The 144,179-nt window shown below is 34.9% G+C and overlaps 8 protein-coding genes and 1 non-coding gene across 9 annotated transcripts; 5 read left to right on the top strand and 4 right to left on the bottom strand.

The window, feature by feature from the left end:
* Positions 1 to 14,143: 14,143 nt before the first annotated feature.
* On the top strand, positions 14,144 to 18,147 carry LOC128996665 (ice-structuring glycoprotein-like). Its single transcript, XM_054422095.1, has 3 exons — positions 14,144 to 14,158; positions 15,952 to 16,001; positions 16,686 to 18,147. The coding sequence occupies exons 1-3, from the start codon at positions 14,144 to 14,146 to the stop codon at positions 18,145 to 18,147; spliced, it is 1,527 nt and encodes a 508-aa protein (XP_054278070.1).
* A 13,478-nt stretch (positions 18,148 to 31,625) lies between these two features.
* Positions 31,626 to 35,180, bottom strand: LOC128996664 (ice-structuring glycoprotein-like). The gene is made up of 3 exons (XM_054422094.1): positions 35,166 to 35,180; positions 33,655 to 33,704; positions 31,626 to 33,471 (listed from the first exon to the last, which is right to left on the bottom strand). The coding sequence occupies exons 1-3, from the start codon at positions 35,178 to 35,180 to the stop codon at positions 31,626 to 31,628; spliced, it is 1,911 nt and encodes a 636-aa protein (XP_054278069.1).
* An 11,935-nt stretch (positions 35,181 to 47,115) lies between these two features.
* Positions 47,116 to 61,662, top strand: LOC128996174 (ejaculatory bulb-specific protein 3-like). Its single transcript, XM_054421311.1, has 2 exons — positions 47,116 to 47,304; positions 61,326 to 61,662. The coding sequence occupies exons 1-2, from the start codon at positions 47,133 to 47,135 to the stop codon at positions 61,520 to 61,522; spliced, it is 369 nt and encodes a 122-aa protein (XP_054277286.1). The 5' UTR covers positions 47,116 to 47,132; the 3' UTR covers positions 61,523 to 61,662.
* A 1,553-nt stretch (positions 61,663 to 63,215) lies between these two features.
* LOC128996171 (tubulin beta chain-like) lies at positions 63,216 to 69,227 on the bottom strand. The gene is made up of 5 exons (XM_054421308.1): positions 69,093 to 69,227; positions 67,964 to 68,072; positions 67,136 to 67,362; positions 64,280 to 64,408; positions 63,216 to 64,154 (listed from the first exon to the last, which is right to left on the bottom strand). Exons 1-5 carry the CDS (start codon positions 69,147 to 69,149, stop codon positions 63,336 to 63,338), a joined length of 1,341 nt encoding a protein of 446 aa, XP_054277283.1. The 5' UTR covers positions 69,150 to 69,227; the 3' UTR covers positions 63,216 to 63,335.
* Positions 69,228 to 69,762: 535 nt separating this feature from the next.
* Positions 69,763 to 69,835, bottom strand: Trnak-uuu (transfer RNA lysine (anticodon UUU)). The gene has a single exon. It is a non-coding gene; the product is annotated as a tRNA-Lys (tRNA).
* A 1,753-nt stretch (positions 69,836 to 71,588) lies between these two features.
* LOC128996173 (ejaculatory bulb-specific protein 3-like) lies at positions 71,589 to 80,599 on the top strand. Its single transcript, XM_054421310.1, has 2 exons — positions 71,589 to 71,803; positions 80,376 to 80,599. The coding sequence occupies exons 1-2, from the start codon at positions 71,602 to 71,604 to the stop codon at positions 80,549 to 80,551; spliced, it is 378 nt and encodes a 125-aa protein (XP_054277285.1). The 5' UTR covers positions 71,589 to 71,601; the 3' UTR covers positions 80,552 to 80,599.
* Positions 80,600 to 83,529: 2,930 nt separating this feature from the next.
* LOC128996172 (ejaculatory bulb-specific protein 3-like) lies at positions 83,530 to 89,597 on the top strand. The gene is made up of 2 exons (XM_054421309.1): positions 83,530 to 83,730; positions 88,760 to 89,597. Exons 1-2 carry the CDS (start codon positions 83,532 to 83,534, stop codon positions 88,951 to 88,953), a joined length of 393 nt encoding a protein of 130 aa, XP_054277284.1. The 5' UTR covers positions 83,530 to 83,531; the 3' UTR covers positions 88,954 to 89,597.
* Positions 89,598 to 91,180: 1,583 nt separating this feature from the next.
* On the bottom strand, positions 91,181 to 98,668 carry LOC128996406 (tubulin beta chain-like). Its single transcript, XM_054421726.1, has 5 exons — positions 98,514 to 98,668; positions 97,614 to 97,722; positions 96,329 to 96,555; positions 94,117 to 94,245; positions 91,181 to 92,126 (listed from the first exon to the last, which is right to left on the bottom strand). Exons 1-5 carry the CDS (start codon positions 98,568 to 98,570, stop codon positions 91,311 to 91,313), a joined length of 1,338 nt encoding a protein of 445 aa, XP_054277701.1. The 5' UTR covers positions 98,571 to 98,668; the 3' UTR covers positions 91,181 to 91,310.
* Positions 98,669 to 101,825: 3,157 nt separating this feature from the next.
* Positions 101,826 to 118,782, top strand: LOC128997260 (minor histocompatibility antigen H13). The gene is made up of 8 exons (XM_054422875.1): positions 101,826 to 102,076; positions 103,781 to 103,879; positions 108,405 to 108,487; positions 110,022 to 110,196; positions 111,968 to 112,151; positions 115,607 to 115,727; positions 116,658 to 116,846; positions 117,835 to 118,782. The coding sequence occupies exons 1-8, from the start codon at positions 101,885 to 101,887 to the stop codon at positions 117,935 to 117,937; spliced, it is 1,146 nt and encodes a 381-aa protein (XP_054278850.1). The 5' UTR covers positions 101,826 to 101,884; the 3' UTR covers positions 117,938 to 118,782.
* Positions 118,783 to 144,179: the final 25,397 nt, after the last annotated feature.

Below are 144,179 nucleotides of genomic sequence, written 5' to 3'. Positions count from 1 at the left end.
GATTTTTTGTTATCACAGGAATAACTTCATTTTCCATATTTATTTGTAATAATGTTTTAAGATGGTGATTTTAAATGTGTATTACTTTTGGAAAAATGGAAACCAGATAATACTAACTTATGCAAATGGCATTTGTTTTTCCGTTTTTATAACTGTTAAAACCTGTCATATCTGGGTAGACGGGTGGTTATGGTGCTCGCATTTAAATATGAAGGTCGCTGGTTCGATTCCATGCGAGATTGTTTCTAGACACAGATGTCATTTGTCATTGGGCTATGAATTAATGATGATATCTAACAAAAAGGTCGACGTTAGGTAGTAACAAGACCACGGATTTGACCGTTCCCTTTCAAAACGTAAAAAATGACACTGGCTTAGAAACACACATAATAAAAATATAAAAATATAAAATGGAACACATATTTGCCTATATATATAAACTAGCAGAGTACCCGTCCTTCGTACGGGGTTGGAATATAATATTGCAGTTATACTCAAGCTTTGCGTTTGCAATAAGAGAGGATACAGGTTTGATAAAATTTGCTTTTTTAAATTTACAGTATTCTATAGTATTACACATCTACCGAAGCCATAATGTTCTACCACTTCACCTAAAAAATAGAGAAAAATAAATTATCAACAATTCGCAAAATATCACAAATTATTCATGAAATGAAAAACATAAACATAACTGTAAACAATTCTACTTTGACACTTCTCATTGCGAATCACAGTTTTTTGTTGCTGCTTAGTTCAAATTAGCTGTTTTCATAGATGCAAAAAAAATATAGTGCTGCACCCTGTTGTTAAAATTTGTTAAAGTTTGTAAAATTTGTTGTTGGTAAATCTTATAACTTTTTTAAGCTTTTCCATATCAAAGAACCATTTTTTAGTTGAAACAGCTGACTAAATTCTTTAATTCCCTTTAAATATGAATACTCATAAGGTTAACATGGGGAATTACACAGCCACTGGGGCGGAGCCCGAAAGGATTTTTGAGTTAAGAATATGCCTATATGTTAATCGGGAATGTAAGCTATCATCATGCCAAATTTCAGCCCAATCCGTCCAGTGGTGTATGCGTGATTGAACTTCAAACACACAAACTTTCACATTTATAATATTAGTAAGATGAAAGGATTATATGGTTGTTTGATGTGAATTTTAAATGTTGTTTTTAAAAGTTTGTCTGATATGTATTGTTACATGTAAAATCATGTGTAATTGTAATAGTGCTTGTACCATATGGTGAGTTAATTCTGGTTAGAACTTCCTGATTAATTTTTATATTTATATAGACAGGTCTGTATAAAAGACATTTTTACACTTTACTTCATAATAAGTAACAGGCATAAGTATGCCATGTGCTATAGCTAAATTGTTAATTTTTCAGTACCAATTTGAATGACAAAGACTTTTTTACAAAGATTTACTTTTTAACTTCAGGAAATTTGGATGGTTGGAGGACAAACCCTTCCAAGAAAACAAAACCATCCGTAAGATATATAATTCACACACCGTTCACAATATGTCACAAATGACCCAAATGATTTTTGTTTCAGCAAAAATGTTTGACTCGTCAAAATTGAAAAAAAGTAAATTACTTGTCTTTGATTGAGACTGTCAAGAGTTTGGACAAGATATAGTTACTTTTCAAAATGAATTTCTCTTTTAATTGCACTCTGACAACATTTGATTGACTAGTTTATTTCTAGATGTGCCTCATACAAAGTAGGACGAACAATTTTCTCTGTGACAATTTCGTAGCAATCAACTTCTTTTCATACTCTAGTCAGACTTGATTGTTGTGATATGTATTTGACCTACTTACTTATTTTAGTATTATGTGTGTCAATTGTCCAATCATTTTGTTCAATCAAAGTCATTTGTATCATTTGGAAGTGTTAGTAACTAAATATCTTTTTGAAATTTTTACATACTAAAAGTTTATTAAGTTTCTGCTAAAAGCATGAAACTGTCATAAAATACTAGAATGTATTATGTTTGTCAATTGTTAAGTTATTTTGTTCAATCTAATTATTTTTATTGGATTGAAACTGTTTGTAACTTAATATTTTTTTGCAATTTTTACTACTGAATATTTATCATAAGTTACTGCTAAAAGCATAAAACTGTCATAGAATACTAATATGTATTATGTTTATCAATTGTTAAGTTATTTTGTTCAATCAAAATTATTTGTATTGGATTGAAACTGTTAGTAACTTAATATTTTTTTGCAATTTTTACTAGGTACTAAAAATGTATCATAAGTTTCTGCTAAAAGCATAAAACTGTTTAAACATAGTTTAAAACAAAATTTACCAAAATATAACAAAATGTACAGATAGATTTTTTTCGTTTTTTACAAGATTACGTTTAGTATACAGTAATCTATCTTCGTTTAAGATTTACGCTTCATTTCCTAATAAAATATGAGGAGAGTGATTAATCTTTTGCCCTACTACTGTAACCGGGCTTTAAACATGATAACAGATTGTACACTTCCTTTACATAGCTTAAAGTATTCGTAAGATTATGTTGAATAATCAGTTATCGTCGATCCCTTTTGGTGTTGAAACAAGCTACTTTTTAAACCATGGTGTTATTTTAAGGCATAATAGGATGTTATCGTATAAGCAAGCATGAATTAAAATAATTATGGAATTTATTATTACATTTTAGGTTGCGCACTACTTTAATATGATGTTTTATAAAATGTGTTCTTATTTATTTTGCAGTATTTTGGTAAAAAGGACAACGTGATAATTTTTTTATGCTGTTATGTGATCAAATAAAGACGTAAATACAAGCAGTCTGAAAAAGAACAATCAGAATTTTACTACAAATAGTCAACCCAAACGTAACAGCTCTCTCTCTGTGATTAGTAGCGTTTCATTAAAAGTTTTACCTCGACAATTTGTGATTGGTTGGTAACAAATGGGCCTGGTTATTCGTTTGATTAATCATCAAGCAATCTTACTCAACATAGCTTTGGTCGTGTTGGAAAATTTGGCACCATTAGGACCGAACTATAAAAATACAATCTATAGAAAACTTAATTTGTTTAAATCGTATTTCTATAAAAAGTACAAAGTTTACTACACTTGTAAAGATATGAATAGCTACAATGGGTGGTTCCAATACAGCCATTTCAACACGATTGCATTTGCAAAGGTAAGTAATTAATCGGACAGCCTAAATTGGTGTAATTGAATCGGCTTTACAATTACCTGATTTGATTGTTTGTTAAATTGTCCAGCAAATCGCACGAGTATTGCGGTATTGCTTTGTACATTTTGTAGTTTTTAATTTTATTATTTCTATTATCGAATACATTTACTATTCATTTGGCTCCTTTGAACTTGGGTGTGGCTTATGTAAATTTAATTCATACTAAAGATTCAAAAAGAAAGTAAGTTATTTGTAATTACTATTAAAATAATGTATATTTAATTAATTTATGGTCAACTGCAGTATACAAATTATATTCTAACAATTAGTTTACTTTCTTTGACCATTTTACCAGCGATTTCGGAATATGTTTACGGACATTTTAAGATGTATTTTTATATATTAATTAAGCTAAGGTTATGTAAGTTTTGTATTTTGAAACTGCACCTGTTCCTTCAATAAACTTTCTAAATATGTGAAGATAAAAACATTGTTTGAGCTTTCATCCTTACTTAAGTCATACAAATAAAAAATCTTATTGTTAGTAATAAAGTATCTGGTTGTTTGTGGTTGTTGCTGTATAATAATTTTAATATGGGCCTAAAAATTCTTTATACCAGGTTTCTATTTTCTTGATTTAAAATACACTATCTTTATTGGCTTTTAGTAGCAGTTATTAGTTTCATTGTAAACATAAAACATGTTCCAAGAAATAAGTCGATCCACATACAACCAATTGAACGTTGAAAAAATATAAAAACAGGTACGTTGTAATTTTACCATTACTGTCATCAAACAAATATTTTAATTTTATGTATGTTAATTTTGTAAATATCAACATTCCTCTTATGGCGGGCAAATCCAAGATGGCCGTTGGATTCCATGGGCTGCCTTGGAAATCAATTTAAAACAACAAAGAAAATGTTTAATCTCATAATTTACTAGATATTTAAACTATAACTATTTTGGTGTTTGATACTCTTAAGCAGCTGTTTAAAATTATCCAAGACGGCCGCTAGCCTACAAGAATTTAAAACACAGTCCCCATATACAACTATACAAATTACGTTTTAATGAACAATTATATAAAATCCCATGTTCCATGTTTGTTAGAAAGGGACTCGGCCGATTGTACGCGCGAAGATAACAGTTGCAGCTGGATTAATTAAAAAGATAATACAACATTTACGGTTCTGAAATGTATTCGTCCATCAAGTGTGGTAGTGACTGTAATATCTAAATTTTAAACATCACTAAATGATTTGCTGTTAAATGACTGCGTAAGGGAGAAAGTGTGTCATTGACAAAATAATAGCATTTCTACTTTCCGTAAAGCTATATTTACATATTTAAAAATGAAAGGGCATAAAAATGCCCAATTATTTTTTAACTGTTTCCTGGAAGAAGGCTGGAATAAAATTTCTCAAACCAATATTATTAATGAAGATATGATCTGTGGACGTTACCCAATAATGAAATGGTAAATTTTTTGCTTAATCTAAGGCATCACAAACACATGTAAAAATTCATTATACATATTTTACACCATACAAAGATATTTATATATTATTACAATTTCCTTTGAATATTTATTGAACGATTTGTCTGAATATGGATTAAACATCCATTAAACCTATGTTTTTTAGTCACAAACATAGTACGCACTCCTGTCAATTTCTTATATTTATTTATCACACAAATCCACTTATTACAAGCCAAGTAGAATTGACATTTATTACTATTTAAATTATGAAGTTTTACCGAATGAGAAAAAATTTTTCTTTACTAAAATATATTTTAGTTAAATTAATAAAATACTTTTTTGTATTCTGATTAGCATATATAGAATGTTTGACTTTTTAGAAATATGTTATTAAATACTAACATACATCAATAACAAACCGTGTTTTCAACACTAAAAGCGATGATAACCATACAATTAAGATTTACTGCGGCTCGGACTAAATATAATCTCAAATCAGGGTAAACTCGAAACCTAATCAGTGATTTCATTGGTTGCCCGCAAACCAAATCAAATGATTGTTGTTCAAATCCTGTCATAAATCGTAAATAAGCTATTGTGGTATCAGTCGTGGTTAAATCGGGTCACAGAACCAAAGCTTTGGAACTAATACTAAGCTCATATTTTCTTTAAGGTCATATAGTTGAATATTGGATGCTGATTTCAAAGGGTTATATTTAGGTTAAGTTTTAAACATCCTAATATGTAATGATTTACGGGTTCAAGCCTTAAAAAGACCCACATAAATTAAGAACTAATTAATTGAAACGTATTTTCAATCGTATTAACTGTATAATTTTACATATATTGAATTCAATTATAGTTTTGCCACTAAGACAATTTATTTTTCTACATGTGAACAAGTTGTATTCAAGAAACAGTCATATTTCCTTTCAGATTATTGATATTTAACATTCTATATAAATCATTGTACCTGTATGACGAATTCTTAAATGATCGTGATAACGTTTTCGTTAACTAGAGTAGTTAACTATTTTAATTATTAACTTAAAATTAGGCAATGAGTTATACTTAGTTAAACGGAAAGTTGGCAATCCAACTGTAAAGTAATTGTTGGTGAAAAATCTAGTTTCACTACAATGAGATGTAATTTTACACCTGTTTCTTTCAGTAATTAGTTTAAGTTAATAACAGACTCAAACATATTTCTAAGCAAACAAAAAACTATTAGTACCAGCTCAAATTAACTTCAAAGCTCGGTTAGTGTTCTATCCATTGGAATTTTTACTTTTATTATTATCATTGATTGTTTTCTTTAAAATATACTATTCCTAATCGTACGTTATAGTTAAATATTTTAGGACGATTATTTGTATCATTAATTGAACGCTAGTTGTTGTATACGGAAGTTATCAAGTTGTTAACATTTATTCCGTCTTCAAAGGTTACTGAACTCTTGTGAGTTTGAGACGGAGACAATAAATTTTACTGGAAACTTGTGATAGAGATAGTAGTTTTAACTAAAGTTTTCGGTTGAAAAGATAGTTGGCTAAGTTTGTTGAGACAAATTCATAAATATAGGTCACAAAGTCGTTGAATTATTGCTAGTTCTCTTTGTCTTATTTGTTACTATGTTACTTCATTATCGATTGTTAACTAATTCAATTGTGATATGTTCATATCCTGGAATGAAATAAAGTACTTAATTGCTTAAGCTTCAGCGAATCGTGTATTTGTATATCTTGTTTTGATCAATACTAAGATTAAGATACAATCAGTACTTGAGAACAATTATATCTTATTCTTTAAAGTTCTGCAAAACTAATAACAATGTCTTGCAATAGAAAGTTCTAAACAGTCATTGGAAACAACGAAGAATAATCAGGTTAAACTACCTGCGACCTGTCTCGAGAATTACAAAACTAAATTGCTTTTGTAAAATGAACAAAGGTGTGTTTTGCATTTGAACTTCCAGAGACAACTTTGTAATTAGGTCGTGGAACGGGAAGTGTATTGAATGTACAATAATGTCCGATTCGGTATTATGGGGGTTTATAAAAGTCTTGTTTTCATATCATGCTTAGGAAACATATTTTATAATGTTACAATGTTTAAACTTATCAAGATAATAAAAAATATTTTAAAAAAACTATATAGGCTATTCAAGTTTTTAAATATTAGTGGTGGATGGGAGAGCGAGCTGGTCTAGTGGTTAGAGCGCGGGACTTCGGTTCCAGAGGTCCCGGGTTCAATGGATTCAATGGATTTTATCTATGTGATAATGCCGCAACCCCTAGATCTAGCATGAAGTAATGCGAAAAACAATTCCGGGCTCGTGCCTAGTGTCCTTGCATGAAAAAATATAAGTGATGGATATGTATACAAAGATACTGAGTAGCATTCTTAAAAGTAAAAATACTATCACATAGTATCACATGCAAGCCGTGATGAGAGCTGAGGATTTTACCCACTACTCTCGCAGGGTTGTGCTGCTCGTAACGCTCGATGTGCGAAATGCATTTAATTCGGCGAGGTGGTGCGATATGCTGGATGCTCTGGAGGTATGATGCGCATGAGGTATGCCGGCACGTGGAAGGTGTTCCACGTGCCGGCATACCTCATGCGCATCATAGAGGATTATCTCCGGTTTCGCCTCCTAACGTATGACACTGCGGAGGGCCCGCGGACGATGAGTGTCACTTCTGGTGCTGCCCAAGGTTCCATACTCGGCCCAGACCTCTGGAACGTCGCTTATGACAGCCTTCTGAGGTCTGAAATGCCTGAGGAAACGGTCTTGGTTGGGTACGCAGACGATGTTGCAGCTTTGATAGCTGCACGTAGCGTTGAGCTGGCTCAGCTAAAGCTAAACCGAGTTATGCGTACCATAAACGCATGGATGGCAGACCACGGTCTCTCGCTTGCTCTGAGCAAAACCGAGATCGTGATTTTGACAAAAAAACGGATTGACACCATCGTGCCGTTGAGGGTGGGAGCCGTCGAGGTTCAAACTGTTCGTTCTGCCAAGTATCTTGGGGTCATGGTAGACAGCAAGCTTAGCTGGCGGGATCAGATCTTCCGTACAGCGGACAAGGCCGCTAGGGTGGTTTCTTCTCTTAGCCGGTTGACGGCCAATGTCGGAGGGCCTCGGTCCAGTCGTAGAAGGCTGTTAATGTCTTCGGTCCAGTCCGTACTCTTGTACGGTGCTGAGGTGTGGGCAGACGCACTAAATAAGGAGGCATACAGGATGCGGCTCGCCCGAGTGCAGCGTCAGGCAGCACTGAGGGTAGCATCTGCCTACCGAACAGTGTCCGAGCCCGCCGTCCTGGTGATTGCTGGAGTCATCCCCGTCAAACTTTTGGCGGCGGAGAGAAAGGCAATTTACCGGCGCCGTGGGGAGGACGAGGCACGAACAGAGGAACGCACCCGCACCTACCAGCTGTGGCAGGAGGGCTGGGATCAGGAGACACGGGGACTCTGGACCAGGCGACTGATACAGCAGGTCCAACCTTGGGTTGATCGGCGGTACGGAGAGGTGGACTTCTACCTCACCCAATTTCTGACGGGACACGGCTTTTTCTGGTCGTACCTGTTCAGGATGGGCAAAGCCGTGTCACCCGACTGCATATACTGCCCAGGCATTCTCGATGACGTGGAACATACATTTTTCCACTGCCAGCGCTGGGAAAGGCCCCGCCTGGAGGCTCAACAATTAATAGGACTGCTGTCGGTGGACACGGTCATACCGATTATGACGGAGGGTGAGGACAATTGGACCTGTGTGTCACATTATATCCAGGGTATTCTCCGCGCCAAGAAGATCGACCTTGACCGGGATGCGGTGTAGGTCATTAAGAATCGAAATGCCAGAAACGGTGCGAGCCCTGAGGGCTTAGGTCACATGTTGGCCAGACTTGAAGTAATGTGACAAACAATTCCAGGTCTGTGTCCAACAGAGTAGAGGGGTTTTTTTAGTGAGTAGTCTGATAATTTTCAGGAGTCTCACACTACAGGCTGGCTACCTGTGTGCGTAAAAGCATTTTCCCTCCTCTCCCTAAAAAAAAAAAAAAAAAACATAGTATCACATACTATGGGGTTAAAATCATTTCAGTTTTCATCAGTTTTCGAATAACACGACAATTTTACTAGTGTCTAAAAATGAGTCAATACTATCACAGGAGTTTTACAAGTATTTATCTCTGTTGTCTAGGTTGTTAGAGTAATTTTCGAGTCAATCGTAGTAAACAAACAGCTATCAGACAGTTCAGTGACCAAGGTGTTCTAAATCTGGTCTACCACTTTCTCTCGATTTTCCAGTGAAACCAATTCCTAAACATTAACCCTATTATGTATATATTTGTTATCAAGAGAAAGGAAAGACTATGGTATGAGTAGATTCAGGACCTTGTATTTTTTAATTTAATAAATTAATTTATCTAAAAATATAAATACCCCCGCTGCAGCGAACCTGCAGACTAAGCGAATTTCCATTTACCTGACTGGATTTCCACTTAAATATTACATGAAGATTATCAGATTTATTTCCTATTTAAGAAATATTAATTTCAATGAGTGCCTAGGTTTTCTGATACAGGAAAGTATCAGAAAAGAAGGTATTGAGGTGTGTTTTTTTATTTAAATGTTGATAGCTTAGTATGAAAAAAACAAAATTGCCAAATTTAATTCAAATATATCCATAAACGAGCAAACTACAACATTTTATTTATTCCCCTTAAAAATAATATGGGAATTTTAAGTTTAAAGTTTTTTTATTATCTCCGTAACAGTTAGGCATACAACAACGCTTCAATATACAAAATTATTTCTGATTTTAAGCTAAACAAAATGGTTTGGGAAGAAATTGTGAAATGTTGTGTTTTTAGAGTAAAAAATTAATAAGCTATTTTTACCCCATAAAACCTCACACAACCCTTTTTCCTATAGTCCAATCATGCTGGTTCGCGAACTCGTTCGAATAAGCATAGGTTTACACGTTTGTACCAAGTTTCATCAAAATCCGAAACATATAAAATATAATATAATATAATCTTCTAATAAAAATATAATATTCAGGGTGCTAAGTTGTACTTTTTTACTACCTACTATAATTTTATATGTATATGAATTTGAACGGAGGGTGTTTTTGGTCTCTGGGGACCTCAAATTGAAGAAGTAAATCGGTCCCGGGTCTAGGTCTTACCATGACACCTACGGAATAGCTTATTCTTTTATTTATGATATTGACATATGAGAAATTCGCTAAAAATTATATTTTATATGAATTTAAATGGATTGTGTTTTTTGGCCTCTAGGGACAAGAAAACGGAAAATAAATAAGTCCTGGGTCTAGGTATTATCAATATCTTATCAACAGACGGTAATAGTTTATTCCCTAGGCAATTCACTAAAGGCTATTGAATATACGTGCATAACCTGTATTTAATTTCATTTGTGATTTAAAGCAATTCTGTGTGTATGTTATGTTTTCTAGATTTTTATTGGTTGAAAGGGGAATATAGCTTGATACAGAGTCTAATATTGATTATGAATTAATTGGCCAACCTTCCATCGAAGGAAAAGGATGGTAAGAACATTTAAAATATATAATTTACAAGGAAATGTATTTATCTTCCAAATATTGTACATTGTTTCAAAACTTCTGCTCGCTTCATGTGCATTTAACAGTAGTTGTAAATGCCAAATGTGCAAAGTACAATAAACTAGTTTGTTGTAGGAAACGCTATGAACTAATAGACATGTCATTTAATCACCGGGTATTTTGATAAACAATGAACAAGGGGTCGCTACTCCCGTTTTAATTCAAAACATGATTAAATCTTAACTCTACCCTTGTGTATTGTACCATTCCAGGACAGTGTTTTATTGTTGACCACAGTGTTACTAAGCCTGTAATATTTTCGTGAATGTTATTTACAGTATAAACGCTGTGGCTATTTTACAAAAACCCATTTACTCGAGCTCGGGTTATTGTTAAAATAATACAAGGAATATACCTATTTGAATCATATGTTTTTATGTTTTGTATTTATTAGCTCATAAAAGCTCTTTAAAACATTATATCTGATTCACTAAATCACTGGAAATAAAACCGTAAATGCTAATAATTTGCTGTTTTAGACAAAAAATGAGGTAATCAATATTTGTATTACCATCGAAAAAAATCACGCATTATGTTCATTAACTTAGAGCATATAAATAAAACCCATGTGTCGATAATCAACTTTAAGACTGTGCGGAAAGGAATCATTACGCTCTTGCTTAATATCGAAAGCCTAAGCAATTAACGTTGGAAAAAACTAGATTTTAACCATCTCTCAAAATCTACTTGAATGTATATACTTGATACAATAAGGGTTTATCTGTTACACCCCTTTTACCGCCATCGTACTTAGCCAATGTTTACAATTCAAGTGGTACCTTATAATCTAGCACACCTGCAAATACTAAAAAAACAAGTGACTAAACATTTAAAAAAATGTATTTTAAAAATGCTACTTTTTACAACTGTAAAAAAGGTATATAATTCAATTGACTAAGTAAATCTCTTCTTAAAGTGCAGATCATTATCAACAAATGTATTGTCAATTAGTACTGTAGTTCTTTTCACCTAATTAGTGTTCTAAAAAAACTGCTTGAAATGTTTATTTTACTACATTAATTTTGCATCGAAATCAAATGTATGAATCTATTAAACTGCGCTAAAATTATTCAAAATGTCCGTTAGCACGATCACTCGAGCTAAAAGTTTCTGATTTGATTGAATTTAGGTTACAAACGTGTAAACCTACATTCATTCGAACCAGGACTATGGAAACGGGGGCTAATGGTTTTTTTGTTTGGGTAAAATTTGGTTTTTCCCATTTTTGACCCTGAAAATAGAAGATATAAATTTATCTCTTAACCATTTTGAAGAGCTACAAGCAAAAAAACAAACAATTTAGTATATTGAAGCGTTGTTGTGCGTTTAAAGGTTAAGGAGAAAATAAAAAAAAACTGTAAATTTAAAATCCCCATGTTATTTTTATGGAGAATTAGTAAACTTGTAGTTTGCTTGTTTATGAACACATTTCGATCGAATTTGGAAAATGTATTTATATCATACAAAACTAATAACATTTCACTAGAAAAACACTTTATTAACTTCCCTGTTACAGCAAACCTAATTACTCGTTAAACTAGTGCTATAGAGAATAGATATGACATTTTTAAGGTGATATTTTTATGAAAAACTAATCAGCAAATGAAAATTTGATTAGTAGGTTTGCTACGGTGGGGGTAATTTTTGTATGGACGCAATCTTAGAGGATGCTTTCTCTGTTTCCATAAGCGTACTTCCTCTGTACCTTGGTTTTAGTATCATGTAAGGGATGAACATGAATCGTTAAGAAGCAGGGGCAATAACACTCGTCACACCTTCTGAGAAACTCATAACTACAGTATTCTGAGAAAGCCTAATCTTCACCGTTTAGCACAGATAAGTGGTGACAATATCAGCCATAAATAATTTTTGTCCAAGCTATACTTCTTGTACTTAATCTACACATACTTTTGGTTATGGTTGAATGTGAAATTAAGAAAAACTTAGGCCTAATGATAAATGAATGCGCATTACAAACCTTACCGTAAGCTTGTCTTAATAGTACAGAAGAAATTGTTTTGACTTGAATTATAGCTGGATCTTATTGTGTCGAGAGAAAAACACAAGTTTCTTAATCCAATTTTTAGATGAGATTCATAAGGCAAAATCTCAATAAGAAAATGTATAGTGAATTGCAACCAGCTTTGGAAACCTTACAACTATAACAAAAGTTCCACACTCATCAACACTTCATTTCAGTATGATAATTTGGTTACAATTTATTCTACCAATCATTATTCCTAACTATGGCTAATGACATCAATGAAAATTCTAAACGTACATTTATCGTACTATTGCAACACGATTCTTCTAACCTAAAATTCCAAATAGTTTCCACTAAATAAGTTGAAAATCTTACACTAATATTTTTAATTTTTAACGATAATAATCAACTAATAAATATCCGTTACAAGATAGACATTTAAGCTTAAGTTAGATGTTACCGCAAAACTCCAAGAACATTATCAGATGTTTGCCGCCCAGAAATAACGTGTCTGGAAGTCTTAACTGATTCCCTCCAATTCTAGAGCAGACAAAATGGCCGCTAATTGAATAAATGCTCTCACGCTAACCTTTGAATGAATAATTTCATTATCTGGTCCAACGAATCGACGCATAAACGCTGCGTTCGTGACTTTTCTTGTTGATCCGCCTTTTAAAGACGTGAATTCGAGCAATAAATAAACTTTATCTGAAAGAGGCGAAATTCTTTCTTCGCTTAAGCTGGTGCTTTTAATGGTTTTCATTTGATATAAGCTGATAAACTGTATTTTCAAAAACATTTTAAAATGAGGTTGATGGATATTAAAAGATATAAAAGTTTAAAATACATACCACAAATCTATGTTTTGTTTGTATAAGGAAACACAAGAATATCTTTAGTTAGTCAATAAATTACAAAATTAAATTAGTTTAGTTCAATTTAAATCGTACTAAAAGTAAACATAACATATTAGTTTACTTAATTAACGAAAAGATTCTGACCAAGTTTAAGGTGTTTAAATGTTATTTCGTCATGCCTAAACTTTAGGGCCAATGGTAAATATGTGATAAAAGAAATCATACAGTGTGTCCCAAAAGTTCCACCCCCTCAGTTTTTATTAAAATTTAGATTATCCATCTTGTGAGTCAACTGTATAAGTGTAAACATATTATTACTAGTGTTATTAGACGTATATCTCTTTGTTTTTTTTAGATAAAATTCTAATAATCAGGAAAAGTTTAAATTATCAAAACGGGAAGTTTTTGGTGTATGTAAGTTTTCACCCCCACCACCTTCCCCCTTTTAAAAAGGGGTAGTTTTCTTTGAAAATGTCGTTTTAACCTCAAAATACCCCTTTGGAGGGGGAGGGGGTGACAATTAACATACACCAAAAACTTTTTTTATCAAATAAAACATTGTTTTAATATTATAATTTTTCTCTTTTAATAAAAGAAACAGGGGCGGGAGTTTTGGGACACAAGGTGTTTTTATTGTTGTATTTTTACCTTGAGGTAAGGACACTTTACTAAATCAGCTTACCGGTATATAATTTAATTGTAAAAATAAATGCATCCAACAACAAGCAAGTTAAAAGTCTGCCAAGTCATTGGTCAATATCTATTACATACTGATGACACAATCTATTATCAATTGCTCAACTCAAGATTCTCGTTTAAACTTTTAATCCGGTCAAAACCCTAGGTCTACAAGCCAGTTTGCATATCAACAGACATCAGTGAAATATTTCCGTAGTTTGAAGTATGGACCATTAGGAGATAGATAAGGTGTGATATATACCACTGGTCAACTCGGGGAAGTCACTTTCCAGCACTGACCTCAACACAACATGAAGGGAGCTTTGGTAAGTGCAGAATACGAGTGGTATTTTATTTAAAATTTATGAATTTTTTTATTTAGTGATTAAAAGCAACAAATTTTTTTTTTTAATGGTGGACCTAATGCATTTTATTATTTGCTACTTTTAAGAAAACCGATGTAAAACTTCCCCAAAAAATATCATTATTTCAATAAACCCTCTCCTAAGGGCACAAATTTCAATTAAATCGCTTCAAGTAAACTATTAATTTAATAAAATTTAAAATATTGAACATGTATCAGCTGTTAGATTTGTTTATATCTAGGTTTGTTTGTTGACTTTTCCCTTAAGTAGTTACTCAATACGGTTCCGTATGATACTCAATACGGTTGTTTACATTACAATAAAGTTAATAGTTTTGATTCTGCTTTTAAGAGATTTTTATTAAAATAACTTAGTAAGATTGAGATTTTCCTGTCAAGTTTACGGGTAAACTGTTTTTTACAGTAGATTTAGAGACCCGCATTATTCTATTAAGTAGTCTAGTTGTCTTATAATGTCTCAATGAGTAAAAAGTAAATTTGTATCTCTCTTTTTAAAACAGTTTAAAAGAATAAATTTGTCTTTAAATATTCATGCTAGCAGTTCAAATCACTCAAAGTGAAATGTAATATAGGTGAAAGAGATATTCATACATCAACAATTTAGTAGAATCACAATTTCGTTTTAAACATTAGTTTTTAATTTGTCTAGCACGTTGTAAAATAGAAAAATAAAAATACAGTATTAATTTTTACATTCTCACCAGTGACAAAAATTAATTTAATTTCTTCCTTGAATAGTTCATTTTTTAAACACATAAAGTAATAACATTTAAATACGAAGTACGAGGTTTTTCATTAATTTTACACAAGTTTACTCATACGAACCATCATATAACATATTAATTGTTTATTTCTTAAGCAAGTTTTACATAAAGGACTTTGACCTGGTTTGTTGAATGCAATGTTCACTTTGAAAACTGGTTATATTTGTATACACTCTGTAGCTTTGTGTAGTCTTTGTCAATGTGACATTCACACAAAAACACACTTGAGCAAAGCAACTTCAAACGGTTTATTTAAATTATAAAAATTTTTTCGTGTTTACTAGCAATATTTCTGTTATTTAATCAATTATTATGGTAAAACTAGAATTAACAAGATTTTAAATAAATACAATTCTTAGATTTGTTACAAAATATCCACCTTCAGTTGGTAACAACCAATAAAAATGCTAAGAAGTTAATTTTACTACAGAACTTTGCAACAATAAATCCCAAATAACAGCTCTCGGAAATTTTGAAACAAATTAGAAACAAAACATATTTTAAATGACAAAATCAATAGTCCGAACGATGTGTTTGATACTATTATCACATTAGATAGAGAAAGAAAATCAGAAACCACTGATCAGCTGATTATTCGGATGACGTCACCTTGACCTTTGATGGAACTTCAGTTGCGGCCGGCTCGACCTTTAGTGTGCATGCATCGCGATGGTTTCTGTCCCAGTTCCGGGAAATAATTGCAAATATTTTGTAAATGTTATGTGTCTTGTGTCCACTATAAACTTAAAGTGTATTTAACAAATCGTTCTACGAGGATCGAGGACCTGATGATGTGACCGTCGTCACGAAACCGGTCGTCATCTGACACAATCAAAGGATATTGAACAGTTACCAGTTTATTTAATAAAATAAAATGGTAAACCACCCTTCGTGGTCCATTGAAATTGTATACTGAATGAACAAATTAAAATACATATTTTGGGGGATTGATTTAATACTCATCTTTCAGGTTCTAGTAGCAGCAATCACCATTGTGAGAGCCGCGTCCATTCCTCCTCTGTAAGTACTTATTTTTCGTATACTTAAACCATACAAAAAATAGAATAAATAATAAAAATTGAATTCTTTTTATCTATGCAAAACCTAGGCAAAACCAACATTATAATGCAAATATTTGCAGGTTTAGTAAAAAACTGTTTCATAATTATATTTGATGAAATATAGTTAATAGATAGTATGGATTTCGATGTTGTCCAATTATGCCAAATTTTCAGGATCACAACCGTAGGATAGATTTGAAAACAAAAAATCCTTCAACATATAAACAAAAATTAAAGTTTAATTTTATTTTTAAGTGTAATTTTCACCACAAATTTTATCATGCAGTTTCGATCTGTTAAAGTAACGAACAATATAATTATTATTTTATTATTGATATTTTATTATTATTATTATAAATATACCTGTTACATCTTTGTTGAGATAAAAAAAGTATCTCATATTTTACCGTCGTAAAAGATAATGTTTGAGTCATTATTTAAGGAAATTATTTAAAAACTTAGTAAAAATTTACTAAATATGGTGTCTTAAAATAAAAATAAAATTGTTATAATTTTACTCGTGCTCCCAGATCATAAAGCTATTGACAATAGGTGTAAGTTGGAAGAAAAGTGTACACATCTTATCTTAAGTTTCTATTGTTATTAATATGTTTGTACAAATGACCGCTCTTGATGTCTCTAGGACTTCCGGTGGTTCACAACTTTTCTACGCTATCCCTCCTTCAGCTGCATCTCCTTGGGCTCGTTCCACTGCACCAGCCGCTATTGACACCTCTAGCGCTCCTGCCGGCTCTCAACTGACCTACGCTGCTGCTCCCTCAGTTGCCTCTCCCTGGGCTCGTGCTTCCATTGCTGCTGTTGATGCCTCCAGTGCCCCTGCCAGCTCACAGCTGATCTACGCTGCTGCTCCCTCTGCTGCTTCTCCTTGGGCTCGTGCCTCTCCTGCAGGAGCACCTGCTCCTCTTGATGCCTCTAGCGCTCCCGCTGCCGCTCAGCTGATCTACGCTGCTGCTCCCTCTGCTGCTTCTCCCTGGACTCGTGCCTCCCCTGCAGAAGCACCTGCCATTTTTGATGCCTCCAGTGCCCCTGCCAGCTCACAGCTGATCTACGCTGTCCCTGCTTCAGCTGCTTCTCCCTGGGCTCGTGCCTCTCCTGCAGGAGCACCAGCTGCTGTTGATGTCTCTAGCGCTCCCGCTACCACTCAGCTGATCTACGCTGCTGCTCCCTCAGCTTCTTCCCCATGGGCTCGTGTCTCCACTGCAGGAGCACCAGCTGCTGTTGATGCCTCTAGAGCTCCCGCTATCGCTCAGCTGATCTACGCTGCTGCTCCCTCAGCTGCTTCCCCATGGGCTCGTGTCTCCACTGCTGGAGCACCTGCTTCTGTTGATGCCTCTAGCGCTCCCGCCACCACTCAGCTGATCTACGCTGCTGCTCCCTCTGCCGCTTCTCCTTGGGCTCGTGCCTCCCCTGCAGGAGCACCAGCTGCTCTTGATGCCTCTAGCACTCCCGCTACCGCTCAGCTGATCTACGTTGCTGCTCCCTCTGCTGCTTCTCCCTGGGCACGTTCATCTCCTGCTCAAGCACCAGTAGCCTACACTCCATTTAGTGTTCCCGCTGCTTTTCAGCCAATCTACGTTTCATCCTCTGCGGCAGTTTCAGGTGCTGCTCCCTTAGTGCGTTTAACTTCCCCCTTCGTTGAAGTTCCTTCATCTGTCACTCCTCAATCACAAAGTGCCTTTCCTGAAGGTTTTGTAGTTTTGCGATCCCCCTTTGGTACTCCAGTGTCCTTTACTGTGGGTTCAGCCGCTTTCCCCAGTCTACTAAGTAATTCTGCACCTTCCGCTGACAACATCGTGGCTCCCTCCCCTTCTAATGCTGCTCCAGCTAAAGCTATACCTTCCCCCACTGCAAACATTGCTACTCCAGCTAGTGCCGAATCTGTTGAGTCAAGTGAAGTCAAAACTGCCCCCTTCGTTCCTGCTATGGTCCATTCATCTGCTTCAGCCCCTTCGTCTGCCTCAGCCCCTCTATCTGCTTCCTTCGCCTCTGCACCGGCCCCTTCATCTGCTTCAGCCCCCGCACAAAAGTCCTCCGCACCTGTTAACGTTTCTGCACCACCTCCACCGCCCAAAGATTCTAATTAGACGAACAAACTTGTTCAACTATAAATGTGAATAATTAAATAAATACTGAAAATAAATTAAGCAATAATTGGAATTAATATCCCTTTTTCAAATATTATCTTGTTCTGTCACTGTTCAGACGAAAAGGTTAGTATTTATATAATTGAAGAATAAGTCAAATATTCCTTCCTATTAAGCCTATTAAAGCTTTTTTGAACAACATGACAATACATATTCTTAAATGTGTGTGTTTAATTTTTTCATGCATAACGATCACTTTAGACCGAGCAAAAATAATATAAGTATAAATTCTGCAAAACTCCTACCAATATTTGACGCGATGAGCTATAGTACCAGATGAGCTACTAGATAACACAAACTTATAGTGGTTTTGTTTAAATTTAAAATAAAATAAAAGCATTTAAAAGAAAAATTATTTTCTAAAAGCCAGTTTTTATGGGTATATTTGAGTACCATCTACATATTTTCAACTTACCAAGAACCTTCATGAAACAGTAGAGAGCACGAGGCTTCAGTCCTCATGGTTCCGGGTTTGAATCCTACCAATCACCAATTCGTTTTATCAGTGATAATGCCACAACATTCTAGACCTAGCTTAAAATAATGACTAAAATAGCTCCAGACTAGAGTCTACGTCCTAGAATGTGAAAGTAGGACAACAAAAACACAAAAAGGTACAAAACAAGCTAATTACTTTGTTACTAAAAAAGTTAGATTGACTTTAAAACTTCAAGACTACAATTGAGATTAAACTAGTGTTTTTCAATTCTAATTTCATTCTAGCAAAGTGAACTTTGTACTAGGTAAGACATTCAGAACTTACATACAATCCTAGTCTCGGATCGCCAGAGAATGCTTTTAAGAGCCTTCCTTTGAGTGGTCTCAACCCAAGGGGAGAATCAAACGTGGATTTTATCATCAAACGAGTCACTATATAAAACACGGTGAATAGTATATTTTAACACAAGGGCGTAAAGTGGATCTTATCTAACCAAGCTCAAATAACACTATACTTTCTCCACATACTATTAGCGAGTGATTGGAACTTGGAAAACACGTTATGCCCGTGTGATGAACTATGTTTTTCGTCATATTGCAACATAAAAAAACTAACCTAGAAAAAGAAAATACATTTTGTGAAAAGACATCCTCTCAAAATGACTTTCAACAGGTTTTCAATTTTGCTAATGCAAACAAGCAGCTGTTTAGTAAGTAATTTAATCATTATTTCGTCTATGTATTACGATTGTGTAAGTGTATATTATACCGTCCATATTCAAAACTATTGAAAAGAATGCAACAATAATTAAAATCATACTAATAAATAAATCGATACATGCGAAATTCTTACAACCGAAGTTTTCAACTGAGCTTACAACAGCTGACTCTTACTCCCCAGGGATTTACTTCTTAGGGAGTAAAAGGACTACATTTGACCTACTTTTGACTTAAAAACTGCTGTTTGCTGCAGTATCTTCAACATTTTAATTGACTTTGAAACTTTAAGATAACCTGGAGGTAAATCTAGTGTTTCGCAGATATAATTCAATTCCAGGAAAGCGAACTAGATAAAGTTTAAGTCAGATAAAGTTCTATTACATTCAGAACTTATATTAAATAAACGTCTTTGATCTTCAGAGAATGCTTATAAGAGCTTTTCTGCGAGTATTTTCAACCCGAAATCAAATGTGGATTTTATCATCAATACAGGGTGATTGGTACTCGGTGTGACAAAAAAAATTTAGTGTAAGTACAAAGTAAATTAAGTGTGATGATGCACCCATCAAATGTTCCAAGTCTCAAAATTAGCTTCCCAAAATTAATTATTTTGTGTTTTTCAAAAATAACCATGCTTTTAAACCTAATAATTGCCTGTATTATGGATTTGAGAAGATAATGTCATTTTCGTGTTCTACATTAAATTTTGAACAAGAATAATGGAAAATAATGGAGGATCAGTTATAAAAACTCCGTTGTAAATAGATTCAAAGATAAAAAATAAGATGTTTGGTAAACATTTTAAAAACAATGGTCTATTGCATTTTTCACACCCTGTATACAAGAAAGTGTCGGAATATGTTAAAAACTGCGCCATTTTATAAGCTTTCCAACCATATGCTACACTATTGAGGTTTAGATATTTTTTTGTTTGTTTTAGTGGTTTGAATACCAGAAAACAGGGAACTTTTGTAATGTTTTTACTGTTCAAGCTGAAACGAAAATACAACTTTTGTCTTAATACATGCCAACTTTCTATGTTTTAAATGTTAAAGATACCATGCTTTGTAGTCTTCAAACCATTAAAGCGTATTTAAGCAGACATAAACCTCAATAGTGTAGCATATGGTTAGAAAGCTTATAAAATGGTGCAGTTTTTAACACATTTCGACACTTTCTTGTATACAGGGTGTGAAAAATGCAATAGACCATGGACAAAAGGCCGAGTTTAAATAGGTTTTTAGGCTGTAAAGCAAATGCCTTCAGCGCCAACATGTGTTGGGTCCGTAAAAATACTACAACTTTAAGCCGATGATTTCGTTAAAGAATTTTTTCTACAATCACCTTAACAACGTGGCTTTCCTTTCACTGATAGTTCACTGATAGTTTCCTTACACAGAAAGTTGCTAATTGCGGCATCTACTTACTTTTGCCGCACACTTTCACTTTTTCCGCACAGGTTTTTTTGCCGCACACCAGTATTCCAACCAAACAACACAAAACAGCGTGCTTTTATTAGGCACGTAATACGTATACGCTTGAAATAAGTTGGCAGCACTTAAAGATATATCGACTACAATCAGCTGGTGCATTATTCCCATTTCGTTCAGTGTTTTGATTTAACCTAACCTAAAAACGTATTTTCAAGTGTTTGAAAGGTTAGTTGTTTACACTAGAGGACCGTCCAGTGGTCAAAAACTCGACCAACAATATGTATTATACAGACTTCTCTATTTTCACACTGTAAATAAAACATGTGATTGCAGTTTCTTCCATTTGTTTTGATTTTCTGTTCATATTTCGTTGTTATTTCGTCACCAGCATGGCAACCCATAAGATCCATGTAACTTTTTTTTCAAAATGTTAAGTTCATTTTTTGTGCCTATTTCTGAGCCAATTTTAATTTATAAAGGAATTCTGCATATCTGCAGGAAAATATCTTTCCAACAGTATACGTAGATTTTAAGCTGAGAAAAAAGGTTTTAAAGAAACATGCTTGCCTCTTAATATAGATTATTTATAGTGATGTAGGAAAAGTATAATGTGTAACGCGAGTGCAGACTGCCTTTGCTGCACTCGAGAAACTTTCCACACTCGCCTACGGCACGAGCGAAAACATTTCCATCGCGTGCAGCAAAGTGCCATCTCGTCCACTAGTTACACAAATAACTATTGCCTAGCTCAATCCAAGATAGTTAAAAAATATTTACCGAAAAATGTTTTTAAAGTGCTATTTCTACATGCATTCAATCAATTTAATTTGTTATGATACTACTAAACGATTACTACTGGTAAGAAATAAATCTGTGTTCTCTCTTTTAAATTTAGAATACCCTTATCACTTTCAACCTTTGTATTTCTGTACTGCGTACATTACTTCTTCATACGATTGACTTCCTTTGTTGGCCATGAGGACAAAAATCATCATATGATTATATCAGTTCATATCGGGGACAACGAATAGATTTCATAAAATTAATGTGTCCAAACTATATTTCTTAGTATCCTTAATATTAATTTTAGCTGTTTCCTTCACTATAACAAGGCCCACAGGTGTATTTGGTGGTTGGGTTGGAAAATTAAATTTCACTATTAAAATATTATAATCAATATTACCATGTGCATTCATATGACCCATCTCTGGTCTGTGTTTGGTAAATTTCTCCTTCGGCACTAAAGCCTATACATAAGTTTCCTTTTCTATAAAGAACACAGGTACATGGTAGGCTATATAAGAATTAAGGTCGAGATGTGCAAGAGTCATGAGCTGGCTTTTAAATCTCGGCAAGGAGCAGTCAGAAGGATTACTCAAATCGTTGTACTCATAATTTTGTGCAGTTGCATTCATCACCAAATTATTTTTTTTTCCTTCATTGCTATATACCACTTACAAACACTAAATTTGAGTTTTGGATGTTTTGATGCAGTTAGGTGTTTTCTTTTCATCTTGTTAATATTTTCTTTTTTATTTACTATCATAATTAATTGTCTAAGTACTCCTGAATGTTTATGGACCTGTGTATAGCTGTATTAGCAACTCATTCCCAAACACAGACGGATAGTCTACTTGGTAATTATTTTTCCTGTACATACACAATTTGTTACAAACATGTAAAATTTATTCAGGAATAAAAAGATCTTGATTTAATTTTTTTGAGTGAATCTAAAACGCTCTCAACATCATCACCAATCATTAAACGGTTTGTAGTGCCTGTATTTAACACTTTTTTCGGTGAATGGTAACCTACCAGCTGGTTTGAAAAGGGGGGGTCGTCCAATCCCACAATGCTAAATCGAATTTCTGTTTGTAAAAATATATACAAGGAGGAGTTTTAGCTACAACACATGATGCCAATGGCGGTGTTGAAGGCAGTCAGTATAAAATTCCCCGCCTCTCTGTAAAATTGAGCTCTTTCTTATCGTCTACTTCATCCGATTGAATTTCCTGAGTCGTAACACCAAAGGACCTTAAGTATAAGAAGTCAGTCTACGATTATATCTGTGTAAAGAATGTGGAAGAAAACTCTAAATATAAATAACCCCGCCTGAAGACTAAGCAAATTTCAATTATTTGTCTAATTGGATTTGTACTATGTTTTATTACAATTTTTCTATATAAATATTTTCATAAAGAAGTCATATTCATTCAAACATTTTATGAAGATCAGACTTATCAAGTTAGGTTTACTGCTACGGGAAAAAATGTTTTTATAAAATTAAAAAATTATAGGATGGAGTATATAAACTGGACGAGTTTGATCATAATAAATCCATAATCAAACATATTACGTAAGATTCCTTTTTCATCGGAAGAATAAATAATTTATTTTTGTAAAAAAATACAACCGACTTTAAACGCTCTAAAAAGAATGAAATAATTTCAATAAAGTAAAAACTTTTGTATTAGGCAAGCTCACGTATTTTAAGTCAGCGCGGCTCTATGATGATTTTTGATGCAAAATTGAAATAGGTTGTCCATATTGCAGGTGACTATCTATAACTAAAGGTGTTAATCTGCATGTCTTTTTCATAGTTATGCGTTAAGTGTTATTTTATTACCGTAATCAGAGATCGGTATTATAGTGGTATTAACGAGTATCTTTAAAAAGATTATAACGCATTTAAATGTTTCTAACTTGGAAAAGTAACGTTTTAATACTAAACTAGCTTCTTTTCCCTATCATAATATCAAACTAAATTATTTTCCTAATCATATAGAACATTTGTGTGTGTTATTTTCATAATGCATTTATTCTGAAGTAAACATAAAATACAAGAAAATATTTCCTTTAATATAGGTATAAACAATAAAACAGTTCAGTATGTTTTTTTTTATATATTTATGTTATCTAGCTACAATTTATTAATTTTCAAAATACACACATCAATCATATTTGCAGTTTGAGCCGCGCCGACTTGAAATACGTGAGCATGCCTAATACAAAAGTTTTTACTTTATTGAAATTATTTCATTCTTTTTAGAGCGTTTGAAGTCGGTTGTATTTTTTTACAAAAATAAATTATTTCATGATTTTTAGTGACTGTATATTTTTTTATAGATTAATTACTTGAGGATTTTCGATAAGCAAAACTGTTTGAAACAATCAAAAGTTCCACAGAACAATCATTATTTTAAAACTGCTTGAGTCACCTGTTCAGGTTACATAATCAATGGGTATGGAAATAAACATCTTTAGATATTCCTTAAGAAAGAAAGAGTTGTCCATTACATTAGGCCTAATGAAAAACTAATTGTCTTTTCTAGATACATTGAAATGTCAGACATCATCGTTTCCTGCAAGCGGTGTACTTCTACATTATAAAAAGAAATACAGTAACGTCTCAAGCCTTTTGGAACAATATGAAAGTTATTCCTCAGCTACAAGCACTAAAAAATCTCTCAAAAGTGGAAAATTGGTCGTTAACACTATAGTACCTTTGGAAAATATTATATGAAAGATTGGTTCAACTAAAAGGGGTGTAAGTCATGTAGGGGGTTTTGTTTGCTCAAGATATAGCCTAGTCGAAATTGCAAATCATCTTCCTCTAGGACTTTCCGAAGCAGGCATAATAGTATTGATATGTTATAGTAACTGGGTAGAGAATATTAATAAACATTCCACATCTGCAAATGAAATATGTATATGAAAGATTGGTTCAGCTAAAAGTGGTGCAAGCCATGTAGGTGGTTTTCTTTGATCAAGATATAGCCTAGTCGAAATTGCAAATCATCTTCCTCTAGGACTTCCCGAAGCAGGCATAATAGTATTGATATGATATACAGGGTGACAATTAAGTCTTAGGACGACTTTATAACTTTTAAACGACAAACGATATCACAACCACATTTGGTATACCGTTACTGGAAATTGTAAGCTACTTTTCTGTGTACATGGTGGTCGGATATCACCTTTGGGGGACGGCCCGTCGGGGGTCAGAAGAAAATCTTTAATGACAGCCTATGTTGAGTTGTACATCATTTTAAAGGTCTACTTCAACTGAAAACAATGCCGCAAACCGCACTTCAAAAAGTTGATCCTGCGCAAAATTACAGATGTTCAAAGATTTTCAAAATTAGCCAATCTATATACAGGGTGTTCATTTGAAAACTTTCCATATCTGTTGTGTGCAAAGGTAAGGCTTTTAACACTTGTTTGTTCTCAATTCCCCCTAATTTGGACATGCCAAATCCAATAAAATTATTTTCAATTTTGAAAAATGCCCCAAAAGGGCCCAATTTGGGGGGTAGGGGTGCTTTTTGAGAAATTTTCAAATGTAAACATGGGTTGTGTGATACATCAATTTAAAGGTCTAATCACCCCGATCATTTTGGTGCAAAAAAAGATTAATTATCTTTAACTGTATTTACAGGGTGGGTCAAAACGTTTTAAAAAAGGACTTTGAAGTTAAGTACCGTATTACCCTAAATACTGAACGGAACAGCGCCAAATTTCTTTCCAAGCTTATTCTTGAGCTACTCTTTAAGATAACTTGTAGTAAGGGCATTTTCCATGTTATTTTCTAATCAAAAAAAAAATCTCAAATTTTAAGAATAAAAGAAAGCTGAAAACTCAAAATTCTTAAATAGCAAGGTATGACAAATTTCATACCACGTTAAAGGTCCTTTTTTAACAAACATTTTACGTATTTAAGTTTTCTTTCTATCTCTTGCCGTTTAAAAATTGCAGTAGAGAAACATAATTTTCTATGGTAAAATTGTAACTAGTTTTCTAATAAAACAGCCAAAATTCGTCTCTAGACACATTAAATGGTGCAATAACTGAAGGAAACAATTCATAATTATTTTTAGGCAGATAGGCAAACAAGTCATTACGTTTTACTTTGTGAAAAACAAGTTTTATAGCTGATGAGAAAAACCCAAGCGTGGGCCGCTTTCTGTTGTACCATTGACTAGTCAATGGTAGTACTAATTTCAAAAGTACCATTTTCTGTAGTACCTAATCAAATATGGTGTAAACTTAAAAAAAATAGACTTTATTTTTACTTATTGGTCATAACAAAAGTGTTCCAGGATAACTGCAAAGTGTTTAACAATAGATATATGGCTGTAAATGATTTAGTTAGGAAGTTTTCTGAAACTGGCTCAGTTACCAATGAGAAAAGAACAGGATGAAGAGTCCAAGATGAATTCTGACACACGTTAAAGTAGTCGATCAATTTGTTATGAATCCTACTACATCGTTGTACAAAGTGCAATGTGTTTTATTAGAAAACTAGTTATAATTTTACCATAGAAAATTATGTTTTTCCACTGCAATTTTTAAACGGTAAGAGATAGAAAGAAAACTTAAATACGTAAAATGTTTGTTAAAAAAGGACCTTTCACGTGGTATGAAATTTGTCATACCTTGCTATTTAAGAATTTTGAGTTTTCAGCTTTCTTTTATTCTTAAAATTTGAGATTTTTTTTGATTAGAAAATAACATGGAAAATGCCCTTACTACAAGTTATCTTAAAGAGTAGCTCAAGAATAAGCTTGGAAAGAAATTTGGCGCTGTTCCGTTCAGTATTTAGGGTAATACGGTACTTAACTTCAAAGTCCTTTTTTAAAACGTTTTGACCCACCCTGTAAATACGGTTAAAGATAATTAAACTTTTTTTGCACCAAAATGATCGGGGTGATTAGACCTTTAAATTGATGTATCACACAACCCATGTTTACATTTGAAAATTTCTCAAAAAGCACCCCTACCCCCCAAATTGGGCCCTTTTGGGGCATTTTTCAAAATTGAAAATAATTTTATTGGATTTGGCATGTCCAAATTAGGGGGAAATGAGAACGAACAAGTGTTAAAAGCCTTACCTTTGCACACAACAGATATGGAAAGTTTTCAAATGAACACCCTGTATTAATTTGAAACTGTTTTTCTTTGTGACAGCTATTTTGAGAGAACCGCTGGGCGTAGAAACCCGGTAGAGGTGTCTAAAGAAAGGTCCTGGTCTGTAGATGAGCCATCAAAAGAGAAACATGGAGAATTCCCTCGGGGCTCTGCCCCAGTGGCCTTTAAATTCCCATCCCATGTTATTCTTATGGAGGAAAACGAGGTTTTTGTCACAGCTAATTTGAGAACACGGCTGGGCGTAGAAACTTGGTATGGGTGTCTAAAGAAAGGTATTAGTCTGTAGGTGAGCCCTCAAAAGAGAAACGATGTAAATTTCCTTGGGGCTCTGCCCCAGAGGCCTTTAAAGTTCACTCTGCAATTTTGTTTACATTTCAACCATATGGATAATTTTACACTACTTTTAATGAACCAGCTGTTAATATTAAAATTCTATTCAAAGGTCTACTGAAACTGTCAAAATTAAATTTTTACATTACTATTAGCGAATTTCCCTATAGGGAAGTAGCTATTACCGTAGGTCTCATGGTAAGACCTAAGCCCGGGACCGATTTACTTTTTCATTTTGATGTCCCCAGAGGCCAAAAACACCATTCGTTCAAATTTTTATATATCTATATATAGATATATATATATATATATATATATATATGTGTCCATCCGCACGATAACTTGAGTAATTTTTGTCCGATTTTGATAAAATTTGGTTTGAAGGTGTAAGGCGGGATAAACTTGAATGAGTTCGCGAACCAGCATGATCGGACTATGGGAACGGGGGATTATGGGGGGTTTTATGGGGTAAAAATAGGTTTTTCCCATTTTTGACCCTAAAAACACAAAATTTCACAATTTATTTTAAAACCATTTTGTAGAGCTTAAAAAAACAAATAATTTAGTATATTGAAGCGTTATGATGCGCCTAATTGTTACGGAGAAAATTCAAAGAAATTGTAATTTTAAAATTCCCATGTTATTCTTATGGAGAATAAGTCAACTGTTGTAGTTTGCTTGTTTATGAACATATTTTGATCAAATTTGGAAAATACATTAATTTCTTACTAAACCACAGTACCTTTTAATATTTTACATTAAAAAAACCTTTTTACCCTCCCTGTTGCAGCAAACCTAAGTACTCATTAAACTAATTCTGTTAAAATAGGGAATAAATGTGATATTTTAAGGAGACATTTTAGTTTAAATCCAATCAGGCAGATGGAAATTCGCTAAGTCTGCAGGTTTGCTGCGGCGGGGGTATTTATGATTTTAAATGGATTCTCCACTGCATGGCACGTTTTTTATAGCTTCAACAAAATGATGAATTTATGATACGTTTGAAATGTTTTGTTCAAAAATCAATGCTTTATTGCTCTTAGAAAATTTTAAATTATGAAATAAGTGTGACTTATAAATTTCAAGGAACATATAACTATTCCTTATCGGGTTAGCTTATACATATTGTAAGGTTGGCACTTGCCTTTTTTTCCTACTTTCAATCACCATTTATTTTTAAATTCAAGAAAGAACGCCTGAGATTAATTTATTGGTATAACAGTTTTTGATAATCGGGTTGAAAATTGTATCATAGATGAGTACGATGAGGATGAGAGCTGTGATCAAGTTTTGGAATAGACTAACTACGGAGTCTATGGTTTTGATAAAGTAGATGAACTATGTCAATTTAGGTATTAAAAAAAAATGTAGCTAGGTTGAACAACGCATCTAAACCTCACTACATTCAAAACATTCGGAAACACAACAGTGTCATCACATCTCATCGCATTTGCATAATGTGTTACCAATGCTGGACTAGGTTATGGATTTGGTTCCGCAAATGTTCAAGATTTGTGATAAAATTTCTTACAATTATGGTTCATTCGTATCCACGAAATACATGCACAGCTTTATGTGATCTATATGGCCAAGGCAAAACTACCCCATAAGCTAATGAACTATCAAGTAAGAACAGGATAATTAAATACATAGGTCGATGTGGCAAGAGAAGGATTTAAAATTGCTGAGATCGAAGTAAGAATGTTACTGCTTTCTGGAAAATCAGATATTTTTATAAAAAAAAGTGATGAAGATTTACTTATAAATCCGGATACAATCTGAATGATTTTCCTAAAGCAGATTGAATTAATGGTCAGTAATAAATATTGACTCTTTCCGTAACATGATAGACTAATTATATGAACTCATTCTCCCATATAGTGAAAGTGGCTTTGGTATGAAACAAACTCATGAAGAAACAATTATAAGACTCCTAAAAAACCTTTTAAGCAATCTAAAGCCGATAAAAAGAAATGTAGGAAATATTGTGTTAAACGAATTCATCAATCACGTTTTTTAGGGAACACAATCGTCATACTTATTATTGCTTATCGTCCCTTTAAGATTTTAATGACTTCACTCTATCCAACGCAGTTAGCTGAATTTAAATAAAACCTCAAGATTAACCGTCGATTTCGACGGGGTTCCACTAGTTTCTTTAAATTAAAACACTTTTTTAAATCTTTAAACAACTGTCATTTTTTAACGGATGGTCCTTTTGAAGTACGGTTTGCGGCATTTTTCTTTACTTAAAATTCCCTTTAAAATCCTCATAACTTCACATTCAGTGATCCAAATAACTCTTCAGGGCGACGGCCCACAAGGAGTCGGAAGTAAATCTTGAATGGAAGCATAGGTCGATATGCACATCAAATTAAAGGTATTTGTTAGTAGAATACAATGCCCCAAACCGTACTTCAAAAGGACCATCCGTTAAAAAATGACAGTTGTTTAAAGATTTAAAAAAGTGTTTTAATTTAAAGAAATTGGCTAATTTTGAAAAATCTTTGAACATTTGCCATTTTGCGCAGGATCAACTTTTTGAAGTGCGGTTTGCGACATTGTTTTCAGTTGAAGTAGACCTTTAAAATGATGTACAACTCAACATAGGCTGTCATTAAAGATTTTCTTCTGACCCCCGACGGGCCGTCCCCCAAAGGTGATATCCGACCACCATGTACTCAGAAAAGTAGCTTACAATTTCCAGTAACGGTATACCAAATGTGGTTGTGATATCGTTTGTCGTTTAAAAGTTATAAAGTCGTCCTAAGACTTAATTGTCACCCTGTAGTAACTGGGTAGAGAATATCAATAAACATTCCACATCTGCAAATGCATGTTTAGTAATTAAAATATTTAACACTTTTAAGACAATTGACGATTATGCACTGTCACACTTCTTAGGTCGTGTAAGGAATAATTGCATTTGATTTATATTTAGACCTGTTTTACGAATGCTTTGGTTTTCACAATACACCTTTATTTGTCAACAATATCATACAGCTATTCACTGAAACATATATGTTTTTGTAAGTCAGAATATTCAATACTAAAAACAGAATTACTGTATACACAAATCAGGTAAAACGTTAAAATACATTTTTTATAGTAACCAAAACAAAATGCATTTTTATCAATGTAATTCATTTAGTTAGGCTCCATGGCAAGAAATAGTTTATTGATCAATATGAAGCAACTGTTTCATGAAAAATTTTCTGTAGCTTCATTTAAATGGTTTCAACTAACAGCTGTAGGAATGTTATTATGATTTATTGCCTTCTCTGCACAAATGTAAACAATCTGCACAAATGTAAACAAAATAAATGTTGAATATTTAAGGTTTTCAGAATTTTTCACCGAAACAAATATTATACTTAAACATAATATATAAGGTACCAAATAGAAACTCTCCTGGTTATTTTGGTGGTGGAACCACACTGATCGGTAAAAGAATCACAGAGAAATTGGTGAACATACATAGAAAAAAAAAAACATCGCCACAAACAAATTGAGAACCTCCTCCTTTTGTTGGTAGTGGGGAAGTCGGTTAAAAAGTCATTTGGAATATTAAGAATTTTCTCCAAAATCTTTGTCTTTATACAACAATGCTTTGACGTAAAAAATGTTTATTTTAAACTTTAGAAGATGGATGTGATAAAAGTTAGGCTTTCCTAGGTTCAACGGGTTAAAGTTTGATAAAAATAATGTTTGAGAATGTTCAAAACCTTATAAAACTACGTTCTATAACCCTTGCTGGTAAGCGAACTGATTCAAGGTCCACAGCTCTTCTTATTCATGCAAACTTTCATCAAGATCAGATCGAAGTAAATCAAGTTGTCGTGTTCATAACGTACATAACATACATATAAAACATTTGAACGAATGGTGTTTTAGGCCTTTGTTTTTTTTTTTTTTTTTTTTTTTTTTTTGAGTAAGTAAGCCTTGGACCTAGGCCTTATCGTGCCACCTACGATAAAAAAAAAACTTCTTCCTTATAGGTAAATTTGCTAATCCACTATAAAGCAAAACCAATAAGTTGATACGTAGTTAAAATAAGACAGACAACACCAGTTTACGGTATTAGAATATGTAAAGGCATTTTACATTGAAAATAGATTTTTTTTACCTCGCACCTTGACATCACTAGACGCTAGGCTCTAGACTGAAACAGTTCTACACACTACTTCAGGCTATGCCTAAAGAGTATAGCTCACATAGCTCAAACATTTTGGTGATTTCAAGAACCTCACTCCCTCAGACAAAGTATAGTGACAAGGTTTCTATGAATATTAGAAATCTTAAACAGGAAACTGTCACTTTTTTTGTACAATAACAAAGTTTCTAAATCACGTTAAATGAAAAATGCCAGACTGGGGAGGTACTTGTTTTAATATTGGTTTTAAAATAGAACCAGTTAAAATGATTGTATAATAATTTAAATATAAATAATAATTCACAAAAAACAAAGAAAACTGGGTAGTACAGATATGTTTTAATGGTTTAAATGATTGAAGCATTTCATGGTCATTTTGGTCATTTATTGAATTGATCTACCTTGATGTATTTTCCTTATGCTAGGTAATAAGGTACGGCAGGGTAGATTTGTTGAAGTGAGGTGAAAGCACTGGGAGCATCACTAGTATCAGGAGAGGCACGAGCCCAGGGAGAAGCGGCAGAAGGAGCAGCAGCGTAGATCAGCTGGGAGGCGGCGGGAGCGCTAGAGGCATCAAGAGGAGCAGGTGCTCCTGCAGGAGAGGCACGAGCCCAGGGAGAAGCGGCGGAAGGAGCAGCAGCGTAGATCAGCTGGGAGGCGGCGGGAGCGCTAGAGGCATCAAGAGGAGCAGGTGCTCCTGCAGGAGAGGCACGAGCCCAGGGAGAAGCAGCAGAAGGAGCAGCAGCGTAGATCAGCTGTGAAGCGGCGGGAGCGCTAAAGGCATCAAGAGGAGCAGGTGCTCCTGCAGGAGAGGCACGAGCCCAGGGAGAAGCGGCAGAAGGAGCAGCAGCGTAGATCAGCTGTGAAGCGGCGGGAGCGCTAGAGGCATCAAGAGGAGCAGGTGCTCCTGCAGGAGAGGCACGAGCCCAGGGAGAAGCGGCGGAAGGAGCAGCAGCGTAGATCAGCTGGGAGGCGGCGGGAGCGCTAGAGGCATCAAAAGGAGCAGGTGCTCCTGCAGGATAGGCACGAGCCCAGGGAGAAGCGGCAGAAGGAGCAGCAGCGTAGATGAGCTGGGTGGTGGCGGGAGCACTGGAGGCATCAAGAGAAGCAGGTGCTCCTGCAGGAGAGGCACGAGCCCAGGGAGAAGCAGCAGAAGGAGCAGCAACGTAGATCAGGTGAGAAGTGGCGGATGCGCTAGGGGCAACGTTGGCAGATTGAAGTCCAGCAGGGAAGACACGGGCCCATGGAGAGACTCCAGAGGGAGCAGCAGCGTAGTTGAGCTGAGAGGTTGTGGGAGCACTTGGGGCATCATAAGCAACTGTAAGTATAGAAGGGGAACCTCGAGCCCAGGGAGAGGCAGCAGAGGGAGTAGCAGCGTAGATCAGCTGGGAGGCGGCGGGAGCGCTAGAGGCATCAAGAGGAACAGGTGCTCCAGCAGGAGAGGCACGAGCCCAGGGAGAAGTGGCGGAAGGAGCAGCATCGTAGATCAGTTGTGAAGCGGTGGGAGCACTAGAGGCATCAAGAGGAGCAGGTGCTCCTGCAGGAGAGGCACGAGCCCTGGGAGAAGCGGCGGAAGGAGCAGCAGCGTAGATCAGCTGTGAAGCGGTGGGAGCACTAGAGGCATCAAGAGGAGCAGGTGCTCCTGCAGGAGAGGCACGAGCCCAGGGAGAAGCAGCAGAAGGAGCAGCAGCGTAGATCAGTTGTGAAGCGGTGGGAGCACTAGAGGCATCAAGAGGAGCAGGTGCTCCTGCAGGAGAGGCACGAGCCCAGGGAGAAGCGGCGGAAGGAGCAGCAGCGTAGATCAGCTGTGAAGCGGTGGGAGCACTAGAGGCATCAAGAGGAGCAGGTGCTCCTGCAGGAGAGGCACGAGCCCAGGGAGAAGCGGCGGAAGGAGCAGCAGCGTAGATCAGCTGTGAAGCGGTGGGAGCACTAGAGGCATCAAGAGGAGCAGGTGCTCCTGCAGGAGAGGCACGAGCCCAGGGAGAAGCAGCAGCGTAGATCAGCTGGGAGGCGGCGGGAGCGCTAGAGGCATCAAGAGGAGCAGGTGCTCCTGCAGGAGAGGCACGAGCCCAGGGAGAAGCGGCGGAAGGAGCAGCAGCGTAGATGAGCTGGGAGGTGGCGGGAGCACTAGAGGCATCAAGAGGAGCAGGTGCACCTGCAGGAGAGGCACGAGCCCAGGGAGAAGTGGCGGAAGGAGCAGCAGCGTAGATCAGCTGTGAGATGGCGGGAGCGCTAGAGGCATCTCGCACCAATAACTCTGATCTGTAAAAGTAAAAGTGCTTAGTAAAATTGTACCAAATAATGGAAAAACATTTTCACAATATAATAAATTTTTTTATTTTTTTTATAAACACATCATTAAAACCAAGTACCAACTATGAATGTGGGATTTAATTTCAAAGTTAAAGTTTTAAAGGTTACTTTAAGTTAAAAGTGCATACTTACAAGAGCGGTGCCGCAGAGCATCTCGCTGTAGTGATTGCAGCCAAAAGTACCTGCAATGTTTTAATGACTTTAATTTGCATTTTCTAGTTTAATTAAGAAGTAGGTTGAGATTGCTAGGAGTTAACTATGTCTGTTTGGATCCATACCATATGCTTTAAAAAAATTAAATTACCTAAAAACTCAAAATTAAAAGAAATATTATCATATATTAATTAAATTATTATTGTTACCTTACAATATCCTGTTTAGTGTTGGTAGATAAACAACTACATGTTTCGTGGCGACTGCCACATCCTCAGGTTATCCTCTTCTCAGATTCGTCATCAATTTAAAACATAAAACACAAAACACACGTAAAAACACATTACATTTATTTTGGTACCGTCACGGTTTATGTTTTAAATTGATGACGAATCTGAGAAGAGGATAACCTGAGGATGTGGCAGTCGCCACGAAACATGTAGTTGTTTATCTACCAACACCAAACGGATATTGTAAGGTAACAATAATAATTTAATTAATATAAAGCAATATCCAGAAGTGGACAATGAATTCTGATTATCATATACTCTTTTTAATGCAAATTTTCAACATTATGTGGATAAAATCTCTAAAATTGTCTTGACACCGTAAGTTTTGATTGATCAACTACGCTTTTCAATACAAATTTGTAGTGAAATATTTGTATCAAAATCCACGACTTAATTTGATTTACATACTAAATACTAACTAAATCCCTATGAAAAAATGTCAAGCATACTTGTATTTAGCATAACATTCCCTATCAAACGACACCAAGTTTAAAATGATCGAATGAATAATAACTGTAAAATCGCGATTTTTACTTGTAGTGCTTAGCTAGTCAGGTTCGAAGTTACTACTTATTTCTAGCTGTTTTAAAGATTGGTGATAGCTTTTTACTATAATCATATACCACCTTGTAACCCTTTTAAAACCATTAGTTACTATAAACCTTAATAAACAATAATTATATTCCGATACAAATAATCTCTACACAGTTAATAATACATTTTATCAACTAAACTGTCAGTCCTTCAAGTAACTTATTAGAACCTACATTCTTAGTATTTAAAACGCAAACCTGAAGTACAAAAGTACCTATGTCAAATAACACATTTAGTAAATATATTTACACTTATACTGTTTACTCACAAAACGTTAAAAACATATCCGAAGATGTGATGATCGATTTCGATTGGACACCCCAATCGTCATCAGACCCAATAGGCGAATGAAAATAAATGTCATTCACCTATTGGGTCTCATGGTGATTGGAGTGTCCAATCCAAATCAATCACCACATGCCATCTTTTGTATGTATTTACAGTCATGTGAGTAAACAGTATAAGTGTAAATATATTATTACAAGTGTTATTTGACGTATTTTTGTAATTTCATGTAATTGAATAACACGTACAATGCTGATCAAGAAGTTATTTAATCGTAAAAATAAACATTATTAATTTCCACGTCTTTCTCTATGCACTTACCAGAGCCGCCTTCATGATGATGAGTGTGGTCAGCCTGAGATGACCACTGGTATATAATATCCCCTGTTATCTGTGGTCTAATGGACCTTCCTTCATCCTAAGGACGGAAGATGCCCGGAGATACAGGTGTTTGACCGGGTCCTAGAAGATAGACTCTTTAATGATATTCATAGTAGAGTATTTATCTATAAAATTGATGTCTGCCTTTCCATAGTGTAAAAATCTGCTGACGAAATTTGCAAATACTAAACAAAAATGTCTAGGATTCTAGGACTATGTCATGTGATCATGTTTATGATCCATGCCGTTTTTTGCCATTATATCGGTGACTATTTATTCTTTGCTCTGTGGTGACTACTAATTCTCCAAGTAAAGAATCTTAAATTTAATTGGTAAAAATATTGGCGTTTGATTATGTACATACATACATACATACAGGTTCCTCCTTCTTGAAGACCAGGGAATTGTCAAAGCATTTTAAACATTATCAATTACGTTTGCATTTTCGTCTACAAAAACCGTTTTATTATTAAACCGTGCAAAACCTGCATTTTAAGTTAGAGACAGAGATTGATTGGAACCTTAAATCAATCTCAACTAAGCTAGAAACAGTGTTAAATTACAAACCAGTGGTGGCAGTTTAACCCGTTTGGTTTCATACTAAACTTAACTATTCTTGTCAAGTCATGTATGCTGTCTACCATAAAAATGTAATTTACTAAAACCTCAGCTTGGTAAACTTCAGCTTTTAGAGATATTTTTGTAGTTTTTATCAGCTTAGTAATAGGATATTTCGTACCTAGGGCCGAAAATGATGTTTTGGCGGCTCGAAAACGTTTTTTAAGTTCGAGTCGAAGTCAAGAACTTGAAACGATCAAGAGCTGCAAAGCCATTTCGGCCCGTAGTACGAACTCTATTTTTTACCACACTATGTTCTATTACCCCTATTCACCACAATAATAAAACACACTAACAGTCAACACAACTCCATCTTTAAGGCTATGTGAAATATTTTGAGGAATTAGCAAAAATGACCATAAATAGTTGCCTAGTCAGTGGTGACAATAAAACAAGTCTATTGCATATGGACACTGCTTGTGTATTTTAATTTACATAATTGTAGAAGTAAATAAGCAAACAGCTGGTTTTGAACCCTTGGGATGTAAAATCCTTCCCGGTCCCCAATTGACGATGACAGCTGGCAAGGACAGCAATCCGTAGCTTTCGATCTCCAATAAATGTTTGTCAAACGGCATGTTTGTTATATTTTATATATTGTTATATTTTTTGTAAAATCAATATCCATTTTTTTTGCTATGTATTAATAAGTGTTAATGATTGTTTTCAGCACCTATGTAATTGACAGCTAAATTTTCAAATGTTTTCCTATCTGTAGCTTACTTAATGTAAAATGGTGTTTGCCGTTGTTGTTCAATAAATAAATAAATAAACGGCTAAAAACATCGTAGTGTGGTGAAAAGTAATTACTGTAGTTATATTTATTAACCGAGTCGTCAGCTCGGTCAGTAGTATCACGAACTTCGGCCCCAAGTAGCGATGCCATAGGTTCGATCTCTGGTACCTGCCACTACTTTTTTATTAGTACAGTTCACCCTTGTACTGTACCAGCTCACCCCTTAGTTTCCAATCGTTTATATTTGTTATTCAAGCTCGTATTGTGTCACAGGTTAAATCTATGAGATTTGAAAAAATATGACAATAAGTTATATCTATCGTTAATAATCACCCATTAAAATCCACTACAAATTTAGATTTTCTATATATTTAATACGCGACATGAAACTTTGTGAACAATAAGGCTTTTTTGTTTTAAAATTTAACCCCACATATTATATACCAAAATGTTCGTCTATGTGTGTAGATGTGCAAACTGGCTTTAGATTTTCGAAATATGTCTTTTTAAGGGCGTTGAGGTCAAAGTTCCTTCCATAAGGATAACATTGTGATTGATTTGAATGTTATTATATTCTGAAACAGATGTCAATACATTAGTTTAAACAAAAATTAAATTCCAGCTGTTTTAGTACACGACGGGAGAAAAGTTTTATATTATATTTTCGTTGAAACAAGTCAAGGGCCCGATGACAAAGAAATATTGTCGGTCGGAGTCGGACACGGTGAGTCAACATAGGGCAAGCAATGCAATACGTAAGGAGCTGGAACAGTTAGTGGCAACGTGTACTTACAAAATTACACTGACAAATTCAAGAATTCAGCAGCATTCACTTGGCGAGATGGCATTAAAATGTCAGAAATGTGGTGCGCTACATTTTAAAGAAGAACAAAGAGGACAAGGTGAAGGATTTTATTCTGCTGCCATAAAGGAAAAGTGAATCTACCACTAACCAAGAAATCTATTATATCCAGAGCCTACTTAATTGAGCAAATCATTTGAGCAGAAACTACAAAGAGAACAATAGAATACACATAGTTAGATCGTACAACTCTGCGCTCGCAATGGTCAGCACTCGAGCTAAAATTGAAGAACATAACAGTGGAGGGCCTTTCATGTATAAGGTGCACAATTTATCACTCAATTGGCACCTTTCAACTGTCAGAAGGGGAGCATCCAACATATGCCCAAATTTATATCTACGGACGTCAAAACCGCTGTTCAAGGAAGAATGCTAAACAAAGCTAATGGTCCTTGCAACACTAAACTCATACACATTTTGTTTGACTCAACATTTGGTTGATTGTAATCCATACGCGCAAGTTTTCAGCATGATTAGTTCCGTCCTGCAAACTACTCTTAATGAACAGCAAAAGAACTTAAAATGTATATAGCCAACGATCGAGCTCAAGACCAACGTCGATACAACGACGTAACTTCTATCGACGTTGCTATAATATCCTAATTTGTTATTCGTGCGAATTCGCACGGGTTCACCTAGTTATAAAATAATACTAAAGTTAATATTATACAATTATTACTACTTTATCCGTATGGATAATCCCCTACCATTCTTTAGTAAGTAATTTTTTACTAAAGGTAATAATTGGATATGGTGTGGGAATCGTTAAAACTCCGCTTTCAAACGAACTTAATCCGACAAGGAAAATCTCTTTGTATAATTTAAAACATCCCGATTCAGAAGTTTTACTCGCTGCCCCAATTACCATTAAACGTAGATGTCTCATTATTGATTAGGCAGTAATTATTTGTACCTTATTGTGTGGAAATGAAACAACTTTAATTATATAGTTCATCTTAAAATGAATCATTTTTCGTCAACATCTTTCTTTCTGTGAAGTAGGAATCAATATACATATAAACTGTAGTTTATATCTAAAAACTAAATTTGATTTCCCATCTTATCACAAAAAGGTAATTTATTGTAATGATTGTTAACATGAACAAGATTGTATTTATTAAAAGATAGATCTGTGGATACGTCATAAGTCATTTATTCAACCAGATTTACATAATTTACATGCATTGGTTATGTCAATTACAGTAATACATATAATATTATTAAGGATTATAACGGAAATAACTCGAGCATCCAATAATTTCTAAGAGGCCGTAATATGTATCTACAGTATATTCATCCTAGTACATGATTATTGAGGGATTATCAGTTTTGATTGTCATAATTCCCTCTTGACATGTGCTGAGCTTAATACAAATCCTACCTACTCATAAATCGTTTATACATACGTAATACCCAATTACCTAATTGGACCAGATACACTATCAATTAGGCATTTCGTCCCCATTCCATTCTAGAAACGCTTATAACATCAATTAAATGAATCTCATAAACATAAAACAAAATGAGTATGACTGTGCGTATTTCAACTTCAATATGACTGTAGGATGAGAATGGGGAGAAATAAAACATATGGGATTGTTTTCTGTTCTTAGTAATAATTTATTTCTCCTACAGTCCCCTAACAAAGTAGACATCCTTGCACTGATTATAGCACAGAGTTGCTAATTCCTATATTTACTTAGTTTTGCCGCACTCCTTTTACTTTTGCCGCACTCTTTTTTTCTACGCTCTTTTTTGCCGCACTCTATTTTCGCCGCACTCCAGTATTCTAACCAATTAACACAAAACAGTTTACTTTTATTATGCACGTAATACGAGTACTCTTGAAAATAAGTTGGCAACACAAAGATACTACGACTACAACCAGCTGATGCAGTGTTTTCCATTTTGTTCATCGCTTGGATTTAACATAACTTAAAAATGTGTTGTATAGTGTTTGAAAGACTTAGTATTTTTATGCTTTATAGTAGCCTAACTGTAGGAAAAATATTATTTGTAACGCGAGCGCAAATTGCCTACTAATCCCACAAATAATCATTATCGAAGTATAATTGTAAAAGACAGTTGGTCAACCTTCTGTGCTGGAATTCTCGGTGTGAAAAGTGCAAACCCACTACTAGGAAAGCTACATTGTTTTTACACATTCTTTAGTCAGCAAAATGAACGCTACAAAATTGACCTTAGATGTAATGCTATTCTTGAATCCGAAGCCTTGTCTGATGTGTGTTTTAAGATCTATTACCTTTGGGTACGCTGATGTCGACTATTTTCTACTAAGGTTATTTTACGAAGGATTTTTTTTTAGTTAACATACCGAGCCAAAACATACAATAACACGAGTTCTAGGGTTTTTGTCAGTTGTAAAATATTATAATAGGTGACGAAAATAAGTAAAAACTTCAACAGCGGCAAATTCTACTTATTAGGTACTTATTAGGTGAAATAAATTGGCTCTGGTCAATTATTAATACCTCGATTTTAGTATCCGAAGGACGTTAATTTAGTACGGTATACAGTCCTAATACCACTATTTCCAGATACGAATTATGTTAAAAAAGTAATATGTATTTTAAATCGTTTCTTCTAAAAGAAAATGTTATCTTGACATTCAAAAGTAGATTCTACAACTATAGGTTTGGAGATAACAAAACTTTCCGTTCTTCTCATTAATATATCAGCAAAAGATACGTTATATTGCTGATGTAATGTAAGTTTCCTATAACTAAATTTAGGGTAATGTTTTTGTTGTGACTTTAAAAGTGTAAACATTTGAAACGATGAATTAGTCCTGTTAAAATATCAGGTAAAGAAAAAGGTTTACTAGATTACTGTCGTAGTACTTTGGGAAAGTCGCATAACTAGAAGAACTCCTATGCTAGTGAAACCAGCTTTAAAACAACGAAGATTGATAATAAATTGTCAATTATCAAGTCAAAAAAGAATAGTAGTCAATTTCAGTACAACATTTCAATCACTGTTTATTTACTCCTCATTTAACAATATTAAAACATGTTATAGGCTAATTAATCTTCACAAATAAACCATACAACAGAAATATAAAGATTAATCAATGGTCATACATGTACAGGGTGTTGAAAATGTCTGGAACCAACATTATAACTGGTGAGTGGTTAAAGAAAAACAACTGATATTTTGTGTACGGATATACTATGGTTTTACCTATCTTTTGGTGCCGTATGAAATTTTTTACCACTTAAAGGGAACGTCCTGTGGAGGATGCAGTAAAAAGTTTTAATGGAAGCCTATAGTAAATGATACATCATTTTAAAGGCCATTTTTTTCTGAGTAAGGAGCCGCAAGTTTTAACGTCCTGTGGAGGATGCAGTAAAAGGTTTTAATGGAAGCCTATGGTAAATGATACATCATTTTAAAGGTAATTTTTTTCTGAGTAAGGAGCCACAAGTTTCATCTCAAAAGGACCACCCTAGCGAAAATGGCGACTGTTTGAAGTTTTTGAAAATAATTGAAAGCTTAATTGGTATTTATGTTAAAAATAAGTTTAGTAAAACAACACAAACAATTTAGTTAAATGTTTTTTTTTTGTCACTTTTCAGTTCACCACGTTATAAACTACTGTACTTCGTAACTGGCTTGTAATAGCATTTATAGGAAACAAATACGGACCATTTAAATAGCAATGTTTTTAAATTTCAAACAGTCGCCATTTTTGCTAGGGTGGTCCTTTTTAGATGAAACTTGTGGCTCCTTACTCAGAAAAAAATGGCCTTTCAAATGATGTATCATTTACCATAGGCTTCCATTAAAACCTTTTACTGCATCCTCCACAGGACGTTAAAACTTGCGGCTCCTTACTCAGAAAAAAATGGCCTTTAAAATGATGTATCATTTACTATAGGCTTCCATTAAAACTTTTTACTGCATCCTCCACAGGACGTTCCCTATAAGTGGTAAAAAATTTCATACGGCACCAAAAGATAGGTAAAACCATATAGGTATATCCGTACACAAAATATCAGTTGTTTTTCTTTAACCACTCACCAGATACAATGTTCGTTCCAGACATTTTCAACACCCTGTATATGAAATTAGTCATTAACATCTAACAATTGACAAATCAAATAAATAAGAAAATATAATAAGTAGTAGGTTTTAAATATCAGTAAAAATACTGATAAACCCGACCCTAGAGATTGGAATAAAATAAAACAGCAAAAAAGAAATAGAACCAGTACTGAATACAATAAGAAAGAAAATGATGTAATACTTTGGACATACCCAATTTTATATTGTACTTGATTAATAAGGGAGTTAAATCACATTAAGTTTCTGGTTGTAAAGTTATTGACAATATAAACGTCAATAGAGCTCATGGGAGTTAAGATTATACGTTAAGTTAAGATTATAACATTGCGAAGTCCTCTTTGAATTATTAAGCAAGATATACCTTGTGGGATTATTAGTTCAGTTAGTAATGTAACAGTTTCTCTGATAACATCTTTGTTCATATTGAACATTATGCTGTTATATAAGTTAGTGTAATATCGTTTGATCGTAATGTAGGTCAAATACTTCACTAAATTACTGTTTGGCACATAGACCAATGACTTAACTAACCAGTGCAACAGAGCATAACTAGTTACCGGTTCCAGACAACCCTTACTGTAGTAATTGTGTAATTATATACAGGGTGTCCCGTAAGAGCAATAAATTTAGGATTAATTTTCATAAAAATTTTTAACGCTTTGTTAGCGAGATGAGTGCAATTTAAAAATTAAAATTTTAGACTATTTGGGTATCTGTATGAAAATTTGTACACGATTTACAAATTTCAAAACTTTTTTGCAAAATAAATGGTCAAAGTAAATAATATAACGCAATCATACAAAAATTATTTTTGCTACACTACTGTGAAATGGCCTGTTTTACATGTATATCAGCTGCGAAAATTCATCATTACATTGTTTACTACGGCAAAAGAATGTTTACCATCTTGTTTTTGCCGACGTACAATCTAAGATTTGTTATTGTTTTGTCAACTGTTTCAATTTTCAACAGCCAAAACTGTACAACCAAAGTAAATATTATTGTTAAACTGAAGACATAACCTAAAATGTCAATTTTAATTAAGATAATTAATTTTAGTGTAGCGTAAAGTATCGCTCAAAACACGAGTTTAAGTAGTTATTAGGCCCTACATATTCTCGGCTTTGTCAAAGTGCTCGATAAATTTCGCACTTCAAACGCATGGTCTCGAATATGTAATGACTGTTTTTTCTATTCTTGTTATGAAGTATATTAATTCAAATACTCGTTTCTACAATAGTTAAAAAAAAAATAAAATTACCTTACAATTGATTTTTTTTCATCTATCTAAAAAAAATATTTAAATTTATTAGTGAAGCCACACAAGACCCGTGTTGGATAACCTTGTGTATTTACATACAGTTTGACAATTTTATCACCAAAATATAAAAAAATTATTGTAAAATTATTTTAAATATTGTTACGAAAAACATTGGCAATATTTAAAAGTTGTGAAAAGTCTACACAATTCACTATTTCGTCACGTTTATGACTCCAAACATGTAAAACTATTGAAGACCCTTCACAAAAGACGAGTAAAAAGACGTTACAAAGACAAACTAGGTCAATATTTTTCAGAGGATAGGTCAAAGAGGTATGTTTAGCCATTATGGAAGATAAAAGCAGAGATGTCGGAGAAATAGGACAGGAGTCAACGTACAGAGCTTGTCTTTGCAAAGCTTTTATGTAGAAAATGTAATATAAACCTCTGGGGAAACGAAATGTCGTTATGCTGTTTATGTTATTGAACTGGCTTTGAAGCAATTTAGAGCTATGCAGTTTCATAAGAATTGCGTGAAATTCGTTTTGAATTAGGTTGTATATGTTTGTTTATTTTTATTAATAGTATTTTATCACGAGTACCGAAAGTGGCAATTTCCGTTGCACAATCAAGTTCCAGAGGCAAAGCCGAGGTAAGAGTTATTTTCACGAAGCGAGGCCGAGGACGGGAATAATAGGAGTACAAGCTGCTATACCCGTGCTTTGCAACGGGAAGAAAATGTGACCTAGAGAGCTATTAAAGTGGTGCTGATGTGTGTTTTAAAATACAGCAACTCTATGATTTAGTATGAATATATAAACTGATTTAAAAGCGTAAACCTACTTACTTTCAAACCCCTACTTTTGATGTCAATAGATCAGTGCTTGTAGTATGTAAACAACAAGAATGTAAACAAAATAGAATATACTAAGATTCTCATATGTATGGGAGTGAGTTTATTTTTTGCTCGTTGTATTGGAGCTGTAATCAGTACAGCTATTAACTATAAACATTGATTATCTATATAAACAGCAAACTCATGAAGTTTGACAGCGCCTGTTATATGGACTCTGCAAACGCTACACATTACTATCTAGCATAAGTATTCACAAAACTGCAGGCCATTTAATTGGTTGTATATTTATAACGGTTCAGAAAATATACTATTTTTATATTTAACCTGAAAAATGTATTGAAGTCCCATAACTGCGGTTAAATTCTTTTGGAAGTGAAAAATATAACATAATTGCGGACAAAACATTTTTTTAATATTTTTACAATCACGTATTTTTTACTAATAAACATATATTTTTGTATAAAATCCGTAGGATATTTTATTAATAAAAGTTGATAAATTAAGGGTATCTACTCCTTCTGTGGTTTTATGATTACATAGATTAAAATCAATTATTTAAAATTGCTGTCCTGCATTACCGACCGCCCCCTGAACTGCCCTGCTCTCCGGCGGCGTTTCCTTGAACTAACAAGAGCCTAGTGAGCACACAGCACATTGTTGTACAGCGAATGAGAAACCTAAGTTTTTTATTAGGTACAAATACTATGTCCAAATACTTCATTTCAATATCTCATTCATGTACGTTCCATATACGTTCTTAAGCGATCTTCTTAAGGAATATGATAAAATAGTCTGATTATTAACCGCATACTTGACTGAAAGGTTTTGATAAGAAGAAGAAATGCCTGCTTATTATATTAATTTTATAAAAACCCCACCCTAAGGGCATGAATCTTTATTATAGGGTTGTAATAATTAAAATATACAATTTTAATTTGCGTAAGCTGCTAATTTTAATTTTGATTTATTTTTCACTATTTCACGTGGGTAATTTTGCTAGTATCATAAGTTTATCGTTTTTTTTGTTATGTTTCCAGTTAGATGTAGTTTATAGTTTTGATTCTGCCACACAGTCAGAAGAAATTTTTAGAGCGTATGGTGTCCTTTAAGTAAAGCCTCTTATTCTAAGATATCTAGCATTAATATAATGATGCCTGATGAATCTTCAAGTTATTGTGAGCTCCAAACTACTGGGTCACATCCTTATCACATGGTTAAAATCTATTGAGTATTGGACGGATTTGAACAAGAAGCCCTAGAGTATAAGGGCTGTGGTTCTAATAACTCAACCGTGCACTGCTCTAAATCATGATATAAAACGTGTTAACAATGCTTTTATTGGAACTAAAGGCAAATGTTATAAAATATTCAGAATGTCTAAATCTTTTAAACATTTGATTGATCGTTTAGCAAGAATTACTACAGAAAAGGCAAATTAACGCAATGCTAAATCACAACTACCAATGCAAACAAAATATTTACATTGATGGGTTATTGGACTTATCTTGGTCAGTTGATTTCAACAGTGTAAGCTTGAACCACAGACAATATAATACTTTAATGTTTATTCCATTGTCTGTGCTTGAACATAACAATCGTTTTTATATTGTGAATGTTACATAAAAAAAACTATAAATATATTATTCCGATTGGTTTGTAATAGAAACAAATATTTGTAAAACCATAACTGGAAATTTTCATCTCTTTTTGAATTTTAAACAATTGCGTTACGAATCCAATTAGCGAGCTGTGTCCTTGATTAGAGACATCAATCACTTCTTAAGATATAATCGATATAAGCTATAGTAACAGTGTTGTAAATTAGAGAAAGTTGAATCATACGTCTGTAGTATTTTTAAATCATGGGTAACTTGAAATATTATGTAGTATTATTCAAACACATGGTAATTGCTTTACCGACAGCCACTGTTTTCATTTTAAACAAATTTAAACGTTTAATGCTGCAAACTGTTTTCAATCACTCTGTATTCGAAAAAAGCCCATTTCCATACAGCTGAGATCTTCGATAATCGTCAATAGTCATACACCAAAAACAAATAGTGATCAGCTGACTTTTCCTGACATAAACATTACTTTCGCTACACAAACAATACTTTGCCTGACATCAACAAGGTTATAACTGAAGTTTCCAGTTGGCTCAAAAGGAGCTACGGGTACTGATTATATTTATTCTTTTGGATTATCAAGCAACTCTTCAACATTGAGTTCTTCCTCCACAAAGTTGATGGTTTCATAGTTGCCGACTTGTCAGAAAAATAAACAAGCAACACATCATCACTTATATGATTTCTGAAAACCTTCTCTTTCTTGCACCAATCCAAAAATGTACTATATTATTCCTCGTACCGGTACCTCTTGCAAGACTTTTTTAGGAGTACCCTGAATCATCTAATCCTAAGCCATTTGGAGAATCTTATCTGGCAGGTTAGACATTTGTTTAAACATGTAAACAAACCATCGTGATTTATTTGTTTGTTTTGGTGGTTTGTTTATGTTCAATAACTGATTTTTTCATCGTGATCAAAAGTAACGTTCAATATTCGTCACGAAAGTCCCATTTCGTCAATTTTATAACTGTCAAAGAAACATACTATTTCTTTAAAAAGATGTTTATCTGATGCTTTCCAGTCAGTGGTCCTATCCGATATGTCATCAATGTCAGAAATAATCAAAACAACCTACGACCTCGTCAGCCTGTACAGTAATACTGATGATATGACAGATTGATAGCTCATGAAGACCCATCTAACAATACAAGTGGGACGAGACGACATCATGCAGAGATGCTTGGTCGGTGAACTTAGGTCAAGCAGCAGGAGGCAGCGAGTGAAGAAGTAACAGGTGATGGAACGGATTAAAAGTAACAGTTACGTACGGAACTGCTAGTGCAGACCGGAGAAAATACCTGGGAAGAAATTAGAATTAACAGTCAGTTATGGAAATGCACATAGACTAAGATAAGATAGCATATATTTAAATAAAAACTTAGGAGGTGTAGGTAACAATTATCTATTTGCTTGAGTAACATCACAGACAAAATATTAGAAGTAAAGGTGACTTACGGAACTGCTAGTGGACTAAGAGAAGATAGCTTGAAAGAGAAACTTAGTAGGTGTAACAATTATTTAATCGAGCTTCATTACAGAAAAATAACAGGATTTGAAAACGTATGTGAAGTAACTGTGACGTACAATACTGCTCCTACACGTCAGATACCAACAAGAAAAAGGTTGTGAAAAGTAACAGTGAATTACAGAACTGCTTATGCACTCACTACTTTATAACTTATACTTTATGCTTGCCTGCACCATCCCCTTGGTTCGAAAATTCTCCCTAGGATAGCGAAACGGTTCCAACTGACCGCTCGGGTCCGTAACGGTTGCAGCCGCGCCGGGTTCCTGCGCCCCACCATATAGAAACTCATGTAGCTCGTCAGATTTCATTGTTGCGCCGTTCCTCGGACAGTCATGAAGTGCGTTGTGCTTTTGGTCGTGTTCGCCTCGGCAGTCCTGGCCGCGAAACAACAACAAGAATCTTTCAATGTAGACACAGTCCTGAGCAACCCTAGAGTTCTCAACGCCTACCTCAAGTGCGTCCTCGGCACTGGTCCATGCACCAAGGAGGGTAGAGAAATGAAACGTGAGTTCTAGATTTTAATTTGATTAAACGATATTTGTTTGCACTGTATATTGTAGTAACTATTTACTTACGATTTGTTGAAATGTCCAGCGGTTGTCCATGAGCATTGAATACGAGAGGGCCCTGGAGCAGGTTTAGCATCTTATTATTGAATTCCAAGGATAACCAATTAATGCGATACCCTTTTATTTTTTAATATCTAGATCAACACTATAAAGACTGAACAGTGATTTACCAACCAATCAGATTGCAGTTATCAAAAAAATATCATATTTAAAATTTTCATATAACTGTTCCGCCTGTTTCTTGTTTAAAATTTGACTGTGGTTAAATTCAACTGTAGGATCAGCTGTTAGATCACTTCTTTTAACGCGCAAAGTTGGTCAGCATATTACTTGAACTTTTAAAATGGTCACTAAATAAATTAAATGTGAGGCAAAGCCCTAAAGATAATTACCGTTCGCAGGTGCTCTAGATCATAATATTTAAAATTATACCTGATCGTACAATCAGTTGAGTAGGACGGTGGGAAAAGGGGTGTAACAGGGCCATTATTGTATTAAGTTTACAGACTTAGTTAGCATAGCACAAGATGCATAGTTAGAACATTGATAGTAAGAAATAGCAAACAAATATTTCTAACTAAATATAATTGAGTGTGAACAATTCATCGCGTTGAATTTTAGAGAATTTCTTATATAAATGAGCTATTAATGTAGGTTTCATAGTAAGACCTAGACCCGGGACCGACTTACTTTGACGTTTTTATGTGCCAAACACACCATCTGTTTATATTCATGTGCATATGTATACTGTATGTATATGCATGTCTGTGTGTCCGTTAGCGCAATAACTAGAGTAAAAATTATCCGTTTTTGATAAAGTTTGGTGCAAACGTGTAAATTGTGTGTATTCAAACAATTGCGTGAAACTGCATGATCGGACTATCGGAATGGGGTTTTATGGGATAAAAGGGTTTTCCCAATTTTGACCACCAAAATCATAAAAGTTTGCTATTTACTACCAAACTATTCTGTAGAACAAAAAAAAATCATTTAGAACAATGAAGAGTTTTGTGTTACTGTTACTGAAAAAAATCCCGAAAATTGTAGTTAAAAGATTTCCGTGTGATTTTATGAAGAATAAAAAAACTGTCGTAGTTTGCTCATTTGTGGATGTATTTTAATCGAATTTGGCAAATTTTTTTACAAGCTATCAAATTTCAATAAAAAGTGCACCCTATTACCTTTCCTGTAGCAGAAAACCTAAGTACTCATTACAATTTATGTTACTTAAATAAAAAATAAATATACTAACTTTAAGGAGACATTTAAATGGAAATCCAGTCAGCAATATGAAAATTTTCTTAGTAAGTAGGTTTGCTGCGTCGGGGGTATTTAACTGCTCCGGTTACCACGGTTATTAAAATCAAACAATCCTTTTCCCAAGGTGAGAACTCTCCCGGGAGAAAGCAGAGTGTTTATAGGTAAGTCACCGGAACCAGACTAGACACATCCGGAACGAGTGTAGGAGAACTGGCTAGTCGTCTTATCGAACTCGTAAATTCAGGGGTCATTAAAGTGTCAAGGCGAGTGGAGAAGACTACCTGGCATAAGCCTATTCTCCCCGCCAGTACCATACCGGGTATTTCGCTGGGACTGGGGGAAAGGGGTGGTCGAGTAAAGAGGGGGCGGGAGAGTGAGAGAGAGTGTGAGGAGAGTGAAGGCGTAGACTTCTCATCCCATTGTAAATTTTGAAGCTTGATTTTCGTGTCTAGTTCATACGTCCACACTGATCGCTGGGGTAGACGAAGTTTTGTTTCTATTATTTTAGCTTTATTTTTATGATTTGTGCTTTACTATTTGGTTATATAACTAGGAGACCAGTTATTGTTTATGATTATATCGTTTTATTTGGTTAAATGATGTTTTAAATGACTGAAATAACAGGAAACAAATTAAAAGACTTAATTAAAGAACCTAGGCAGCATTAGTCAATTGGCAATCGAAACATCATTATATACCGTACTAATATTATAAAGCTGTAAGTGTGTGTGTTTGTAATTTGTTTGGGGCTCAATCAAGAAATGACTCGAATTGGGTTAAAAATTTGCATGATGATAGATCATTTTACCCATTAATAAATAGGCCAATTACTATCCCAATAGTTATTTGTGTAACTAGTGGGCGAAGTGGCACTTTGCTGCACACGAGAGAAATGTTTACGCACGATCCGTGGGCGAGTGTTGAAAGTTTCTCGAGTGCGGCAAAGGTAGTTTGCACTCGTGTAACACATTATATTTTTCTACAAATCATATAAATAGTTTAGTCTTTCAAACATGTTTTTAGGTTAAGTTAAATCCAAACATCCAACGAAATGGGAAACTCTGCACCTTCTGATCGTAGTCGTAATAAAGTATCTGTAAGTATTGCCAACTTTATTTTTGAAGCGTACACAGATTACGTGCATACCTAATAAAACCATAGAATAGAAAAACCACGCTGTTTTGTAAGTTACTAGATGTTGCAAGCAAACACAGAAATAAGTTAAGTATTCCATCACTATTTTCATTTCCTTATCAACTTTTTTGAGGTAGCTATTTCAATACTATAAAAGGTTTTGGTTCATCACTAATTAATAGAAAAGTAGTTTTAGGAGTTAATAAATAAAACATAATAATTAGCGTTAATAATGAATTGTAATTGATTTTATATATATACAATATATACAATTATGTTAGACATTATTTATTTTGTGGTATGGCAAGAAGACTGATGAAATTTGATAAAAGAAAAAGAAGCACATAATAAAGGAATATTAAGTTATGAAAGAACGAATTAATATAAAATAGATGAAAGTACTCTACAAGTATTAACCATGGGAACGGGGCTTTACGAGGGGTTTTATGGGGTAAAAATTGGTTTTTCTCACTTTTGACCCTCAAAACACAAAATTTCCCGATCTCTCTTTAGACCTTTTTAAAGAGCTTAAAAAACAAATAATTTAGTATATAAAAGTATTTTTGTTCGATTATTAGTAACGGAGAAAATTTGAAAAATGTTAAATTTAAAATTCCCATGTTATTCTTATGGAGAATATTGTCAAATGTTGTAGTTTGCTTGTTTATGGATATATTTTGATCAAATCTTGGCAAATTTATTTATTTTGTACTAAGCTATCAATATTTTACTCAAAAACACACTTTATTAACTTGTAGCAGCAAACCTAGGTACTCGTTAAACCTAATGTTATTAAAATATATTTAACTGAAAATCAATTCAGACAAATGGAAATTCGCTTAGTCGGCAGGTTTGCTGCGGCGGGGGTATTCGATAGCATTAAAAAGTTATAAGGTTTACCAACACACAATTATATATTTTTCCATTGAGATACCAGCTAATTTGAAGTAAGCAGCATCAAAAAGCTTTGATACACTATGAGAACTGTCAAAGTAGGAATTTTTACAGTAATGTTTATGTTTTTAATTTAATATATAATTTGTAATATTGTGTGAATGTTTGATAATTTACTATTTTATATTGTTCAGGTGCAGGGGTGGAACAGAATGGCTATGGTAGATATGTAATAGGCTACTATAGGCCTACTGTATATACTGAACTATATCTGTAATACTATAGCATACCGTAAATATAAAGAACCGAATTCTCTCAAGTCTTATCCTCCCCCATTGCAAAAGCAAAGCTAGAGTATAACTGCAATAATCATTTTATACCTATAAGCCAACCGCGTACGAAGAACGGATACTCTGCTAGTTTTATATATTTATAAATGTACATTTCATAGATTTACATTTTATAAAATCTTTTAGATGTAGTAATTTATCTATTGGAATTATAATAGTGATATTTAATTAAGTAAAAATGCTATTACTGAAGGTTTCATCGTAAGACCTGGGCCCGGGAGCAATATATATATTTTTTTTGCATTTTGGCACCCTAATGGACAAAACCACTATTAGTTAACATTATTTATAGGTATATAAGTAAATAAATTTAAATTGTACTCATCGCAATATTACCAGTTCTTCTTGGAGATCCAAACAGACGAATTAAAATTTCCTTAGTCTGCAGGTTTGCTGCGGCGAGGATTTTTAAATAACGCAGTTTGATTTCTCATCGGAATCAAATTTATTTTAATGAGTCAGTTGTAACTGTAAGGTACAAATTGATTTTTTTTGTATCTTTAATTTTCTTTATTGGTTAATTTTTGTACAGATTTAAATCCTTTGGAGTGTAAACGGTTTTATAATAAACTACCCCCGCCGTAGTTAACCTGCAGACTAAGCTAATTTCCGCTCACCTAGAGGATCGCCTAAGATTTACCTATGATTTACAAAAAAATATTCCTTTAAAACTGTCTAATTTATTTCCAAATTAAATAACAGTGATTTAATGATCACCTAAGTTTGCTGCTAAAGTGATAGTAAAGAGGTATGTTTGTTAGTTAAAATGTCGATAGCTTGGTATGAAATAAACAAAACTCTCCGATTGTATTAGGTACAATATCCGTCAATTAACGAGCAAACTGCAACAGTTTATTTATTCTTCATGAAAATAACATAGTAATTTTTACTTTACAATTTTTTTTTAATTTTATTCCCCCGTCAGGCGTACCAAACAACGCTTCGTGGTACTAAATAATTTTTTTGAAGCTCTACACAATTTTTTAAAAAGAAATAGAAAAACTGTTTGTTTTAGGTTCAAAACGGGAAATCCCTCATTTATTATTGAACGTAAGTTTACACGTTTATACCTAATTGAATCAAAATCAGACTATATTTGCTCGAGTTACCGTGCTGACGGACATAAAAATGTGGACGGATGGTGTTTTTGGCCTCTATGACCCTTCAAAACGAAAAAGTAAATTAGTCCCGGGAGTTTTACTAAGAGACATCCGGAAATAAGCCTACACCTTTGAATAGGAAATTCGCTTAACAAACTGATCGAATTAACAATTTATACTGAAACAATAGAAACAAATCAATAGGCATCATTAAACTATTCATACAAACCCGCGTGATCTTCCAGAGACCGCTCATATATAACTAATGTTTGTTTCAAGACAAAGCACAAGAAAATTCACAACCGAATGTTGTATACACAACACTAGTTACTACATTATTATTTCAAATTTAATCGTCATTATTTAAATACGGTCCAAATTAAAGTTACTTTTATTGTGAACTCAACTAGGTATATATATAACTATTAATTTTTTTATGCATTTGATTGACTAAATAGATAACAAAACTTAAAAAATCAAATTGACAATAATAAAAATACAATAATAATGATCCGATAGTAAAATTCACAAAAAAAACACAGCTAAGTTTTTGGTTTTTATTGTAAAACAAAACAGTGCACTAAGGGAACAGAAAATATACTATTAGAAACTATTTGGTAATTTCCTGAGCTGTTCATATATTACTCATGCTTAAGACGGAATCATATATTAAGTTTAAGACGGAAATAGCTAGCTCATTTCCTGAATCGTCTTTATCCTATTACTCTAGTGATTCAAAGAATTGGCTGCAATACATTTTGTTTAACTTAATATCTCAACAATAAGAATTCTATTCCAGGAAGGTCACTATCCCATCAGTTGCCCTCTCAGTAACGGAAGTGTTTCCTCCCCAAAGCCATTGCCCTTTGCACCCCTCCCCCCACCGGAGCATCCTCCTCTCTTACCCACGCGTCAGGTATTTTTGGGGAGATCGGTATTCTTGGGGGGAAAGCTAGTTGGTGTGCGAACTGAAGCCTAATGAAGCGTAAAAGGGTTCGACCCCGGATTAGGGCCAGAGCTCGCCAGTGTTCCGTTTCCCATCCGGAACATCTCGTGTGTCTATGTAAATTAGGATGTTTCTGAGGGGTTTTCCTCATAGCAGGCCAGACCCGTGGTTACGTCTTCTGGCATATCAAACAGGATGCACCACAAAGAATTCCTGATAGGTAAAAGGATGTCATTAAAATACAGTAGGTTATCTGAAGAGAGTGTAATACTATGTTCCTAGTAATAGAGATGAGGGCGCATCCAGACGTAATTTAATCCTAATATGAGAGAGCTTAGGATTAAAGGAATCCGTGAATGGCTTTTTGGACTGACTGACATTTACAGGCAAGATGTATTAGAGCAATTCCTAAATTACTAAAGGCAAAAATGTGATTTGGATTCCACTATAAACTGTAGGTCCCTTAGTTGTCATTGTCTGTATGGGGGCTAATTAACAGCTGTGTCTAAGGAACATTTCGACCTTAGTCACTAACAAGACTACAAGATCGCGTCACTCACCCTACACTCATCTCCATTCATACTTGGCTAAAATACCTATCTTCGTATGATCACCATTTCATTTGAAAATACAAAGTCAAGTATAATTAACGAGAGCTCACACCGTGGTCGAAAACTTGACCAAAAGTTTGTATTGTGCAAACTTCTCTATTTTCAACCCACGCTGTAAATAAAACATGTTATTGGAATGTATTCCATTTGTTTTGATTTTCTGTTTATATTTTGTTGTTATTTCGTCACCAGCATGGCAACCCGTAGGACCCAAGTAATTTTTGTTAATTTAAACTTTTGTTCGTGCTTATTTTTGAGCCTATTTTAATTTATAAAGGGATTCTGCACATCTAGGAAGTTATTTTTCATTTGGAACCAACCACCTGTAATTTTGCCCCGTAGTAAGGTAGGACAGGCTATCTGTCATAAGTTTACTTCTTTGCAATTGCTCGATTTCGAGCAACATGTACAATAGTATTAAAAATACAGTACAGGGAAAAACCTCAGTTGTTACTTTTGAGCAAAGATTACAATGAAGATTACTCGATATAGGAAATATATCAATGGATCAAACCAATTGGAATAAACTACCGAGACATCGCTCGGTTTCCAGGTCCTAATACTGTAAATCAACTGTATTCATAAAAACCAGGGTTGGATTTTATTGAGATACTTTCTGTAATCCTAATCCTAAATAACTAATCCCAATTAATACTAATCCTGCAATACTAATTCTTCACTGATATTCAGCATAACATACACTTAGGTGCGCATTGCTGTTTCAAAATATAACAAAGAAATAAAGGGTATTTGATTTTAAATTATCGACTCAGGTAACTAAGACGTACGTTGTAACAAAGTTGAACAACAGCATCAGTATCATTTCTAACGGATGAAGTGTTTCCGGCATGAAAGTGAAGTGGGCCGTTGTTTCGGAGAAATGAGAGTGTAGAAGAATCGTTCCTAAAAGACGGAGAAAGTTCATAGAAGAGCGAGAGTGACAATGAAAGAAGCAATTTGACACTTGGCGTTAGCGATGGCGTCACTACCGATCTATCGAACTGTCACTACTCGAGGTCGATATCGATATCGAGTATACTTCTTATCGTATTGGTATTCTTAGTTTCAATATCTTTTTTTATGAGTACATTACTTATCATCCCGATCATCTGAACATATTAACCATGGACACGTTGTCATTAGAGGAAATTAGTTTATTAGTATAAACTAGGTGAAACCCGTCGAAATCGACGGTTACTTTCAAGGCTTACGATAAATCATCTAACTGCGACAAATTGGGTGAAATATACATATTTTGAACATTTAGCAATAAGTGTAAAAACAATAATGACATTAATTGCGTTAGTTGCCAAATTTGGTTGATCATTCAATGAATAAAATATCCCCCATACCGTACGTCATCGGAGTTATTATTAGTATGTTATATGGTATATCTTCCTTTGGAAGAACGTTTAAATAGTATTAAAATCGTATTGATGGATCTTTTGTAGTTAAACACTTTCGTGATTTCATCAGTGTAATATGATTTTATTTCAAAAGAAAACTTTTTTGGGAAGACATATTCTAACTTCAAAGGGAGGTATATCCGTTACAGCGTAAGTTTGATATTTCCTTCGTCACGTCGCGTCAGTTCATATTGTACTTCTGTGCCAATGAATGAACCCTCTAGCATAGTTTTGAGAAATTATTGATCATGGGGTTACTGTTAAAGCTGGAATTCCTTGACATGGGGGATGTCAGTTAGTTGTCTCAGCCTTATAAATAACATATTTGTTATTGGCCCTTCCTCACTGAAGTGGTGCATTCAAAATTGATTGATGTTCCCTGAGAGTAATTTGGTTAACTTCTTTTGAAACTAATCTCTTTCGTTTTAGCGAATTTCCCTATAGGGAAGAAGCTTTTCCCGTAGGTCTCTAGTAAGACTTAGGCCCGGGACCGATTTACTTTTTCATTTTGATGTTCCCAGAAGCCAAAAACACCATTCGTTCAAATTGTTATATATGTGTGTATATATATATATATATATATATATATATATATATATATAGATTTATAGATTTATATGAGTTCGCGATCCAGCATGATCGGACCATGGGAACAGGGTTTTATGGGGGGTTTAATGGGGTAAAAATTGGGTTTTCTCACTTTTGACCCTCAAAACACAAAATTTCCCAATTTTTCTCTAAACCTTCTTAAAGAGCATCCCAATTTTTCTCTAAACCTTCTTAAAGAGCATAACAAACAAACAATTCAGTATTTTTCATTCATTTCAGTATTCAAGTGTTTTTGTACGGTTATTGGTTACGGAGAAAACTAAAAAAATGGTAAATTTAAAATTCCCATGTTATTCTTATGGAGAATATTGTAAAATGTTGTAGGTTGCTTGTTTATGGATATCTTTTGATCAAACTTGGCAAATATATTCATTTTATACTAAGCAATAATTATTTTACTTAAAACACACACTTAATTAGATTCCTTGTAGCAGCAAACCTAGGTACTCGTTAAACCTAATGTTATTTAAATAGATCAATTGAAAATCAATTCAGCCAAATGGAAATTCGCTTAGACGGCAGTTTTTGCTGCGGCGAGGGTATTGTTAAACATTTATTGGTCTCTATCCAAAACAATTTAGTCGAAACTGTAGAAAAAGTTATGTACACAATAGTACCACAGATAGCATATACAAAAAGAGCCAATTTATTTATATTTAAAATGATTTTGTGACTTATTCAAAATACCATATCTTAACCAAACAGACTAGCCTCAATGATCTGTTCGGTTTGAAATCTGCAAACGTTAAATATTTCTATCAGTGTAGCACAATCTCATATTGTAGCCTACAGAATAGTGCCCGTGGTCTTAATGTGCATACGTTCAAGTCTATCTACGGTTGAAAAAATGTTCAATACCGTGTTAATCCTTTGCATGAGTTTTTTTTAAGTAGAGTATATAGTTAGAATTTGGAAAATAGTATATTTCATCACTAGGGCGTAAAGTGACTCTCTTCGACCCGAGCTCAAGTTTCACGATGGACGCGAAGCCGAGGTCGGAAAATGAGCGAGGGTTGAAAAGACATTTTTTGTTCGTGTGATGAACTATATTTTTCTTCATTTTTGCACCATTATTTGAACAAACTATGTTACAAAACTACAATAGTTTTCTTTTAAAGATAAACTCTCTAAACTTCGTCTAACTTATTTTCAATGTAATTTTCTAATGCAAACGAGCAGCAGTAAGTCATTCAATTGTTTCGTATGTTACGATTGTGTTAGTGTACAAACTATCGATGTATCGAACTATTTACAAGAAAGCAACAATGCACTACAGTCGTTTTAACAATCGTTACATACGATTGTTGTGTGTGTTGACATGCGATTGTTTAAAATCGAAATTTTGAACTGAGTTGACAACAGCTGATTTTTACACCTTAAGGGTTATTAGATACGATTTTTACTCTGTAAAAATGCTACTTTAGATCAGCAACGCATGCATTATAAAACAGCTATTTTTGCTATGGTATTAGTATGGAGAAAAAAATACTTTAATACTTTCTTTGAAATGGCGACTATACCCATAGGTAGGTATTTTAAGCCAAGTATGAATAGAGATAAGTGTAGTATGAGTGGCGCGATCTTATAGTCGTGTTAGTGACTAAGGCCGACATATTCCTTAGACATAACACAGCTGTTAACTTGCCCAATACAGCCAATGGCAATTTAAGGACTTACGGGAATCCGAACTACATTTTTACCTTGTAATTAACGAATTGGTCTAATTATCAGGATAGTACTGCGGATAGTCGTAGTACTAAGTGCGGACGTTAACTCTCATCAGCATTAAAAAAAAACACCAATGTGGTGTTAATGTCTCAAAACATAATGATGACAATCACGATAACAAACGATGCAAATTTAACATTAATGAGTCTGTATACTTAAAGCTCTTTGGCAAACTAACATTACGTTAGAGAGTTGAACCTTTGCTACTTTTTTGGCTGTCAACCACGGCCTATTACACCACAGCTGTTTGTAGAATACAAATTTCGTTACATTAGGTACCAAGGGTCACGTCGGGGGGGGGGGGGGGGGGTAACCTCGGCTAGAAAGCGCCGAAGACTTCGTTTGGATGCGCCGCCGTTGTTAAACGCTTTCACTAGTGTGTAGTGTGCGCATGCGTGGGCATGTAATATGTTTATGTCACGGAAATGCCACAATACACTGTAAGATTTTACTTACAGTTGGTTCATTTTCTTTGACTTGGTAATTGATATGTTAATTTAGATTTTTTCATATTTTTAGGAAGCCGTTGACTATAAAACATGACAATGGGTTCCTAAAAATGTACACATGTTATATATAATATATGTGTGTCCATTAGCACGATAACTTGAGCAAAAATTATCCAATTTTGATGAAATTTGGTATAGACATGTAAACCTACATTTATTCAAACAAGTTCGCGAACCAGCATGATTGGGGTTTTTGCGGGGTTTTATGGGGTAAAAATGGGTTTTACTAGTTTTCCCCCCTGAAAACAGAACATTTTGCAATTTATTTTGAAATATTTTGTAGGGCTCAAAAAACAAATAATTTAGTATATTGAAGCATTGTTGTATGGCTGACGGTTACGGAAAAATACAAAAAAGTGTATATTTAAAATTACCATGTTATTTATAAGGAGAAACTGTTGTAGCTTGCTTGTGTATGGTAATATTTTAATAATTTTTTTTAAATTTGGTTTACTTCATACTAAACTATCAATATTTTAATTTAAAACCCCTATTTTCTTGCCTGTAGCAGCAAACCTAAGTACTCATTAAAATTAATGATATTTAAATAAATCTGACAATTTTAAATGAATAATTTAGTGGAATTCCAGCCAGGTAGATGGAAATTCGCTTAGTCTTCAGGTTTGCTGCGGCCAGGGTATTTTTGTTTACATTCAAGCCAGTTACACCATTTGTTTATGTTCATAGTTTCAAACATATTCATAGCTGCTGTTATTGGGTTTCAAGAGACAGCAAATGGAATTAAAACTTTGTAAACTCAATTGGCTACTAGGTACGAATTCAAAATTATCATTGGCTAACAAAATTTTACTGTATAAAGTTATGATCAAACCAATTTGGACATACGGAATTCAACTTTGGGGGACCTCGAGCAAATCCAACATCGAAATTCTTGAACGATTTCAGGCTAAGGCACTGAGAAGAATTATTGGCGCACCCTGGTTCGTATCCAACACTACAATTAGGAATGACTTCAAAATTAAATCAGTGAAAGAAGAAATTACAGACCTTAGCAAAAATTATCAAGAAAAATTAGAATATCATCCGAACAGTCTTGCTGTTAATCTGCTGGACAATAGTCAGTGCATTACCAGGTTAAAAAGTGTTGTGCATGTGCTGGACCTAAGCTACAGATTTCTGTAAATGTTTAAATGACTGATCAAATTGTTGGCAAGACTTGTTGATGAACAGGTGCTTGCTTCCTGACATTGTTCGATATATGTTTTACTTATTGTTCTCATATTTGAAGTTTGAACAGATTGTAAAATAAATTCTGATAAAAAAAAAAAAAAATTCATATCTGTTATTGGGTTTCAATATGTACTTTTCTTTGAAGAATCAGCTGACCTCGTCCAGTAAAAGAACCGTTCTAGATTTGTTCATATTATCCAACTCAAAACAGTTATAATATTGGGATGAAATTATTTATTTCCAACCATAAATTTATGTAATTGCCAAATTCATGTTATTGATGACAAAAGAAAACTATACAAGGCTTTTAGCAAATTGTGTTTAATCAACTGTTTTTCCTGGTGAAAAAACGCCATCGAAATCCCTGCTATACTGTTCTTTTTGAACATAGACTTGATAACAACTAATTTAAAGCTATTGTCTTTCATGTACCTTGGTAAAAACTTGAACTGTAGTGCAGCCTTTCATAAGTTAACATTGTGAAGGTCGTATGGTAAACATTTGCAATGAACCTAGTTGTTGTCTGAACAAAACCTCGAAAAGAATACCTTGTCTATTCATTAAGTTTTTTTGCCATTTACCATCCGTTTTGTTGGTTCAATACCAATACCAAAATATCCAATTTAGGAATGTTAAAATATTATTAGTTATATTATTTTCCCATTGTTAGTAAATGTCGGTAACATACATTGTCAAATAATGGTCTGAAAACATAATTTCATTACAAAATGTTCTAGAGTATTAAAACTCTGTAAATACATAGACAAACATAAGTACTATAAACGAATAATGAACATTGAAAACCTCTCGAGGAACTATACGGTAAAGAGATCATAGGAGTATGAAAATCAAAACACAATACATTTCAACTAAACCCATTCTTCAATCATATCCAGCAATAATGTATTGTTTTCTTCATAAATTTTTCAATAAATGAATGATTAAAACATAAACAAGAATGTCGAGTTAACACCACTAAATTCCACGAGGGGGGAAATTAATATTTTATGACATGTATTTAAGGAATCTACACATCCTACTAATATTATAAATGAGAAAGTTTGGATGTATGGATGTATGGATGTATGGATGTATGTTTGTGACAAGTGAACGCGAAAAATACTGGTCGGATTGGGCTGAAATTTGGCATGATGATAGCTCACATTCCCGATTAACATATAGGCATATTCTTATTTCAAAAATCCTTTCGGGCTCCGCCCCAGTGGCTCTGGAGTTTCCCATGTTAACCTTATGAGAAATGGAATTATTGAATCTTAACAGCTGTTTCAACTAAACAAGTTGGTTCTGTTCTATGATGTTCAATAGCATATAAGTTACAAGGATTACCAACAGGGTGCAGCACTCTATTATTTCTTTTACATTTATGACAACAGCTAATTTGCAACCAAAAGGTGAGTGAGCGTAGCGAACGAACTTCATCCTGGAGGCGAGTTAGCGTAGCGAACGAGCTAACCTGAAGGTGAGTGAGCGTAGTGAACAAACTTCAACCAGGACGTGATTGAGCCATGCGAACGAGATTATCTTGAAAATTAAGAAGTTAAACGGGGCAAAGCCCGCGGGTTACAGCTAGTATTATATAAAACAAACTCCTTTAGGATATATCAGCCATATGAACCAACTGAAGATATTCAAAAGGTATTCTTATGTCTGGTTGATGTATTCTTATTAATTACAGGTTATTTGATTAACTCCAAAATTATTATGGCTGAAAATTAATGATCTATTGGTTCACCATAGATACTTTTATTCGGTACACTTGACCTCTTGTAGCAAACGCTTTAAAATAAACTAAGATAGAAAAATGCAGTGTTAAAATCAAATGGCCAAAGAGTTACAAGCCATAAAACACTTACCAAACCAATTTTGCTATTAATAAACTAAAATCAATAGTCATGTTGTTTTTCTAGATGTAACTAAATAAAAGGTTTTAGTCAAGGAAAGTCATAAGAAAAATGCTATACCCAGCTGTTCCTGATCATTGCTTTAATTAAATGATCCTGGCTAATGAAACAGCTGATGATCTTAGTCAGTAACAAATCTACACAGATCATCTCAAAACATTCTACACCCATCTACTTACATTTGGATTGAAATAAGCACATAGGTGACATCCACATCTCAATAATAATAAGATACAATAAGACATAACAATAAGATCAATTACTTCTTCTTTTGACCAGAAACTGTTTGTTCACAGGTCTCCTGCCAGAGGTTGTGAGAACTGCTTGCAAGTCATGTTCTACTAAGGACAAAGTAAATCTGAGAAAGTTTTTGAGAAGAGTTGAGGCAGACCCGAAGCTTGCTGATGCTTGGAGAAAAGTTCTTGAGAAGTACGACCCTCATCGGCTATACAGGGATGGGCTGGAGAAGTTTGTGAATGCTGACTATGATTGAAAACCAAAATACAACCTTTCACTTGTAAAGTCAAGAAGCAATTCTAATTGTTTTGTACTTTTATAATTTGTTAATTTATTTATTTGTTTTGGAAATGTGACAAGTTAAATTTGTTTTCAAATAAAGTAGTGTTAAGGTGGTTTGATGTTTAATGGTCCTCCCAAAAAAACTCTTTGGTTGCAAACACGCCTATATTACCATAGACAAATAGAATAAATATAGACCCTCAGCTGTGCTGCGGTTATGTTCCAGGGCCCACCGCTAGGAGTGCCGTGAAGTTACGCTGCACACCGCTGCAGCGTCTGCTGGTAGCATACGGCTCCTGCGCTCCTCGCCTGCAGCGGTGTGCACCGTAACTTTACGGCACTCCTAGCAGTGGGCACCGGAACCTTCCTTTGACAGCTTATATTTTTATTCTATTTGTCTATGATATTACTGACAAAACAACAAAAGCCATCAATAATACTTGTCAATACTCAATACCAGCATAACAAACAATCCTGAACAGATAGAGATTTTCAACGTTAAAAGTTGTGATAAAATCTACAAGTGTAAGAGTGTAATAATTTTCACAAGTGTAAGTGAGTTTCTTTTTCAAAATAAATAAATCCAACGTAAAGTTGATGTCATATAATTGACACCAGTTAACAATGAATATAGTAGCAATTAAAACAGAAAACATAGGGTTTTAACACATTTTCCTATTATGTATCAGTTAATTGTATTTTTAAATCTTCTCTTGGCAGGAGTGGTCCAGAGGGTCCCACTCTAGTGAGGGGTAGACCTAAAGACCCTCTGACCACCTTTGGTCAAATATTTTACCATTGACCCTAGTGTGGATTATCCACACATACAGGATTTGTTTCCATGCATATAGAAAGACTTCAACGCTACCCTCATCAGTGCAATGCCTTAGATGGGACCATAGCACCTTCAGCCAAACACGACAAATGCTGGTAGCACTCACAGGTAAGTTTAAACGAACTAGTGCCCCAAGCTATACTTGGACTTGTAGTGTGAAGAACAGTAATTATTTATACTCAAACAAAATGTTTGGTGTAGTGGAATGGGAACGTGTGGGAACGCTGCTTATATTCAGATTTTTTAAGTTAGACATTGTTTGCTCAAGAGAAAAGTCACTACACTGATTAAGATAATTAAAAGACAAGTGCCAAAACCACTCAACTTCTCAAACACCCTGTCCGTGATATAGCTATAGAGCGCTTTAGATTTTAATAGTTTGAAAATGGGCCCAACTGTACTCTCATTGAAGGGGACAGAGTAGAAATAGCTGGACTAGTTAATTAACAAAACTTAAAAAGGCATCTCACTAGTCAACAATCACACTAACTCACATTCTACACTAACTCTTTTATTCTTGTTGGGGCTTAAATAAGCCAAGTTGTGTCACTTAGTCACCAAGAGTGGTAGGATAGTGGTAGTTAAAGAGAATCTGTCCCATAATTCAACAGTACCAAATTGTATGTCTGTCAGGAAATGTGAAATTACTACTGTAAGTATGCTATCCTTTTACTTCTATGCAAATTATTATGAAAAAGTGTGCCATGAGTGTTTGTAGATTATTTACATTGGCAGATTTAGCCAAAATCCGTGTGATGATTAAAGTATTTGATTCCACGCAGTTCATTGGACTATAGGAACCTAAGTAACCCTCAACAAAGGAAAAATGTAATCTATTTCAAACAAACAAATTTTATTCAAAGAATATATTTATCTTGAAACAATCAACTGAGGAACAATAAAAAACAAAAACAAAAATTGCATTTCTCTTGGACAACAAATTTATCAATCACTAAGCTTCATCTCCTCCTTCTTCATCTTCATCGTATTCTCCCTCCTCGTCTGCCGTGGCTTCTTGGTACTGTTGATATTCCGAGACCAAGTCATTCATGTTAGACTCAGCTTCAGTAAACTCCATTTCATCCATGCCCTCTCCGGTGTACCAATGTAAGAACGCCTTTCTTCTGAACATCGAGGTAAACTGTTCAGACACTCGTTTGAACAACTCCTGGATAGCAGTTGTGTTGCCAATGAATGTCGATGCCATCTTCAATCCCCTAGGAGGAATATCACACACAGCCGTCTTACAGTTGTTGGGAATCCATTCCACAAAGTACGTAGAGTTCTTGTTCTGAACATTCAACATTTGCTCGTCTACTTCTTTCATCGACATTCTTCCTCTGAATATGGCTGCAACCGTCAGATATCTTCCACGCCTTGGGTCACAAGCAGCCATCATGTTTTTAGCATCAAACATTTGTTGGACGAGCTCCGGAACTGTCAAAGCTCGGTATTGCTGGCTTCCTCTGGAAGTCAATGGAGCAAAGCCGGGTACAAAGAAATGCAATCTTGGGAACGGCACCATATTCACTGCAAGTTTCCGCAGATCAGAGTTGAGTTGTCCGGGGAATCTCAGACAAGTGGTTACTCCTGACATTGTTGCTGACACTAGATGATTCAGATCACCGTATGTGGGAGTAGTGAGCTTCAGAGTTCTGAAGCAGATGTCGTACAGAGCTTCATTGTCAATACAGAATGTTTCATCAGTGTTCTCCACCAACTGGTGAACAGACAGTGTTGCGTTGTAAGGCTCCACTACTGTGTCGGATACCTGTACAGAACAGATACACATAAACATCAGCTGCAATGAGTCAATATCTGCAGAGTATAGAACCATATCATCGTTCTTAGTACATGAAAGAGTTAAGATGAACTAAAGTATGTCTAAGAACTTACTTTTGGTGAAGGAACGATGCTGAATGTGTTCATGATTCTGTCAGGGTACTCCTCCCTGATCTTGGAGATGAGTAAAGTACCCATGCCTGACCCAGTGCCTCCACCTAGGGAGTGAGTCATCTGGAAACCCTGGCAACAATAAAAAAACGATGAGTAAGATACTGTTATATAGATGGAATACGTAACTGTCGAGGACATGGGTCTCCAGCGAACGGCTCACAGGCCACATCTTGCCCGCTAGCAGATTTTTTCCACCAAACACAGATGATCTTTTCCCTAGATTGTGTGTATTCCTATGTTCTGGTGGTCTTGACAATACCTTTATCGTTTCCCACAACTGAGGTATCGCTTGTGACCATGTACCTTGCGGTCTCGGTGTCGGCGATACTGTGATCATCTCCGACAATAGCGGCAAAACTTATCACCAGTAATTATGTTTTAAGGATTAAACAATGGAGGCGGTAAACAATCTGCCCTGAATAACCCAACTTCCCTCCAAAAACATAGTTTAGCCCTCGAGGAAAAAAGGTTGAAGACCACTGGTCTATGACACAGACCAATATATCAGCCAATTTCCTGACTCCAAAAAATGCCAAAAATAAAAAAAGGGGTTTGGCTACTTGATTCATGGAAACAATTTTCTTGGAGTAGTCCAAAAGAAGTATATTCAATAATCAGGTTTCTATCAGGAAAACCCAGACTGTAATAAACCAGGAACACCCAATGACCTTCAAGTGAGTGGATATCACTTCAAGAAGCAGAATATAGAAAAAGCGAAAAGGTGTTGTCGCTGAGGCCAAAACTCTACTAATTTCAAATACGAAGGAAGTTACGCAGTACTGTTTTAGTTAATGATCCGGGAATAAGGACGCTAGATGTTTTAGGATTGTTGGGGTCGCAAGGAAGAGATCTCTCTGCGAGGAAGGAGGGAGTGGGCGCAATTATCTCGTAAGCCCATAGAGTGTCACATGCATGGGCTGAAGCTAGGTACATAAGGTAAGGACATTATAGCAATAACAAGTATAATGTAGATTAATAACAATCCTGAGTCTAATAAGTAGGAAGAAATTAACAAACAAAGTGGTTTTAAGCTGCAAGATGGTCAGAAACGTTTGTTTCTTCTTGTTTTAATTACAGTTGGATGAAAAAGTCTCAATGTCAGTCAAATGTTAAGTATTAAACGGAATTGTAGATACCAAAGACCGTTCTGCTTGAACACTGTGACATGATGATTTATAAGCAATTTAGATTAATGTTGTACCTTTTCAAAAACACTAGTAAATTAATACTTATTGAGATAGAGTTATGTAAGAATCTCAGTGTCATCTACCTAGATTGCATTATACCATTTGAAACAAAAGCATTAACACGTTTGCTACCCAATCGTCACATATATTTGCGACGCTGTGTTCAATGCCACAGGTACAGCCCGAGGTAAACATTTAAATACCACAGACCGGGTGTTACTAGTACACCGCAGGCCAGTGATGCAGCAAAGTAAAAAACGGTTTTGCCAACAATCATATGAAGTCACTAATCATCCACAGACCAAGTGACGCACATATGCGACAGACACCCCTGTAGACCACTGCAGAGAATTCAGGGTCTTCAAATAGACCATTACGAAGATATGAGCTTTTTTATAACATTGGGACACCGGTGTAAACATGCGACATCAGTCTATTTAAATATGCAACAGCAGTCTATAGGTAGAAACCAGCCGTCGCATATGTGCGTTGCTGGTCCCTATGAATGAAAAATGTATTACTATTGCGGTGGCAAAGGTGTTATAAAATGTATATATAATAACGTTTTTGATTTTAAAATATTAAAACTAATCCAATATAAAGTTCATATCACACTAATTAAGACTGTATACTGTGATTCTCCAGATGAAATTAGATTGGTCATAATCCTATTACACTTCAATAAACATTAAACACTGCACACAGTGGTGGTGTGGTGGTACCATGATTCAAGGGCCCCCCAGGCAACATCACTTTTATGCTTTATAAACTATGTCTGTGTCTGTATAAATGGGAATAAATCAATAAACCATAAATTTAATCTTTTATAACTATTATGAATTTGGTATGAAAACTATATACAATTGTAGGTCTATACCATCCAACTATTAGGTTAAGGATAACTTATTGTGAGCTAAAGCTTATTACATCACAGAAATAAAATCACGGGTACACTCAAGGGGTAGGGGGTATCAGTGGGTGTAATGCCCATTCCCTGAGGTAAATTAAGTTTAACACCCACAATATCATGCTTAAGGTTTTGAACAGATCAAAGCGACAAATAATAAGTTTTAAACAATTTGAAAAGATTATGGCAATGATGGCAACAATTTCTGGTTTTAGGATGGCCAAAAATCATGTTTAAAGTACAATTGTGGAAGAGGGACTTTTCTTCCAACCACTAGAGCAAGATATTGGTTTGCCTCTCCCTGAAGAAAACATGTCCCATGCAAACACACCAGGGTCTGTGGAGCATATTTTGCACTAGCACTGACTAGCGTATTTACAGAAAAGTAAGGTACATTGGAAACAGTCAATGGTACTCTTTAAGTGGTGTCTAGTACTGCTGGTGTCTAGTAACACCGCCCCCCTCGCTCTCATGTACGCTCACGATGGTGGAACCCTGTGCCCTTTGCGATAGGGATTTCCACTCAGTCTTTGGCTCTTCCTCGCTTGCCATAAGAATATTTCTGGAACAACATACCAGAGCTGAAAGCGCACTATTGTCCCATAAGTGTGTTTCGTCTGTACCTTACTTCTCTGTGTTGTACAGTGTACTATAGTTTTTCTCTTGCCTAAACTCAAAGCTATGTTTTGTCTTGACACATACCTGTATACAGTCACATCCCTCGGCCTCCTTGCGTACAACATCCAGTACAGAGTCCACCAGCTCTGCGCCCTCCGTGTAATGCCCCTTGGCCCAGTTGTTTCCGGCTCCGCTCTGGCCAAACACAAAGTTGTCTGGCCGGAATATCTGGCCAAACGGCCCAGAGCGCACAGAGTCCATGGTGCCTGGCTCCAGGTCTACGAGCACTGCTCTAGGAACGTACTTTCCTCCTGGAAATAAAAAACCGTTGAAAATGTATTTCTAAATTATTATTTTGAAATGTTTTGAGCTTATTACGGTACTGAAAAGATCGATCAATGAAAGTAAAAAGTCATATTTAAGTTACAACTTTGAAAACCAGATATGAATTTCCTAGGCCTGTTGTATATTTGTACATTTTGTTTTTCATAACACAACTCTACAGACTACATCAGTGCCAAATTTAGAGTTCTTGCTGTCTCAGGGCAGGTTACCTCTCGAGCGACCCCTGCCCCATAGGTTAGTTCCTTACAATAAGATTCCCACAATCACGGCAAAATTATGAACATCTATCACGATTATGGGTCATTCTTATCTGCTATGGCGGAGAAATCTTCAACATCTCCAACAAGCACAGAAAGATCATTATGTGACCCCTGATTTCAAAACATTATTGATTTGTAAATTAACTCAATTTTTATTATAAGAAATGTTTCTGTGCAATACAATGCGGCCTTATAGGCTGCCGCATAGTTTGCCCAGTAGTAAATCCGGCATTACACTGCAGTGTGGCTTACTACTATGAGCATTATACACACAATATAGGCTAACATTTAATTTATGACATCATACCTGTAGCTTCATTATAATAAACATTGATTCTCTCCAACTGCAAGTCAGAGTCGCCATGATAAGTTCCTGTCGGGTCGATTCCATGTTCATCAGAAATCACCTCCCAAAACTGAAAAGGATATTAAATAAGTTAATAAAATAATAAGGGGGCATAATTGTATCCATGCGATTCGGAAATATCGTAAAAGCATAGAAGTTTTGGCATCTAATTTACGTTTGGTACCGTACTGATGGATACGTTTACTACTATTGGTAATGGTTAATAGTATATTTAACATAAATGGTACGTTTGCACACTTCAAAGATGGCTTGCCGCAGAAGTTAGTGCTCAACAATTTTCCACTTATTTGTTGTTTAAAGTTTGTCTACGCCGATAATATTTCCCTACCACCACATCGACTAAAAGCGCAACAACTCTTCAACCTTCATTGGTTGATACCAATGACATTGAACTATTTTAATAGCTTTACATAGTGTAAAGTGTTTATTTTGCCAGAAAAGACTATCCAATTAAGGTAAGTGTTCCAAAAAAAGTTCTTAAAATGTATATCTTTGTGCTTTATGCTATCCTTAAAAGTAGACAAAGAAGAATATCAGATAGTTTAAACCATTTTGCTGGGCTGGTATGGGACAACAGCATTGGGACAGTCAATAAAACTTCTTAGCACTCAACTTGCCCAAGCAAATTAGTGCGCCTACCAAATGATTAACGCAACTGGCAGTACTTAACTGCATTGGGTAACGTCTTTGTTAGTTGCAAGGAGCTGAACATTATGGTTTCATTATTCAATATTGTTATAGGTACATAACATGCTTCCGTAATATTCGTAGTTAGGATAAAGTAGAATACAACAGGATGGATTGTCCTGCTAGCCAAAAATATGTCCATGGAAAAAATACAAAATAGCCTAGGCTAGGTATTGCAACGATCTTTTTCAACAACTTTTCAGAAAGGATATTGTGGTTTATCATCGTGAAAACATCAGCAATTTTAAAAGCAACTAAGGTAATCATAGATTTAGGAAGTTTGTTTTCTGTAGGCTACTCAAATTTGTAAGCTTCAGTGATGTCTGTGGCAAATTAAGAGTAGCCTAAATATGAAACTATTTTGAATAAAATGTATATTTACCTTTGCCCCAATCTGGTTTCCACACTGACCGGCTTGCAGGTGAACGATTTCCCTCATATTTAAAGAATAATTTAGATAAAATTCGCGAAATGTAAATACACGTCTTTTGCAAACCTAAACCAAATTTTCAACAATGTTCCCAAGCTCCAGCTTCAATTGCGATTAGATTTTGAAACATATGGTTTTATTGGTGTTTTGATATTATTTTCATTCCTTCAAATAATACTATAAAAAATGTATTTAGCAAAATTTAGTTAGTCAAGTTATATATATACGTATATGCTATTTACGAAGATTGTAAATAATCACATCAATAATCAAATGTTTTCATAATATCTTTATGAGCATCTCTTAGTATAAAAATAATGTGTTTTATTAAGTTAGTTATTTTGTAAAGAATATAGTATGGCAGAACTAAACCTAGAATAAGATACGGTATTAATAATTCTATTCGAATCATCAATTACAACCACAATTCCTAAATGGCAGTAATGTTTACTACAATTATTTTAGACTTTTACAATGTTGGGAGAGAAGTTTTAAAATTATTAGCACTTACTAGGTGTTATATCTGTAAAAAAGACTTGAAAATATCTCGCGGATAGTTATGAAAATTTAATGACCGTAAGCTTGTTAAAACTGACCGCCCTCAACTGCTATCAAAAAGTTTCGCCCGAACAGGGACTTGAACCCTGGACCCTTAGGTTAAAAGCCTAATGCTCTACCGACTGAGCTATCCGGGCTCTGCCACAAGGTCGACGACAAATCTAACATGAACCCAGCTACAGTTTGCGTTGTATTACGGCTTGTTCGCTTGTTGCTCGGGCTTTGAGTTTATGGCTTTAACCATTGACTATATAACACTGTAGTCAATGCTTTAACTTACGAACTGAAACTTATTTTGAAATATCAATCGTGTATCACTAAACTAGTAGTGTAGTACCGTGGTACTTCACTGATTACTTATTGTGTGGAATCATTTTGACTAAGAGTTAGTAAAAAATAAAGATTTGGACACTCAGTTTCAAAAGGTTTAAGCTGTTTAAACGCGGCATTATTTCCTCAATGAGAGTAAAAAGATAGATACGAACTTCACTCACTTGAGAATGAGTACGTTATGAAAATGGGTAGGCATTGGGTTGAATATTAGTGAATTTCCCCCTAGAGAAGCAACTACTGCAGGTGGCGGTGGCAAGACCAGGGTAAGACCTAACCCGGGACCGATTTACTTGTTCATTTTCATCTCCATATGTTAAAAACAAAGCTACACAACACAGATCATCTCACACCATTCTTCACTCATATTTGGGTTGAAATACACACCTAAGAGGCGTCCCCATCTTAATGATTGATAATTGATAATTGAAAACACAATTCGTTCAATCTTTTGATACGTGTGCTTTGCTCGAGTAGTTTTGGTCCGATTTCGATGTAATTTGGTGTGAATGTGTAGGGCTGGACAAAACTTTATTGACTTCGCGAACTAGCAAGACCGCGTAATGGGGATGAGGTGTCATAGGGCCACGGGTGTTTGGATTTACAAATTAACAGGTGGTTATGGTTATTGTTGTTTTTGTCTTATTGTTGGAATAGAAAGAAATTGTTGTGATCAATTTGTCTATTAATTAATTTTAGTGTTTTTCTCGAAATATTTCTCTCTCCCTCCCTCTCTGATTGTTCTGAATAACTCTATTTGTTGAACCTCAAGATTTTTACAAAGAAAATGGGCAACAATTATTAAAAGATAAACAGCTTTTCCAAACATTTCAGTACTCTTAATTGTTGAGCCTTGTTAATTTCTCTATCCTCTCAACTAATAGACGATGGAAAACTAGTTCTCTATTTTGCTGTAAATTTACAGACTTAGACTAACCAACACAAGTAGACTTATAATCCCGTTGTAAATTTTGAATCTAGTTTAAATCTTTTCGTATCTAGTTCATGTCCGGTGACACTAATTGCTACGGTAGTGCGTCGACGAAATTTGGTTTATTTTAGGGTTGATTTAATGATTATTTGTGCTTAACTGTTTATTTTTATGACTAGGGGATGATTTATTGTTTATGATTAGATCGTTTGATTAAACGAGGTTTTAAATGACTGAAATAACAAGAAATAATAATTTGTAAACAAAACACGACCTCTAGTGCACCGAACAGAACAAAAATACAATTGTCTTCAGCTGATCAATAAGGATGGGAAATCTACTAAGGGTTTTTATATGATATAGACTTACCAATGAATAGTAGGACATGACATACACAAATGCCTACTCAACATTTACCAGCCAAAAGCCTAAAGGTTACTCACCTTTTAATCAAAACGTGCTTATAAAAGCTCTAGGCCAAACAGTCAATTCCCATGCAGCTACCATCTTCCTAGGAAACCTTCAGGGGAAACTCTTCATATTGACGCAGGTCCTACATTTCGTCTCCAGCTCACGAACATCCTGTATAATAAAACCTCTGCAAATTCATTGTCAATGACAGTTCCCCATACAGTTGGCAACATGATTTCTCCAGGGTTGGTAGTGGTAGCACTGTTGTTGATAGGGTTGGCATCCCTGGACATTGCCAAGGGCGACTCCTACACCACCAGGTTTGACGGGATCGACGTGGAAGCGGTCCTCAGGAACGAGCGGATCCTGCGGAGGTATGTGGACTGCGCCCTGGACAGAGGACCGTGCACGGCGGAGGGAAAGGAGCTCAAGAGTAAGTATTTGGGGGCGTCGCCCAAACTTTACGTAAAGGCTAGTGATGATTTTTTTAGTTTCGTTTATCGATTTTATGTTTTGAGGAAGAGAGTTATTAATAGTCAAAGTAGTTGTATTAATAGTCAAAGGTTATAGGGAAAAACTCTCTATGGCTCTCTTCCTTAAAACATAAAATCGATGAACGAAACAAAAAAAATCATCACTAGCCTTAATAAAATACCTCCTGAACAGGCCATACTACAATTTAAAGGAATTCTACAAAGACCACAACAATGTAACACACCTCTAAAATAAATAAAACACACACACTCACACACACACACACACACACACTGTTATACACACATACTTGTAAAGCTGATCAGTTGTAAACATCGTAAAAAGATAAAGACCCTCCTATTATACATATATAAGACTAGTAGTTACCCGGCACGCGTTGTGTAATATAATATTAACTAGTGGCTTGTATAGGGACATAAGTCCCTAAAAAGATAATAATATGAAAAAATTATTCTAATATTTAAACAAACTAAGAAATATATTATCTATGTGTCATAATAGATATCGATGTACGCCATATCTTTTGTGTAAACAAGAGTTGTTTGTCTTTGTTTGCCTTTGTTGATGTTTTTTTTTTTCATTAAATCAATCGAATCACTACTTAGGTTTAACCGTTTTAACTCTACTAAAGGCAGCAAACATATGATTGTTTGTGAATTAATATGCTGGTTTATTTAGGTAGCTTTGGTCTTGTTGTTAATGGTGATAAAAAAGACTTCCCTGACTGGAATTTTGGAAATTGTCTTCGTCAAATATGAAAAGGCAAATAAAGGTGTGTATCCCTACCCAGTTAATATTTAAGTGTATACTCCTTTTGTTAAGGCTTAAACACATTAGGGCAAAGTAAAAAAGCATCCTATTGACCGAGCTTAACCCTAAATTTTTTCTGATCAACATAAAAAAAATTATAACTAGTGTAAGTTTATGTGGTGGTATTCCTGTTAAAGGTGCGATTGAAATTCTATCAAATTTGGCTTAATCATCGGCTGATTCTTAATTTTTTGCGAGCAACAGACAGTACCTGTTTAAATCTCCAAAAAATATTATTTTCCTCCAATTGGAACTTGTTATAGTACTTACTTAATTAACAATTTCCTGTACGAACCTATTCAATTTATCAATCAATTGGCACCTTTCAACTGTCAGAAGGGGAGCATCCCACATATGCCCAAGTTTATATCTACGGACGTCGAAACCACTGTTCAAGAAAGAATGCTAAACAAAGCTAATGGCTCTTTCAGCACTGAACTCATGCACATTTTGACTCAAAATTTGGTTAATATTAATCCATACGCACAAGTTTTCAGCATGATGAGCTCCGTCCTGCAAAATACTCCTATGCAAAAAGACCTTAGCATGCATATTGCATATAGCCTACGATCGAGCTCAAGACCAACGCCGATACAACGACGCAACTTCTAACGACGTTGATATAATATCCTAATTTATTATTCGTGCGAATTCGCACGGGTTCACCTAGTCTTAAATTTAAAATAAAGAAAGTGATGAATAAATCTAGAACATATGTTTTGAATTAAAAACAAAGCAGAAGTTTTTCATTTAATCTTCAATCGTTAATTAGGCCTTTAGTCACTGTGGTTATTTCATGTTAAACGTTAAAAATACACAAATTTGAAAAGTTTCACAGTAAAATAATCCACATTCTATAACGTAACAAAAGTCTTAATTATTATAGGTAGCGTTATCCCTGGTTTTATACAGGGCGAGTTTTAAATGAGTTCCCCCCAACTTTTTCTACATTTCTAAAGATATCAACTCCGGACCACGTCAGATCATTGTAGAGTAGTAAGTACTTCATTTTGACTGGGTTAAAATTTTTGGTCGCCATCTCGGATCCGCCATATTGGATACAAAGTTATTTTATCAAATGAAAAGGTAGGGTTGTGACCCACCGTTCCAAACAACATCCTTACCTACCCTTAATACGATGTTGCAATCCGTTTTTGAAAATATTGATCAATTCTACAGTTATGAGAACTTTTTATAACTTTATTTTGAGCCTATTTTAACATTGTGCATTTACAAACTAAGGCCATAATCTCAAAATTAGTGCTAGTAAAGATAAGTGCACCATTCATTGTCGACCTATTTTCCAGTAGCACATTGTGCATTACTTACCATAAATAATTGCGTAGTTTTGTAATGCAAATATATAGCATCTATATTTCCAAGAATATAGATATTGCCATCATACAATATCATATGTATTTTCCTAATCTAATTGGAAACTAGTTTTCCTTGTCTCAACTAATTTGAGAGAACGGTTGGGTGTAGTAACTTGGTTTTTGTATCTCCAAAGAAAGGTTGGTTTGTAGATGAGCCAACAAAAGAGAAATGAGCTAATGCCCCAGAGGCCTTAATAGTGTAAAGAAAAGAGTTGTTTACATTATGAGTATATGGTTATGTTACACTATCTTATTCTAAAATAGTTGTTAATATTAAAACTGTAGTAGCAGTTACCCAGCGCGCGTTGCTGCACTTAACTACTATTACAGTAATTTAAATGATAATCTTTTTACTATGATAAATAACAACAATAGGGATACCAATTGACAATAATTAAATGTGTTATTATTTGTACTTTGTGTGAAAATCATACATTTCCTAAAATTAAACCTGTGATACTCAGAGATGCCATTGTGCCTTATTAATCGTAATTTAAAAAACAAGAACCAAAGGAAATTGTAGTCACTTAAATTCCAAGGGTGGTTCAGATTAAATCATCGGTATTCTTTGGATTGGATTAAGATTATATATCCTTTGAACGTACCGCTGATGATTTTTTCTTCGGTCAAGATTCGTTTCATTTTTATATACGTCAGTCTGATTCCACTATCAGACAGTAAATGCGCCGCGAGCCTGCAGATTGGGGAACGCAACATCCATCACTTTTGGAGCGAACGATCTTGGAGTGAATGCAACAGTTTACTATGATTGCATATTTCAATAATACTGCTCGTTCACTCCAATGTGCATTCGATCCAATGTACAGTACACTTTAAAATTTGTATTTTGCACAGGCCCGTCTACTTCTGGAACTGACTGTACCCTTTGGATCGAATGAACATTGGAGTGAACGAACAGGAAAATAAATTGTAAAAATAATTTTTGGAGTGAATGATCTTGGAGTGAATGCAATAGACCCTATATAACAGGGTTAGTAAAAAGTGTGGAGACCCCCTGTTATTTTTTTTAACGGCCCATACTAGAAAAACTAAACTCGGCACACCTTTATGGCATGTTATGAAGTACTTTTTGGGCACAACCACCACTTGGTGTACATCCCCAAAATGGGGGATTGAGGGGGAAACTAAAAAAATTCAAATACAAAGACCCATCGAGTGACCCCTCATTTTGAAGGTCCTGGTAAAAGAAAACGAACAACGCAAATTAAATGTCTCTATTTAATCCAGTAAAAAATTACAGCCAATTCAAATTATCAAAAAATTAAATTTAACTTACAGCTTTCCAAGTCTGGAGACCCCCTGTAAAGTTTGTAACGGCTCACAATGGGAAAACTAAACTCTACACAACTTTTTGGCATGTTATGAAGTACTTTTTAAGCCTAATAGCCGCTTGGTTCCCAAACCCAAAATGGGGGATTTTAGGGGAAACTCAAAATTTTTAAATGTTAAGCCACATCGAGTGACCATTTTGAAGGTCATAATAAAATAAAACTAAAAACGCAAATTAGAGGTCTCTATCTAAACACAGTAAAATATGGCAGCCAATTGAATATAAAATTGTTATTTCAGTTATTTCAGTATGTTTTATTTAAGTTTTTTCTGATTCCTGTATTGAGATAGAAACCTCTACTTTGCGTTGTTAGTTTTCTTTTACCAGGACCTTCAAAATTAGGGGTCACTCGATGGGGCTTATAATTTAAAATTTTTGAGTTTCCCCCGAAATCCACCATTTTGGGGATGTACACCAAGTGGCGGTTATGCCCAAAAAGTACTTCATAACGTGCCATAAAGGTGTTATGAAGTTCGTGTTCCATTTGAACTAGATATCCTCATTCCCCCTAAGATACGTTGATTAACAACAATGCATGTAAATGTCACTATTAACGGATTACGTAGCCTAACAATTTACTGTATTTGCTTTTTGGAAATGCAGCATTGCTTTGTCATTTGCAATATTCGTCGCCAATGAAGCCGCATTATATTCATAAAAAAGAAGATAAACCAGTTAACATAGGAATAATAACTTATATGACGGACGGATATGCCTCTATCGCAGCAGAGTCGCTAGTCTCGCCGTGCACGGTCGCAGGACCTCGGTAATGACATTCATTAGCGTAGCTGTAAAATGAGTGCTTGCGCGAGTTTCAGAGCGATCTGGACGGCGCACTCTGAACTACCACAAGCACTCCGACACACTCTGTAGTCAAATTGTCACTATTGAGGTCCCTCCCCGATTTGGAAAAAAACATCGAAATATACATATTTTAGGTCCATATTTAACGAAAATCATGCCAGATACAACCGAGGTCCCGAGTGCGAGACCTCGTTTGTGTGGTGAGACCTCGTTCGTGCTTGTATGGCTGGCATCAGGACCTCGTTCATGCACCCATACAAACTCACACATAAATACAATACAACACACCCCCTCCAAGAAATTGACAACTCTCCGGTCTCCACGACTGCGAAGAGGAGCGCCGATGTAAGATGTAGGAGTCAGAAATAAGTTGTTCGTTTGATCCTGAGAGTACAGTAAAAGACTAGGACTAGACTTGACATCTTATTGTAATATCTGAAGCGTTTTCCCATATTTTAATGAAAAATACAACTTACAAAATATTAAAGTGATTGGTTTAGTTATCGGATCAAGAGGGACCATTACAGGTTTTTACTAGGTGTACAATGCAGTTTTCTGCTTGCAATATTGAGCGGAGCCAGCATATTAATTCAATGTCAATGATATATTTGGTTCGCATTTTAAATAGAATGCCTAATTGCAGTAGGTATCCAAAGTCAATCATAAGTCAGGATTAAGTGAATGAATTGTCTACTTGCAGGAACCATATTCTATGTTTCATCTGGTTCTCATAAGTTAAATGTCTACTTTCAGTAACCAATGCCAATGATACATTTGGTTCGCATAAATGTAATGCCAATTTAAGGATTCTAAAGTCAATTGTACGTCCGGTTCACGTAGACGGATTGTTTACTTGTAGTATCCAAACTCAATGGTACATGTAAATGAATAGTCTACTTGCAGTATCCTAAATCATGGTCCATTTATTTCGTTCACTTAAATAAAATGCCGAATTGCAGTATCCGAAGTCAATGGTAGGCTTAGGCCTACTTCTGCTTCACTTATATGGGATGTCTATGTGCAGTATTTAAAGTCAATTATGCGTCGGGTTCATGTCAACGAATTGTGTAATTGCAGTATCGAAACTATGAGTGTTATATTTGGTTCACCTTAATGGAATTCCTATTTGTACACTGCAAATAGGAATTGCAGTACATATTCAAAGTCTACATTAATGGCACGTCTTGCTCACATAAAATACTGTAAAAGTTATTTACAGTATCCAAACGCAATATGGTGCATTAGCCTAATTCTGGCAACCCTTATGGTTATTCATTTTGTAGTAAATTATGCTCAATGCTATTAATCAAAAGTAGGAGTGTAGTATAAGAGAAGTTATAAAGTCAATGATAAGAGCTTCGCTACGCTCTGCTCAATAATTTCTATATCCTGCAAATGAATCATGGTAAACCTATGCGATACCTGAATTATTAAAAGGCAATAACGTGCATTATTTGAGATCCCAGGTTCGAATCTCCTCGGCGGCCTTAAAGTTTTGCTTCTGATTTGGTTAAAATATGATTTTCTCTTAATTTCACTAATCAGTTTTTTTATCTGAGACATTTATAATTTAATTTTGTGATAAGAATGCATTTTTTATATAAATACATTAACTTTTTGTTTGTAATAATTTCCTAACAGCGAATAATTGAGATAGGCTAATCGATAATATAATTAGGTCTAGTTTTATTTCAGCAGTTAAAAGTAAGAAATATATTGTCAACCACTTTCAAAATTTCCCTTTGGTGCAATACAATTTATCAATACGACTATAATGTAGACTACAAAGAATAAGTGAAAACTTTAGGAATTGGTTTACCGGTACGTTACATAACATTTATAATGACATCAAAATAAGCAGTTTGCTTAACTTGAAACCTTATTATTCCTAGTAGCTGGAACCTATATATTTTTTCCAACCTAACTTTAGACTACTACATGGCAATGTTTAAAACTATTTTGTAAGTTAGTATCGCAGAGTAAAGCGAGGTGGTAGACAATAGGCCTACCAGTAGGCATATTTGGTTTAAAACGACGTTGTTACATCTTCTCATGAATTTGACAGAGGAGCATATAGTCCTAATTTAATTAATGATTAATTCTTTTCGAAGTGCACACAGCAATATTAGTGTTAATCCTTTGGGATTTTATTGTCTAAGTTACACCATTTAGTTGTAAACCTTATCTGTAAACCAAGTGGTTGTGATTTCATTTCGTAAAATTATTTTGTATTTTTAGCTACAGGTACATTTTTTTACAAATTTACTTGCAAATCAAGGGCAGTGTGATTTTTGTCGGTATAATTATGTTATAGTGTTTTTTAATGCCCTCGTTTTAACTTCTCCTTCTCCACGCTACATAGGCCTAGGCCTAATTAGTTGACTATTCATTGTTGTTAAAAAGAACAGAACGATTATACAATTAAATATAAACGTCATGATTTTAATCACTCAATATATGACTGATTGTTAATCACTTCGTATTACATGCAATTAACTAATATGCTCTTTAGTATTCATCAGATTTTTTCTTTTGTACTGTATTTATAATGTGGTAGATTTGTTGACTAACATATGTCGAGGCTCTTGTTTACTTTTTATTGTTTACTCGCAAATAATGTCATGGCAACCAATTAACCCATAAGGCCCATGTTAAATTTCTAAAAGTTTGCATTCATGTAGGGAATATTCCTATGGTCCGATTTGTACCATTTCAGATTTATACCTTCCCATGGTTGGGTACTATGACTGTGTTAAATTTCGTGAAGATCGCTTCAGCCGTTCAGGAGGAGTATTTGTAATAAAAAAGCAGGAGTGTAGTATAAGAGCTTCGCTCGCTCCGCTCAATAAACATTTTGTAAAATATTAAGTTGGACAGAAACGTGCTAAAGGAAATTTTAATTGTACTGATCAAGATCAAAATAATTGTGTAGTTGTAGTATTTTTTATCGGTTTAGCCTCAATTGTTTCTTACTATATCATCCTTTGTGTTTAGAAGCTTGCTTGACGGAGCAAGAAGGATGTAATTTTTTTGATAAATTATCTTTACATTTATGTTGGTGAAACTGTGTGCCAGTGTCGACGAAATCTTGTTTCCATTATTTCAGTATTTTTATAATTGTTGCTTTACTTTTCATTTTGATTATGTAACCAGAGGGTGTGCCCGCAGATCCACAAGGGGTGCCATCCCTTGATCTGAGGGGGGTACTATCTGATCTGAGGTGGCGCTATTGTTCATGATTCGATTGTTTAGTTCTGTCAAACGAGGTTTTAAATAACTGAAACAATAATAAACTAATTGTAAGCACAAACACCGGGTGGAACTAACATTCAGCTGATACCAGAATGGCAAATCTTAATGGAGAATGATTAATCTATGGTAGGCCTTTTAGTCATAAGATGGCTTGAAATTTGACACAGCTGGCTCTTTATTGGGATTTTATTAGTAAATGATCCTGGTTGAAGAAACAGCTGGTGTTTAATCAATAAAAGATCTGCACTGATCACCCTCTCCGTTGTCAATGGCTGTATCCTAGGACTACGGATAAAATTATATACCAAATTTAAATTTCATAAATATATCTTGAATAGTTTGGTATAAATTTTAAACACAAAAATTTGGGGGATATCTCGCTAGTGAGACAGTTTTGGAAATTGTTATTCTTGATTTTTGTTTTATTTCGACCCATGAAATCTTTTCCTAAATATTTTGTACTTACCGGACACCTTGCAGATTCCGGGATGTCCACAAGCATAAAGGCCAAAGGTCAATCGATTCATGCTCACCTACAGCATTCACGCCCACTTTGAAATACACCCCCAAAAGGGTCACAGTCCAAAAAATTTATTGATAAATAAAGGTTTTACTGTACTTACGACATTAAACCAACCTCATCCCATTCTCCTTGCTGCACTTAGCAATGTTGAATAGACTACTATGTTATCTTATTTCTTCTTAACCATAAAACCAAAATAAAATTTGCTGTAAATTGAATGAAAAAAACCCCTCTTTATTCTGATGTCCTCTGTCCTCTGAAGAACATAAACCCAATCACCAAACTGCAAACTAAAATAAAAATAAAAGTACAGTAGGTTAGTTTTGAGATAAATTTGGAAGTTTAACTATAGAATAAACACTCTGTTGTTTAACCAACTCAATTATATCCACAGAACGACTTCCTGATGCACTCAAGTCCGATTGCGCCAAGTGCAGCGAGGTGCAGCGCAAGCAAGCGCGCCGAGTCATGGAGTTTTTGGCGCGAAACAAGAAGCCCTACTGGACACAGCTGGTCAGCAAGTACGACCCTAGCGGAGAGTACAGGAACAAGTACGGAATCAAGGAATGAAGGAATAAACACACACAACTATGTCCTGGATAACACACAAATATATGTTTAGTGTCCAAGTTTATTTTCTTTCTGTCCTGTAAAGAGTTATCCCAGTACATTTTATACCTGGTAAGCACTCTATGAAGTATGAAGGAAATCAATAGTGTTTCCAAACCAGAAGCAAAGCTCTGATTAAAAGAGTATCGGAGGTTTCAGCGGAAATGTGGTCCATTGAGTTATATGTCGAACCATCGACAAGAATGCAACAATAAACTACAGCTGTTTAAAACAATTGATACATACTTTCGATCCATACATTGCTTACAATCGAAGTTTACAACTGAGTTCACAACAGCTGACTTTTACAGCTGTAGTAATAATGCATCGCTACTCCCTAAAAACTTTGTACTCCCTAGGGAGATGAAGGGTCAACAAATTATGAAGGGCCTAGGGGGGATTAAGACCAACAAAGCCTGCATTAAAATGGCCGTTTTGCTGCAGCATGACAAAAAAACTATGTTTTACTTTAATTACATTTTTTGTGATTACATGTACACGAACTTATATTTTCACATTCTATATACAAAACGTATTCAAAGCCATCGCCCGTCACGAACATGAACATTCGAGCAGACAGCTAAATAATGCTTTGGAAACTCCCGATCAGCTGTGTGGGATCTGATGACCGTTTTTTTAGAAGCAAGAAAACATCTTGGTGCGTCATCAGCGCAATTTGCGTCACACATAAATGATACACTTCAGAAAAACAAGGGGCGGGCCCGACGTACTGCTTTGTTGATTAGTTTTCGAAGAAATTGCTTCTCGTAAATGTAAAAGCTCTGATGGTTTATTACTTTGTTATTTGAAACCCAAGAATATTTGAAGTCATGCAAATATGATATTTTTGTCAATTTAATTCTTCTATTTAAGTAAATTTACAAAACTTCTATATTTAAAATGTACATAATACTCTTTTGGAGAGAATGTAAAACTGTCACTTGCTTGTTGGGCATGTTTTGGTGTATGATATTGTGGCAAGTATTATTTCATACTAAACGATTAAAATTTAACAAAAAACACACTTTATTGCGTTTCTTCTAGCAGCAAACCCAAGTACTCAACCCAAACACAAGCCTAATGTTGTTAAAATAGGAAATAAATATGATATTTTAAGGAAATATTTTGGTAAAAATCAAATCAGGCGAATGGAAAGTCTGCAGGTTTGCTGGGGTGGGGTTATTTCATGGTTCGAAACTGGGGACAGCTGTTCTCGATCATAGAGATTTTAACAAACGAAGCACGACGTGAAGAAGACATTGCAAACCCATGTTACGTTTGTATGTTTTATCTATGGTTTTAGCATAGGTTAAAGGTTTAATCTATGGTATTTAGCCAATTTATCAGAAAGAACCAGTTCAATTGAGGTGCTGCAGCTGCACTCACAAAATTATCAACTAATGTAAAATACAATTTTTATGTATACCTAATTTGATAATCATACAAAACTACAAGAGTAAGTTTTAATAGCTATAGCATACTATAGCACTTACAAACATCTTATACTTCGTTCACATGTAGGCAGTTTGAGGAGCAGTTCCAACTTTTTTCTACCTATTCAATGTATGTTGCTTTGTTAAGCTATTATTTTAAAAGTACAGTAATGTTCAAGTGGAGGCGATAGATTTCTTCCCCTAAAACCACCAAAATATTGGGACATACATACAATATAAAAATGCTAGTACCAAAATTTTAAGGTAAACTAACACATCAGAATAAACACACTAAAAATCAAGTGATTCACCCAACTATGTATGCTTTGAGTATAAAAGCGGTTACATTTACATACATACGATATTTAACTCTTTCACATAAGTTAGTTATGACAAAAGGTCGTTGGAAAAGTCGCAAGAAAGAAACCTCTAGTGACTATTTTTTATTTGTTTTATAAACCTTGCGTGTTATAATTACTCTAGCTGTCTCGAAGTGCGTGATTATATCCCGGAACTAATATTACGACGTAAATACACCAGTAAACATGGATAATAGTGCGAAAGTCTGCAACAATGACAGATTAAGATACTACAAGACTAAGACTTGTGCGTTGCCTCTGTGACCTTGAACAGGTGCTGATAAAGTCCCAAGGTCATCGTGCGTGATCCGACTGCCGTATGTCTTCCTTCCGGTGCTGTGACATACGTCACTCTGTTTGACAAGCCACTACTGTACCGAAATTACAAGTGGAGTTTTTTATTACCTGTCTTCACGTCCAAGGACGCTAGGTTTTATTCCGGAACAGCTTTACACATTAGGACTAGGACAAAAGAGTGTCGTGGCGTTATCACATGTGAATAAAGCAATTCGTCATTGGCAGGATTTAAACCTGAGACCTCGGAGACCAAAGCTCTGCCAGACTCTGAAACGATCCCAGATTAAAGCACCACTGTGATTAACCCCCTATGCCAAAATCAAAACCGATTCAATCACCCATAATATTGTAACTGGCTAGTTTATTAGGACTTTTAGTTCAAAGGTTTACTACGGAGGCCTTTTAGAATATCCAACCTAAGCCAGGGTCCGTTACGATCAATTAGAAGAGGGAGATTGTATAGCAACTAAAACAGTTTATTTTTGTTGTAAGGTTTTTTTACTATTTTAGTAGGTGGATTGCTAACTTGCGCTTTGCAAGGAGTTAAGGACGCAGAAGAAATGTTGTTACCAACTGTGTTTTGTTGGCTTTGGTGGTCGGAATCAAATTCTTACAACAAATACAATTTTAATTTAGTGAAATGCTTACTAGCATTGACTTAACGTTCAAAATACAAAAAACTTTAAAAGCAAGTTCTCCACAACAAAACGACTGCAAACAAACAAATTTGCAGTACTTTCCAGCCTGTCCGGAAAGTCACGGCTTCCATGTACTGTAATTCCTGTAATCCAGGAGGCGGTATGACCTTGGAGTATATAAGGCGGTGGACGCCCCAGGAGTCATTGAGTAGAGATGACTTCTTCAGCAACGTTGTGTGCCGCGGTGTTGCTGTGCGCATGTGTGGTGTCGACGCATGCGCAACGAGCCTACACCAACAAGTACGACAACCTAGACCTGGACAAGATACTGAGCAGCAAGCGGCTGGTGAATAACTATGTGCAGTGCTTGACCGACAGGAAACCGTGCTCTCCTGAGGGACAGGAGCTGAAAAGTAAGTTTTTTTATTCATGGTTTTTTACTGGAAAGAACTAGATAGGACTATTCCAATCTCATTTGTGCCATTGGAATCGGAATACAGTAGAAGTTTAATCAAGCCCCTTTTTTCTGTAGAATACAGCAACTAGCCTGGTCAAATCAAAATCTCTTTATTGTCTTTCGGTTACAAAGCAATTTGCATTGTCAAAAATAATATAGTAGATAATACAGCAGTAGGGATCTTATAAAATGACATTTTATCGTTAAAACAAACAAATATTTAACATGGACATGGAATACATTACTGGAACCTTGGCCATAAATCACTTAAAAACTTCTAAAACCTCCAAGGACTTGCCGAGTAAACACATTTTAATTTTAACCATGAATCAAGGATAGTTTTGAATTTTTTTATAAAAATTGTTTCTGTGGAAGGGGTTAACTTATTAAATGTATTTGTGTACATTATACTATCGATATATCGAACTAAAAAACAATAAGCTTCATAAGATTAAACAATCGATACTTGACAACAGCTGATTTGTACTATTTATGGGCTAAATAGTTATTTGTGTAATTAGTGGGCGAACCTCGTGTTACACATTATTTTTTTCCAACAGTTGCTATATAAATCATCTATCTATCTATCTATCTATCTATCTATATATTAATAGGCAAGCATGTTTCTTTAAAACCTTTTTTCTCAGCTTGTGTGCATCGTGGGGCAAATCTGCGCATACCGTTAGAAAGCAATTTTCCTGTAGGTGTGCAGAATCCCTTTATAAATTTAAATAGGCTCAAAGATAAGCACAAAAAATGAGTTTAAAAATTTGAAAAAATTAACATGGATATTATGCGTTGCCATGCTGGTGACGAAATAACAACGAAATATAAACAGAAAATCAAAACAAATGGAAGAAACTCCAATCACATGTTTTATTTACAGCGTGGGGTGAAAATAGAGAAGTGAGTACATTACATATTTTTGGTCGAGTTTCGACCACTGGACGACCTCTCGTCTATATATTAATAGGCAAGCATGTTTCTTTAAAACCTTTTTTCTCAGCTCGTGTGAATCGTAGGGAAAATCTACGCATACCGTTGGAAAGCTATTTTCCTGTAGGTGTGCAGAATCCCTTTATAAATTTAAATAGGCTCAAAGATAAGCACAAAAAATAAGTTTAAAAATTTGAAAAAATTAACATGGATCTTATGCGTTGCTATGCTGGTTACGAAATAACAACGAAATATAAACAGAAAATCAAAACAAATGGAGGAAACTCCAATCACATGTTTTATTTACAGTGTGGGGTGAAAATAGATAAGTGAGTACATTACATATTTTTGGTCGAGTTTCGACCACTGGACGACCTCTCGTCTATATATTAATAGGCAAGCATGTTTCTTTAAACCCTTTTTTCTCAGCTCGTGTGCATCGCAGGGAAAATCTACGCATACCTTTAGAAAGATATTTTCCTGTAGAAGTGCAGAATCCCTTTAAAAATTAAAATAGGCTCAAATATAAGCACAAAAAATGGATTTGAAATTTAAAAAAAAATTAACATGGGCTTTATGGGTTGCCATGTTGGCGACGAAATAACAACAAAATATAAACAGAAAATCAAAACAAATGGAAGAAATTACAATCACATGTTTTATTTACAGCGTGGGGTGAAAATAGAGAAGCCTGTACATTGGATATTTTAGGTCGAGTTTCGACCACTGGACGACCACTAGTATAAATAATTAGTCTTTCAAACACGAACTGTGCAACACGTTTTTAGGTTAGGTTAAATCCAAACATTGAATGAAATGGGAAACGCTGCACCAGCTGATCGTATCCGTAATATCTTTGTGTTGCCAACTTATTTTCAAGCGTACACGGATTACGTGCATAATAAAAGCACGCTGTTTGTGTAGTTTGGTTGGAATACTGGTGTGCGCCAAAGTAAAGGCTTTCTGTGCAAGGAAGCCCACTTTGTCGGGTGACTGGAGGAAAAACTCGTTTTACTCTCTATAGTGTAAAAATGCTACTTTATACCCGCAATACATGCATTAGAAACGGCTGTTTTTGCTGCAGTATGATGAAAAATCTATTTTAAGCCCACGAATATTATAAAAGAAACCGGTATTAACTATAGACTGTCAGCCGTGATGCGGTTACCATACCATAGATTCTGTCGCACACCGCTGGGAGCACCATGTAGTTACGGCGTACGCATTACTTTACACGGACACGGCGCTCCCAGCGGTGTGCACCAAACCAGAACCAATAGAACCTATGTTTTAACCGCAGCACGGCTGACGGTCTATATTTAATTCTTTTTGTTTATGAAGTAAACACATGTTCAACACGACTTCTTTTGTCAAACAAATGTCTTCAAGTCAATGCTTCATTAATAGCATATTTTAATCATTAGCAACATGTTTTGTATTTCAAAATGTAACTTGTAACATCTTTCAAGTTCTGGTTTATGATAAACCAACCTTAAATATGTTTCGTACTAGGCAAAATATTCATAATCATAATACCAGGGGTAGGGGGAATTTGGATATAGTACCACATAGGCTTACCAAAACTAAAACTTCTTTTAAACTAAATTGCATTTACTTTTTTAATAAGCTGCCTGAGAATGCAAGAGAGGTTTTAAACAGGTTTAAATCTGTATTGTATACCTGGCTTGTAGAAAATCCCTTTTATAAACTTGAGGAGTTTTTTAATACACAAGTTTGTATTTCTTTTTAATACATTAATGTCTTGTTTGATTTTTATTTGCTATATGTTAGGTACATTTGTATAACATTGTATAACAAATTGACTTGTCCTATTTCTGTACAAACAGATCAATGGAAATAAAATATTCTTATTCTTATTCTTATCAGGAATCAAGAAACTTCCAATAAAAGTGGATTTATTTATAAAAATAGTTTGGTTCACACGGCAGCTCTGGTTAGGAAGACTACGCCTGTATAGTATAAATTTTAAGTGGTTTTTGGTTTTACTATCGAGGCATAAACCTAAAACATCGCTGCCTTGATGTCACAATCTGTGTTGCTAACAACAATTTAACCTAAATATGAGTGAAGGATAGTAGCATGGAGTGAGATGATCTGTGTAGCTTTGTCATTAGTCAGGATCATCTTATTAAAAGCCATCAGAATAGCTGGGTCTAGTTTAAAACCATTAATAAGCTACTGACTATTCTCGAGGGCCGATCAAGAAACCTTTCGATGGTTAGAGCACTATAACTCGTGTTGAACTAGTGATGGTCTTCCTGGTGTCCCTCGGACATGGTTGACCTAGGGACAGAGGAGGGTAGAGTGGCTCTAGGATGTTGTGGGCCTCTGCTACTCTGTTCCCAGTTGTTACAGCATCCCTCTAAAACTCTACCGCTGGTATGAAATCCAGTAGACCTCCATACTACGTGACGCCGTGTGTTCTTTAGCGATGATCCGGACTTGGGATGAACGACCTCCAGGAGTATACGTGTAGAGTGTAGCGATCCCCGTTTTATAACCTCGTATTTTGCACACGGCAAGGGGACAACACAATACCCACTCAAACTCTTTAGACTCAAGTTCTACTCACTTAACCCCCTTTAAAAAAATCGGTAAATCAGTTGTCTACCAGTAGGGCCGCGTTTATTCAACAAAGCGCAAGAGTTTTTAGGTTTGTTGAGGGTGCAAAGAAGAGAAAAAAATCACCCTCAAGGTAGGTGGAGATGGGTACAATCTTTCTGGGCCCACTGCACATATGCAAAATACAAAATAATTTTAACAAAAATTGTTACAACCACAGACTCACCTCCATGCTTCTAGTGTTGGCCTCTAAAGCCAAGCATAATAATCATAACCATGCTTTTGCCTTCCAAAACGCGAGTTTCTAGACACAGCAAACATACTATATATACAAATCATTAGCATGGATATCAAAGCACTCATTCATAACAAACTTGCCTGGTTCAATCCGAGCTTGCAAATCAGACTGGAAGGTCATTGTCAAAGTAGTTTATTTACCTACACATTACATAACTCTACTCATTCAAGGTTAACTCCACTGACGTTAAACATAGTAATTACATTGGTCAACTTGCCCAAGGACTCGTAGCAGGACGATGCAAATATCTACGGTTGATTACCAGAAGAACTTTTTTCCTGAAAGATATGTTTGAGTGGTAATTGAGGAGAGAAGAAGGCTGCAAAAGGAAGTAATCTTTCTGATTGCTAGATTGACTTGATTAAATTAATGAGTGTTCTATAAAAGGATCTAATAAGTGTTTTGTGCTTTGTTTATTTGTTTTTTTCACAGCTACTAACGATTAAAAATTGCTGTATTCCATTGGTCTTGATGGACCACTAAATACAACTATTATAAAATAACTAAATAAATGTAACTATTATAAAAATTTAGGTTGATAGAAAGTATTTCTTTACCTCACATTGTTCTTAGGTATCTGGACATTCTTATTAAAAAAGAACGTGGTTGATGGGTCATAACTGTGCTATACCTGACAACGAGTCGTTCAGTTTGACTTGGTGAAAAAGTTTGTGTATTCAACAGAAATTAGTAATTTAATTTAATCTGTTCGTGGCTCACATTAGCTACAACGATTTTGATTAAAAAACTGGCGACAACTTTTGGATGGATTGTATCTAGTTGTATCTGCTAAAGCTATAACTAAATCCTATGTAAATATTTATATGACAATAACCGTTGACCATACTATTGACTATTATACAGTCAATGTAGTAAAATCCCTTTTATTGTACTAGGACACTAGGCGAGCCTGGAATTTTTATCACATTTCCTTACGCTAAACTTATGGGTTGCGGCATTATAACATATATAAAATCTATTGGTGATTTAGCAGGATTTGACCCCAGAACCTCAGGAACAGAAGTCCCACGCTTTAACCACGAAGCCCATGCCCTCATAATTCACCTCATAACCAATTCTACCACAGATTTGTCTAAAAAAACCCCATTTTTTATTGTTTCATCTGTAAAACCTGTCACGAAATTCTCTCTAATCGCTAATGTTTCAGGAGCGCTGCCAGATGCAATCAAGACGAAGTGTGCCAAATGCTCGGAATCGCAGAAGGACAAGGCCATCAAGGTGATAAGGAAGATGCAAAAGGATTACCCTCAGGAGTGGAAGACTCTGATGGACAAGTGGGATCCTAGCGGGAAGCTAATGAAGGAGTTTGAGCAAGAGGCTCAGAAGAGGGCACAAGGCTGAACTTTGAACTATTGGGATCTACAGTAGCCACTCTGGACATTTGGATGGTTAAAGCTCTTACTTTGAACAACTCTTACAGAAGACAGGAGCATTTACAATTTGCATGGTCAGATTTTTGTTTTGGTTGGGTTTTGGATATTGTAACAAATTGTTGGAAAACTGAGTTGTCATTTAATTTTTCCATTTCAAAAACATCTATAGCAAAAAATTAATTTATTGAGTTTTTGTAAGTACAATTTTCAACAATGATATTTTGATCTGTTTATGTGTTTACAATATCTCATGGTTGATCCTGATCTAATTGCGATTGAAAGAGTGTCTATTGTGTGCATCCGTATAGTTCTTGTTTGATATTTTTTCTTTGCCTGAAAATACTCTTAAAATATTGGAAAAAGAATTCTGTGATGTTAAATTTTAAATTGAGAGATTTATGTCTAGGTGGAATTTCTAATTGTATTCATACTGTACCTAAAATTTGTACTCTGTTTGTTTCTTGGTTTCTTATTAATAGCTATGGAAAATTGTAAAAATATATATGTTTTATAACAATAAACTAAGTACAGTATTTTATTTTTATTTTTAACCAACAATTTTAGCTCAAATATTTTAAGAAGATTAAATTAAAGCTCAATTACTTCTGTTGATGTGGTTATTTTATGAAAATTATCTATGTTAGTACCGGTACTGAAGTTTATATTTTTTGAATCAACAATTACTACACGCACTGAATCAATTCAAATATATTTTTTGAAAATAGTAATTTTTCACTTTTCTGGTGTTGTCACAAAACTTAGTTCAAAAGGTAGGTGCATGTTAGTGAAAGCAAGTTTTAAAAGCCTTTAACCAAGAAAGTTACAAACTACCATAGACAAAAAGAATTAAATATAGACCGTCAGCTGTGCTGCGGTTACCATAGCTTCTGGCGCACACCGCTTGGAGCGCCATGTATTTACGGCGTACGCGCTACGTAAACTACAGCGGTGTGCGCCGGAACCTATGGTAACCATGGTAACCACAGCACGGCTGACAGTCTATATTTAATTCTTTTTGTCTATGAAACTACATAACAACAATAAAGTCACAAGCTATTCCCCAAATAAAAAAGAAATACCTGCCGCAGCAAACCTGCCGATTAAGCAAATTTCCATTTGTCTGAATTGATTTTCAATTAAATGTATTTAAATAACATTAGTTTAACGAGTACCTAGGTTTGCTGCTACAAGAAAACTAATAAAGTGTGGTTTTTTGTAAAATAATAACTTAGTACAAAATAAATCAATTTGCCAAGTTTGATCAAAATATATCCATAAACTTTAAACAATACAACATTATACAATATTCACCATAAGAGTAACATAAAAATTTTAAATTAAAATTTTTTTTTTAATTTTCTCCATTACCAATATAATTATTGTAAAAAAACTTTGATATACTAAATTATTTGTTTTTTAAGCTCTTTAAAAAGGTCTAGAGAGGAATTAAGAAATTATGTGTTTTGAGGGTCAATAATGAGAAAACCCAATTTTCACCCCACATAAAACCACCCCTAAAACCCCGGTTCCCTGCTCCAATCATGCTGGTTCGTGAACTGATTCAAGTTTATCCGACTTGCACCTTTAAACAAATTTCATAAAAATCGGACAAAAATTACTTAAGTTTTCACATTCAGATGGATATACAAATTTGAACGAATGGTGTTATGTCACACTTAGCAAACCAAACTACCATGTCACTGTTAACTGGCCGCGGCAATTTCCACTAAAGTCTGAACCAATGTGACATTAGCGCTCTCATCTGAGATTGGATGAAATGCCAGTGGGTTAACAGGAGGTCTACCCTCTATTGTGAAATGCCATGACACTACACTCCTAACACTATTTTGAAGGGATAAGGTTTGTATCCCATTTTAGTCCGGTCTGTTGTTGCCACTCATTAGAAGTTTACCTGCTTAGAGGTCTAGTTATAATCAACACTAGACGGCATCAGTAGAAGTTTATGGTATATTCTTTATGATTTGATCCTGAAACCAAGCATTTGTCACTTTTTAGTTTACACACAGTAACCTTTGTTACAAGATTTAGTGCATGCAGTTCAAAAATCTCAAGTTAAATTGATAGCTTATTAGTCTGTGCTAAAGCTATTTAGTAACAAGATACAAATTTCAATCTTTCAAATACTTCATAGTGAAATGTATGGAATCCAGATCAGGTAAGCAATACAATCAGACTTCTCAAAACAAGTCACAATTGATTGTAATTACAGCAATAATATTCAAACAGATAGATTATACATTCAGATACCGGTAGCACTAAAAATAGATTAAACAAATTCTGACCAAAAGAACAAGAATTTAACATTTAGGCTTCATCTCCTTCTTCATCTTCATCGTATTCTCCCTCCTCGTCTGCTGTGGCTTCTTGGTACTGTTGGTATTCCGAGACCAAATCATTCATGTTAGACTCAGCTTCAGTAAACTCCATTTCATCCATGCCTTCTCCAGTGTACCAATGCAAGAACGCCTTTCTTCTGAACATCGAGGTAAACTGTTCAGACACTCGTTTGAACAACTCTTGGATAGCCGTTGTGTTGCCAATGAATGTCGATGCCATCTTCAATCCCCTAGGAGGAATATCACACACAGCCGTCTTACAGTTGTTGGGAATCCATTCCACAAAGTACGTAGAGTTCTTGTTCTGAACATTCAACATTTGCTCATCTACTTCTTTCATCGACATTCTTCCTCTGAATATGGCTGCGACAGTCAGATACCTTCCACGCCTGGGGTCACAAGCAGCCATCATATTCTTAGCATCAAACATTTGTTGAACGAGCTCCGGAACTGTCAAAGCTCGGTATTGCTGGCTTCCTCTGGAAGTCAAAGGAGCAAAGCCGGGGACAAAGAAATGCAATCTTGGGAACGGCACCATATTCACTGCAAGTTTCCGCAGATCAGAGTTGAGTTGTCCGGGGAATCTCAGGCAAGTGGTTATTCCTGACATTGTTGCTGACACTAGATGATTCAGATCACCGTATGTGGGTGTAGTGAGCTTCAGAGTTCTGAAGCAGATGTCGTACAGAGCTTCATTGTCAATACAGAATGTTTCATCAGTGTTCTCCACCAACTGGTGAACAGACAGTGTTGCGTTGTAAGGCTCCACTACTGTGTCGGATACCTGTACAGAACAGACGTAAATCAGCTTACCTACACTATTCGAACAACTCATTTATAGTACTTCATTGTAAAAACAAAGCCTTTACTAAACAGTCTTTTTACTAGATGGGTGTAGCATGGGTTGTACTATAACTATATGGGCAATTCAAAGAGATTGGCTGAATAACATAAAATTGATCTCCCTGAGCTCTCATTTCGCTCTGGGATTGTGGACTGTCAAATTCCTTGGTATGGTCATGTAGCCAAATAGTCTAAGGCTTAGACATTGCCCACCCAGCCAGAATAGCAGCGAGATTGTGATGGTTCAACCAAATCTATTTTTTTTTTATTCTACTAAACTGATAAGGAGTTTGTATGTGGTCAAGTTGTTGGGAAGGACCTAAGACCAAATCAGGGCCGGAACAAGGGGGGGGGGCAGAGGGGGCGGTTGCCCCGGGCGGCAGGGTTGAGGGGCGGCAAATTTCTGGTTGCAGAAAATTTGTTTAATACAGTTTGTAAAAGTTTTTAATGAGCCAAACGTCATAAGGAACGTCAATTAAGTAATTTCAAAACTGCATAAACAACAATTTTACAATAGCAATCAATATAAATTGCAACAGATTAGAAAACACTGAGAGCCCTCATAGCATAGTTAGCAGCACAGCAAAGTTTGTTTACAATTTCAGCTGATCGCCATCCCAGTCAAGGCGCCATGCCGCCCTGGCCTCACTGCCGTGCCCCGTGCCGCCGCCCCCCCTCCCTCTCCCACTCTACATAGGAACGCACCGCTCCCCTTCCACACCACTCGCTATCAGCGCACAGGTTCACGCTTGAAAAGTTCACGTTGTGACTTGTACTGTTTATATCAAAACTCCTGCGTCTTTTGTTGTGTTGCGTAGTGCAACTACTGTATTCCGTGTTTTCTGCTGTCGTCTAGTTTTTTCCTTCTACATGTATATCGTCTACATCAATCAATCAATCAATCAATCAAATATTCTTTATTCAAGTTTAGACAATATGTCTTAAATAGCGTCATTAAACTAACATAAAGAAAAAATTATAAACTATAAAATGATAATTATACATAATTATCATCTGTTATCGCACTGGTAATAATGTAATGTTTACTTCTTTTTACTGTTGCCTTGTTGTTTAATATAACATGGATGGTCGAAAAAGGCTTAGTGGAGCACAGTACAAAAAATCAGCTAAAGAAAAGAAGAAGAGGTAAGACGATGTATTATCAAAGACACGGAAAATTGACCTGTTTTATAAAAACACTGCAACTGCAAAAAATGGTAAGTATAACAAGCCTCAAACATTAGCTTTGATAAAGTGATCAAAGAATTTGCCTCCAAAAAGAGTCGTAAAGTAATCATTAGAGATTAAGTTGTGACACATCTAAAGTCTATACTCCTACTACCTACATACCATTGTTATTTATAGTGTGAATATTTGTATAAATTATAATACTATAAAAACTATGTCAACTTTTCTTAATTTATTTGTAGTTTACCTATTCCATTTTTGTTTAATTTGTGAGGGATTTTTTGTTGTGGGTGAAGGGGGGGGAGGGGCGGCAAATTTTAGTTTGCCCCCACTCAAAAATTGTCTAGATCCGGCCCTGGACCAAATATGTACATTGCTTGAGTGGAAGGTACCGGTAATGAGGCCAGTGAATCTGTGAGAGGCACAACTAATCATGGGTCTGCATTTTATGAATCAAATACCTTTGACATATTCTTGATCTGTGTTTCTGTCAGCATAAGCGTTAAGCAATTTTGTGTTGGTGAACAATTCCAACAGTCCAAATTGAGATGATAATATAATTTGTAAAAAAACCATTCACAAAATCATCATTTATCTAGTATTTAACAAAGGGCTTTAAGGTTAATAAGTTTTTCATTAACAGAGAATATGCTCCAGATTATCTCAAATGTTACAGCTTGCATATGTCTATAGGTGAGTATTAATCTAGTCTGAGAAGAAAATACTGATGTCCCAGAACTTACTTTTGGTGAAGGAACGATGCTGAATGTGTTCATGATTCTGTCAGGATACTCCTCCCTGATCTTGGAGATGAGCAAAGTACCCATGCCTGACCCAGTGCCTCCACCTAGGGAGTGAGTCATCTGGAAACCCTGGTGACAATTACAAAACGTGGAGTAAGATTTTGTTAAATAGATGGAATGTTAATCAGTTTAGCACAGAGATTTGTTATGCAAAAAGATAAGGGTATTTTCAAAGGTAAGATCAGCTTCAGCATATATACTGAAGCTTTAAAACATGATCCCTGCAGCTTTGTCCAAGTTCTGTTAAGAAGCAGCTGAGGATGAGACATAAGAACTTTCACTATATACTAATATATACTAATAGATACTAATATATACTAATATACTAATATATACTAATATATACTAATAATACTAATAGATACTAATCGATTTCAATTGTAACAAACCCATTTTAATTTAAATCACTTTTAATTTTTTCTTGTTACCCATGGGTCGAGCTAGTTTTATGATTAGATCAACTCGTTTTGGTTTAATTATAGGTTTAAAATAACCGAAATAACAAGAATTGCCTTCAGCTGATCTATAGGGATGAAAAATCTACAAAGGGGTTATGTTTAATCTATATAGCATCACATACTGACTTTCTGTACAGAGTTCATGATTTGTGTGCCTGACATTTGAAGCCCACGGCTTGCAATTGCAAAAGTGTTTAAGTCAGCATTTTTAAGGCCAGAACCAAGTAAATTTCTCTTAAATAAACTCACAATGAATTGCATTGTGGAGCGGAGTTAAAGCAATTAACATATACACCCAATATTTCTTTTTAAAGGTTTTCAGTAAAAAAATGTTAACCAGACAATGGGCCGGAGTTTTTATTGGGCCAAGGGGCGCCAAAATGCTAAATCCAGCCTTGAATGTAATCTAATATGATATGAAAATAATTGAATTGTGTACTATTCAGGGAATAAATATAGTAAAAAAAATTGAAGCAATTTACTGTTTATGTACAAGAAGGAAATAAAGTATTAATTTCTAGCTTAGTTCACTAGTGCAGTGTTGACTGAGAGGGAATAGCAGAGTATTTTGCCTTATATTGTGGTACCACTGATAATTTAAAAACTAGCCGTTAGATAGGTCAGTGGAAGGTCAGCACTGGGCTAAGTTTGTTGGGAACTCGTCGACAAGGTACGAAATTATTTTAATTAATTTTAGATTTAAGTATTATTGAAAATTATGTTTTGTGATTACGTTTTACAGGTCCCCTAGGTTCTGTCAAAGAAAGATTTTAGTTTTAGTTATCAATGAACGGCTTATAGCGTAATAACCAGTTGAGTCCTCATGTGATTTTACTCTAATTTTTGCTTATTTTATCCTTTTGAGAAATATTTAAATAAGTGGCTATATTAATACCTGAATCACTATAATTATTTGATGTCTTAATGTATTACAAACGAACAATGTTTTACTAATGTTTAATAATGTTTAAAGGGTCAATATTTAAATAGCCATGTGTTATTTTCAGGTTAGACCTTGTTTAGAATACATTTTATTTGTATATTGGGTAATGTTTCAGACGAGATTCAAGGTGAATTAATTGCCTTATATACTGCCATGGTGATTGCCAATAGCTATGAGTAGCAGTAAGAACAGCCCAGGGGAGCCTAACCACTGATAATGTCACAGTTTAAAGTAAGATCCACACATTTATTTTGTTTTGGGGTCTAATATAGCCAACGGTTTATTTAATGTAGTCTTATTTTTGAAGAAAGAATTTATTTTGGTTGTAACATGTCTTTTGAATTTGAGTTCAAGTGAATAAACATCAATATCATTGAAGTGATTGGGACTTATCCATGCTACCTGTCTACCACTAGAGGATAGTAAATTTAATGTTACAGCAAGATATACTATGATTTCTATTAACATTAATTACAAATCTGAACTGTCATCAAAGAAAAACATTTTGTTCTTAAATTGGTTTTGAGTGCGTGTAGGCTACATAAATGACCTCAGCATAAGGTTGTCTCCGACCTAATTAATAAATTTCCAAACTATTAAAACCCACGGACTATTGGTGGAATGTCTTAGGGAGTATAATAGTTTTAGAGAGGAATAACCACTGAAAATTCTTAGCAAATTTTGTCTTTACAAAATCCTTGAAGCGAGAATGATAGTCTTTAGGAGTACAACAATTAAGTGTGACACATACCTGTATACAGTCACATCCCTCGGCCTCCTTGCGTACAACATCCAGTACAGAGTCCACCAGCTCTGCGCCCTCCGTGTAATGCCCCTTGGCCCAGTTGTTGCCAGCTCCGCTCTGGCCAAACACAAAGTTGTCTGGCCGGAATATCTGGCCAAACGGCCCAGAGCGCACAGAGTCCATGGTGCCGGGCTCCAGGTCTACGAGCACTGCTCTGGGAACGTACTTTCCTCCTGGAAAATATAACTGACTTTTCACTGGATCGCTTAAATTTTTAACACATTCCATGCGGTTGTCTGATGGACAGGCAATGCGCTATGTGGATAAGTGTGTGGAAATGTTAAAAATATTTGTCATGCAATGGAGATGAATTATTCATGAATAATGTACTGTACTGTGTTCCAGTGGTTTTGGAAGTAGTTATACATGAGACCAACAGAGCAGAGCACTAAACAAAATTGCTAATGATCCTGTACGCCACACCCTCAGTCAGGCTTACAGAGAAATAAGGTACAGAAAAGAGAAAACTTATTTATGGGACGACTGTGCGCTTTCAGCTCTAGTAAAATGTGCCAAAAATATACTTATGTGACGAGCAAGGAAAAGCACAAAAGGCGATCACTGAGCAAATTCTTATCGCTCAGGGAACAGGGTTTTCCACCATGAGCATTGTAATACACAAAGGTGAGGGGGGATGTTGGACTTTTCCCTATACATTAGCAACTAGTGCTTGACATTACTTAGGTGTACCATTATAATTGTGTGTTTTCTACCTTACTTCTCTGTGGGCATAGGCATGGAAAACGGAATGGGGTTCCATTAACATTGGCAAAGGGGGCCCAAGCCTCCCTTATAAGACCCTACGTTAACAGGGTACAAAAAAAATAAATTTATGATACATTAAAGCAAATTTATTAAATTTAGTAACAAACATTTTCTGGGGGATTACCCCTGAGCCCCTTTTTTCTGTGGGTTATTATCTGTACCCTCCAGTCCCCCCAGCTTCCCCTATGGAACCTTATATTCACAATCAGTAGAAGATTTTGACACCTATTATGATAAATTTAAGATATCAACAATCAACATACAATACACATCCTTGAAACATGTTTTTGTGTATTCAAATGTGCATTGAGGAGATACTTGAACATTTTAAGTTTAGAAATGTATAACTTTTAATTGCTTCCTTCTTCCTCTTTTTCTTTGGGACTGAATACATGTTAATTGAAATATCAGACCGTTAACAATGAGAACTAGATTTTGTTATAGTTTTATTATATTTTATAAATACCTGTTGCTTCATTATAATAAACATTGATTCTCTCCAACTGCAAATCTGAGTCGCCATGATAAGTTCCTGTCGGGTCAATTCCGTGTTCATCAGAAATCACCTCCCAAAACTGAAAACATAAGGAACTAAAGTTATTGTAAAAAATACGCCATATTTTTTATTAGTTTTTGTAGTTAGCCAAAAAATTAGCAAGCATATATGAGTAAATTATTACATTAAAGGCAATTGTTTACTAAAACACACTGATTACCTAAAAGGATCTATACTGGAAAGTACCAGCTCTTAAATAATATTGATTCCAATCAATTGAAATAATTTGAATTGAATTTTTCATTGAATCCCAAATCCTATAATCGCAACACTGGACTCTTGTATAGCAAGGGTGCAGGGATAATCCGTTCATCTTGGGCTGCTGGTGTGAGGCGAGGGAATGCTTGCTGAGTTGGCCAGGCCATAACCGACTGGGGACAAAGTTTCCCGACATGGCAACAGCGCTCTTCGGCTTAGCTCTGAGTGCTGCCTAGGAACTAATTAATTGTTTTTTAACCCAAAAATGTGTAAAAAAATATTTAGTATGGCGTTGGGCTTTGTCTACTCTATTTTAGCCAATACCATCAAGCATATTAGTTTTTTTTAGGTCAACCAAAATCTACAGATACTCCCATTTTGTCTTGGTATTCTATTTGTTTTTTGGACAGAGTGTATATCCATAGACAGAGCTACAAACTATAAACTGAACCATTTTCAACATTCATTTACATATAACACTATTAGTGAAGAGAATAGTTTTTTTACTGTTATGGTCTTAGTTTCTGAAATTAGGTAGGTCTATGAGTTGTAAAAGAAACTATTCCAAATAACACATTATTGGTTTTGGTGAAATAAATAACATCTATTTACCTTAGCACCAATTTGATTACCACACTGTCCTGCTTGAAGATGTACAATTTCTCTCATTTTGATACTATTTTTACTTAAATAAAATTCACAAAAGACAAAACTATACAAAGCCAATTACACACAAATTTCAACAATGTCATCAAGCTCCAGCCCAAGTAACTCAAACTCAAACTTAGGAAATATAAAAACATATGATTACACCTGTTTGTTGTAGTAAGTTAGGTGATAATATTTTCAAATATAAATCATACTATAATAAGTACCTACTGGTAGATTTTAAAAAAAATTGAATTGTGTGTTCATGTTACCGTACCTAAAATTTAATGATTATGAAAGCTATTCATAGCTAGCTATCTTGTTAAAACCTAATTGTAAAATGGTGTTTGCCGTTTATGTTCAAAAATAAATAAAAATAATAATAAATAAATAAATGAAACTATGATGTGAATTGAAGATAGTTTACCTTGGATGGGTAATCCAATTTTAAGTTATGTGTTTAATTGGTTGCTGTACGCTGTATACCATTTATACTGTATATATTATCTGTCTATTTATGTCTTGTCTACTCCTTTAATCTATGCCTGTACCAGGGTTTCCTCACTGGAAAGATTTTTAGTTGTCACCTACCTCTACCTTTTTCCAGGTAACTTGTTCAAGGGTGTTAGAAAAATATGTCCAACAACTACATTTTTTTAAAGTAATTTTGAATAGGTACCTGTAAGATATGTGTTTTCACCATTTTCAACGATTGAAAAATGGGCTTTGAAGTAATTTACAAAAGGGTAAAACTACTTTGTATTGGTGTAAAACTTGTTTCATCAATATAATATAGGCTTTACATTTTCAATAGTTTTCATTTGACTTTTTAAGCTAGTTTTTCGTGTCTAGTTTATGTCCGGTGACACTAGGTGTTAGCATTGACTAAGGTTGTTTGTTTCCCTTGTCTGTGATGTTAGTGTCGGTGAATAAATTTTGTCTTTCTTAATTTAGGGGTAATGTCATGATTTGTGCTTTACTAGGATAGCTATATAACTAGGATACGAGTTGATTTATGATTATGTTTATTTGGTTAAACGAGGTTTTAAATTACTGAAACAACAAGAAAATTATTGTAATCAAAACACGACCTCTAGAGTGCACCGGGTACAAAACTAACAATAAAATTGGCTTCATCTGTCTCATAAGAATGATAAATCTACTAAGGGAGTATGATTTTATCTATGCTGATGGATAATGAAGTAGACCCCATTTAAACGATTAATTAGATGTATTGACATTTTATTAAAAAAATAACGTAGTTTTGTGAACCAGTCACAGAATGCGCTAGTGTCAAAAATTCTATTGTATGCCTTGTTTTTTGTTGCTGACCAGGTTGATGGGTCATAACCATAACAGTTCCTATAGCCCACCAAAGTCAAGTCATCCCTAAGTTTGACTTGGTAAACAAGTTTGTACATTCGAAAGAATTTAGTAATTTAGATCAGCGTGTAATCTGTCGGTGGCTCACATAAACTACGACGATTTTAATAAAAAAATCTAGCTACAAATTTTACATAGGGATGGGATGTCAAGTTGTATTGATGGTCAAATACGGTTATCTAGCAGTGTTAAACCAAAATTGTATAATACTCATCAAATCATATGATAAAACATACTCCCTTTAGTAGATTTCGGATTTCCCATACTTATCGAAACAGCTGAAGACAATTTTATCGTTAGTTCTGTCCGGCGCACTGTAGATGTCATGTTTTGTTTACAATTTGTTTCTTGATATTTCACTCATTTAAAACCTTGTTTCACTCATCTTATCATAAACAATAACTGGTCTCCTATAGTTATATAACCAAACAGTAAAGCACAAAATCATGAAAAATGTACTCTAAAATAATAAAAACAAAACTCCGTCGACACTATTGCCAAAAGTGTCACCGGTTTTCAGCCATACGGCAACGGTAGTGTCTAGTCTAGAGTGTCAGTGTCCGCGATGCTGGCGTTCGACGTTCGGCCGCATCCTTTCTTTTTTATTGAATTTTCGGCATATAATGTTATCATTCATATCATTTTAACCTCTAGATGATTGAAAACTTGAATTGTACATAGTATAATGCAGTAGCAATCGTGTGTGTTGGGTGCAAGTTTATAAACACTTCTTAGATAAAATAAGTTCTCTGGTTCAAAATCTTGGTCTGATTTTGGACATATTCTGTTTAGCATGCACATCGGCATTAGTTGAAAGGGCATTTTTGTAAATCAATAATGTTTGAATGTGTTGTAATTTTGCTGTATCCCCTAGTAATTAAAACCACAAGTCTCAATATTGCAAAAACAGTACAAGTTTATTATTTTTTAAATTTCTTTGACTTTAAATAAGCTGGGAAGCTTGAACAAGCTAGGTCCTCAAAATAGCTAATAAACCACTCATTTTAGCACGTTATTTCCAATTTTCTTCCGGGGGGAACCCACAGACCCCCCTTTGTTGGGGGGGTATTCCATACCCCCGGGCCACCCGCGTGATGACCGCCCCCCCTAAATATATGTCTAGGACCACCTTTGGGTATCCAGATCGAATCCTTCCGGTGACACTAACTTTTTGTCAAACATTTTGCTTAGAATGCGATAACTTTATCTTTCGTCAGAATTTGAGGCATTTATAATTTTATTTTATGAGCAGAACTATTTTTTCAATTAGTAAACCTAAATTAGATTTTTATTTTATATGTTTTTTATATTATCAGCAAGTTTGGTTAGATAGGTTAGGTTATGTCAGAGTTTGTTTTTATAATTTAATAAATAAAATAGTTAAAAAATGAACAGATTGTAAATAAAATTGTGATACAAAATTTATAATTTTTCATTTTTTTCTCTCGTTTTTTCCTTATTGAAAACCCGTAGCTGAAATAAAAATTGTGCTTCCGTTTCAGATTATCATAGATCTGAAGATCTAGGGGACGATCTAAAACTGGACTTATCTGACTTTGTTGTTAAGATCACAAGTAATTACCATACATCAATAACAAATTATAATAATTGACAACTTATTCTGTTCTGATCAAAAATTAAAAAAAAAATTCATACATGTTCTTCAATACTTTCCACATTTGTATAATGAAGCCTAGTATAATATAATAACTACAAATAAAGATTTTCATTTTCATATATAGACCTAGTATATGGAAGCTTAAATCGGTTTTATTTGTGTGGCTGGACAGCCTGCTTATTTGGCTACGTCAGTACATTCTGCTTTGACAAGTATTGTTATTCTGCTCTCCGCTCATGTTTTTCCGTCTTCTCCTTTCTGCTTTCTCCGTCTCCGTCATTTGCTCGTTTCAATTTTAAGTATAGGCTGTACGAGGTGAATAACTTACCATAACATGGCAGACGTGGTTCAAGATGTCGTGGCAAATATTACTGAGAAGTTGACTGAAAGTAGTGCAAATGCAACGGCGAAAATACCTGCAACGCCTGAGGGGATGGCTGTTGCTTATAGTAGTTTGGTTATAATGGCTCTCCTTCCAATATTTTTCGGGTCATTCAGATCAGTAAAACACCATAAGGAACAGACTGTAAGTATGATAGACCTAGGCTAATCAAACTAGCAATTCTCCTCATAAACGTTCGATGTTGGTAAGATTTAAGCTTTAACTTCGAGCATAGGCCTAGGCCTAGTCCTAGTTTGTGTGCATTGCATTGTAGGTGCAAGCCCATAGGCCTATTATTTATTTATGCGGGCCTTGGATTAACCTTTTCTTTTCATCTTGCTAGAAATAAGTTTTTAAATCCAAATTTCATAGGCCCTAAGGTTTAATACTTTAAGCGAGCGATTTCCTTTCTTGGTTTCATCCTTAGTGCTCTCAAGCAACTGCATTCATTGCAATTTGTTGCTCTGTAGCCTAAGTTACCAGCACATCGGTTAAGTTTCCAATATACACCAAAAACCGCTCGGTGCTTAACACGTTCGCTATTACCGCAATCGTAGGCCTACAAAATTTTTCATTCATATATGGACCTGCGACGGCCGGTTTCTAGCCTACCCATAGACTGTCATCACGTATGTGCGACGGCTAGTCACATTAAAATAGACTGACGATGCATATTTGCGTCGTTGTTCCAATGTTATATAAATGTGTATAGGCTATCTTTGTAACAGTCTGAAGGCACCGAATTCTCTGCAGTGGTCTACAGGGATGTCTGACGCACAACTACGTCGCTTGGTCTGTGGATATGATGATTGGTGATGTCATATAATAGTTAAATATATATATATATATATATATAAGTTATACATATTTAAAAATGTGAACGAATAGTGTTTTTGACCTCAGGAGACATCAAAATGAAAAAGTAAATTGGTCCCAGTTCTAGGTCTTACCATGCCACCTACGGTAATAGCGTATTCCCTATAGGGGAAACTCGCTAAAAACTTTACTTTGCACCAAAAATTAACTGTCACATAAGTTATATGAGATGTTTGGGCTATTTCAAGAAAAATAGGTACAGTATAATAATTTTCACCAAGTACCGGTATTGTATTTGCTATATGCTACCCTAGACCGGGTTTCGCAAATATGCGACATTACAAATGGTTATCAATAATATAAAAAGAACAAGAAAGTATTAGCCTTTTTCAAACACCATTGGAGTGTATTAACAAGTAAATTATCATTTTTTAACAGGTTTTTGCCCGTGGTCTGCGTGTAAACTTACTGTTATCAAGTGTCAGCCGGTCTAAGTGTAACATTAAATTGTAGGCCTATACTGTACCTCGGTCCGTGACAATGATGACGTTCCTTTCCGAGCGTCGCATATATTATGCGACGCTCGGAAGGGAACGTAAGTTATTTAGGAAGTTACTAAGATTTAACTTAGGCCTATGTACCGGTACCGGTACCTACCGTACTTAATGGACTTTTTGCGATCAAAGTTAACCTCCAGAGGTGTGGAAATTTGTTGTGATTTAGTTAAAACACCTGTTTAAATCCCCATTTTAATTTCTCTTACAACCAATCTAAGTTAAGTTAATACAAATTAAACTTAATGGCTAAAACGTGCCTTGTCAGATAGTCAATAATAGAATTAAAGGTTTTTACAAAATTTAATCATGCTATAGACACTCAACTATAATTACCAGGTCATTATAATCAGCAGATAGCCTATCCCCCTACTGTCCGGCTTGGACAAAATGTCAGCGGATATATCCACCCATACTTAGTCCTGGAAGGTTAAAATTATTTATCATGCCAAGACTAAAATCTCTTACTGGTTTTCAGGAGTCAGGAGAAACCCCTGAAACGATGTCCCATAAAGATGCGGCCATGTTTCCACTAATAGCAAGTGCCGCTCTGTTTGGATTATATATATTTTTTAAGGTAAGTGTGAATGTAGCCTATTTGGCTGCAAATTATTAGACCTGCAGTAGCCTATTTTTGTTTCAGGTAAAAGAGTACAAAACCCACATCACCATAATTTTCTTCTTTGAAGTAGTTGAAATAGTACAAAAATTGTATATAGCCTATATTGAGAGGGAAGTTCTATCCATGGACAAGTCAAAATGACTTAAGATTAACTTAACCTAACCTCCAAACTTCTTCCAATAGGTCTCCTTCAGTACCGGTATCCAATATTGCACAATTTCATACCTACTTAAAAAATCACAGAAACAGTAATATCCTAAACTAACTTAAACTGTCCATGAAAGAACTGGTCTAGGCAGAAACAATAAACAGGTATTGGTACTGCTTTCTCTTTAGCCTAAGTTACTTATTGTGAAGATTTTATTTGTCCAGAAAACACACATATTAACAGTGCAAGCATATTCCCCATTGATTATTTCGTATTCTACAGAGGAATGTCCAAAATTAGTCATTTGTGCTCAGTCATTGTATTACAAGACAGAATGGATTCTATTATTGTAGTTGCGATGAACTACGTCCGTCATATCACTCCCAAACCGAAAGTTAACCATAAGTGGCCTATCAAAAAGCTAAGTTAGTTATAATGAAAATCAAAGAGAACAATAACCTAAACATTTATATAGCCTAATACATTTAGAAACATTGAATATGGCTAAAAATAAGTTTTACCTTTGTCTACAGCTCAGTCAGTTGTAACTTACGTAACGGACGTTTTCGGCATGACTATAAAAACATAACACGAACTACATTTAACAATTAGGCTAACGAAAATACGAACATAAAAAAGGCCTGTCGCACATACTGTAAGAGTACGACTTGTTTGCGAGCCGGGTGTGCGGGGGGAGGGCGGTAGCAATCTCCCACCACGCAGCCAAAGTTTCCGTGGCATTGGTCTGACTACGCTTTCTAAAAACATTCAACCGTTGAACCAGCAGAGTTTGCGTTGATTTCCTTTTTTGCTTAAATTTTTTTTAATGTAAATTAGAATATAATTCAAATACATTATGATGCAATTACTGAGGGTTCTATAGTATTGTTTTTGTTCTGTAGTAGTGTATTTAATTTCCACATAACTATGTAAAATGTAGGCCTACACCAAACGGTAAAATCTTAGTATATTCAGGGTGTCTACCTGTCACGGATGTCACCGAAGTCCCCGAAAAGTCACCGATTTTAGTAATGTGTCACCGATGTCCCCTATTGTCACGGAATTTGCTTAAATTGTCACCTAAATTTTTGTAGACCTACAGATTTTTATTTATTTTTGGGACAACACTAAATCTTTAGACGAAACTTGTCATGTATCAATAATATTATACTATCACGTACAACAGTTAATCTAGTCTAGATTTAGACTAGATGATTCCAAATAAAATGATGGCGATGCAAACTGCGAAGTTAATACCATGTTATCATCCGAAAACTAGTCAGTTTAGTACTGTAGCTAGTCAGGCAACCGGCCAAATCTTGCCGACACAAAATTATTGTGCCAGTTCCAGTATCAAGACAAATTTTGCAATGTCTCTTATGGAGTCAGGCAACCGGCCTGTGTTTTGTCTGCACGAAAATACCATACAATAATGGTATTACCGTAGCTTACCAGTCTCGGATAGAGTCAGGCAACCAGCCTGTGTCTCACCGGCACGAAAATATCGTGCAAATAATGCTCACTTGCTACCGTAGCCGTAAGGTTGAGGTCAATTCCATGTACGTAAACTAGTTAAAATACCTCCAATAAAAAGACTGTTCAGACATTTTTTTTTATAAAAAAATATATAAAAGAACACTTACATCTGTGCATTAGTTTTACACGTTCACTGCGCTACAAGATCCAGAGGTCTCGTATCGTACCTAGCCCGTTGTGCGGGACCCATAATTTGGCTTCTTTCCTTTTACTTTATTACGATACGAGACCTCTGGATCTTGTATCAAAAATAATTGTTCCATGCACCGCATGAGGCTAATCGGCTAATGGGGTGATTAGTAAACCATGGCAAGTTGTTGAATGCTTGGATGAATGAAGGAAACCGAAGAAATAATTCAAGAACGAAGAGAAAGAATAATGGCTTTTTTATGTTGATATATTTATGAGCTATCTAATGTTTTATAGGTTTACATAATAATTTTTTTCAACAACGCGAACATACATTATTTTTAATTATTGACGTGTTTCCCTTCTGAAACAGCAGTAACGGATGCGTATAATAAAGATCATTGGTCAATGACCTAAAATATCACGATTGTGCAATGTTTTATTTTTATGTAAAAAGCAAATCATGGCATTAATTCGAATATTTCTCCTATGGTTCCTACTAAATCAATAATAAATAATTGTCAAACCGAACAAGGAATTTCTGATAAACAACTTTGTATCATTGTTTTGCGATTGGAATCCCCTTCCCCAGCCCTTTAGGAAAGTGGTGCAAGTCTAAATATAGCTTCAAGGTTATACACCCACCCCTTCCCCCCGCCCACTCTACTCACGGTGGCTCCACTCATTTCGAGGTCATTGCCCAACCCCATAATTATAACGAAATAAACTAAACACAGTAATTTGTAAATATATTTCATTTGTATTTTATTTAGCCTGAAATCAGCCATAAGGAAATGCATCCTAAAAGATGAGCACTTTATGAGTAGGAGCATAGATAAAACATGAGTGTTTTATCCATGGTAGGAGCTAATGATTATAAGTTCCACGATTGATCAACATCATGTTTATCATGTTTATTGTTTAACATTTATCTATTGTTCTCTTCACTCCCTTTACTTATACGTCTACGATCAGTTTGCCACTTCTAGAGAATTAATTGTTTTCTAGGGATGATCGTTTTCCGGCGTTTGAAAATGAGTTCTGTATTTTACATTAAGATCCTGAATTTATATTAGGCCTTGTTTGTGACTTAATATACACTAGTGTCCCTGTTGCTCGAATTCGAGCAATTTCTAAGTAAGCGTTATTTTAAAAGGAACAACGGTCATAATGTATGATGACTTTAAAAGATTCGACCCAAAGATTATGGAAATATTCAAGATGTACATAACAGAATATATCAATTAATCCAGGCTCTCTTGTTTTTTTTTCCATTGTAATATTTACGCCATCCCGAATTCAAATAGTAAATATTTCATTTCAACCAAGTCAGTAAATGTTTGTAGCAAACTGTAAAATTAGCAAACTGATTGACTGATTAAAATTAACATATGTTCTTCTTCTCACTTTTAATGTCTTACAACAGCTGGAGTTGCATAACCATTTTTGTATCCCATGATAATCTTATGGAGAAATACGAAACTTTAAAGGGCCCCAGGCCCTCACTCTCTGATTATTTCCCTAAAAAGAAAGTTTCCTGCACAACTTCACGTTACGCTCATTCCAATGACACCAAAAACATGTCAATCGGTTCAGTAGTTTCGGAGGAGTAATTGTCACAAAAAACATGCTTGCGTATTAAATAAGTATAGATTTTTTACTACAAACGCAAATATAAAATTAACTCACAGAAATTTACTTAGTTCGATGTCACTGATTTTTGTAGATAGGGACCCCAAATGTCCCCGAAATGTCACTGATTTTTCAAATAGCTTACTGGTAGACACCCTGATATTCCAATTTAATTTTAAAGTTTGACTTATTAGGTGTAAACCATTAATTCAGTTTATAGGTGATATCTTAAGTTGTAGTATTTTATGTAAAAACACAAACATATAGACCTATAAACAGAAAACCATAAGGTTTAGTACATATAATTATGGAAACTTTTTGCTTATTTTCATATCATGTAGGCCTAGGCCTATATTAAATAACACGTTATAATATCGAACGGTTTTTCCGAACAACCTGTAAAATGGTTAATGGATTGCAGTTATTTATTTTCTCTAAGTTGATAAAACAAAACTCTATTTTATGACAATATTTTATTACCTTATTATTATCTTATTTTATTACTTCGGAAGAGTGTTGTACTCTATCATGTTCTATCGACTGTCAGTTTATTGGACTATATTGTGGAATTGAGTAGTGCGGTTGAGTAATTAATGAGAGATTAATGGTAAAAAGGGCAAACCATTCACAGTGAAACGAGGGAAATTATAAGACCCATAGGCACCGTGTGTTGGTTTACGCCATGGTTTTACGCATCCGCTGGGAGTTGAAGTAGTATAGACAACATTTTTAGGGCGAGTAGTAGCAGATAACCAAGCACCGGGCTGTGGTGGGGGCCCCTCCTGGCCGCGGAGGCGGTAGAGGGGCCACGCGCAAACAAGTCGTGTGCTTACAGTACGTGACCGGTTGACATTCTGATCTGAATTGGATACTGATTCACTTGCCATGTTGTTTCATATGTTGTAGGCTCTTTAATATGATTTAGGCGCTAGTAAATAGATTCAAGATTTAGTTCCTTGAATGATTTTGTACAATTAATTTTAATAAAGAATTATTGTATTGTTTTTTGACAATGTTGTATTTGATTTGTTTCAGCTATTTTCAAAGGAGTACATCAATCTATTACTCACAGGATATTTTTTCTTCCTAGGAATCTTTGCTCTTTGCCACCTTATGAGGTAAATACATTTTTACTAGAAATTGTGTAAAGAATCCTCCCTACCGGTAACTCGATTGATTGTGGACCCAAAAGTTGTTAAGTTTGGGGGTTGACGAGTTATCCAGAACTTTGCAACAATTTTTAATGGGTTTTAGTAAATAAATACAAAACAGACTAATTTCATTACTAACATGAGTATTTTTTTATTGAGTAAACAATTTTCAAAGAAATGTCAAATATTCAACAGTTAAAACTTGAAAAGTCAACACAACAGTAAGATAAAGCCAGCTGGGCGTGCCCTTGTCAGCTGTTGACTTTCGAGCTACAAGGACTGTCAAGTTACCAGGTGTCGAGTAGTTAGGTTAAAATTAGCATTGTGTACCTATCTAATTATTGGAGACCCTTAGATGTAGACAAAGACTTATGAAAGGAGTTTATTGTTCCAGTTACTATTCACTATAATTATCGATTTACAAGCTGAGGTGCGTCTAATAGAGACCATAAATCAATTTTGTCTGGGTAGGACCAAAGTACACACCTAGGTACCAGACGGACCTCGGATTGACCTGTGCAAGGAACTTATCCCCTACTTACATAGGCTGGGTGGTCTCTGCGATTAAATCCCATTGCCTGTCACTGAATTGGAAATGTATTTCCAATCAAAAATGGAAATGTAGCAAGTAATTTTGAAAATATAAAATCGGTTGATCGAGGCAAAGCAACATACTGTGTTATGTATTCGTAGTTGTCTTAAAAACAATTTGTGTTGTTCCCATTTTAATCAGCCTATTTTAAATGCAGAGTGAAACTTAATACACAAATAAGTTTTTACAGTATCACTCAACCAATGCAGATCAAATTTTCATAATTTTATTATGACTAAAATCATATTAGTGAGACAGTTGAATTTTTCTCTCTGCGTTTCAGAATTATTAAATGCTGTACAATCGTTTGTGTTACAGGTATAGTTTGTAAAATTTTAGAATAGCTTTGAGGTCAGGTTAGGAGTAGTCATTAAGACTATTGCTTTTATCACTAGCCTACATAAGTTGTCTTGATCCTCGACCCATGTTTCACCCTTCGTCCTGCGGAAAAAACCAGGTTGAAATTTTCTCAGCGTGGTTGACTAAGTATAATATCTTATTGCAACGGAACGTTTGAACTATTTAGGAGCAACGCATAACGTTCTTGAAACTTATCCTTAAGAACAACATTTATTTGTTGTTGCACGTTTCCGGCTTCGGTGGGTGAGGAAAAAATGTGCCTGAATCAGTGGTGTAGTTAATGAGGTGGCGGCTAATGGGATTTCCTCCCAGGGACAACCATTGTATTGTTTAAACCCTGTAGGGGATTACTTTCTTAAAAAAGATTTACATCTGGTATCTACATACACGTACCTCTCTCTGTTTCCCATGATTATCCTCAGGAGATCAGCAGTTACCAAGAGGGATCATGAAAACAATTCACTCAACACTTTTTATGTGAAAAAAATGGATTTTTTTTAGAACCATCCCATTGTCTGTGTCTTATTTTAACCAACCATGTTGTTGTAGCCCTCTGATAAGCTCGCTGGTGCCAGCAGCCATTCCCAACGTCCCGTTCCATCTGAGGTTCACTAAGGGCGAAGGTGACGGTAAAGAATACCTGGTAGACTACAAGTTTACATCCCATGATCTAGTCTGTCTTGCCTGCTGTTCTGTCATCGGGGCCTGGTACATCATGAAAAAGGTTTGTCTCAAAACCAGCATCATCTCATACTTTCCCTATGACTAAAACTATAGTAGACATTCTATTACCAAATCAAAACTCTCAGCCAGTGTTTGAATACAGATCGATGTAGGCTACATTATTTGAATTGAGCAACGATTAGAGATGGAAATTTGGAGAAATCTTCGGAAAATTTTAAATTTTGTTTTACGAGACGAGATTTTATTTTGATAAAGATTTTTTGGGATGAGACTAAAGAAAAAGACTGTTAACTTGTTCACTACTGCAATAGTACGAAATTTTTCATTCACATGGACCAGCGACGCACATTTCAACACACCCAGGCTATGCGACAGCCGGTTTCTACCCATAGACTACCGTCGCATATATGCGTCGGGGTTCTAATATTATTAAAATGCTTATATCTTTGTAACAGTCTTAAGGCACGGAATTCCCTGCAGTGGTCTACAGAGATGTCTGTGGATATGATGATTGGTGACGTCATATTAGTAAAAACTGGTCTTTACTTTTCTGCATCACTGTGTGTATGTTTGCAGTATGTATGCTGCATTATCCTCAGCTTTTATATTTGTTCAGTTATAAACTGTTCTTGAATAATCTGTTTTTTTACTTACTTTCACCTCAAAATACAAACAAAAATGAACTCTCGCATATATGCGGCGTTTGGGCTATTTCATACAACTATGATAATTTTCACTATTGTCTTCGCTGTAAACCAGGCGTTGCAAATATGCAACATTACAAAAGGTTATAAAAATTACAAAGAAACAAGAATAAATTATTTACAAACACGATTGCAGTGTATTACAGTGTAAATGATCACTGATTTACAGATTTTCGCCCATGGTCTGTGTGTACTGTTAACCAAGTTACAGCCGGTCTATGTGTAAGATCCAAATGTATACCTCGGTATGTAGCAATAACCGCGGCGTCGCATATACGTGTTAAAAACACCTGTAGAAAGTGAATGCAATACCTGTGATACAGGAGCGCGTTGTTGTTGGGTCATCTAGACATAACAATTGTCTCGTGCGATCAGCGGCAAAACATTGTTGACCGTGTTCCCCCTTGATATGCAGACAAAAAAAGTTTTAATAGGGCTTTTAGTCTAAGGCCCAATTCACACCGAACGGACGTCGGGCGGAGACGTGGCACGGACGAGGCACAGACGTGGCAGTGACGTGGCGTGTTCAATGCACACCGAAGGGACGGTGAAGGGACGGTACAGTGGCGAGACAACCTGTATGTAGACTAGACACTTTGGTTTTTGCTTATTTCATTTCTATTAATGTCAATGGTGTTAGTTAATTTCTGTCAACGTAATTAGTACAAACAAGGGAATTGTTCTACTTCCTCACAAAATTTGATATAAAATTCAATGTCGTCTCGCATAGTAAAGAAACAACTGACAATCTACACACAAAAACAACTCTACACAACAAGAATGGTAAGTACAAGCACACTATACACAAGAAGGTTTGTAAGTATAGTACAATATTTGCAGTCCGAACAACGGGCGCGCTACGGACATGCCACTTCCGATAAGCCACGAGGGACGCCGAAGCGACGTGGCGGTGGCGGGAGGGCGGCCGCCCGCGCCACGTCACTTGTGTGTGCATTGACCAATTTGTTTAGCCTACATGGGGAGGCGAGGAACGGACATATGTCCTCGCCACGTCCGTGCCACGTCTCCGCCTGACGTCCGTTCGGTGTGAATTGGGCCTAAGATGACAAATGTTTTCGCAGTTTCTGATGTGTTTTTCTCCGACAGCACTGGATAGCTAACAACCTGTTTGGCATTGCGTTCGCCATCAACGGTGTGGAGTTGCTGCATCTCAACAAGGTCGTGACTGGTTGTATCCTGCTCTGCGGACTGTTTGTCTACGACATCTTCTGGGTGTTTGGCACCAACGTGATGGTGACTGTGGCAAAGTCCTTCGAGGCACCCATCAAATGTGAGTTGTGTTGAACAACATTAGTTACTTGTAAAGTAAACTTAGTCTTGGTTGTTCTAACTAGCCGTGGAAATTTTGGATAGGCCATAAATTCACAACGGGAAAAATACTATTGTTAGTTAAAAATCATTAAATGAAAATTATTTCTTCGTTTTTTAACTTATTTGAGGTTTTGAAATGAAATGAAAATGAAATGAAATGAAAAATTCTTTATTTTACCAGGCAAAGTTAGGGCCACATGGCCCTCTCTTACACTTAACCTGACAAACTTAAATATAAATAAATAAAAATACAATGAAATTTCTTAATCTAATATAAATATACATATTTAACACATCAAGAACACGTTAAGCAAAAATTTAATTTATCTAACTAATTTACTAATTTTTAAAAAATAGTAATTTTTATAAATAGAATATACATAATTTATTTTTGTAAAAAAATACAACCGACTTCAAACGCTCTAAAAAGAATGAAATAATTTCAATAAAGTAAACTTTTGTATTAGTCGAGCTCACGTATTTTAAGTCGGCGCGGCTCTATGATGATTTTTGATACAAAATTGAAAGAGGGTGTCCATGTTGCAGGTGACTATCTATAACTAAATGTGTTTATCTGTATGTCTTTTTCATAGTTATGCGTTAAGTGTTATTTTATTACCGTAATCAGAGATCGGCATTATAGTGGTATTAACGAGTATTTTTAAAAAGATTATAACGCATTTAAATGTTTCTAATTTGGAAAAGTATCGTTTTAATACTAAACTAACTTATTTTCCCTCATAATATCAAACTAAATTATTTTCCTATTCATATAGAACATTTGTGTGTGTTATTTTCATAATGCATTTATTCTGAAGTAAACATAAAATACAAGAAAATATTTCCTTTGATATATAAACAAAACAGTTCAGTATGTTTTTTATATATTTATGTTATCCATCTACAATTTATTGATTTTCAAAATACACACACAATATTTAATTTTAATCATATTTGCAGTTTGAGCCGCACCGACTTGAAATACGTGAGCTTGACTAATACAAAAGTTTACTTTATTGAAATTATTTCATGATTTTTAGTGACTGTATAATTTTTTATATATTAATTACTTGAGGTTTTTTTATAAGCAAAACTGTTTGAAACAATCAAAAGTTCCACAGAACAATCATTATTTTAAAACTGCTTGAGTCACCTGTTCAGGTTACATAATCAATGGGTATAAAAATAAACATTTTTAGATATTCCTTAAGAAAGAAAGAGTTGCCCATTACATTAGGCCTAATGAAAAACTAATTGTCTTTTCTAGATAGGCCTACATTGAAATGTCAGACATCATCGTTTCCTGCAATCGGTTTACTTCTACATTATAAAAAGAAATACAGTAACGTCTCAAGCCTTTTGGAACAATATGAAAGTTATTCCTCAGCTACCATCACTAAAAAATCTCTCAAAAGTCGAAAATTGGTCGTTATCACATATAGTACCTTTGGAAAATATTATATGAAAGATTGGTTCAGCTAAAAGTGGTGTAAGCCATGTAGGGGGTTTTATTAGCTCAAGATATAGCCTAGTCGAAATTGCAAATCATCTTCCTCTAGGACTTTCCGAAGCAGGCATAATAGTATTGATTTGTTATAGGAACTGGGCAGAGAATATTAATAAACATTCCACATCTGCAAATGAAATATGTATATGAAAGATTGGTTCAGCTTAAAGTGGCGTAAGCCATGTAGGTGGTTTGGTTTGATCAAGATATAGCCTAGTCGAAATAGCAAATCATCTTCCCCTAGGACTTTCGGAAGCAGGCATAATAGTATTGATATGATATTGTAACTGGGTAGAGAATATTAATAAACATTCCACATCTGCAATTATGCATGTTTAGTAATTAAAATATTTAACACTTTTAAGACAATTGACGATTATGCACTGTCACACTTCTTAGGTCGTGTAAGGAATAATTGCATTTAATTTATATTTAGACCTGTTTTACGAATGCTTTGGTTTTCACAATACACCTTTATTTGTCAATATCATACAGCTATTCACTGAAACATATATGTTTTTGTAAGTCAGAATATTCAATACTAAAAACAGAATTACCGGTACTATATACACAAATCAGGTCAAACGTTAAAATACATTTTTTATAGTAACCAAAACAAAATGAATTTTTCTCAATGTAATTCATTTAGGCTCCATGGCAAGAAATAGTTTATTGATCAATATGAAGCAACTGTTTCATGAAGAATTGTCTGTAGCATTTAAATGCTTTCAACTAACAGCTGTAGGAATGTTATTATTATTTATTGCCTTCACTGCACAAATGTAAACAATCTGCACAAATTTAAACAAAATAAATGTTGAATATTTGTGGTTTTCAGCATTTTTCACCGAAACAAATATTATACTTAAACATAATATATAAGGTACCAAATAGAAACTCTCCTGGTTATTTTGGTGGTGGAACCACACTGATCGGTAAAAGAATCACAGAGAAATTGGTGAACATACACAGAAAAAAAAAACATCGCCACAAACAAATTGAGAACCTCCTCCTTTTGTTGGTAGTGGGGAAGTCGGTTAAAAATACCATTAATAGTTTGGTAAAGCATAAGGTAAAATGATACCTTTGACTAGACTATTAATACAACTAGACATCCCCATGTTAAATTTGTCACCAGTTTTTTAATCATAAAAATCATAAAAATTCCAATCATAAAATATTAAAATCATAAAATTTTTAATCGTCGTAGTTAATGTGAACCACGGAATGCGTCAAAATTTAAAGAGTTTTATTTAATACTAAACCTAATTGTACTGTCGATACAATTTATCGTCAAGACAATAAAGTATTTATTTATTTATTTATTTTGTGTAAGTATCAGTGTCAGCAAAATGATAATCTCCCTTTACAGCCATACAACAGTACACAGAAAAGCATGTTTTAAAATCATTTAGATTATTATGCTAAAACAAAGCTAAGTTTTCTGAAATACTAATCGGAATCTCCAGCTGAGGAAAAACAGAGAACACCACGAATGACCGGGAAAAGTCTGTGAATTATTCTTTAATTTTGTATGGATCCGGGTAATTTGTAAAAATTTCCAACAACCTTTGGCCCAGCACCCATTCATTAACGGTGTTCTGTTGGTTCTCTTCTAAGGTTGTTTATTAAAAAAATATGATCATGAAAAACGTAAACAGTGTCACCTGGATTAGGGGAATTGATCACGATAACGCTGTGATTGTGGGAGAAATGTTTTTGCCGATTACAGTCATAATCCATTTTCAATTTTATGCAATTTTAATGCATATCTGGCTAATCAAAGTAATTTGAACATGTTCCGGGTCCAATTAGTTTGGCTTAGCATGTTTTTTGTGTGTGTCAAAAATATCTGACTTGGTACTCAGATTCATCATTCTCTTCATCAACTTGTATCCATGTTTCAGTGGTGTTCCCCCAAGACCTGTTGGAGAAGGGAGTCGCTGCGAACAACTTTGCGATGCTTGGTCTGGGAGATATTGTTGTACCTGGAATATTTATTGCTCTTCTCCTCAGATTTGATCTCAGGCAAGTACCTCGTGATTCATCCAATGCAATGCTTTATATGTTACCATCTTGTACACAAACAAACTTGACATAGCCTACAGTTTTTTTGGTACTTTGGTAATATGCGGAGGCCAATTATTTTACAGCGCGCTGCGGCGGTTATGTTAGATTATGTTATCAAATATGTTTGTAGGTCTTTCCTCGTTTTGTTATGAATCGAACTATACCAAAAGAGTCATGTTTTCTATTTATGATAACCCAACATAACATAACTGCCGCAGCGCACTGTACAAGGGTGGCCTCTGTAAAATATCAAAGTACCGTTTTTTAGGTTAAGATCGCTTCAGACCAGGGTTATAAGGGTTTTCGGTGGATAAACTTGATTGAAGGCTTACCTAATGGACATTAGCTCCGTCTTTTGTAAAGTAAGTATTTGGTCCTGTAGGTCGTTCTGGGTATGATCTTAAAAAAATATGAAAATAATTAATTTGGAAGGGACAGGAAAGCAGACTTTACCTTTAAATAAGTTTATAGATACACATAAACATCAAAGAAGTGGACATTTTCTTCAGTTTCTAGAGAAATAAAGTTTATTTATCTTTTTCTCTAATGGTTGAGAAATTGACCAGTGACAAACAATTTTTACTTCTTTGATGTTTATGTTTCTATATGTACTTATTTAAAGGTAAGCCTACTTTCCTGCCAATTTCCTAAACAATTCCTGCCAAATTCCTCTTCAAATCTTTTAATGAGTTAATTTGGAAGGGGTAATTCTTGTTAGCAAAACTCCTATAGTTTTTAACTAATTTATCTGTTATTTTTTAATTTTAAAATATTACCAAATAAAATACAATGCTGTGTGGCAGGACTCCTCTTCTTTATTAGTTGTCAGTTTGCTTGTTAATACTATTTGATATACAATGTAAGTGAACAGGTGTTTTGGTTTTACAGCCTGAACCGCAACTCCAAGTTCTACTTCTACTCGACGTTCGTGGCTTACTTCCTCGGCCTAGTGGCCACCATATTTGTGATGCACATGTTCAAACACGCTCAGCCGGCGCTGTTGTATCTTGTCCCAGCATGTCTGGGCACGCCGTTGTCCCTGGCGCTCATCAAAGGAGACATTGGGGCGATGTTCCAGTAAGTAGCTTGTTTAAGTTCTTATCTTACTTCATCTCTTCCAATGTAGCAATGGATATCCACTTGATTCTTTGGCGTTGAACTGATTTATTGGCACTATACTGTTAAATCAGCATAATGTTAGTAAAAGTTGTTGACGGGATGTGGATATTTCGGACGATTCTGTAGGCAGATTAGTTAGTGTTTATACAATAACTGGTTGATGCTACTTCACTGGTTGACAACGTATTTCTCATGTAGTGATGGAGGCATCCAAATACATATTTTCCTAGTTAGATAATCACTTAAATTAATCTTAATGATAAGAACTACAAGGGCTGACATTTTGTTAGCTATAAATAAGCATTCTAAAGTAAGTATTCAGTCATAAGTGTTGTGTTACATCAAATAATGAAAACTAAATCATGTATTGTTTTGTTTTGATTGAATGCAGCTCTTTTGCGCATATACGTAGACACCTTATGTTAGCCGACATGATACAAAATAAGGAAAATAGCAACTAAAGGTTGTGGTTTTTTCTTACGGGTGCTAAACTTTCTAAATAACTTCTTCTTGATCAGCATTGTACGTGTTATTAAATTTACAGAAAATAAATAAAACAAAAGTCTTATAATACTTAAAACATATATTTACGCTAATACTGTTACTCACACGACAGTAAATATACAAAAAAATTAAAAAAAATTGTAAAAACTGAAAAACCGATAGTCAACTGACCGATAGTCGAAAAATCAAAATCAATCACCACTTACCATCTTTTTTGTATATTTACCGTCTTGTGAGTAACAGTATAAGCGTAAATATATGTTTTAAGTGTTATAAGAGGTTTCTTTTATCTACTTTCCTAAACTTTCTGCGTTGAAATATTGCTGACAATCTTTAAAAATTAAGAATGAAGCTCTTGAGTAAGAAAGATTAGGGACCCGTGGCTTCATGTAGTGTGACAAAAAAAGATTTATTTAATTTGTTTCAACCTCTATGTTTACAGGTATGAAGACCATCCAGAGAAGAAAGAAGAAAAGGAAACCACAACTGCTGCCAAAACTACAACTACAACCAAATCTTCCTCTAAGGCCAAGAAAGAAAAGTAAAACCTCTCAGTATTCTCTTAATCTTCGGCTTGCTCACTCGCGCACACCTTGTGTACTTAAATTGCCGGTATTTAAGCTGTCACAAGAAAATTTGAAATTTAATTTCAATTCGGTTTTCCATGTTTTCTGGTAATAATTTAATTTTGACTATCATGACATTTGTATCTTCGGATACTTAGAAAGACATAACTTCTGTTTTTTTCCTACTCTTTGTTGCATAAATGGAAGAACTTTTCAGAAAATTTGTGAATTTTTTAAATAAAATTTTTTAAATTATTTTGTATTTATTAAATTATTTGTTAAAATTAGTTATACTTTGGAACAACATGATTTGTAGCTTGTATCTTACATTCCATTAGGTTAAGTTTGATAGTGGGCAGTGAAAGTATTAAAATAACTAATAGTCACTTTTTTACAGCTAGGTTTGTGAAGAAGTCTTTTTAGTGCACTTTTGAAAATGGTACTCTAGATCTAGTACTTCATTCAGTTTTATTCATAAATATTTAAGAATCGAAATCTTTTGATCAACTTTTTTTTCCTTTTTGTGCTGTGTTAAGAAAATTTAGGGAACTTAAAGTCTGATTTGTGGCTACACCAGAAGTAATTGATTTTATATGAAAACACTAATTGTTTGTTTAGTTTTGGGGTTGTGTTTTTGTAGAACATGTACAGCATTTATTATTGAAATATAAGATAGTACGTTGCATAGCGTAAGATGATCTGCCGAACCTTTGATAGCTATCTATATTTTTCTCTAAGATGTAAATGCGAAGCTATGTAATTGTACATAAAGTATTTTATAATTTTGTTGAATTTGATTGTAATAAATGATTTATTCCAGGTCACTTCATATCATTTCAATTCCTGAAGGTCTAAAGTTTTTTTCCTCACACCTTTACTATTTATATTGGTTTACACAAAATGTCTCGGATGTTTTTTTACATAAATTTTAGGGATAATCTGTTAAGGCGTTTGATTTTTAAGTCCAGCTTTTATTCTTGCAATCCCCGGTTGTGTGATCAAAAATGACAATTTTGCCGTGGTCGTGAGAGACAATGATAAATTCTCGGTGATCACAAAAGATGTCACTATTTTGCTGTGAACGCAGGAAACATTCACGATTCCTTTCTGATTGCAGAATGTCCCCGATTCTATCATGAATACCAAGGGTACTCCGATTTTGTCATAACGAGAACGATTTAGTTCATTTGCAGTTCTTTCATGTTCACGGTTTTGTTGTGATCACCGGAGATTTAGAAGGTGTTTCCACGTGAAAGAAAGACGTTCACTACCGTTAACTTAGGAAACGTTTGCGACCCCTCTAAACATTTACTGCGACTACAGTGGTGTCGTGACTGTGGAAGGTTTTGTTTGTTTTAAATTTTGTTTTGTGTTCACAAACTTGTCAGGATTGCAGAAGTCGTTTTAAGCAGACTATAGTATAATAATTAACTTTTTATTTTCAATTTTTACCAAAGCAACCTAGATTTGACCTGGCCTGATTTTGGCCCCTAAACCCAAAAGTCAACATTTTTGACCAATTTGGAAGATTTCTAAGTTTTGGAAAGGGTATTTTCTGACATATTTAAGTACTAGGAAACACAAAATCTTATTAGAAATCAAATAAATCATGCTTATATACTATGACAAGAATTTTACCACTAGTTAAATGTTACGGTAATTTACTACGGTAGATGAAGAGGGGCCATTTGCTAGAGTATATTTATTAACGATTCTGAAATTGTTATTTATATTATTTACAGTGTGTCCAGCTTTGAGGTTAGATCCTTGATTGGGTTGTTTGGTGTAAAAAGGGGTTAATACAATTAAAAAAGTAGTAATAAGCACTCATTCACTAATGCAATGATTTATGTGCAATATTGTATTTTTCAACACAATACATTAAGTTTGTCATTATGTGAATTACAGGAGAATATGGACTAGACGTTAAAATGATTCCATTCAATATCCTATTTCTCCGTAAGAGGAAACTCAAGTTAAACAATGATGCTTCAAGTACTCTCACCCCAATGATGAGCAAATAATTATTATTTGACAATTTTATTTAATGCTTGTTGGTTACCATTCCAAGATAATAAAAAGCGCTAAAATCATGTATTGTCTCTTATTAAAAGAAGGATTCAATCTATTTTGAAATATGTCTCAAGTTTTGGTATTTTTTTTTTTTTTGTAAAAATACAATTTAGAATATTGTGAACGAGTATGTGTTCCTTACAACAAACTGAGCAAACATAACTACTATAGTTCGGCCGCTTAGAAAGGGACCTCCTCTAGCTTCTAGCATTGGTTAGCATTAGCTGCAGGTCGCTTTCCAAGCGGCTGAACTATAATAATTGATTGATAATGTAGCAAAAATGTTGTTTTTTTTGGTTCTCTTTGCTTGTTTTGATTTGGACAAAATGTAAGATACACTTTCTCAATTCTTTTACAAAAATACTAATACAATTTTATAAGAATTTAAAATCTTGTTTTTCCCGAGCTTATTATGTTATCACTAAATAGATTAGGTAAAGTGGGCCGTTTCGTGACATGTTACTGTCAGATAGAGGTACTTTAGACAATTGTTGGAAGTGAATGTAAAAGGGTAATTTTGCGACCTTAGAGTTAATTAATTACGAGCATTTGCACCACACCCTTCTGTCATCAAGTAGCGGAAAACGTGGATGAGTTGTTCTACTAACATGCGATAGCAATGTGTTTTGGTGACAGAGCTGGTCTAGTGGAGCGTGGGGGTGAGACTTCGGTCCCGGGTTCAAATCACCAATGGATTTTATCTAAGTGATAATGCTTAACCCCTAGGTCTAGACTGAAGTAATGTTAAAACAATCCCGGGCTCGTGTCTAGTGTCCTAGAAAAAAGTTTTTTTTTATTTTTTTTTTTTTGTGTCCGTCCTCGTCCATCACTGTAAATTTTATGGTTCTTAAATTCCTGCAATTTATTGTGACTATACCTATAAAAAAACACATTTTCTTTCACTGATTATCCATTATAATTATTAGCTAATTTCGCTGTAGGGAAGTATGAGCAAATTTCTCTAAGATCCAGGACCGGTTTACTTTTTTCATACTGTATTGACGTCCCCAGAGGCCAAAAACATAAATTTTCTGTTACTACTTAAGTACACTTAAAAATATTTAACTAACTCTGAACAGAAATACGATCAACTCAGGGGCAAGGAAGCAAGTTTTGAACTGAGTTTCATCAATTTACTTTACTTCCATTTTCTTTTAATGTGTTTATCTTTAGTATATGACAAGAACAGTATGTTAGGTTCACACAGACTTGATTATATTGTTGGCCGCCCTAGTTTAAACATTAGCCAGCAGTACGCCTGAAGCAAACCCAAGCCCGCAATGAACAGAAATTGCCTACTCTTGCCAATTGGGCGCATCATAAAGCCCAGCTCCTGAATGTCAAGTGAAGGACGAGTCACATGGTCACTCTGCTCGTCGCTTGCCGCAACCGTTCACTGATAAGTGATAACCACCTGTTAACCAAACCATTGATAACGAGCTTTGTCCGTTCATTCCTTCAGCAAGCTCAGCATGTTTGCTTAACGGGAGCCTTTTTTTCCTAAATTTTTGATTCTGCGTAGCTTTGTTGCCGACTGTCGACTGAGATCAACTGTTTCATTCGTCAGGACAATTTATTTTAATCACAATGATGGACAGCTAATTCCAGTTTCATTCCATAATACAGGGTGTTTCAAAAATAATCATCCGATTTCGTAGGTTTATAATTTTAAAACTAATAATCACATTAATTTTATTCAAAGAGTAACTAATACAGTTTTTTTACTTACCATTTACAGGTGCCCCATTTTAGATGCTCAGCACATGTGCAACTTGCATTAAAAATTCACTTAGTTAGGATAAAGTTGTGAAAACAATTGTAAATCTGAAAATAAATATTTTTTGAAAGTATGGCTTTTTTGACGGTGAGGGGGTGCAATTTTCGAAAAACGCCGAAGAGTGTATTGTAGAAATTTTAATTCCTGAGCATGAAAATCCTAATACTTTCACTTGATAGGTCTTACTGAGTTCTAGTAAGGGCCTATAGCCGTTAAAGTTAACGTGTTTCGTCGTTTTCAGATATCCACCATTTTGGCTTTTTAGAGGGTGTTTCAAACATTGAAAATTGTAAAATAGGGCTTTTGGATATTTTCCGTGAAAATCGAGAAATTTTCTTTTTTTATAGTATATTGTTCGATTAAATTGGATTCATAGATGAGTAGTTATGATTTTTCAAAATCGGATGATTCTTTTTGAAACACCCTGTAGTTTCTGATATTCTCAGGATCGAACCGACGACCTGCTATGCATTAGTCCTCTCACCAGTCACAAGTTCACCAGATACAAGCCATATGAAGTTCGCTGGATGTGGAATGCATGCGTTGTTTCCCTGTCTGACATAGGGTGTTATTTACGCCTGTCTGTCTGTTGCGACATGGACTCACGCATGTCTGTGTGTGCGTGTGAGACACGGTCAAGGGCTGGGCTGCCGGCCACTGGCCTGCTAGAGGCCGAAGACCGAAATAGATGCTTTGTAGTTACTTATTGGATAAAGAAGTAAAAGTTATTTCGCTCACTAGACCATTTGATTATGTTTATGATGATGATGATGATATTGATAATAATCAAAATTGGTAATCGAAATTATGTCGGTTTCCGATTAGTTTGTGAGAAAAGTCAGAGTCTTTTTAATCTTAAAGCGGGACTCAACTGTCCTTTATTATTTGACTTGGAATACACACCCTGTTAAAACAGCTGGTACAGTTAACAAAGCTCAAATCATCACACTCCATGTCACTCCTTTATTCATATTTGGATTGAAAACTGAGCTGCGTTCCCAATTTAACAATCGCAATTGGCTTATAATTGTTTCCAAATGCTGAACCTCTGGAGAATTGGTCTGTTGAATTAAAAACTGATTTAGTTTCATACGAGTGAAAAGGAGTTAAAAATAATATGCATGTCTAACTAATCATTTAAAAACTTCGACAAGTCAATATTTTGTAGCTTTTAATAAATATCATTATGGCGTATTTCTATGCAGCCATACCTTGGTAACTTTAACCAAACCATAAAACTTAACCCATGTTGGTACCCTATTAACGACTTAAGACACGAACGAGAGGCGTCACTATTATCCCCAATTGGTATAATTGCTGCGCCGTTTGTAATTGCTATGATTGCCTTCCTTTACGTTGTAAAAGTCTACTCCGGATATTTGACCACAGAAAACGTACTACTAACGCAGCGACCAGTCAAGTCAACCTGTAGGGAATGTAAAATTGTAGATATAGCCTACCATATGGGCATTTTGGAGACCTCTTAATCATGTTCATTATGTGGAATTAGTACCACTACTCATAATTTGACTATAATACGCTCATTTTCATCCCGTCTGGAAGCTACCTATGGTGATTGGCGGTATTTTAACCTCAAACCTCCGGGACCGAGGTCTCGCACTCTATAACAACCTTAATCCCTCCATACCGATAAATCGACTTCTAAAATAAGATTTTAATTAGTTTAAATAACAAAATGTTCCTAACCTATTCTAACCACCCTTAGATTAGGTTAGGTTATAATTATTAGGTGTGGTCAGTATAATACCAAAGAACATTTTTTTAGCTATTTACGAAAACCCTAAAAGGAATGACCCCTACCCCCTTAGATCCTCCCCACCCCCCTTCCCCTACATTTGTACCAAATTTGACTTAAACATTATTTCCCCCTATTTGGTCATTTTTGTTTTCGTTGTCTGGAATTTCCAGGGCGGTAGAATTCGGCTAATACAGACCGCGATCAAAAACTGTTCCAGTATATTCCAAGACCAAATAAAGTTGCTTTCCTTGACTAAAATCAGTCTCATCACCCAACCATATCTTCACATCCACAACTCATAGCGCAATAAAACAGCCACAAATCATTCAACCAGTAAAAATTAACATAAGCCTTTTCAATATCACCACAAAGCGGAAACCGTAAATCTGTTCTTAATTAACTCGTCGACAAGCGGTCCGGGGGGTAAATTAACTACAGCCTACGCAATGCGTAGTGCGTGCGGTAAAGTCACTTAACGCACTACATGCGATGAGGACGTAATTTAATTAGAAAATGTGAAGTTTATGTTAATCGCGTAGTTGCGTGAACCCGCACGGCATTGTAACCTTGGAAAGGACGAGTTTTAGTTTCGTGTCAGCACAGTTTACATCTATGTGATGACAATGTGAAAGGATGGTTTTAAATGAACTTTATTATAACTTTTCTATGACGTTTTTGAGTTATTTCTTTGATATATGCCCACACATTGTGGTGTTAATGGTTATATACTTTGATTAATGTAGAATTGTGATTGGTAAAACGTAAAGGAATTGAATTGAATCTAGCAATTGTTATTTAATTGGCTCTAAAGGTACGAAATTGGAATCACGTTTGACTATGTTTAGAAACTCACATATCGACAAGTCAATTATGTTCCTAACTACTGTATTCGTATGTTCAGGCTGGTTGAGTTATGTATTTGTTTGATTTATGTATGTTTCTAGTAAATGAATTGTATGTGGTTTCAGTGTTAAAACCTTTGGGGATAGATAAATTACTTTGAAGTAAATATTACTTTACCATAGTTATGTTAGTGTATTTGTATATTTTTAATTATGTAAATTTAGTGAAGTAATAGATTCTTGTGATTTATTTACGTCTACACATTCATATGTAACACCTTTTGCCATAGATAAACTGCATACGTAGATAGTTCGTTGCCATGTTAATGTTTGTTTATTTTTTGTATTTTTGATTGATGAAGAACCCGATGAAGCAAGTGATTCCATCTGTGTATTCATGTGGACACAACAGCTCCACTTATTAATATTATTGCTAGATTTTACCTAATTAAGCTTGTTCTCCCAAGCTCAACATACTAAATCATAAGTGTTTTTATAAGGAGGCATACAAATTCAACTCCTTTAACTTTTAAGTATTTTAACATTGTGGATAGTAATTGTAAGTTGTTTTAACACGGAAGTCATACTACTTTCCTAGACACAAACATCTACATTTTATGGGAAATATTTGTTTTACAAAATACTACGTAGAGTTTCTGCTAAGCTGATTAAAATTCCAAATGTTAATTAAGTCGCAAGGCCTGTGCCCCTGGTGTAAGCATCAGGAGGTCCACATTTTCTGGTGTAAATATAATAATTTGCCTCGGTTGCCCAAACGTGTGGATATGTCTGGGGGGTTTCGGAGGGGGGTCGTTGTGGGGGGGGGGGGCTGTGAACTTAACAAGAACGTGTGTTATCTGCCATGACATACTGACAAGACTACTTTACAATGTTGCTGATTTTTAACAGGGGCGTAGAGTTTTATGTACTGTATAATTAATTAACGAAAAGGTAACAGAAAAAGGTGTCCAAAAATAACAAGAAAGGGAGTTTATTTTTACATTAATATGAATAATCAACCACTTTAAAGTTGTTACATAAATTATTTACACTAAGGCAAGGTGAATATTTTTTTATACTTTTACAAGTGTGTGTGTACACGTAACACTGAATAATTTGAATGTCTTGCCGGAAGAATTATAAGCTAAAAATACATCACTCCCCAAGAAATAAAAGTGAGGTTATACAAATCCTTATATATAATACGTGAAGGCGATTTCTATGAAACACTACTCCGTTAATAATGGACGGAATTTTACAAACGATGTGTCAAAATTTGGTATTTTTGTGTAGACGCTCCCTTTCACCGATTCCTGTATTACAAGTCCTCGGGCTTTGCCCCACAGGCCATCAAAATTCCAATGTATTTCTTATGGAAAAAATATTTTGTTTACGTAAACAGACGAATTACATACTAAAACATATGTTCATCGCAAACACATGCTACACACAAGAGCGTTCGTTTTCAGAGCGAGTTCGTTCAGTTTCGATAACTGGAGTGAAGTGATTGACTACATTATCTTGGATTTACTCTTGACAAGTTGACTCTTTTAGTCATCGGAAACAATGACTGTTAATCGTGTTGAAATAAATCCTGTATTGCAATTGCTCGAATTCGAGCAACAGGTGCACTAGTAATAAGAAATGCCTGACAAACAGTAAACAGCTGACAAATAATTTATAAACTGTGTATTATATTCTTCAATAAGAATTGTATTGACTCGACCTTTGAAGGGCTGTAGGCCGTAAAGCTCTTACGTAAATTATTAAGGTAGTTCGGCAAATCTACGCATTATCCCCTTTAATTTGAGACATAAATCATGTAGATCGGTCCAGTAATGACTGGGAAAACAGACTTAATACTGTATATTAAATATATAGATTATTGACCTCAATTTATTCTACATGACATAAAACGGGTGTGTAAAAATGTAGGGTATACCAAATATTTTCGCTTAGGTTAAAAAAGTTTTGCGTACTGACATAGGCTACTAACGACTAACTTAAAGGGTTATGTTTAGAGTAATCTAGGTACTGATTAAAAAATGTGTATGATTTGCAGTATGTTAGTAAACATAAACATTTTCTGTCACACTTCATAAATTTCAAATTTACAAAGAAGATCAAGTAGTTTTGCTAATAATGATTGTTTAAGAAAGTCGATTGACCATCAAGAGTAATTTGAAAATTATTAGCTACAATTATCATGCATTATGGATTCTTACAACAATTTTTTAAATGTTATCAAAACAGAACTGTAACACACATTTGATAGTTTTATCACAATATTTTAACGGATTGTCTATCATTCTATGTCCGATGGTAAAATTTACTTTGACAAGGCTACAAACAATAGTACAAATCCAATAAAAATTTGGCACATTTCACACAACAAACATACGATACTACTGATAGACACTATAATGCACGAGTAACTACAAGAACGTTATAAAAGGTTTTCTTTGTACCACAACAATGGGGTCTCAGAAACACATCACCAACTGTGGGGAAGACATGAGAACGCATAATAATTTGACCTCTCTGAATGTTTAGTTGACCCTTCGTTCTGTCGGTAAGATCAAAGGAAATTACAATAACATATATGAGTTAACGTTTAGCATTGACTTTGGATACTAATTCTAATTTTTGGAGTTTTTACTACCAGAATATATTTAGGTTTGATCTTAAAAAGTATAATTGTTTAACGAGAGGACCGAAGCGCAAATTGTGCATTTTCTATACGTTTTGATTGCGAGGTAAAATGAATAATACATATTTATATTGGTTTATGGCAGTTATTAGTTAAATATAGCGGTACTTTGATAATATACCGGCCACACTGATCAAACGACTTCCAAATAAGATTCGTTTAAATAACATTATTCCTAACCTAACCTAAACTGACCACCCTTAGGTTAGGTAAGGTAAGGTTAGGTTAGGTTATGATTATTAGGTGGGGTCTGTAATACTAAAGTAGGCCTACCAATATAACTACTTTATGATACATTACATTTGATGCTTTTAGCTAGGTCTACATACATAATGAAGAGTGATTTACCTAATTCATTCAGTTTCAGTTTTAAAGCAGCCGATTTAAAATCAACTAGTGTCCCTGTTGCTCGAAATCGAGCAATTGCTAAGTATTACAGGCGTTATTTTAAAACAAATAACACTCATAATTTTTTATGACTTTCAAAGATTCGACTCAAAGATTATGGAATACTCAAGATGTAGGCTACATAACAGATCTATATAATCAACATTTCTTGTAAATATCTTATCATTTTTCAAAAGCTGATTTAGTTTTTCAGTGTTTATAACACACATTATTTCTATTTCTTCCCCTTGGTGGTGTTCTATGACTTTCCTATGTTTCCATAGTTTGCAAATCGTCTCTTTCAATGATTACTAAGAAATGCAGCACAGTGTAAATTCAGTTTTCTTTTTAGTATATCAATTTATCCAGGCTCTCTCGTTTTTTTTCCATTGTAATATTTACGCCAACCCAAATTCAAATAGTCACTATTTCATTTCAACCAAGTAAGTAAATGTTTGTGGCAAACTAACTGTTAAATTAGCAAACTTATTGACTGTTTACAATAAACATACGTTCTTCTTCTCACTTTTAATTTCTGACAACAGCTGGAGTTTCATAACAATATTTGTTTCCCATGTTAATCTTATGGAGGAATACGAAACTTTAAAGGGCCCCAGGGCCTCACCCTCTAATTATTTCCCTAAAAAGAAAGTTTCCTGCACAACTTCACGTTACGCTCTTTCCAATGACACTAAGAACATGTAAATCGGTTCAGGAGTTTCGGAGGAGTAATTGTAACAAAAAACCTGCTCGCGTATTAAATAAGTACTAGTGTCCCTGTTGCTCGAAATCGAGCAATTGCTAAGTATTACAGGCGCTATTTTAAAACGAATAACAGTCATATTTTTTTATGACTATAAAAGATTCGACTCAAAGATAATGGAATACTCAAGATGTACATAACATATCGATATAATCAACATTTCTTGTAAATATCTTATCATTTTTCAAAAGCTGATTTTGTTTTTTAGTGTTTATAACACACATTATTTCTATTTCTTCCCCTTGGTGGTGTTCTACGACTTTCCTATGTTTCCATAGTTTGCAAATCGTCTCTTTCAATGATTACTAAGAAATGCAGCACAGTGTTAATTCAGTTTTCTTTTTAGTATATCAATTTATCCAGGCTCTCTCGTTTTTTCCCATTGTAATAATTACGCCAACCCAAATTCAAATAGTAACTATTTCATTTCAACCGAGTAAGTAAATGTTTGTGGCAAACTAACTGTTAAATTAGCAAACTTATTGACTGTTTATAATTAACATATGTTCTTCTTTTCACTTTTAATTTCTGACAACAGCTGGAGTTTCATAACAATATTTGTTTCCCATGTTAATCTTATGGAGAAATACGAAACTTTAAAGGGCCCCAGTGCCTCACCCTCTAATTATTTCCCTAAAAAGAAAGTTTCCTGCACAACTTCACGTTACGCTCTTTCCAATGACACCAAGAACATGTAAATCGGTTCAGTAGTTTCGGAGGAGTAATTGTCACAAAAAACCTGCTTGCGTATTAAATAAGTACTAGTGTACATGTTGCTCGAATTCAAGCAATTGTAAAAGGCGAGTTTACATTAATTCGAGCTCGCATTCCAGTTCTGCTCGCATTCGTGCTCGAACAAATATCAACCGCAAATTTACTCGCATGCTAGAAGTGGAATGCGAGCACGAATGATATTTTGCCGTTCGAGTTACTTTCCAACATGTTGGGAAATGCTCGCACGCTCGAATACGATATCTCTGTAAAACCAGTTGTGAGAACGTAGGTGTGGTGAAAAAGTGATGTTTCTGTTTGTTTATAGATTTTGTATTTACTACTTATATAAGTGATGGCTAAGTTAATGATGTATGTTAATTTCTTTTTTTTGTTGAATTTATTTTTCCCCACAGATCACCAATATACCTTGAATAATTTCACTCATACTACTTAAACACACTATATATATACTTATACAAACATATTATACATCCCTACACAGTTCTTGAATATGTTCACTCATTATACATACGTACTGAAAATAAACTTGTCACACAGCGATCACTTAAGACCAGTGTGATCGTTGATTATGAATACTTAACTTTCGCCTTACAACTACATCACTCGCAACTGCTACTATTATTCCAGTAACAAATACAATGTAAACGCTGCTGGAATTCGATTCGTCATTCGATACTGGAATAGTAACTCGTTCGCTATCGCATTCCATTAACTCGAATGCGAGCTCGATTTAATGTAAACGCGCCTTAATACAGGATTTGCAAACAATCATACTTAGCTATCAACATTTCAACAAAAACACACCTACCTGCCCTGTAGCAGCAAACCTAAGTACTCATATTAAAATTAACTTAATGTTATTTAAGTAGGAAAAATGACCATTTTAAGGGAATAATTAATCTTTGTATTAATTAAGCCAGGTAAATGGAAATTCGCTTAGTCTGAAGGTTTGCTGCGGATACATAATAACAGCAAAGATTGAAGAATCTGAATTAGGTATTACTTATATCCATGAATTTATCTAACAATTATTTCCTGTAAAATATTACTACAGCAGTTCAAAAATATTGAAACAATCTCGATCAACAAATAATGTTGAAAGAATTCCATACTAATGACATTAACATATAGTTTGACAGTTCCATTTAATCAATGTTAAATGTTTACATTCGTGCATAGACAAAAATTATTCGGGTGAGTGACATATTTGATAAATGTTTATGATCCCTACCGTTCCTGTTCTAATAATCATGCAGTATTTAATATGTTTGAACCAGCTGTGTGGAATTGTGAAATCAAAATTAATTTGACAGTTAGTTCTGCTTGTTTACATGTTTTAATTTTGTGGGTTTGTTCTTTGTTACCATGGATACCATCAATAAATATTTCGATCTTAATTTCTCACAACAGCTGGAGTTCCATAACAAATTTTGTTTCCCATGTTAATCTTATGGATAAATATGAAACTTTAAAGGGCCCCAGGGCCTCACTCTCTAATTATTTCCTTAAAAAGAAAGTTTCCTGCACAACTTCACGTTACGCTCTTTCCAATGACACCAAAAACATGTCAATTGGTTCAGTAGTTTCGGAGGAGTAATTGTCACAAAAATCCTGCTTGCGTATTAAATAAGTATAGATATAGATAATAGATTTTCATTAACTTTTTTGTCTCTCGTTTACAATCCGACTGTGTTTAAACATTCAACTTAAAGATCAGCTGTTCACGTTTAAACCGTTATAAAGAAAGTTGGTCAGCATGACTGAATTTTTGGAAACAAACTCAAAAGAAAATCAAACTCTAGGAATACCCTATAGGAAGAGAACAGTATTAAAACCACAACTCGATCAGCACAACTTGAAAGGAACACAACACAAGATAATCAAGAACGTTAATTTAGAAAGCATAATCTGGAAACTTGCTAGCAGTTGACGAGTCAGTACAGTACATGGAATTTGCAAGTACTGTAGTTCATACTTGACAGTTTTAGGCACTGTACTCTGTACCTTACGACAGTTTAAGCAATGTTCACGTGTATAAGGGCAGTTAGTCTAACTTGTACATAAGCTAATGCTTCTTGGTTTAAACACGACTGCCGCGCAGGGGTAATTGTTATTCGCATTAGTTCATTTCTTGTTTCGTGTGGATTAAAATACAGATGTGACCTATTTAGTACAACCAATAGGTATTGAATACTCACCAATATTATATTTCAACACTAGGGTCTAAAGTGAACTGTTTGATCATTGACCATTGGATACTGAAGTTGTATTGATAGTCAAAGGTTTGACATAATTTCAAAAAAAGTATCGCCAATAGCTCGACTAAGTCAAAAGTGCTTGCTTTTTGGAGTATGACTAAAAAATAAATGAAGACTCAATCAGTGAAAATTGAGCCTTCTAAGTAAGTTTGCTGGAAACCCCAGATACGCACTCTTTTGGTGATCAAACCTCTGATCAAACTACAGACGAATGCAGAATAATCAAACTGATTAAGCCCAATATCTAACAGCCAACCGTTTACTGCAAGTTTGTACACTGAAAGTGATACATTTAGATTGTAGGTCTCTAATCATTGATAATATACTTCTATAAAAGAAATACCGAATATAACATGCACTACAAAAATGGTTTTAATTTTTGTCCCAAAAAATGTTTTTTAGTTGCGCAAGCCTACAAGCCAGGTAGGGATGAGTTGCCAACAGAATCAATTTCCTTGTTTACGTGTCATCCTAACCTAACCTACTCAAATATACAGTCCAAGACTTTCGGTTGGCTCCCTGGAAAAGTTGGCGCAATTCAGGAATATTCGACTACCTGACTCAGATCAATTGGCGCAATGAATGCCCGCCCACTTCAATACCCCAAAATCCAATGCTTCAAAAAGCCAAAATGACGTAGATAACACTCCAGTTTTCTACAGATCCACCACCATCGAGTGTTCACCGTATCAAACAGCCTATTAAACCCTATTGAGGATAAAAAGTCAACAAAAGTGAAATCAACTGAGTGTGAAGCCAATGAAATGCAACTGACACTTAACTTGCTTCAAACCATCTGTCTCCGCCAATCAGAGGAGAGGAGACGACCGACAATTTTACACCTCATTGGACACCGAGGGTAAAAACAAACCACTTCTTTCCCATCTTCAGCTCATAAAGATTGAAAATTACTAACAAATGAAATGGAATGAGCTGTTCCATAACTGCAGGTTGTTAAAGATGAGGATACTAAGACGTACTTTAGACGAGTATGTTTTGAGACATGGTAGACATAAAGTTTTTCCGAATATTGAACATATATTGTTATTTATTTATTCCAACGGTTTCTCCATTAATACAATTTTGTCAAACTATGAACTATACATAAGTAGCAAATAATAAGTTAATATCATTGGTTACAAAAATCGTGCAATAATAATAAATAAGGAAGCTGGCAATAAATACATGAGTGGGACCTAAAAACTACAATAAATAACAACAAGAAGACTATGCCTAGTAATAATGGTAACAAGTAACAAGCAGTAATGACGGTAACTTTACAACAGGCAATAACAACAACGATTAAATAAGACCAACAAAATAGACTATGGCAACAAAGATAACAAATTATAAACTGTGAAAATAATAACAAAAGACAGCAAAATATTACAGAAGTATTAACAAAAGTATAATTTGTGGGAGTGTGTGTGTATGTGCAAAAATCGTGCAATAATAATATATAAGGAAGCTGGCAATAAATACATGAGTGGGACCTGAAAACTACAATAAATAACAACAAGAAGACTATCAATATCAAAGATATTTCAATATCTAGTTTTAGAAGGTTGTGTTTATTTTGACCTATAGGGTAATTTGTATTTGCCTAACTAGTTATGCTATATTTGTTATTGTGTTGGCTAATAAAGTCCTTGAAACTGCAAAACATCAAAACATCAAAATAAATATATTAAGTTAAAGTCACTTCTTCCACACCTTGTGGCTTTTTACGATACAAATAAGTCCTTGAATAAAGCCGTACTGATGTTACATTCCTTTAATTTTTCTCAGAACAATGCATATGCAACAAAGACAATACTGGCCATGTTGGAGTTGCCCTTGAACTTAACGCATCCGTTAATTGTGTTAATTCACCCATTAACCAAGCACTTTACATTCCTGCACATTCTTAGACTGGGATTCCCGTTTACGACCGACAATTAAAAAAACTCCGCGGTGCGCAGAACTGTACGAGGTGTATGAAGGTCCATGGAGTAAGTAGTAAGCTTTGCAGATGCATATAAAACAATATTAAAACTGCAGTTAAAATAGTTATTAGTTTGGTTTGACCGAATAAGTAGGGAATTTAGAAAAAGGAATGTTGTGTTGGTTTTCCACAGTTATTCTCAGTTTAACGATTTTGTACATGTACAGAGTTATTGGATAATACATTAACGAGGAACGAATTTGAAAGGAAACCTGCAATGTTTAAGACCTCCCAATGGCTAACGTCTACGATTTATTGTTTGTTTGATCGTTTGATCACGATTGTTGCACGTGTGAACTTTATAAGACAGTAAAAAGTACTTTATTTTAACATCAATATTTTAATTTTACCATAAAGTTTCCTTTCAAAATTAACACTAAGCAAAAATAATTTCGTGTTACCATTGACTATAATAGTCAAAGATGTTACATTTTGTATGACAATGCCGCTATTTTGCGAGTGTTTGATACCTAGTATTCTAGAGTTTACAATCACAGTTAATAATATGATGATTGGGTATATGGGTACCTGTTTTAGAAACATTTTCAATGAAGATAGTTGTAAGATTGCAACTATGGTGTTTCAAGCGACGACTTAATTTTCATCCATAAAAATAATGTACATAACCTCTAAAAACGATGACAGTGTAACCTTAAAAACTTTTGACCTAAAGGATGGCTTTAACTTTTAGGCTGTGGTTTAGGTATAGCTATGTAATATTAGATTGTGCACCTTATACTCAAAGCTTTAGTGGTTTTTTTTTTTCAAAATGGCGGAAGGAATATAAACCACGTGTGTGAAGGCGGATGACCCCATGTGTAATCATATTCATGGGTTCTTGGAACAACGGACGAGCCCGGCAGCCATCTTCCATCTGAACGTGTGTCTGTCTGTATGTCTGTCAGTCGGATCTGCCCTTGAAACAGGGCTTCTGTAACTGTGGTGATGTACCTGCCAACTAAACATTCCTTCCAAATGAACGACAAATTTTGATTCTTAAAATTCTTAAATTTATTCTACGATTGTTATTGTAGGCTACGTGACTTTATTATAGCTAGGAATTGGCTATCTGACGAGTTAGACTTTTCTTGTCCATCATATGGGCTTCAAAAGCACATTGTGGGCTCCAAAAGCACATTGTGGACTCCAAAAGCACATTGTGGGCTCCAAAAGCACATTGTGGGCTCCAAAAGCACATTGTGGGCTCCAAAAGCACATTGTGGACTCCAAAAGCACATTGTGGGCTCCAAAAGCACATTGTGGACTCCAAAAGCACATTGTGGGCTCCAAAAGCACATTGTGGACTCCAAAAGCACATTGTGGGCTCCAAAAGCATAATGTGGTATTCAAATAACCGGGTCCTGGCGTAGCATTTTGTCATCGGTGGCACTCAAACCAATGAATACAAAAGAATCCATTGAACAAACACCCCTAAATCCACAATAGGCCAGCAGTTTTCTAATACACAAATAAATATCAATGTACATTTAATAATTGATAATTGATTATCAATGTTAAGCAGGTTTTCAGGATGAGGAGTGCTTTGGAAACATGACTCAATTTTCAATATTTCAGACTCTTTTGTTTATTAAATAATTTTCAGACATATAGTTTTACCAATTCCTCACACTCTAATATTTTTATCACATTAAATAACTTTATCCACTAATATGCTTGTATTTTTGAAAATAAAAAAAAATATCTTGAAAACCCTTGCCACTCTAAGCACACTTTTACAACTTGGCTTGATCACTACTAGGACTTAATAACCTCAAATTTATGTGATTAATGACTCATCTATAAAAAATATAAAAAAAACATCATACCATACAGAAGTAAAGTGGCTTTCCCTTAAACTTCATTACATTTTTAAGTATTAATATTACTACAGTAGACGGTAACTTCCGAGGTATTATTTCAATGACCTTTACTTGTCCCCAGTGTGCGGGAGACACAAAACAATGCATGGCTCGTGACATGGTCCCGTTGTGGAGACCCCAATTTCCATATCTTGGCCATTAACGGTCCATCGGCGACAGTTCGTGATCGTTGCTTTGGTCATCGTCTACAGGACATGTTTGTATGCAAGGTGACCCGTGGCCCTGACTGGACGTGGCGTCGGTCAACGGTCAACGGTATCAGGAGAAGAAGATTCTGGAGACCAGGGTATCAGGAGGAGGAGGTATCAGGATACTATGCGGAGGGTATATAAAATATGTCTAATAACATTTACAAACTCAGAAGACCGTAAAATGTACATCAAAATGGAAAGTGGTGATCTATTTTGATTAGACACTCCAATCATCAGACCCAATAGGCGAATGACAAGAATCTAGAATGGCGTCCCCACTTATCCTATTGGCTACCGGAAATACCGGCCAATAAGTACAACTGGAGTCGAAATTTTGTTCGTTGATCAGCTTATTTCTATTTTTACATTTTCCTTATAAAGATACAATTCTTTCCAAGTATACATTACGTATCCTTTTTTACAATTATTTCCAAATTTCTTTCTATTGAGTGGCCATTTTGTAACAGATGTTGTGCGACATTTGATTGAGAAGAGTTGTATATTTATAAGGAAAAATGTAAAAAAAGAAATAACCTGAGTAATGGACAAGTAAGTTTCTACTAGAATTGACTTAAGAAATGTATCTGCAAGTACTTGTGGTAGCGAATAGGATATATAAGTGGGGACGCCATTCAAGATTCTTGTCATTCGCCTATATTGGGTGGGTCTGATGATGATTGGAGTGTCCAATCAAAATTAATCACCACTTACCGTCTTTTGTGTATATTTGCTATCTTGTGAGTCAACAGTATAAGTGTAAATATATTATTACAAGTGTTATTAGACGCATATATTCTTTTTCATTTAATTTTAAAATACTTATTGCAAACTTAAATATTAGAATTAAATTCAAAAAGCTAAAGCAATAATAATTAACACAGTCCTATGGTGTTTAGTAGGCTACAGTAGGTAGTACTGTACATGGTATATAGTCAATGTCTATATAGTTAAGTGCTATAAGCCGTTGGCCTACATTTGTTCTTTAAACACATTTACTTCTAATTACAAACTTAAATTAATTCTAACTAAATCATCGTTAAAACAAAATACAAAGAAATTATCACTCACAGAAGAATATAACATCCTATTTCAGCGGAAAAAAATAAGCGGCCCCAAGAAGGGTCCCTGAGGTATGCCGGGCGGAAGAGCAGTAAATTCTCTGAATAAAGGATATCTCGGCGCTTCCATCGGCCGTCAGGGGAGAAATAGTAGCTTATTTGTATCAGATGAGAAGTAATTGGACGCACAATGTGTGTGATGAACAGAATCTTCGCCATCACCGCTACAGCTCGTCCGAATAGTTATTGATTGACCCAGGTCGGTCATTGTGTGTAAATCCTGCTGGGTCGCTGGGTTCAGGTCCTGTTATTCCAGCTGTACCGTTCGCAGGACCATTGTTGATTGAGAGTGCATCATTTTAAATTACACCCATCTTTAGCGAAGGTGGATTCAAATGGAATTGGCTTGCGCCGTGGAGGTGGGCAAACCAGAAAAACTGGAATGATTTTACAGTTACGCTATCGTGTGAGGTTATCAGTTTAATGATTATGGCCGTGACGGTACAAAAACATAACTTTTGCGACAAGTAAGTATTTGTTGGTAAACAGTTAAAAAAATAACTTCCAATAAAAATATATACGTGTTCAATAAGCAACTATGATAGTTTTCTTTTGTATGCCTGACTGGTCAGTACTTCCTACTATATTATTTCAATTTAAGCAATGTAAAGTACATAAAGTAAAGTAATACACTACTCCTAGCTCAGTGTAATTACATACATACATGGCATTATTTATACATGGCAAGTATAAATACTCTCTTGGTCGGGGCTTACACTGAGTCCTAACATAGCACTAATTATATTTTAAACTTGGTTGTAGATTTGTCAATAACTTGTGTAACTTGAAAAAAAAAGATTCATGCAAAGATTTAAACAAAAGAGCCACTCCAACACCTTGACAGGCTACAAAAACACGTATACAGATCTACATTTTGTGAGTAGTAGAGGGACACTAAACAACATTGTTCTTATGACATTAACATTATATAACAACTACACTGAATACTTATGCTTGGGTAAGTTTTATTCCGAAAATAAATTCAAACCTAATTAATTACTCAACAGTTTGATACATTTATACACACATTGTGGACCTTAGTGTTTTATATTTAAAAAAAGTTTGTTTACTTACATTTTGTTAACATTTTTCAGACTATTTACCTCCCCATGCCTCCAAGCGACTTCGCAATGCGGTTTGGCTTGGATCAGAGAGGTATAATGCGAATTTAAACTAGACTTAATTTAAAAATGTAAAATATCAAGTCATGCTGAACGTATGACCCACTTATACACACATTAGGCCAGGATAAACGGCCCAATTATTAGGTTTAGAGCACCCACATCATACTTTACAGATGTATCAAACTCTCACAACGCAGTCTTCGCCGAATGCAGCTGCGTGGCTGAGGTTATCAACCGCCAGCAAACCAACAATGAGTGTTCCTTGTCAAATTTAAGCATGACGAAGAAACCAATTAAACCAATAGAGAGATGGGCTTCTGACAATACCATAATACCATCGCCAAGGACGAGTATCGCGTGATCATTGAACAGTGAGCAGTGACCAATGAGCTCCGAGCAATGAACAATGTAATTTTGCACAATGTCATTAGTAAGTAAGATCACTGAACGGCAATAGGTGAACAATAATAAGAGAGTAGGCCAAATCTTGATCAACGAGTACTTCACTGAACAATAAACTTGGTATAGGGAACAGCGAGCAATGAGCAATGTGTAACTGAGCAATAAAAATTTATTTTTTCTTCCTCTAGTATAAGCATCTCAATAATGGATTTTTACCTTTCGGGTTTTCAGCAAAATCGCCTATAGCTTACTTATTTAATCATGAGGTATTCTCTATCTTTTTCTGACTCTTCTTGAATGGACCACAAATGGCCTTTTACCTCCCCACTCTTCGACCACTACTAATTTTCGTAATGAGCTCTTCTGCCTCTATTTCTTTATGTCTACAGCACACGGCTTTTTACCACTCGGTTCTTCAGCCAACTAATCACGAAGCGTACTACAATGTCAGCCGATTCATAAACGGCCTCACCCTGAGCTGGATTCATTACAAGGGCTTTGTGTGAGGAATCCTACCTCGGGCGGTGACTGTACATCAAGTTCAAAGACCTTCTCAGACTGTCCTCGTCGGGGTTATCAGGCTATCTAGACACATAGACATCTCAGGTCCAAACATCTAAAAATATACAAGGATCATTCGCAACTTATCTGAAAATATCCGTGAAGAAATCAGTTGTTGCTAAGTTCAAATGCCTTCTATTGGACTCTTCGTCAGGGTTGTCAGGATATCTAGACATCTAGACTTCTCAGGTCCAAGCAAACGTCTAAAAATGTATGATGGGCATTCGTAGCTTCTCTGAAAATACCCATGTAGATATCAGTTGTTGCTAAGTTCAAATGCCTTCTATCAGACTCTCTTCGTCAAGGTTATCAGGCTATCCAGACATCTTAGGAATTATGTAAATATGTGCTATTACCTTGTAACTTCTTGGAAAATATCCAACATTAACAAAACACAGTTGGAAAAACTTCAATTTGTTGATTTTCATACCACTCATGACTTTAGGGCTTTTTCCATATAATATAGTAGGACGGACATACGTTTTGCCTGTAAAGACCTACGTTTGGACTGATCACTTATTTGCTTTAGACTGATAATAAAAAGCTGTGTTAAAAGCCAAAATACGAGTACGTTTCATTAAAATAGTTACAGCCATGAAATTTAGATAAACGGGTATCCAACATTTGAGTTTACGGCCCAGCTCAATTGCATCATGGAATAAAAGATTTTGGAGGAGTGTTTAACCCATAAAATCTCTTAAATGCTAGGAAGGATCTGAACATTTGTAAAAACCATAGCCCACACACCTTTCAATCACATACTTGAATGAAAGGTCTTGATGTGAAACCATAGTGAAACTTCCCCGAAAAATATAGGTTTTTTTGCTAAATCCTCTCCTAATAAATCTCAACTAAACGGCTGTATTTAATCACATTTAAAATACTGAAGACACGTCAGCTGTTAGATTTGTATTGATTTTAGGTTGTTTGTTTACTTTTCCTTGAGTTATACTGTATGCTGTATACCTTTCCTTTCCCCCTTTTGATTCTACATTAGATTTTTGCATTGCATCAAGAGAAGTGACGGTACGCTTTCCTTTAATGAGATATAGTGTTCAAACTATTGAATTATCTTTCAATTCTTTATACAGTAATTCAGTATTATATCCTTATTTTCTTTGTGACATTGACATTGAGAAAATTAGTTTAAATCAAGAACAATGCGCTTAGTTTGCATTAATCAAGGCGGTGAAGAATATCTTCTCTGTTGTATCTTCTCGTGGCGAGGCACGGGTAGATCAACTAGTGAGTAATAATGCTGGAATTATTCTATACTGTTAGAACTAGTTTAATAATCTGTTGCCCAAAACAACCTTCATTCATTTCATCCAAGCTGGGTCTAGTTTGAAAATTCTGAATATTCTCAAGGTCGGATCCGTTTGTCTTTACCACCTTATATTTCTCATCTTGCTCGTTCCAAATGCATCGCCTACTTACAGTAAAGTGTCTTCAAATCTGACCCAGGTCCTTCTCATTTCATTCCTCTCATGTCCGCCATGATCTGATTAACCGAATCCAAAGCCTAGTTCCCAGTGGTTAGCCGAAAGTGTAGCCACTATGCAGTAAAAGGAGGTCCACTTTCCCTTGAAATTGCTACGTATGGTGCAAGATGGCCGTATTCCATACGTCTTCTCGTCGTACAGAGATGCATCACATGTCAATTTGATGTAGGAATATTATATGTCTACGCATATTTTGATGTAGGAAAATATTTTGACAAAATGTATTAAAAACCATGAAAAAAAATATAAGACTAAATCATAGTGAAATATTTTAGATTGTCAACTGGATAGGGTATTCTCAGAGCATTAGCAAATTGTCCGTCCCAATTGAGTAAAATTGAGGCTTTGAGGAAGTGTGATCATCATAAGAGTTATATGAAAAATGTTTAAATGTTGCAATTCTAATCCTAATCCTGGTATGGCGGGGTTACATAGATCTAAAGTCTAAAGTTTCACTGTAAAGCTAATTAAAATATTTTACATTTTGTTCCCATGTAAACTAAAAGAATGCCTAAGTAATCCTTTGATGTTTAAAAGTTAAAGATTTACAGATACTTTGCACTACACACAGTCAGGATACATCAAAATGTTATTTTATAAAATCTTTGTCTTTGGGATACTACAAAAAGAGACTTTTCATGTATATGGACTATATGTAGCCAATTTTACATTCAAACACAACATAGTGTGGTACTTTCCTGTTAAAGGGAACATTCATTATTATCGATGATTTTTCCCCAATATATCGATATTAACTAATTGAAACCTATCATCTGACAACTACGATAAATAAATATTAATCAGTATCAACAAACAATAATTTTAAAAGAATATTGAAATGAAACTGTTCTAAACTAACCTAACAAAACCAACCAAACTTGCTGTAACATTTAAAAATCCGTTTAATATTCTCCACTTCCTTTTTCTGTTATCAAATGGAATTTATAAATTTAAAAAGGGTACAGCAAATTTGGTTGGTTGTGTTAGGATAGCTTAGAACAGTTTCATTTCTTAATCCATATAATAGACTATATTTTAGCCTAAACAAGATCAGTTGTCAATTTTTAATGGATTGTAAAGAAAAACAAAACTATCGATATATCGAGAGAGAAAATCATCGATAATAATGAATGTTCCCTTTAACAGGAAAGTACCCATAGTGTCATAATGTAAACATTTTTTTCTTATGAACTTATTGTGCAATTGGAATAGAAGTTTGTAGGTTTTACGATGAGTTGTTCGAGTTTGACTTTTCTACGTGTCTTCGATAGGAACCAATAATGGATCAGCACGCTCAATCCATGATTCAATCAACCTTCTTGGTTCTGTTTATACTAAAACTGTATACAACTTTAGCATGGGAATGGAGTGTCTAGTTCTATGTACAGTAAAAAAAGTAAATATTGTTTTTTTTTGCGATTCCATAACTAAAGAAAACATGTAGGCTAACATTCAATAAACTATTTATCAGACACCGTTGTGAAGCAAGGGTAGAACTACAAGTACCGGTAAACAAAATAAATGATGTATATATCCACCATACTTTACCAAACAATTAATCCGATAGCCGTTTAACAATGGGATACTAATATATTTTTATGTACTTAGAAATGGTATTAGGCCTATCACCTTAAAATCCCGTAGGTGTCTCTTTGTCCCTTTCCAGTTTTCAAAGTAACCATGACAAAATGATTAATGTTCCCAAGGAAACAAAAAAAAATACATAGAATGTAAAAAAATGTTTACTCTATACTGCCATATTGACACAAATCAAATTGGGCACCGTATTTTGTAAAAGCAGCCGACACATTCCTTTATTGTAGGTTAGATGAATAATTGTGTAAGAAGTAGTTTAATCGTGATAACATTAGGCCATTTTCATTCCTTTGCACATCACTAAAAATATTGAAATCTCGTTTTGTGATTGTATTTTCAAACCAAAGACTAGGTTCCTTCAAGGAACACAAGCACGAGAGCCCAGGTGCAGTGGAGCACTATACAGGTCTGGAGATTGTTTATGTATTATTGTACCGATAACTCGAGTGGTTGCATCGATAGTATCGAACGTTACAATAAATATGCAATATAGTGGAGCAGACTGCACGTGAGGTATGCTGCACGGTGCACTATGAAATGTTATGTCCTTGTATAAGCTATGGTAGTGAATGCAGCTCAAGAAGTGTAGTGTAGAGTTGAGTTCGTGTTAGTTACGATAAATCGAACTTGTTAGGTTTTTTAGGATGAATTCATTTTGTGTTTCTGATTTAGGCACACCTTGACTGTAGACTGTAATTTTAATACTTTTAAGTAGACTTCATATTTTCAGTTGTTTTGTCTCTGGATCACAGAACAAACTATAAAAGGTATAAAATTACCTGAGTACTGCCAGAGTGATCCTGTTGGTTCCTTACGGATAACGCGTTTCGATGTTTTAGTGTTCTTGTACAAGATCTGATGATGAAGACTTAGTCTTCGAAACGCGTTATCCGTAAGGAACAAACAGGATCACTCTGGCAGTACTCAGGTAATTTTATACCTTTTATAGCTTTTAAGTAGACTTTCAATATTTCACATTTTCCAAGTTTCTGCACTACTTCTGTGGCTATGTTTTGATGTAATTAAAGTTTTATAGAATTTTTTCTTGTAAACGTCAATATAAAAAATCAACCATTGTATGGTTTATGTACAGTTAAAGTTGGCACACAGTTACGCATTTTAATTATTGAAAAAGTACCTTGGATGTTTTTCACAGATTGGTAAAATAAAAACTCGAAATTAGAGAAATTTCGACGTTATTTGTTAAATTGTCTTAAACCACTATTGCGAATGCATTCAAAATTTACCTAGGATGAAAAAGTCTTATAAATACTATTCATAATCGGTACAACTGGTCAGTATCACATGAAACCATAGACAGCTTTATTATGTCTGTATGTGGTGTCATCAATTTTACAAAGACCAGCGTGTTCATTTTACAACCTCTATTAAAAGGCTGCACCAAACGTGCATTGTATAATGAAGGCATACAAGAAGACCGTGAAAATATAACGTTGCCATTCAAGGTGTACACACCATATGCCACATAGTAGTGATGTACGCCACAGTACCTTGCCATGGACGATAAAATAAACAGCAGCGGGCTTAGTACACAGCCCTGAGGTACGCCGTAATAGAGGCCACCCAACAAGAACCTACGTCTTCAGATGTTTCCAATTACATCAAAATGATTAACGGTACAATCCATTTGGAGAGACAGAATCGTACAAATTATTGATGGATAATTTACCTGGAAAATTGTGAGTCGTATTAGGCATTGTGCACACGAGTCCTAACAATCTCAATTAATTGATTATTTCATGGGATGAATCTAAAATGCCGATAATTACACAGTTAAATTTTTACTGGAAATAGATTTGTGTAACCTCTACTCCATAACAATAAAAAAATTGTTGCAAAATGTTTAAGGAGCTAGAATCGTAAAAATCGCTCAAAACTAATAGGAGGAGTAAATTAGGATAGGTCATAAAGGAGAATAAGTGGCTGTAAAATTGGTAGAATCAAAGTCTTATACTGTTGGTTTGGTCATCAAATCCAAACTAATAATTACATTTATTCAAATTAAATTTTGTAAAACAAATATTATAAAACAAATTAATCTCCACAAAATTTTATATTTGCCAATATTAAAAAAAAATCATTTTCCTTTGCTTTACAATCCAACTAGCCTAACCAACAATCCCCCTTATTATACAAAATTCTCTAACTTATTCAAAGATCTGTCCAGAGTTTTGGAAATGATGCGCTATGGGTCCGAGGCGAGAGATAATTTCACCCCTCTTCACCTACCTTGTGGGGTATTTTTCTCCTCCTGGCGAGTCCCGAGCTTATCCATTTTCACCTGTTTCAAAAATGCTGTCCAGCATATGATAGAAATTCGCAAAAGGGTACAAAAAAATCGAATTCTCGTTGAGTACAGTAGACACACCCAGATTTACCCGTTTAATTTTTTACTACCACTCCTATCTGAACTTGGTGATTGATAGAGAAGCTAGGCAGGTCATAATCGTCCCGGAAGGTTCATACTCGAGTAGCGTTTCATTTCCTGCGTAGTACGTGCGAATGACTGATCGAGCCGCTATACGCATGCGTGCATAC

The sequence above is a fragment of the Macrosteles quadrilineatus genome, unplaced genomic scaffold (genome assembly GCF_028750875.1).
Source record: "Macrosteles quadrilineatus isolate MER2022 unplaced genomic scaffold, UCM_ALF_1.0 Scaffold_6__1_contigs__length_79288215, whole genome shotgun sequence".
Taxonomy (NCBI): domain Eukaryota; kingdom Metazoa; phylum Arthropoda; class Insecta; order Hemiptera; family Cicadellidae; genus Macrosteles; species Macrosteles quadrilineatus.
The sequence above is the reverse complement of the archived record's forward strand: the minus strand, read 5'-3'. Positions and strand labels throughout refer to the sequence as shown.

Excerpts from the sequence above, each read along its gene's own strand:
- LOC128996665 (XM_054422095.1), top strand. Across the intron at positions 16,002-16,685 it reads GCCGCGTCCATTCCTCCTCT|GACTTCCGGTGGTTCACAAC; the intron begins GTAAGTACTTAT and ends TGATGTCTCTAG.
- LOC128996664 (XM_054422094.1), bottom strand. Across the intron at positions 33,472-33,654 it reads TGCTCTGCGGCACCGCTCTT|ATCAGAGTTATTGGTGCGAG; the intron begins GTAAGTATGCAC and ends TTACTTTTACAG.
- LOC128996174 (XM_054421311.1), top strand. The coding sequence starts at position 47,133 with ATGAAGTGCGTTGTGCTTTTGGTCGTGTTCGCCTCGGCAGTCCTGGCC. Across the intron at positions 47,305-61,325 it reads GGAGGGTAGAGAAATGAAAC|GTCTCCTGCCAGAGGTTGTG; the intron begins GTGAGTTCTAGA and ends GTTTGTTCACAG.
- LOC128996171 (XM_054421308.1), bottom strand. The coding sequence starts at position 69,149 with ATGAGGGAAATCGTTCACCTGCAAGCCGGTCAGTGTGGAAACCAGATT. Across the intron at positions 68,073-69,092 it reads GAAACCAGATTGGGGCAAAG|TTTTGGGAGGTGATTTCTGA; the intron begins GTAAATATACAT and ends TATCCTTTTCAG. Across the intron at positions 64,409-67,135 it reads AGGGATGTGACTGTATACAG|GGTTTCCAGATGACTCACTC; the intron begins GTATGTGTCAAG and ends TATTGTTGCCAG.
- LOC128996173 (XM_054421310.1), top strand. The coding sequence starts at position 71,602 with ATGATTTCTCCAGGGTTGGTAGTGGTAGCACTGTTGTTGATAGGGTTG. Across the intron at positions 71,804-80,375 it reads GGAGGGAAAGGAGCTCAAGA|AACGACTTCCTGATGCACTC; the intron begins GTAAGTATTTGG and ends TTATATCCACAG.
- LOC128996172 (XM_054421309.1), top strand. The coding sequence starts at position 83,532 with ATGACTTCTTCAGCAACGTTGTGTGCCGCGGTGTTGCTGTGCGCATGT. Across the intron at positions 83,731-88,759 it reads TGAGGGACAGGAGCTGAAAA|GAGCGCTGCCAGATGCAATC; the intron begins GTAAGTTTTTTT and ends CTAATGTTTCAG.
- LOC128996406 (XM_054421726.1), bottom strand. The coding sequence starts at position 98,570 with ATGAGAGAAATTGTACATCTTCAAGCAGGACAGTGTGGTAATCAAATT. Across the intron at positions 96,556-97,613 it reads TTATTATAATGAAGCAACAG|GAGGAAAGTACGTTCCCAGA; the intron begins GTATTTATAAAA and ends TATATTTTCCAG. Across the intron at positions 92,127-94,116 it reads GCATCGTTCCTTCACCAAAA|GTATCCGACACAGTAGTGGA; the intron begins GTAAGTTCTGGG and ends TGTTCTGTACAG.
- LOC128997260 (XM_054422875.1), top strand. The coding sequence starts at position 101,885 with ATGGCAGACGTGGTTCAAGATGTCGTGGCAAATATTACTGAGAAGTTG. Across the intron at positions 103,880-108,404 it reads GATTATATATATTTTTTAAG|CTATTTTCAAAGGAGTACAT; the intron begins GTAAGTGTGAAT and ends GATTTGTTTCAG. Across the intron at positions 110,197-111,967 it reads CCTGGTACATCATGAAAAAG|CACTGGATAGCTAACAACCT; the intron begins GTTTGTCTCAAA and ends TTTCTCCGACAG.